The 137,500-nt window shown below is 43.8% G+C and overlaps 4 protein-coding genes across 4 annotated transcripts; 2 read left to right on the top strand and 2 right to left on the bottom strand.

Annotated features, from left to right (window-relative positions):
* Positions 1–23,909: 23,909 nt before the first annotated feature.
* On the bottom strand, positions 23,910–28,063 carry barx1 (BARX homeobox 1). Its single transcript, XM_083660681.1, has 4 exons — positions 27,461–28,063; positions 25,622–25,889; positions 25,092–25,176; positions 23,910–24,466 (listed from the first exon to the last, which is right to left on the bottom strand). Exons 1-4 carry the CDS (start codon positions 27,660–27,662, stop codon positions 24,299–24,301), a joined length of 723 nt encoding a protein of 240 aa, XP_083516807.1. The 5' UTR covers positions 27,663–28,063; the 3' UTR covers positions 23,910–24,298.
* Positions 28,064–32,790: 4,727 nt separating this feature from the next.
* Positions 32,791–46,533, top strand: ptpdc1a (protein tyrosine phosphatase domain containing 1a). The gene is made up of 10 exons (XM_083660587.1): positions 32,791–32,919; positions 36,140–36,268; positions 38,103–38,274; positions 39,659–39,739; positions 39,999–40,117; positions 41,418–41,555; positions 41,646–42,814; positions 43,076–43,261; positions 45,696–45,806; positions 45,932–46,533. The coding sequence occupies exons 2-10, from the start codon at positions 36,148–36,150 to the stop codon at positions 46,043–46,045; spliced, it is 2,211 nt and encodes a 736-aa protein (XP_083516713.1). The 5' UTR covers positions 32,791–32,919; positions 36,140–36,147; the 3' UTR covers positions 46,046–46,533.
* Positions 46,534–56,715: 10,182 nt separating this feature from the next.
* LOC310798430 (tripartite motif-containing protein 16-like) lies at positions 56,716–73,424 on the bottom strand (the record flags this gene model as incomplete). Its single annotated transcript, XM_083660979.1, has 11 exons — positions 56,716–57,726; positions 60,948–61,007; positions 61,109–61,268; positions 62,737–62,970; positions 63,911–64,006; positions 64,458–64,634; positions 66,483–66,600; positions 70,116–70,292; positions 70,499–70,569; positions 72,385–72,722; positions 72,956–73,424. The coding sequence occupies 11 exons, from the start codon at positions 73,422–73,424 to the stop codon at positions 57,317–57,319; spliced, it is 2,310 nt and encodes a 769-aa protein (XP_083517105.1). The 3' UTR covers positions 56,716–57,316.
* A 7,067-nt stretch (positions 73,425–80,491) lies between these two features.
* On the top strand, positions 80,492–94,628 carry wnt7aa (wingless-type MMTV integration site family, member 7Aa). The gene is made up of 4 exons (XM_083660699.1): positions 80,492–80,643; positions 81,120–81,346; positions 84,938–85,209; positions 92,441–94,628. The coding sequence occupies exons 1-4, from the start codon at positions 80,573–80,575 to the stop codon at positions 92,918–92,920; spliced, it is 1,050 nt and encodes a 349-aa protein (XP_083516825.1). The 5' UTR covers positions 80,492–80,572; the 3' UTR covers positions 92,921–94,628.
* The last annotated feature ends 42,872 nt before the right edge of the window (positions 94,629–137,500 follow it).

The raw sequence follows: 137,500 nt of genomic DNA, 5'->3' as shown, positions 1-137,500 counted from the left end.
GTAGGGTTTAACCCACATGAGCAGAAGGTGTAGGGTTTAACCCACATGAGCAGAAGGTGTAGGGTTTAACCCACATGAGCAGAAGGTGTAGGGTTTAACCCACATGAGCAGAAGGTGTAGGGTTTAACCCACATGAGCAGAAGGTGTAGGGTTTAACCCACAAAGAAGGTGTAGGGTTTAACCCACAAAGAAGGTGTAGGGTTTAACCCACATGAGCAGAAGGTGTAGGGTTTAACCCACATGAGCAGAAGGTGTAGGGTTTAACCCACAAAGAAGGTGTAGGGTTTAACCCACATGAGCAGAAGGTGTAGGGTTTAACCCACATGAGCAGAAGGTGTAGGGTTTAACCCACATGAGCAGAAGGTGTAGGGTTTAACCCACAAAGAAGGTGTAGGGTTTAACCCACCATGAGCAGAAGGTGTAGGGTTTAACCCACATGAGCAGAAGGTGTAGGGTTTAACCCACAAAGAAGGTGTAGGGTTTAACCCACCATGAGCAGAAGGTGTAGGGTTTAACCCACATGAGCAGAAGGTGTAGGGTTTAACCCACATGAGCAGAAGGTGTAGGGTTTAACCCACCATGAGCAGAAGGTGTAGGGTTTAACCCACCATGAGCAGAAGGTGTAGGGTTTAACCCACATGAGCAGAAGGTGTAGGGTTTAACCCACCATGAGCAGAAGGTGTAGGGTTTAACCCACCATGAGCAGAAGGTGTAGGGTTTAACCCACATGAGCAGAAGGTGTAGGGTTTAACCCACATGAGCAGAAGGTGTAGGGTTTAACCCACATGAGCAGAAGGTGTAGGGTTTAACCCACCATGAGCAGAAGGTGTAGGGTTTAACCCACAAAGAAGGTGTAGGGTTTAACCCACCATGAGCAGAAGGTGTAGGGTTTAACCCACATGAGCAGAAGGTGTAGGGTTTAACCCACAAAGAAGGTGTAGGGTTTAACCCACCATGAGCAGAAGGTGTAGGGTTTAACCCACAAAGAAGGTGTAGGGTTTAACCCACATGAGCAGAAGGTGTAGGGTTTAACCCACATGAGCAGAAGGTGTAGGGTTTAACCCACATGAGCAGAAGGTGTAGGGTTTAACCCACAAAGAAGGTGTAGGGTTTAACCCACAAAGAAGGTGTAGGGTTTAACCCACCATGAGCAGAAGGTGTAGGGTTTAACCCACAAAGAAGGTGTAGGGTTTAACCCACATGAGCAGAAGGTGTAGGGTTTAACCCACATGAGCAGAAGGTGTAGGGTTTAACCCACATGAGCAGAAGGTGTAGGGTTTAACCCACAAAGAAGGTGTAGGGTTTAACCCACATGAGCAGAAGGTGTAGGGTTTAACCCACATGAGCAGAAGGTGTAGGGTTTAACCCACATGAGCAGAAGGTGTAGGGTTTAACCCACAAAGAAGGTGTAGGGTTTAACCCACATGAGCAGAAGGTGTAGGGTTTAACCCACAAAGCCATGAGCAGAAGGTGTCGGGTTTAACCCACAAAGAAGGTGTAGGGTTTAACCCACATGAGCAGAAGGTGTAGGGTTTAACCCACCATGAGCAGAAGGTGTAGGGTTTAACCCACATGAGCAGAAGGTGTAGGGTTTAACCCACATGAGCAGAAGGTGTAGGGTTTAACCCACAAAGAAGGTGTAGGGTTTAACCCACCATGAGCAGAAGGTGTAGGGTTTAACCCACATGAGCAGAAGGTGTAGGGTTTAACCCACATGAGCAGAAGGTGTAGGGTTTAACCCACCATGAGCAGAAGGTGTAGGGTTTAACCCACATGAGCAGAAGGTGTAGGGTTTAACCCACATGAGCAGAAGGTGTAGGGTTTAACCCACATGAGCAGAAGGTGTAGGGTTTAACCCACAAAGAAGGTGTAGGGTTTAACCCACATGAGCAGAAGGTGTAGGGTTTAACCCACATGAGCAGAAGGTGTAGGGTTTAACCCACAAAGAAGGTGTAGGGTTTAACCCACATGAGAAGAAGGTGTAGGGTTTAACCCACATGAGCAGAAGGTGTAGGGTTTAACCCACAAAGAAGGTGTAGGGTTTAACCCACATGAGCAGAAGGTGTAGGGTTTAACCCACATGAGCAGAAGGTGTAGGGTTTAACCCACAAAGAAGGTGTAGGGTTTAACCCACATGAGCAGAAGGTGTAGGGTTTAACCCACAAAGAAGGTGTAGGGTTTAACCCACATGAGCAGAAGGTGTAGGGTTTAACCCACATGAGCAGAAGGTGTAGGGTTTAACCCACAAAGAAGGTGTAGGGTTTAACCCACATGAGCAGAAGGTGTAGGGTTTAACCCACAAAGAAGGTGTAGGGTTTAACCCACCATGAGCAGAAGGTGTAGGGTTTAACCCACATGAGCAGAAGGTGTAGGGTTTAACCCACATGAGCAGAAGGTGTAGGGTTTAACCCACATGAGCAGAAGGTGTAGGGTTTAACCCACATGAGCAGAAGGTGTAGGGTTTAACCCACATGAGCAGAAGGTGTAGGGTTTAACCCACAAAGAAGGTGTAGGGTTTAACCCACCATGAGCAGAAGGTGTAGGGTTTAACCCACATGAGCAGAAGGTGTAGGGTTTAACCCACATGAGCAGAAGGTGTAGGGTTTAACCCACATGAGCAGAAGGTGTAGGGTTTAACCCACATGAGCAGAAGGTGTAGGGTTTAACTAGGGCTGGCACGGATCACGGATAATCCGTGACCCGTACGGATCAGCCCCCACGGTTCGGAACGCGGTTCGGAACATCAATAGTCCGCGGACCCCCCCCCCCCCTTCGTTTCATTTAACGTTTAATGTTAGTGTATGAGAACGCCCAGCGCAGCCAGACACAGACAGGCATAATCATGGCAAGCACAATTGAGCTTCCTCATCCCTTGTCGCTGCTGTAAAGTATGTCTGAAGGCTGTGGCTAGTGGCTACTAAAGACAGAGTCACACAAACTTATTTCAACACCTCTGAAAAAGCACAGGAATGCGATCAGCGTGTTGCGCGCTGCACAAGATAACGAGAGCCACAACACACACACACACACACACACACACACACACACACGCGCGCACACGTTTCACAAACACATTATCACCGGACGGTGAAATGTTGCCTTAGGACACATAACAACAAAACAACACGTGGGGCCACTGAGTAGCTTAACGTAGCATCAACGTTATATTTCCAGACTGACCTGGTCTGGTCTGTAGGTCTGTACCCGTGTCATGTGACTGGTGCAAGCAACAGCCACGAAGTTAGGCATAGCAGTGCCACCTAAAACAGGAAGTTGGGTCGTTCTGCCTTCAGAGTAAAAGCATACATTGTGTCACTTATGAGAAAAAAATATTTTTTGAGCTGTGCAGGGCAACAAATGGTTAGAGAATTATAATAGTATTAAAAAAATCTAATCGAAAATCTAATTTTGAGAGAAAAAATCTGATATATATATTTTTTTGCTGATCCGAAAAATCCGTGATCCGTGGCTCAAAATCCGTCACGCGATCCGATCCGTGGGTTTTCTGATCCGTGCCAGCCCTAGGTTTAACCCACATGAGCAGAAGGTGTAGGGTTTAACCCACAAAGAAGGTGTAGGGTTTAACCCACCATGAGCAGAAGGTGTAGGGTTTAACCCACATGAGCAGAAGGTGTAGGGTTTAACCCACAAAGAAGGTGTAGGGTTTAACCCACATGAGCAGAAGGTGTAGGGTTTAACCCACATGAGCAGAAGGTGTAGGGTTTAACCCACATGAGCAGAAGGTGTAGGGTTTAACCCACATGAGCAGAAGGTGTAGGGTTTAACCCACAAAGAAGGTGTAGGGTTTAACCCACCATGAGCAGAAGGTGTAGGGTTTAACCCACATGAGCAGAAGGTGTAGGGTTTAACCCACATGAGCAGAAGGTGTAGGGTTTAACCCACAAAGAAGGTGTAGGGTTTAACCCACATGAGCAGAAGGTGTAGGGTTTAACCCACAAAGAAGGTGTAGGGTTTAACCCACAAAGAAGGTGTAGGGTTTAACCCACATGAGCAGAAGGTGTAGGGTTTAACCCACATGAGCAGAAGGTGTAGGGTTTAACCCACAAAGAAGGTGTAGGGTTTAACCCACATGAGCAGAAGGTGTAGGGTTTAACCCACAAAGAAGGTGTAGGGTTTAACCCACATGAGCAGAAGGTGTAGGGTTTAACCCACATGAGCAGAAGGTGTAGGGTTTAACCCACAAAGAAGGTGTAGGGTTTAACCCACATGAGAAGAAGGTGTAGGGTTTAACCCACATGAGCAGAAGGTGTAGGGTTTAACCCACAAAGAAATAATGAAAATACACTTGTAATACATGAATCTTGATCTGCGGTGGCTGAAAAATGTTCGTGTTCTGGGAGAGGGATAGAGACAGGCAACCCAATGTTTATTTTTATTTTTTTTCTATTTTCTCCATGAAATATATTCTAGGCAGAGGTAATACCTTTCGGACAGCTTCAAGGAGAAGAGCCCATAAAATAAGTGTGTGTGTGTGTGTGTGTGTGTGTGTGTGTGTGTGTGTGTGTGTGTGTGTGTGTGTGTGTGTGTGTGTGTGTGTGTGTGTGTGTGTGTGTGCGCGTGCGTGCGTGCGTGTACGCGTGCGTCCCTGGGTCCCATTGCTACATCTAAATTGCAGCTAATGAGTTGTTTTCTGTCAGAAACTTCCCTCACTGTTTCCATAAACATTAACACCTACCCAGCTTCATAATAGACGTCCTGTGCTCGGCGAGTGGCCCGATGCTGCCGCCCAGAACCGCACGACTTTACAGCGTTATGTTGTCAGCTTGTCCTCAGTTATCATAAGGGACATGAACTTTTATTCATGGCCAGCATACGCTTTCATTTAAAAGGAAATTAGAGTCACGGTAGGACGTTTTTGTCAAAGCACACAGTCCTGTGCACATGTGGCCCGGACGGGCTGCAACAGCGAGAGAGAGAGAGAGAGACACACACACACACACTCACACACACACACACACACACACACACACACACAGACACACACACAGACACACACACACACACACACACACACACACTCACTAACAACTTCAATACACACTTCCAGTCCTTCACAAACACAGAGCAAGTGTTCATTGTTTTCTTCTATTATCGTGATTTTATTAATTCTACCTTTTCCTATTCTTTTTGCATAGATCTCACTTGTCATTATTGCTGTACTTGATGCTTTGTCAATATTGTCTTTGGTACATTCATGCCAATAAAGCAAATTGAATTGAATTGACAGAGAGAGAGGGAGAGAGGGAGAGAGAAAGTGCAAAGTGAGAGAGCTCCTCGTTGCTCTGTGTGGCCCGAGCGCAGCAGCCTCGGGCAAGGTTAGCAGAAAGGCACCCATCTGGCAGCGCGGCTTTTGACTGGCACATAGTTAAACAGTGATGCAGTTTGACAAATTTCAAACAGAGCTTATGAAAAGATAACATAAACGCAGCAGAGGAGGAGTGACTCCGGGGCCCGGCGAGTCCACCTGTGTGTGTCACCCCGGAGTGTGAGCTAAAGGCCACTACTAATGAGCAGCGCCCGCTCGGCACATCTTGGATTAAGGTCTTTGTAAAGTAAATCAATGTCAGATAAAGCCGGCGCGGTGTTTACGCACACGGGTAATATTTTGATCAGCGTGTTTAAGAGAGCCGGCTTCTTAATGCAACACTGTCTTGTGCTTTAATGGGACTCTGCCCCCCATTGTGTTCACAGCTGATGAATCTTTGGCCAAATGAAGCTTTCTCTCCCCTTTGTACACATGTGTCCCTGTAAGGCTTTGTACACATGTGTCCATGTAAGGCTTTGTACACATGTGTCCATGTAAGGCTTTGTACACATGTGTCCGTGTAAGGCTTTGTACACATGTGTCCATGTAAGGCTTTGTACACATGTGTCCGTGTAAGGCTTTGTACACATGTGTCCGTGTAAGGCTTTGTACACATGTGTCCGTGTAAGGCTTTGTACACATGTGTCCGTGTAAGGCTTTGTACACACGTGTCCGTGTAAGGCTTTGTACACATGTGTCCGTGTAAGGCTTTGTACACATGTGTCCGTGTAAGGCTTTGTACACATGTGTCTGTGTAAGGCTTTGTACACATGTGTCCGTGTAAGGCTTTGTACACATGTGTCCGTGTAAGGCTTTGTACACACGTGTCCGTGTAAGGCTTTGTACACATGTGTCCGTGTAAGGCTTTGTACACATGTGTCCGTGTAAGGCTTTGTACACATGTGTCCGTGTAAGGCTTTGTACACATGTGTCCGTGTAAGGCTTTGTACACATGTGTCCGTGTAAGGCTTTGTACACATGTGTCCGTGTAAGGCTTTGTACACACGTGTCCGTGTAAGGCTTTGTACACATGTGTCCGTGTAAGGCTTTGTACACATATGTCCGTGTAAGGCTTTGTACACACGTGTCCGTGTAAGGCTTTGTACACATGTGTCCGTGTAAGGCTTTGTACACATGTGTCCGTGTAAGGCTTTGTACACACGTGTCCGTGTAAGGCTTTGTACACATGTGTCCGTGTAAGGCTTTGTACACATGTGTCCGTGTAAGGCTTTGTACACATGTGTCCGTGTAAGGCTTTGTACACATGTGTCCGTGTAAGGCTTTGTACACATGTGTCCGTGTAAGGCTTTGTACACATGTGTCCGTGTAAGGCTTTGTACACATGTGTCCGTGTAAGGCTTTGTACACATGTGTCCGTGTAAGGCTTTGTACACACGTGTCCGTGTAAGGCTTTGTACACACGTGTCCGTGTAAGGCTTTGTACACATGTGTCCGTGTAAGGCTTTGTACACATGTGTCCGTGTAAGGCTTTGTACACACGTGTCCGTGTAAGGCTTTGTACACATGTGTCCGTGTAAGGCTTTGTACACATGTGTCCGTGTAAGGCTTTGTACACATGTGTCCGTGTAAGGCTTTGTACACATGTGTCCGTGTAAGGCTTTGTACACACGTGTCCGTGTAAGGCTTTGTACACACGTGTCCGTGTAAGGCTTTGTACACATGTGTCCGTGTAAGGCTTTGTACACATGTGTCCGTGTAAGGCTTTGTACACATGTGTCCGTGTAAGGCTTTGTACACATGTGTCCGTGTAAGGCTTTGTACACATGTGTCCGTGTAAGGCTTTGTACACATGTGTCCGTGTAAGGCTTTGTACACATGTGTCCGTGTAAGGCTTTGTACACACGTGTCCGTGTAAGGCTTTGTACACACGTGTCCATGTAAGGCTTTGTACACATGTGTCCATGTAAGGCTTTGTACACATGTGTCCGTGTAAGGCTTTGTACACATGTGTCCGTGTAAGGCTTTTTACACACGTGTCCGTGTAAGGCTTTGTACACACGTGTCCGTGTAAGGCTTTGTACACACGTGTCCGTGTAAGGCTTTGTACACACGTGTCCGTGTAAGGCTTTGTACACACGTGTCCGTGTAAGGCTTTGTACACACGTGTCCGTGTAAGGCTTTGTACACACGTGTCCGTGTAAGGCTTTGTACACATGTGTCCGTGTAAGGCTTTGTACACATGTGTCCGTGTAAGGCTTTGTACACACGTGTCCGTGTAAGGCTTTGTACACATGTGTCCGTGTAAGGCTTTGTACACACGTGTCCGTGTAAGGCTTTGTACACACGTGTCCGTGTAAGGCTTTGTACACATGTGTCCGTGTAAGGCTTTGTACACACGTGTCCGTGTAAGGCTTTGTACACACGTGTCCGTGTAAGGCTTTGTACACACGTGTCCGTGTAAGGCTTTGTACACATGTGTCCGTGTAAGGCTTTGTACACACGTGTCCGTGTAAGGCTTTGTACACACGTGTCCGTGTAAGGCTTTGTACACACGTGTCCGTGTAAGGCTAGGTGAGATATTCTTGGCAACTGTAGCGTTATTTCATTGGTGCGGGGTGAGGCGGGGTCGGGGACACTAATGTTTAAATATCCATCTTTGATTTGCCTTAAAAGTAACACTAAAATAATACTGAAATGTGTCATTTTGGCTTGGGTGGCCTCGGAACAAAAACACCTTTTTACCCTCCTTTTTCTCTTCTTCGTTTCAGATGTCATTGCACCATTTAGAGCGCGCTCTTGAAATGTGGTTTGGCAGTTGGGCCGGAGAACTTTTGGCTTCGTTCATTCATTCCCGCAGCAAAAACATTACGCTTCACCAGGAGTCAGTGCAGAAGTGCTGCATTAAACAGAGGTTAGCGTTAGCATTAGCATAATGCACTACAGCACAGCGGTAAGGGTTTCTAAATGTCTTTGGCACCCTCTCCAAGTTAGTTCAGTCATCTAACACACCAGGTGGCGACTCCAAGTTTCTATTAGAAATATTTGCGATGGCATTAAAAGCAATTGATTATCAATAATGTGGCCAAGGCAAACTGCACTGCAGCAACAAAATGAATCCAATACACCATCATATGGACCGAGTCAGAAATCAGTCAACAAAGCGGCCAAAGCATATTGCAATACTTTGGATTACATTACTCAGCCAAAGATCGGTGATACGTGTAGCATTTTTAAACATCACAGTATATAGACCTTATTCGCTAACCCCGGACAGCGCCATATTGTTGACATACCGTCCTGCAGCTGACAACTATAGTAACGGCCTTATTGTCGTTTCTGTTCCATTACAAAATAGCGATAGTGATGACAGCAATAAAAACCCCAGAGTTGTTGTTTGTATGCTGCCGTTAATGCCTGTAATAATAAACAAAAGAAAAAACGAGGTGAACAGACTTTGCTGTGAGGAGCTGTCAGAAAGTTTCACCTGTCTCTCCTAACTATCCACACATCTCCTGTGCTGCTGACGTATCCTCCGTCTCGCTCCCTTCACGTCTGAGGACGGTAGAGATAGAAACAAACCACGGAGACTTTATTGCTGTCATTACTACAGCCGTGTGTAACGCAGGTCACCATCCGAACACAATTGGAACGATACAGGTAACGCTAACGGCGGCTAGCTTCCTATAAACGCTGCTCTCACACAGGCTGTCACTTAAGAGCTGCTGCGTTATGTCGAGAACATGGCGGCGGTGGGCGTGCCCGTACGCGAGTGACGTCAATCGAATAAGGTCTATTGTGATCAAATGAATTGTGATACCTCAGTATAATTACTGTAAACAAACAAGACCATGGTGGAGACGATTGGTATCCTCTCTCTCAGACCAGTGGTATTGTTAGTGCTGGTGTTTCTCCAAATTAAGACTGCGCATTTCCCATAAACCCTGTTGCTTCCTGTCCAAGACAGGATGTTGCTCGTCTCTCCTCCCACTTGATGTCTTTGGCTTTACTGAAGAGCATGGACATGATGTAAGTGATGTTTTCCTCTGTCACTCCTTCCATCATCTAATGTGAAGACCTCTGAGGTTTGAGCAGTCTGTACTGGAGGAACAGAAGACCTCTGAGGTTTGAGCAGTCTGTACTGGAGGAACAGCGCCCTCTCCCAAACCGGCCTTCCTTCTGTCATGGCCACCTAATCATCCCTAGCTCATTGACACATGCAATCCTCAACTTTCTCCACTGTGACAGCTGATGTGTGGCGAGCGTTCAGGTGCAGACTGGCTGCTGTGCATCATCACCCAGGTGGGTGTGTTCAGGTGCAGACTGGCTGCTGTGCATCATCACCCAGGTGGGTGCGTTCAGGTGCAGACTGGCTGCTGTGCATCATCACCCAGGTGGGTGTGATAGGCTGATGTGTGGCGAGCGTTCTGGTGCAGACTGGCTGCTGTGCATCATCACCCAGGTGGGTGCTACACATCAGTGGGTGGATGAGTCCTCACTCCCCACCCCTCAAATGTGATGCACGTTGAGTAGTTAGAAAAGCGCTATATAAGGCGTCCCGGTGGCTTACCTGGTAGAGTGCATGCCACTAAGCGTTAGTCCTCTGCACGACCAACCCGGGTTTGAATCGGACACGTGGTCCTTTACCACATGTCATTCCCTCTCTTCTCTCTCCCCACCCTTCCTGTCTGCCTAACTATCCTATCAATTACAGTAAAGGCAATTTTTTTTATATAATATTAATATTGAGGGGGGGAAGCACTATATAAATGCAATAAATTATTATTACTGTTCCATGAAGCAAATTTCCTTTGTGCCGTAAAGCAGTAGGCTATAGCAGACAACTGAACCCAGTGCCACACTGGTAGATGCTGACCATCTTCTCAGTGATGGTCTTGTTTGTTTACTGTAATTATACTGAGATGTACAAAATGAACGTTATTGCTGTTAAAATGTTACATATACTACTGTTGAAAACTGAATTAGATTCAGTTATTAACACAAATTAACCCTTGTTAGGTGCACCAGTTTTGTTAAAGTCATGTACAACATGTCTTTCATGCACATCTTTTCCACCAACTCCAGATATCTTGCCACTGGTCATCATCATGACAATACAATGGTGATTATAACTGTCACATCTAGTTAATGTCTTGGAGGCCATCATAGAATTACTTCTGGTTCCTGTGCCAGGAGGTTCTGATTGTTTTGACTGAAACCCACAGAAGACCAGTGAGGAAACTTCTCCACTGATTCCAGAAGCATGTGAGGAACATCTGGGAGATGACTATGGCTGTGTATTAGAGGCTACAAACACCAGGCCTTCTGCTATTTTAATCCACTTTGAATATTCCAACAGCCTGCAATCAAACAAAATGAGAAAGGATTGGACATACTACAGAAGGTTGTAAAATTAAAAACAATTGTGGGAAATTAGGAAATATGATTGTTTCGTGCATGTCTGATTCGAAGAATGACCAGCAGCCCCCATGCATCCTAAAACTACAGCTATACCTTCTTGCTACTTGTAGGATTTTCTCATCCATATATTGTATAAATAAAAGTGTGTGCGTGTGCGTGTGTGTGTGAGTGTGTGTGTGTGTGTGTGTGTGTGTGTGTGAGTGTGTGTGTGTGTGTGTGTGTGTGTGTGTGTGTGTGTGTGAGTGTGTGTGCGTGAGTGAATGAGTAGAATTTTGTTCTGCGATCGGGCTGAAACTTTCAGGAAGCGTAAAGAACACCTGTGCAGGTGACCTGACGGAGCCAGATTTTTTAATTAGGGCAGATTAATTGCCCTATGCCCTAAGAAGGCTGAGGCTATAAGTTCAGTGATGATGTGCATCTAATTCCCAGGGTGAGGTCTAACTCCCACGGGTCCACTAGTAATAAGAATCCGAAGTGTCTGTCGGTGTGTGAGTGTGTGAGCAGAATTGTGTTCAGCCACAGCTATGCCATTTTACGTGCGATCGGGCTGAATCTTTCAGGAGGTGTAAAGAGCACCCGAGCGGGTGACCCAACGGAGCCGGATTTTTTTTATTAGGTAATTAATTAGGGCCGACTAAATGGGCAGAAATGCCTAATTAGTGGCCAAATTGGCTCAAGACATGTTCAGCACCATGGAGAGCTGTAGAGTGGAGGAGCCCACAGGTGCTCCAGAGTGGAGCAGCACACAGGTGAGGGGAGTTATTAGTGAAGTAGAGAGAGAGGAGAGGCTGCATGCCAACTCTGTGAGCGGAGACGGGCTAAAAGGCCAGTCACACAGTCACACAGGGATGATGGGGATTCTGCTGCTCACCATAAAACCACCATCTAATAATGGCTGCTCATGCTAACTAGCTGCTCATGCTAACTAGCTGCTCATGCTAACTAGCTGCTCATGCTAACTAGCTGCTCATGCTTACTAACTACAGGATTCCAAACAAACGGAAATGTGAATCACATCCTGTGCTCCAAAGGGATGTTTCCCAGGAAGAACTCGGCAGACACTGGCTGTTTACAACTGCAAATGGAAAAGCTTAAGTGGATATAGGTTGGATCATTATTGTGTTAATATGAGTCAGAGCTGGAGAGGATAGACATACTAAACATAGTATATTAAACATATACTTATATGAGAAAGTTATGGAATGTTACTTTAAGCATCCAAATATATTTCTACACTCTCTTTGACAGTGACACAATCAATGATGACTTTATGATGATAAGCATTCATTCTGGTTCAGAACTAACAAGGAATCATTGTCAAATTTGTATGTTGGAGAAATTCAGACAAACAAAAAATGTGTCAATGCAGTATCATTAGTTTTTACACCATTATGACATCAGGCATTACAGTCTGAGTTCCAGGTGCGTCTGCACTGCACTTCCCAGATATCACCTGCTAATCAAACCGTCCAGTCGGTGTAAAACACATCGCTTCCCGTGCAGCAGAGGATGCTTTTTCCCAGGAAAGCCAGGCACAGAGTGTTTAGGATAACACATGTAAGCCAGGCACAGAGTGTTTAGGATAACACATGTAAGCCAGGCACAGAGTGTTTAGGATAACACATGTAAGCCAGGCACAGAGTGTTTAGGATAACACATGTAAGCCAGGCACAGAGTGTTTAGGATAACACGTGTAAAAAGCAGGCACAGAGTGTTTAGGATAACACATGTAAAAAGCAGGCACAGAGTGTTTAGGATAACACATGTAAAAAGCAGGCACAGAGTGTTTAGGATAACACATGTAAAAAGGTTTTCACGATTCCTCCCCATGGTTCCTCCAGGAACTTTATAACCAGCCAGCTTCTCCACAACCATTTGAAAGGTTTGGAGACTGGTGCCGAAGGGGAATACTGTGAAAAGACTCCCACACAGTTAACCTGACGCTGTGGTTGTTTCACAGAACCGTCTGGGAGCTCATCTTTGGAAAACGTTTTGAAAGGGGCAGGCGCGTTCAAAAAATACCTGGCAGGTGATTGGATGAGCCATCTGTCTATCACCATCTATCGCGGGCTGGCTCCTAAATCCCACCCATAGCTGCCTCTGGAGGCTGGTTGGTCTGGCCCACTGCTGGAATCGCTTGGAGCGTGGCAAGATGGTTTTCATGATATTGCGAATCCAGCTGCCTCGCAAGGTTACCACACAGCGTCTTAGCGTACAAATAGTACAATCGTTATTGGACAATGGTCTTCAGCTGGTGTAGGAGCCCAACTACAGAGGTTCAACAACACAGATTACACCCTAACGTTCCTGATGAAAGACACCAGACAAACATTAGGCTGTTTCCCTTTTCTGGAATATATTATGTGGTGTTTGTGAGCGAAAGCAGTGCAGTGCTCTTTTGTCCTTCAAACGTTTGGTACCAGAACATAACTGTATATAGGCCTAGTAGTTGTGCTCCAGCCACTAGCTTGTTCTCTAAACATTTACAATCTGTATATTTCTTACAGCTACACAATGCACCTTCTAGTTCAGAGGTTCTCAAATGTTTTTCAGCCAAGGACCCCTTGCTTACAAGATAGAAAATATACCGGGGACCCCCTCATTCTGATTTCTGATTTTGGGCTAAGCTTAATTGTTTCCACGGTAACGTGCTTGATTTTTAAATTGATAGGTTTGTTAGATTAGAATGTAATCCATGAACCATTTTAGATTTAGAGCATAAAATATTTCCGTTGAACTATGAAGCTTTTGCAAAAAATATATATATATATATCCTAGCAATATATATATATATATATATATATATATATATATATATATATATATAGTGCATATATATATAGTGCATATATATATATATATATATATATATATATATATATATATATATATATAGTGCATATATATATATTTTACTATATATATATATATATATATATATATATATATAGTGCATATATATATATATATATATATCCCCCTCCCCCATTTGAGGACCACTGAATCTAGTTCTATCAGACAGACTGAACTGAAGTTTTCTTCTCTACTTTTAGCTCTTCATTGTGTCTCCCGCGTGTCTTTACACGTGGACCTGCATGATGAAACAAGCCCCATTTGCTCTGTGTGAACCTTTGCTTTTGGTCACAACCTACGGGATCCATTCATCTTCACTATGTAAGACCTACATAGAACCACGAACGACTCTTCAAACCGTGAAGAACCCTTCAGAGGATCAAGTGATTCTTCAAATGTTTTCCATTCTATCAAGCAGCGCCATTATGCCCACAAAGAACCTCTGAAGATCCAAGTGTTTTTAGACCATAATATACAGTGAGCGCACCAGCTTGAACTGCTGATACAGCCTCTCCTATATGATGTAATGTAATGATACGAGAAGATAATAACATGTTTGGCTTTGTGAGTCGCAGCAGGAGCTCCGCTGTGAACGATAAGCATCAAGAGTCAAAAGTGCAGAAGCTATAATGCTTCTAATGTCTTCTTCTAAACTTCCTTTGGTGGACACACTAAAGTTTCCGGTTCTTGCGCTTCATCTGTTTTCATAATCTCCATCACTTGAGACGTAGAGTGCTTTTGCATGACTGCCGCTGACCTGCTTTTCAACCATTTAGCTAGTATAGTATTAGTGCTTACGGCTATCAGCTACATCTGGCCAAAACCTAATAAGTACCGTAATACAAATAGGAATACAGCGGCACACATCCACATCACATTGTGGAGAGCCGTAATAAGACATGAAGCTGCTTCCCTGCGATCGTCCAGTGATAAGATGCCTATTGTAAAGTATCTCTCCAAACGGCTCTTGGGAAAACGATTTGAGGAGTGCAGAGAAATCATATGTGACAAACTGTCATGACTTTTGTATTTTGTTTAAACACAACAGTCTGTGTCGGGAGGAGGAAGGCTTCACTTAGTTTTGGAGGGAGGGAAACAATTCGGCAACAATTCAAACCATTCAGCATAAAGCATGACAACTGGCTTCTCATGAGGGGAAGTATTCGAGAAAGAAAACGCATACGAGGTAAAAGGCCATCTCGGTGTAGAACATACACCGAAGAAGAATTTTACTAAACAACAAATGAACGATTTGGCAAATCCTTTCGCTATGCACCGATAAGTGCGTCTTGAAGTTGTTACCAAAGATAGACCGGTGCCTTGTCATGTCTTACTTCTGAAAAGCCCTAGAAAGTGGGATTGACTTTCAAGCTGGATTGTGAAAGGAAAGGGGGTTTTGCGCTGTAATTGCTATATAATGAGGGTTTCGGTGACCTCCTGCCACATCTTGGCCATGTTTTTTTATTTACTCGTCTAGTGGAAGGCAACGGCTCAGTTAAACAGATGGAAAAAATATGTCTCTCTCCAGCTCCTGCAGGAATTTGATTTCTCCCAACAGCTGTCTTGCTTTATACAAGCATGAAGTCAGAGGATCGCCCATCTCAAATCAATCACGCCGGGTTTGACGTTTCCTGCAAACTGTGTTCGCAGGGCTTTGCTGGAGGGGCGGGCGGCCCGACTCAAGAAGGGAACATCGCGTTGGTGGAGGAGCTGACGGAGATGATGTGCGCTTTGTTTATCTCCTCTAATGTCTTCTCCCATTAAGCCTAAGCTTGGCTGTGAGCAGTGATTTGGGCCGACACAGGAAATCACCTGACACCTGCGAGAGGAAGTCGTAGTTTTAATAGAACTCCATTAAATCTGAAAATTGGTGCGCGTGCATGCGTGTGGTGGTGACGGTAGGGTTTGCTAGGATTATAATTTACATTTTCTATTGACACTGAATAGCATCATTAAAGTAATAATCCATGACATTTTCATATAAATAAATGTCAGTTTTACTCTCTCTCCCTCTCCCTCTCTGTGATTGGTGTAAAACAGTAGGGATTTAACCTATAGTTAGTTCATGAACACTTTTATATATGTGTTCCAAACCACCAGTGTGTGGTAGGTCTTTCCCGGCAGAAATCCTCTGGTACACAGGAAGTGATGCGTTTGATGTTTCCTGATGTTACCAATGATAAAAAAAAATCAAAACACACAGATCTCATGTCAACCAGTTTATATCTCTGATATATGGCTCAAATACCCATGGGTGTATTTTGACATTAAAAGAAAATCATAATAATAAACAACCTCCAAAGAAAATAATTTCCCCCCAGATGGATATGACAGGTAGAACGTACATACTGGTCATTATGAATTATAAAATGTGGCTCTGAAGTCTGAGGACACGTACAAATCGTATTTATTTAAACTGTAGCCTTGGGTGAGTGCCCACTCACTGGCACAAGTTGTTGTAGAGAAGCAAAACAGTGAGGACTTTATTCCCCATCACTTCAAACTCCAAATGTTGTTTTCCGGTTCAGTTCATTTCCCCCTACGAGTGCTGAGAGTTCAGCCTCATAATGAATGGGCACTACATGGAACTATTTATAAAGCTGAGAGACCGTAAAGGTGTAATGTGTACATGTGCCTGCAGCTGATTGCCACGATAATGGATTTGTCTGTATGTATGCAGTGTCAGAAATTACCTGGGAAATGAATCATTAAATTAATTGTATTTACACTATGTATTTACAGCGTGGCAATCGAATTGGTCACAAGTCCTTAAAGGACACCAAGCATGAATCATGAGAAATCAAATCAGCTGTCCCTCTTGCTTTTATGTTTTAAGACAATTCTTGAACAATATTTTGGAGAAGAATTCTGGTGTGTTAAAACTACATGCTTATGAGAACGTTAAGCTAAAGCTTGCATATATTTAGAACATTATAATGACAGTAATACTATACTCAGGTATTATTGGTAGGCTTTAGTATGACACACTGTTGACATTTTTTTATTTCATTCTGAAACTTAGATGGTCATACAATGGGGTCACTCTGGCTACACCGTTTAGCTGCGTTGGCTACTTTAGTGGCTACTTTAGCTCTACCCTAAAGCCCCTGGAAACCAAAAATAAATGGGTTTTTAGTTTGTCACTCCACATAAACACCCACCCACCCCCACGCCACGCAGTGGTGCTCACCTTGATTCTGAGACTTTGGGGGAATTTGGAGGGTACAGGCAGCAGGGTAGAGGCAGCCTGATTGGTTTGTGGAGGTAATAAACCACGCCCAATTAAAACCAGGAAAGCTTACAAAAACTTAAATGATATTTCGAATTGGGATTGAAACTAATTTAATACTTTTTGATGCTAACTATTATGTAGTCTACATAAGACCTTAAATTACATAGTTAGACGGTTATTGTGGATTTGGGTTTCCAGGGCCTTTAAGTGATTGCCACGCTAAGCACCCCTGCACGCATTTCCATGGCAAATGCATTGAGCAACGATAACATACCTCCCCTTAATATCAACATCACTCAGTTGGAATTATCTCTATAAATTTAATTTATAACAGTTTGACGACGACAAAAAAAATTCATGTTGTCAAGGAGAGTCCAATGAAAACAAAGAGAAGAATGGCAGAGCTAATGTGGAGCTGGGCCTGGACAGAGTTGGGTTTCAGTCTAATTGGGATCATACGCCGCATGTGCAGTTTTGGCACATACGTTAGATTAATCAGAGACTCTTTAATGGTGGAGAAAGTCTCCTGTGCGTGGCTGGGCGGACACGCGGCCCCAGACCCCCAGCCTGGGCTCTGTCTAAGCATGCACCTTTTGACTCCATAAACACCCGCCTCAAAAATTGGGGTCAACCCCCTCGTTGCTCGCACCAGAACGCTATCATGCCACCACAAAGGGTCCCCTTAATGATTAAATTGCGTTGAGTGTGGATGTTCCGAAGCTGCGGATTCCTGGCGGCTGACTCTTCCTCCTGATTGTAATTTATGTCGGAAGTCATTGCTGTCCAACACTCGGCCTTTTCAAAGCCCAGGAGAGAAAGCGTGCACGTGGATAATGCCTGCACCATCCAGGCCTAGCTCTGCATCGGAAAAGACAAAGACGACCTCACACGTTCTACTCTGTATACCATTAATAAAAACGCAGCTGAAATGTATGTAGCCTATAGGGGAGACCGGGGGCTTAATCTCATGTGGTCAGACCCAACATCTTAGTCTGAATCACAAGTAAAATTTCCGGGTTCCGCCGACAGGAATCGTGCAACGAAATCTGACTGGCTGGGCTGTTACGGTAGTCTGGTATGCTGTCCATAGTTGGTCAATTCATGTCTGTCACGCCTCTTTTTTTGTCTTGGGGGCGGGCCTTAACCACTTTTCAAGAGTTGTGTTCCAGACATAGATGTATGGTACGGCTGGCTACTGCAACACTAACCGGGGATAGTTGTAACATTTTTGATATTTCTGTCTGTATGTGTCTGTGTTTGTGCTTGTTTGTTGTCTTGCAATGTCCGTCCATCACAGTGGTGACAGACATATGGCCTTAGGACCACTGAGTAGCCTGCAGATCTTACACTGACATTTGAAGATAATAATAATAAACTGCAAATATCCACCAGCTTCAACAATTGAAATGTGTGTTGTTACAATGGTGTTACAACTAACCCAGACTGTTGTAGCCAGCTTACCTTGCTAACGGCCAAAATATTAGTACTAACCACTTACATGAAATGATACATAATGGTTTAAGTTTGATGAGTTATCTCAATGCAGACAATATCACAAAAATAAATGAAGTAAAAAAAACTTTCTTAAAGCAGCTACAAGCAACTTTTTCGATTGTTATTAAACAGTATAAATTTAATATCAATGCATCACATCTTACCTCTAATAGGCGACGAGAGCAACGCAGAGTAGTCTCGCTTGAACCCCGAGTGAATCGGCCAGTGTTAGTGTGTCTGTAGCCAGGGCAGATCAGGAAGTGAAATGAAACGGTTTGCAGCAGCCACTTCGGCCATAACCACAAAATAACTTCCAAAAAACCTGTTAGAATATAACGAGAGATGTTCCCGCGAGTATGCGTGGCGTTCACATTGTTTATGTTATGTTGCTAGGCAGCGCAAACGGCGTTGGAAGGCAGCTGCGTTTCACTTCCTTGTTTCACTTCCGGGTTACCCGGTCCGGTCGCTCTAGAGAGCCCCCTGTTGGCGCGAGTTTAGGCAGACTATAGACTTAATAATCACCTAAGGGAGCAATCTCAGATACACACGGCTTTGGTCTCGTCGACTATTAGAGGTAAGATGTGATGCATTGATATTAAATTTATACTGTTTAATAACAATCGAAAAAGTTGCTCGTAGCTGCTTTAACTCAAAATTATTTTTTTCCCCTTCTAAAATTGGCTGTGTCTGCCACAGGGTGCCACTTCCTCACATGTGGACTAAGGACTAAAGCGTGGGCAGAGTGAATCGGGTTATTCGTAACTTGTTCCTGATTGGAGAAATTGAAAGTGTTACAACTGACCCGTGTTACAGCTATTCCCGGTTTCCCCTATTTCTACGTTTTGGTAATGTTTCTCTTTCTTTTTACGTTCGGCCCTTTGCCAACCTGTCTGCTGTTTGGGTTAACCTGTCATTAATCTGCATATGATTAGGCCTTGACATAAATTTGACATTCTGGGCAAGGACTGATTAGCCATTTGCTTAGATGGTGGCGGTGTGTGTGTGTGTGTGTGTGTGGGGGTGGGGGGGGGGCAGGGGCGCTGCAGATGTCCATGTCAGCCGGGGATCTTTAAGTGAAACTGAGATCTGTTACTCAAGACCACCAAGTAAAGGAAAGGTGCACTTTGCTGAAATGATATTTTGGATGATTAGCAGGAATTTTAAGAATCTGGATTCCATAATCGAGCGGATTGTGAAGAGCCATCATTGGTGAAAATGAACACAGATAATTTATGAAGCCTTGGAGGCATTGCTGCACTTCAGCAGGATGGAACTAATATAACCTAAATATTATGAACGGTGGGTTTCACAGACATCACGATAATTTAAAATCAGCTTCATGCAGATTTCATGCACACGCTGACTCAAAATAGTCTTGTAATATATGTTTATGTTAAAATTGTTTCGTTTTTACCTATAACATTGATGCTGAGGTTGTTGAAATATAAGTTCTGATACTTCTAATAGAAAGTCAATTGAAATGCATGCAAGTATTAGTGGTGCTAACGGACCACACAGAAAATACAGACAAAATCAGTAGGTAAAATCATTTAAATAAATAAATTACCTAAATAATGTGTAATAATATGTTTACAAAGAGTTTTGAAACCAGTGTTTTGAGCCAGAACTCAGAGATGTGGACCTCTGATTAAGACACTTTTCCTTTGCAGTGAATTATCTTGCTTTGTATTTTTGTTTACAACACTTCACATGCAGACTTGGCTTTTTCTTTTTAATGGGGGGGGGGGAGTCACATTAGACTTTATAGCTTATTTCAGAGTTTTTCTGCTGTTTTTGGGTGTCCAAATGGATTTGTGCTCAAACGTCACATTTCACATTCAATGAGCTGCTTGGTGAATAAAGCAAATTTAACACTTTAAAATCATTTTTCCTTGTGCCAAAACACCTTTTTTTCCTTCCACAAGAACCCTTGCTGTCTACAGGACATTGAAGTGGTAGGCCTATAGGCTCCCATTAAATATCTTTATTTTAAAAAAAATCTGGAAAATATGTAATTGGAAAAACATTACTTTATGTATTTTTCTCTGAGTTCAGTTCGCTTTTACCATTATGACTTGATTATAGCAGGCCTATATACTATTTTAATGCCATCACTCAAAATGTAACTGTCTAAAATGTATTTTCAAACAAGATAGTTGCCTCAAATAGAGCAAATTTGAGCAAAATGACATAATCTGTCATTGTGATATAAGTATTAGTCTAATAATCGTCACCTGCAGACTATGGATGGTGTATAAATGTAATGTGATGCATGCATGTCAGGTTTATACCACTGCTGCAAATTGTGGAGCAAAATATAAATGTCTGTTGATGAATGCATTGATGAATGTTGATGAGGTGAAAAAGGTATATGCATGATCTCACTGTATTGATCAATATCGGACTTCAAAGGCGTGTGTGTGTGTGTGTGTGTGTGTGTGTGTGTGTGTGTGTGTGTGTGTGTGTGTGTGTGTGTGTGTGTGTGTGTGTGTGTGTGTGTGTGTGTGTGTGTGTGCAAAACTTAGGCTGCTAGCCTACTAACTTGTGCACATTACAAAACACCATCAAGCACAATAAGGTCAGTGTAAACTCATGATTGAATACCAGACTTAATAGGCTCGTGATTTTTCGTTGGCGTTTGCAACCGCGCGGTTATGGTTTTCAATGTGACTTTTAAAATGCGAGTATAGGCTAAGTAAATGACGTGAATTGGCCTAATTGAAAGGGGGGGGGGAGACAACCTTTCTTTGTTGGACCATGATAGAAGCTATATATCATAGTCTAAAGCTAAAATGTACTAAATTGAAAAACAGAATGGCTGTAACAGTCAGCAAGAGTCAGACGAAAAGGTTACCCGAAAAATCAATGCAAGTGCCCTTACCACGCTTAATGCATTCACTATAATAAGGAGACGGAGACCACCTTGCCGCACGTTATGGTATTTTTTCTGGTCCGGAACGTGTTTCATCCATGCATCCATCTAAAATTCACAAGATTACAATAGTTTTATGTCAGCACCAAACCTGCACCATCACTTTGACGACAATCACTTAGCCAATACATGATACTTTAAATGTGATGCACTTTTACGCATGCATGCTTGCGCGCCTTTAACTTTTCATTCATTATAGCCGTGCTTGTTGTGTGAAGCCTATTAAAAATACTCTCACCATTGCCAGTTCAATGATATTGAAACACACATGGTGAAGTGAATTAACTGACTGCATCTTTTTGGAGATGATCTCCAATATGAATACTTCATTCCTGAGATAAATTAACTTCAGACAAACATAACTAGCAGGCCGATTTTAAAATGGATACTATTCAAATGTCACAGTGAAGCTATGGGCTATAACAATTCCATAGCCTAAGGATAAGGTCACTAAACTCATTCAAACCTGCAGACACATAAGTCCATAGTATTATGGTGAATGCTCATTGGGAAACTGTGGGCTATTATTGAGCCAGAAATCTATATTGGAAATAGTTATATGATGCCGTGAGAGCATCCAGGTCCTAAGATGGGGAAAAACTACGTGTAGCCTAAAAATGATTATTAATAATAATAATAATAATAATAATAATAATAATAATAATAATAATAATAATAATAATAATAATAATGAATAGGTGTAGAATCCCACCTATATTGCGGTATACTGTTTTTGGAGGGAAATGATCTTCGCTAGCTTTTATCAAAATTGGTCATGTGATAGCTTGGCATCAGATCACTGCTTCGGTGTGAATTAACGCGATGGTCTCTTTTAAATCTTCAGTCTGAGACTCAAATCCCCCCTGGCTTTGTAGTCTAAAGATTGGACTATTTCGAGTAAAGTTATACAGGTAAGGATAGACCTCAATCAACAAGACGCTTTTTTTTTTTTTTTTTTTTTTCCTCCCTTAAAACGAAAAGTGATGTTGTGCTGTCTATTGGTTTTGGCCCATGCTGTCATCTTTTTTTCATGGGATATTTCTGGGTCGATACATAATTGCATTATGTAACAGAAAACAACTGTTTTCTTCATTTTTTGTGCTTGCAAATAGTGTCAATTACAGTTAACTTTAAAGAATTAGCAGAACTTGGGCAGTTGGGAAATGATCTCATATTATTATTATTTTCCTGCAAGCGTTTTCAGAGCTGCAAAAATGTGTCTCCATTGGGGTTTAATCCAGTGCCAATTAGCATTTCCTCCACCACAACACTGAATAGTGTTCGACATAAAGCTTAATATTAATTATTAATAAACATAAACATTGTGCACACAATAAGAGTGTCCCTGACTGGATGATGATCGAATTGAATAAATTGCAACAAGTAGACCAAATCAAAAGGCTTGATTCAAGTTTTCATGCAATCTTAATTCAATGCCTTCTCCCCTAAATGCAACAAGCACCCCTCTCTCTTCGTTATAAACTATTTCTCTCATAATTAATCCAGTGTGGAAGCTCAAGGCAAGGTTGAATGTTAAAAAAGACAAAGTATACAAAATAATAAGAATAGAAATAAAACATTTTGAGCATGCCTGGCCAGCTCGTTCGCCCAAAAGAATGATATTAATACATTTTAGAAGGATATATCTATAAGTAAAACTTTAAATATCACATAGGTTAAAAACCACAGACAATCCTATAATAAAATACCATAAAGTACATTAAGGTCACTATTATAATTGAGCACCAGAGACCTAATAATGAAATATATATATATGGAATATATATGTACAGACAGTGCTTTTATAGCCTATCTCAAGCGAGTGATTCATAATAATCTGAATATAGCATGCAATCGACTATTGGGTCAAATGCAGAGGATGAATTTCCCCAAGGGGATAAATAAAGGATAACTTAACTTAACTTAACTTAACTATTGAGATGAAATTATGAAATAACATAGACCACATTTGATTAAGTTGTGGACATGAAGCCACATCACATTGCTCTCATAATTGCAATAATTAAAACTATTAAAAACCAAAGCCTGTCACAGTCGCATGCACCTACACTTTATATTGGAAAATCTACAATATTTAACTATGTATATCATTATTATTTTTTAAGGTAACAACTTCCCTTGGACTCTTCTTACTTACTTAGTCCCTTGTCTCATGGTCTCTTATCCTGCTTCAGACTCTCTCACACTAGGCCTACCAGAAGCAGAAACCTCCATGTGAGAGCGCTGTCTCTTTTTATACTCAACTAAAAGAGTGGTGGTTCACTACTGTTCAAAGATGCATGTCATGTCCAATTCCAAGCAAGAGATGCATGGTTCCTACTAAATGGGGATGTGATTTTCTTGATTAAGAGATGGGGATGCAATAAACGATGCATTCGTCTTTGTATGTCTGTCTGTCTGTCTGTCTCTCTGTCAAGCACATCCATTTGCGTGTGCACCATTTGCCATGACATGCTCTCCAAAACTTAACGAGACGTTTTCTGATGCTGACGCTATGTTAGGCCCTGTGCCATGTGAAAGAGTGTGGCTGATAAGCCTATAATCTATATATATCATCATCACCGGCATAACAGCCCATATATTCACTTGTAAGCATATCAAAAGCCCAGCATGGGCATATTTGCCTTTAGAATGAAAGGAGAACCGTATTAGTGAAAATATATTTAATAATTAAACATTGTTTACACAAAAGGAATGCAAAAAACGGAAGAGTGAAAGTGGGTCCTAGAATATGAAAGGGTAAGACCTACTGCAAAGGTTTGTGTTTCTCTCCTCAGCAGCGGGTGAGTTCGTGGTGAGGGAATGCATGGTGGGGCAACTGAGACAAAACACATGGGTCTTGGAAGATGATGGCTTGCAGCAGCCCACGCCTGTCAGTCCTTTGCAAGAGGAAATATAGGAGGCTGCAAAAGAAGTTCCGCCTTCGGGAAGATCAGTGCAGATCTTCTCCATGCCGTAATGCCATTTTGGGTTTTGGGGCCTTATCCAAGAGACGTGCATGGAGCGTCCAGACGTTGCGCACACGAGTCAAAATTCAGAGTCAAAAATATGTGGGTCAGGGTCACTCCTCCTGGTTGTTGTCTGAGTGGGAGCTGGAGGCTTCAGACTGACGGTCCAGCTCACCAGCAGACCTTTCTTGTTCAGAGAGCTGCTCGCTAGTGGGGATGGAGTTCTTCTTGGGACGGCCTTTGGGTTTAGTGGGCGACTCCAGGCCTCCTCCTTGTAACACCTGCGGATCAAATGTGAAGAGAAAAGTCCAGTTTAGGTTGATTGAGGCATACCTACAGACAGGCATGTGGTGGTAAATGCAAAGAAGGGTGAATGACCTATGACCTCGTGATCATAAGGCCCAGCAATAATGATCAAAAATCAATTATATACTCTCAGAAAATCATTCATTTATGCTGTTTTTTCCTGGAAAGACACCATAATATATATTTACTTACTATGATGATTGATCTTTGGTCAACATTGTTTTTAATAAGCTATATAAATAAAATTGACCTTGACTAGACTATATACAATGGATTTGATATTATAAAAGTTGTATACACCTGTAAAGGTGGTAACAGCTATAACTGCTAATAAAAAGAGGTGCAAACTGATTTATACGTGGATTTACATTACAATACATCCCATACTGTACATCTAAGTCTAAGCCCTAATGCAAAAGTCAATTGATTCCATGCTAACCCATTGCAGTTAATTTCCCATAAGGTATTGCACAATTAACGTATAGTCTAAAACAGAACTGATCCCAACAGGTTCTTGTTGTATTAACCTTATGTACACTTGTACATACATCACACAACATCATTATGACAATCATTATCATAATCATAAAGAGAACTTACTATTTTCTTCCATTTCATCCTTCTATTCTGGTACCACGTTTTCACTTGCAGCTGACTGAGGCCCAAAGACTCAGCAAGATCTATTCTGTGGGTGGAATAAAAGTAAATAAATAAATAAATCTTACATTATATAGCCTACTGTATTTAGTCATATGTCTTATTGCTTTTAATAATATGCCGTTTTGGTGTGAGATTTCTTTCTCATTCCCTCTTTTTCTTACATGATTATAGCAAGGGTGATTCAATATAAACCATTCCCAGAAAAAATTATATAAACTAAATTTCTTGAACAAATTGGAGCAATGATGCCTGATGATTATTATTTGGTCAACGCTATATATATTTTTAAGTTAGCCTATGGCATGACAATGTAAATAATAATAATAATAATAATATGCTGTAATGCCAATATTAATCAGCTACATAACATCAACAGCAATAATAATACCTATAGCCTGATAACATAATACCATTTTGCTGGACCTGGTCCAAAACGACAGTATTAAATGTGGACTTGCGCCTTGCCGTACCTGTCGGGTGTGGAGAGGTATTTCTGCTTCTCAAAGCGCTTCTCCAGGCCCATGAGCTGCAGCTCGGTGAACACCGTGCGGCTGCGCCGACCCTTCTTGCTCTTGCTGCCTGGGTCGCCGTGGCCGTGCTCCAGCTTCCCCCGGAGGTGCAGGTCCAGCGGCAGGTGGTGGGACACCGGGCCGACCAGGCCCGGGGGTCCGGCCAGCAGCGGGCAAGAGAGCGGGGACATGCCGGGGAACTTCAGTAGGCTCGTCTGGTCCTTCAGCACTGGGGGAGGGAGGGACGAAAAGGGGGAAGAAAATCATGGAGCGTGTTTAATAAGTGTAACTGAGGCGAGGCTATAGTTGTTTTTATTGGTCCTGCAGAGCTCCGGGGGCCATTGAAGGAGTCTCCAGCAAAATAAAAAAATATTTAACATTATTTTGTATTTCACTCAGAGGTTATCAGACCCTTATAATTATCCACACTCTTGTGAAGACAAATGTAGCCTATGTAACCTACACATATCGTGACAATAAAATCCTCTCAGATCAGGGTCAATAGGGTCAAATGAAATGTGGGCCCATGATGGGAGTCCTCCTCGATATGAAAAAGTGAATGAACCCCTGGCCCATGCCTCATAGGATTTATATCACTAATTATTTAATGTGTTTAAATATGACCGTGCTATGGGTGCATGAGTGGTTTCGGGACGTTGCCAGGACAACAATAATAATTAGGCCTAATATTTTGTGACGATTTTTTTAATATAGGCTATGTCATGTGACTTTAAAAGGCAACTGCTCAACAATTAATATGTCAATCCTGCACCTATTGCTTCATAATATAAAAGATAATATTTGGAGGATGGTTTTCCTATAAATTGGAATGAATGGGGGGGGGGGGGTCTACAGGTCTACACTTGTCAACACCGTTTTCATTGTTTTCAGCACATACATTCTTTTAATCTATTGGTTCTGGGTCGAAAACCTGAGACACGACGCGCGTCTTTGCGCAATTCTCCGTTTTTCGATTGGTTCCATGAACCGGCCTTTGTTACAGAAACGAATGTATGTTCTGTATCGTGCTATTTAAATAGCCTACCATATAACTATAATCACTAGAATATTTTAATCTGAGCTCTTTACGCACTTCAGCATGATGCACCTGTATCCAAACATATCACAATTTTACGCACCCTGGGCAAAATATCTAAGCTTGTATTGAGTCTTGTTTTGAGCCCCCATTTTCCTTAAAACAACTGAAATCTGCCAATATGGGTGAGATAGATAACTGCACGTGTTTCTAATGTAAATCAACTTGTTCCATAAGATACATTTTCTTGACACTGTGGAGCGATCGGACTTATCCTGCTTATTTCAAGTAGCCTAATTAATTCTGCAGAAATCAAGAAAACAGGAAAGAACCAAAACTGCATTTTAAATAAATGAACTATCTGACCTCACACTGGTAGATTGTGTCATTATTTTGTTTAAGAAATAATATTTTCAGACGCAACAAACGAACAAACAAACAAACACACACACACACAAACACACACACACACACACACACACACACACACACACACACACACACACACACACACACACACACACACACACACACACACACACACACACACACACACAGAATGACTTATTCCAAGCATGCGCTGCTTTTAATGCGGGAAGCTCATCGTAATATCCCACGCACGCAAATAATAACCAGTCGGCTATACAGAATTAAAATTCTACAAAATTCGCTCTTCGCTGCAATGCCAGACCGCTCATGTCGACATGGACCGTCACCTATTCTAACTTTCCATAGCCAAAGGGTTGAAATCTGCTGCAGCTTACCCAGGTGGCTGTGGAAAGGCCGGGCCGACAGGAGAGCTTGCACCCCAAATTTGAGCAGCTCCCCGGCTGGGGCGGACACCTTGTGCTCCGGATGGTCGGTCAGGATCTCCTCGATCATGAAACTCCTGTAACGATGGGATCTGTGGTCGAGGTGAGCCTCCGGGGGATAGTAATGCGCCCCCAGGTCCAAGGGATGCTGCATTATCGGAGTTTTTCTTTCTGCTAATGTCACCGTAAAAGATGCCAAGCGATTACGCACCGCTTCTCACTCATTCAGTGTCCCAAGCCAGCGCGCATATTCCCTGTATAGACTGGAGAGCGGTGCTGTGGAGAGAAATATCCTCAGGTTTTGGATTAAAAATAAAATAAAAAAAATCCAGGTAAATTGTGACTTCGCGTCCGCGCGTCCTCGTCGCGTTTTGCGCGCTACTGGGGCCACAATTTGGTTGAATTTGGCGAGGAAACGGGGCACCAGGCGCAAACCTTTGACCCAATACTTCCAAAGCCAGCCTTGTTCATGCCCAGTGTGTGTTTGTATCTGTGTGTGTGAGTGAGTGAGAGAAAGAGTTGTAGAGCTCTGAGCGATTTGTCAGCCGCCGAGCGCGTCACCTTGGCAGTGAATTGAGGAATAAGCTTTGGGTTTTATGAGTCTCGTCTCTTAGCTCCACCCCAGCCCAGGCTCAGGGCTCGTCTATACTCGCTGCCTTCCCAGGACCCAAAGTTAAAATGCGAAGTCCTCCTGCATGGTTGCAAGCTAGATCAGGGAGGGGGAGGGAATTAGGACCTAAAAACGTCAGGCATTTTAAATCCCCTGCAGAAAATGAGTGTATATGAACTATAGGTTTTCAGTGGTATACAATAAATGTAACCCTCTGACAATGTCAATGTCCAGTGTGGTAAAATTACCTTATACTTTTTTTTTTGCCTGATTGTATAATTTTTTTTAGGAGACACAACTGTCTAAGGCATGAGAGAATTTTGCTCAAAATTGTCGAGGGAGGCTTATGAGTTTTCAGATGATGAGGATTTTCATGCACCATATGCCTGGAATGAGTTACAAGATGTTTTAAACATGAAATCTTTACCCCCTCTGGACATGTTTAAAAACACTCTAAAATCTGTTCTTATAGAACAATGTCATTGCATGTGAAATGTGCGATTGTCAAGTTTCTTTTTAGCCCTTCTTTTTAGCCTTTAATCCTTGTAGTCTGTGTTTGCTTATTGTATTTCTGTCTGTATTCTGTGATGTTATTTGTCCCTGTTTGTATTCTTGTTTTTTTTTTACATGAAACCTTTTATTTTGCTGTCCATCTTGACCAGGACTCCCTGGCAGAAGAGATATTGTATCTCAATGGGACCTTCCTGGTAAAAGGATAAAAAAAAAAAAAAAAAAAAAAAAATGAAGTGGGACAGGTTACTCTGTCAGTAGAGGATGCTGCTGAGAGAGGAAGTGATATCAGCTGAGATGATGCTCCAAAATGTGGAGCCTTTTGGGCCAGACGCATCTGCATTTTCATATGAACTGAGAATTGATGTCCAGTCCATAAGGGACGTTCAATAAGAAAAATAATTTAACTTTTCACTGCAACATATTTTTTCATCCAAGAGACTGGAAAAAAGAGAGGCCTGTATGAATACTTTTTCTGCCAGGTCTCAAGGCCATATAAAGATTTGAATATAGCCTATACTCCAGTGCTTACAACACACACCCAGCCTTATAAAGAATTTTTTTATTATAGAGTATACCAGTATATATTTACTTTTTTTCCACAGGCAACACGATTATCCAATGCATTTGGATGTGACAGACCATACCAGCAAAATCAGATTATTTTTTTAGCATAATTATTTTGGGGGAAATATGATTTGCTTGCTACTGCAGATGTTTATGCTGTTTTATGAAGAAGAAGAAAACATCTCATTGGCACATAGGATTGATGGCTGTTTGTTTTGTGAAGTTGTGACAAATAAACGTCATCACCTTCGGCCTCACACTTGTTCATGTTAATGCAGTATAGCAGTAGGCTACAATATGTCTGTGTACATGAGGCCATTACAAACATCAGCTGATCATATCAGTGTCTGAGGGAAAAGCCACCATGCTAGAGATCACATGGCCCATTCCACAGCACCTCTGGGATTTTTCCTTTGAGGTTATTTGCCCCAAAAAATGAGAAATATCCACCACAGCATATTTTTAGCATGACCCCGGGTTTATGGTCTTCTAAAATCAACCATGGAGAGAGCTTCAGAGAACCGTATATAATGCATGACTCTTGGTTACCTCTTTAGATTTTTTTCTTATTGAATCCTTATTTGGTTTACTGTTTTATTGAATGCATTATTTACCATGAAATGTGAAAGGGGAGATTGGAGAGAGCGAGGGAGGTGACATTATGATAAACGTGAGCCAGACTCAAACTCACAACATCATGAGAGGATCATGATGGGAAGCAGGATGTCACATTGAACCTGCTGAGCGAGGGTTAGGGTTAGGGTTAGGGAATACCTCTTAAAACCACTTCTTTAGGGTTAGGGTTAGGGTTAGGGTTAGGGTTAGGGAATACCTCTTAAAACCACTTCTTTCACAACATCCAAAAAAAGTACAAATGATAGATCTGGAAAAACTTAGGTGATAAAAGCAGCAGGCTATAAAATACCAGATTGTGCAGCGAATGTGCAGCCTTCCCTACCCAATTTCAGTATTTTCATGGGATCTCACTCTGTTTTGTTTATGAGCTGCACAGATAATGCCAAAGCACAATATTGTTGAATAGCATGGGTCGACCCCTTCAGGGACAGCGGGGAAAATCAGCCAAAAAGACACTCCCTCAAAAATGTTTGAGGTTTTATGGGCAGAGAGGGAGAGAGGGGTTGTGACTTTCAACCATTACATGAGAACAATGTGAAGGCTGAATCTTTAAGCATCAATGAAACAGCGAGAAACATTAGACACATTTTTTTCAAAATTTCAGATTACTATAAGTGTTAAATGTCTTTTGAATCTGTGAAAGGCATGTTGAGGTACAGTATGTGTGCACTAACATAAACAGATCAAATGAAAATATCAATACGTAATGGTATAAAGCTTCAGGAATGGTGGTGGATTATAGCAAAATCTTTTACCAAATCTTTTAATTTCATTTCATAATTTCATATGCCTTTTTAAGAATGTATGTGTACACCTTATAGGCCACTGAGGTAAAAAGGAACAATTCAACTTTAAATTAAGCTCTAGCAAAATTAGATGAAATAAGTGTGAATTGCAATCGGATGCATGCCAATTACATTCTGTCTGCATTATTCTAAAAGGAAACATCTTCTCATTTTCAAGATGATCTTCAGCATATTTTTTTTACAGTTAGATCATCTTATCTGTGCCTCAACACCATCTCTATAAAGTCTTTAAAAGAACTGAGGTCCTCAGAAATGACTGGTTAGACTAATACCTCACTGTTGTGTTCAAAGGTACAAGGAGGTGGCAGCTTTTAGTTTACTGACTTATGTTTCCTCTCAATGAACTGATGCTGGACCTTTTCTGCCCCTGTTGGTCACTGCTGAGACTGCAGGTGGAGTCAGAGCTTTTCCGCCTGCTCATGTTGAATTGCTGCCACTGGAGTGCATGATCTGCACTGTCTAAAAGCGGAATAGTGGGGACACATAGCTTTGAGAATTGGTGTATTGTCTGTTCTCACTGGGAAAGATTACTTGCAACATATTTGCTGCTGCATTCACTTTATGTTCCAACACAGGGGTCAGCCAGTTACTTGTGTTTACACTTCCTGTGACAGTACAGGACTAGTGAGCAGGTAAAACAGACAGTCTTTTGAACAGGAAGTCATAACACAGCTGGGTCAAGTGGGCAGGGCTACATAAGGTGAATAGAGTCAGATGAAGATTTGTGCTGGCATCTCTATCCATCACTGTTGCTAAATTAGCATATCTATTGTGTTTTGTGATTCTATTCTTAAACAAAAACTTCAAATGTTACTTTCATTAATGACAGTTCATGAGTTCTTTTCCATTTTTATGCATTTCAGCTTTAATGGATATTTGAAAGGGACAGCTAAGTGAGCTTGGTCGTTCGGTTCAATCCCTCAGAGCAGCAGGATGCCACCAGTGAGGTGCCCTTGAGCAAGGCCCTTAACCCCAACTGCTCCAGTGGGGCTGCTCAGTGGTCAGCAGATCAGACTGTGGTTGTACTGGTCAGCTTCCAGGTGTGAATGTGAACAGGGAACTCCTGAAAAAGAGAGCATTGCTCTCAGTATGCGACAGGTAATATGGGAGAGGGGCAAAAGTATAGATTTCATTTAAGCTTTGAAGGTTTTGTGTGTGTGTGTGTGTGTGTGTGTGTGTGTGTGTGTGTGTGTGTGTGTGTGTGTGTGTGTGTGTGTGTGTGTGTGTGTGTGTGTGTGTGTGTGTGTTTTCATCCAAAGATTTTTTTTTTAACCTTAATAGCAGCCTGTTCCTGTAGTTTTTATGTGTTTAAATCAATACGCTCAGCAGGGAAATAATGGAGTTGACATTGATATCTGTTGTTGATTTTGAAGGAAGTGGAAATCTGTCATGCAGCTGGCTCTTCCTATGGGTTTACATTTTCACATTTATATTTCATCCATAAAATAAAATTAGAAAATATTAAGTGGTTAAGTGAAATAAAAAGTAGTCTAAGAAAAGGCCCGTATCAATAACCCTAACCCTAACCACTAGGCGGCAGCAGAGGACTTCAGAATAATAAGACACGTTGAAGGTGTGTGTGTGTGTGTGTGTGTGTGTGTGTGTGTGTGTGTGTGTGTGTGTGTGTGTGTGTGTGTGTGTGTGTGTGTGTGTGTGTGTGTGTGTGTGTGTGTGTGTGTGTGTGTGTGTGTGTGTGTGTGTGTGTGTGTGTGTGTGTGTGTGTGTGTGTGTGTGTGTGTGTGTGTGTGTGTGTGTGTGTGTGTGTGTGTGTGTGTGATCTGAAAGCAATCAAATGAATTGGTCCATTATGTGAACAATCAAAGACTAAAGGCTGCATCAGCACTGTGAACTATGTAGAAACAGCATTGCATTAGAATCAGATTAGAATACTGTAGGCTGTTTCGTTAAATTGTAAATCAGGCACATCCTACTGTAAAAATACACGAGCAAAGAAATAAACTGTAATAAAATAAATGATTATTTAATCATGACGAAGTTTGTGTCTACATTATCAGAGTATTTAATTTGAAGGCAGCAACAGATACAACTTTTGATCTTTGGCTGTGGTCACGTGATACTGGAGCGTTTCAAAATGACAACATGTCAGGTTGCTAACTTAGCTAGTAGCTAGCTTTGCTTAGCGAGCCAAATGATGTGGCTAGAGGAAACATTTGACGTTAGCCTGCTACGTGCAAGGGTTAAAAGGACTATGGCTTTAGATGGATAAATCGACTATGTCCAAATTCCCACGGCAAGTACCGGACTCAGAGGAGAACACCAGGGTAAGTTAGGCCTACTGTGGCTAACAAGCTAACGTGATCTAATTGGCTAACGCGTTAGCATGCATGCAGCATCAGCACCAGTTTGGACCATAGCATAGGTTTGGAGTTAACGTAACGTGCAACATTCAGTGGGAATCAGTGCTGTGACACTCGTGCATGTTGGCTAGCAACTACATTAACCGTAGTAAACATTATGAGCTAAGCTAGTTCGCCAATCAGCCAATTTAACGAGAGAAAGCGGGCAGCTGTGCAGCAAAATAGCAAAGATAAGCTTGCTTGCTTGCTAGCTAACTAGACTGGCCAAACGTTGAATTGTACCATATTTTGTATAGCCTATGCTTCTAACGTTTGACACACAACCTCTAAAACCATGGTTATAAACAACATGTCTCAGGTGGACATTATTTGCTACATCCTCCATACACATTTCTACCCTGGCTCATTTAGACATGACAGGTCAGGTGGAGTGACTCCTGTAGCTCAGTGTCTCAATACTATTGATGAACTGAGTTCAGACTGGTCAGGGACTGTATTCACAGAAAGGGTGCACGCTTTTCTAACAGAGAGCCTCTCTGTTCACATCACATTTCACTTGAATGATATTGATCATCAACTTTAATCGTTTATCAGCAATAAATAGACCACATGTAATTCATTTATGGCCAGCTTGGCCCCATAAGATCTAGGCTGATAGTGTAATGTTGTTTGTGTCATCCCAGAACCCTGCTGGTTTTCATTCTAGCCATCTACGTCACCTGGGATGCAATTACCCTCTGGGCAGATAGAAACCCAACAGTTGCGCCTTGCGAAAACCAGACCTGACAACCACCTGACGACAAGTTTCTTTACAGTACACATTTTAATAGTCCATGGTTATCATTAGTCCTTTGCTAAAGTTGACCCAGGGTTATTTAAGCTCTATTTCCTCCAGGTTCTCAGAGCAGAGTTGGCCATTCAGGCATGATATCTGACACTGTGTGACTGTGAAAAGCATCATCTCATGGGGCAGCAGGCCTATTTCTTTATTAGCAAGCTCAGTGGAAATGGCTCCCACATCCCTCTCTCATGCTGACTCATTGGCAGCATCTCCCCAAAGTCTCTCTCACCCTCGCCCTCATATCCACCAACAGATTGGCCTCCCGGTGGACACCAGCTTATGTCTCCACCGAGAACGTTTGAAACACGCTTTTAGTTGAGTTGTCTTTGTAAGTGGATGAGCTGAGGGGATTGAGGTGGTGTTATGTGGTAGCCATATTAACCCTGTTTCATAATAAATGTATTCCTTTGTCAGGAAGAACCACCTCATTCACCAGCCTGTTGGCATCAAGAGCTTCCTATAAGCAATGGCAAGTGGTGTTGCCTGTTGAGCGACACCACTGTCATATTGTGTTTTTGTAAAGTCATTTTGTAAAGTGATGTGGGGATTACAGTATCCAAGAAGCCCAAAACACTGCTGGAGACTCTAACTTTACACCATCAATTATACATAGACCACAGGAGCATTGTCTCTCAACTGGTTTTGCATCCTCACCTAAATTTGACCCTGTCCAGTGTCCATTAAGTTGCAACAGTTGCCATTGAATAGGTCATGCTGCTGCCTGGTATTGCTTGATTTTGTTCGAGCTCAAAACCTTTCTTCCTTTAAGAAAGTGGCACGTGTAGCACAGTAGGGAACAACGGATCACAATTGGGCTTTTTCACAGCAGCCATTTTGTGTCTAAAAGGCAGGGTAAATAAATACAGGTGCGACCAAAACATTGAGGTCCCCAGCACTGTCTGGAACACCTAAATGGATTGGAAGTTGGAAACCCTCATTAATGTTTTGGTTACCCCTGTATTTACCCTGCCTTTTAGACACAAAATGGCTGCTGTGAAAAAGGGTTAATGGTGAAAGCACAGTATTTCACACCAGCTGGCACAGAGGGGCCATGTGAGCACAAGATCAGCATCTTTTTGGTTGGTCTTTTCTTGGTGGATAAGCCAAATGCATTTTCCCTAGAAATCTAACAGGCTTTTTAGTCACATTTAATATTTTGTGTGAGAGATCAAACCCTCAGCTGAAGTCCTCCCATCTCTTTGATAAAACAGTGGGCATCATTGTTATGACCTCAGAGTGTGCCTAATCAATTGTTAATGGATCCCGGTGAAGCCGTAAAGGTGCCGTGTTTCACTTGTGCAACACTAGTAGTCGGTACAACACAACAGTGATGAGGCCTGTTAGGGCTCTTGGTGTAATGTGAGAAACATTTGTTCCGCTGAATTAAACTGACACTGATGGTACACCATGTGACACCTTGATATTGGGCTAATACCAAGGAGGGCCAAAACAGCAGTCAGTGCCATCATGGCATGGATGCCCCTTCTACCCACACAGGCAGTTTGGCATGCCCTGTTTTGAACTGGATATTGTGCCCTTAAGAGTAAGTTGCAGATTTCCTTTGCAGTCTGAGCCATCATGTGCTGTTTCACACACTGCAGAACTTTTTTTTAAATTAGGATATTTATTTTGAGGAAAAATGATCTTAATAATAACCATTAGTTTTGGCCTAGGTGCCCTACATTTAAATTTGTATTTATCAAAGGCCTTGCCCTAAAAAAAAAATCACTTAATTCCAGGCCTGTAAATCAGATGTGTAAGTCAAGACATGTTGCTTCAAACCAGCACAATAGGCAGTGGATACTGTGGTCACCTCAATAATTGATATGTGTCCTCTTCCTCCTTAAAATGCAGGACTTAATCTCACGCGTGGTTTAAGGTATTCTTGCAATTAGTAGAGTGGAGGCTCAGACTTGGAGTGTAGCTGACAAAAGGCTGTTTTGAATGTTAAGCCCATTTGAAAGGCTCTTAGTTTTCCTGTGTCGGTTGGTGGTTTGTAACTTGGCACCTCGGCTCTCTCGGACGCGCTCCTGGCTCCTTCTGTTCTCCCCAGGCCACACCCACCTGCTCCCCAGGCCACACCCACCTGCTCCCCAGGCCACACCCACCTGCTCCCCGGGGGTGCGCTGATCATTTCCCCCTCTCTCTCTCTCCCTTGGGTTATCCTGCCAGGCAACGCCACTCCCGCTCCTCACTGCTCATCCGTGTGCATTGTGCACCTTGGGATGTTTGCTTAATCAGCAGTAGCTTAGCTCGTGCTAGCCAGCGTTTTTATTTGTGTGTGTGTGTGTGGGTGTGGGTGTGTGGTCTGCCTTTGACACAATGTTTGTTCACACCTTTCAGCCCCTGCTATGGCAGCTGGGGTCAGTCTGCTGAGTGAGCTGCCTCACTCCATCAGTCCAGCCTGCAGTGGAGAGATCAGCTCCATCAGTCCAGCCTGCAGTGGAGAGATCAGCACAGACATGGAGACAGGTAGGGAGAGCTCTACACAGCACAATGCTGGTGGGGAAAAGGAAAGTGGATTGATTTCTGCTTTGCAAAAGCCAAGGCACAGGATTAATAGCTTGCGATGGTCTTAATGCAGTTGGGTCATGTAGCCTATTTGTAGCTTGCTGAAGTTAAAATTGAATTACGAATCAGATTTTTTTTTTTTTATCGTGGGCTTATTATGGGTCAGTCAATATCGAGGTCAGCTTCAGCGTGAAGAAATGAACTTGTAAATGTCAGATGAAAGAAATTATACTTTATTTCAATGGTCATTCTCCAAGCAGATTTGTTTTAAGTTATCTGTTTATACTATTGGCTGGGGTTCAAGAGCACTATAAATTAACCTGAGTTGACTATCTTAAACTTGGGAATTAGTGAAGGCTAACAACAAGAAATGCAATCTTTAAATAGCTATATACTAAGAAATAGTCAAAGTCAGACATAATAGTCTGAGCCATAATTGCCTATATATATCATGGAAATCAGTGTAATTTATCAACCTACTAAACTACTCAAATAAAATTAATATGTCTGAAGGCTGTGACAATCAGATTTTAACAAGTTAGTTGAACGAAACGATGAATACTTTGTTGGGCGAGAGAGAGAGATATGGGCTCAAAATTGCATAGGCATTTTCATATATATATTAGCCATTGTGGTTAAAAGGTATAATGGTTCCTTCCTACACTCATAGGATTATGAAAATGGACACAGAAACAGACATGAAACTAGGGCACTGAATTGTGAAGTGGACTTTTAAGCCTGCACCCTTACCTAGATACCACAGTTACAAATTGTATCCTTGTTTGTAGCTGATCTTCTTCTTTTTTTATCTTTACGAAAAGTGTGGAGGAAAAAATACAATAACAACATAACTATTAACTTGTCTTAGTAATTACATATAATTATATTTAAATAATATATATTCTCCCGGATGAAAATAAAACTAGACTAAACTAGAAAAGAAATAGAAACTGTGATCTTTTTCAAATAAATATCTCAATTAATATTATTTCCTTAATGAATTGGAAGAATAAGTTTGAGTTTATATTCTACGATTTAATAATCTCACCTTTCTGTTAAAGCTCCTAATTTAAAGTCACATCCCTGCACTTTTTGTGTTAACCACTTGGCTATTGTTGATTAAATCAAATGGCAGAAATAAAGCCTAATCAGAAAGACTATTGTGGAGGTAGTTGGGTATGTTATGCAACCATATGTAGAATATTTCCTTTAGATAAAGCAATGTAGCATCATCTTCCAATAACAAGCCTCTGACTTTGGAGGTGGTTGTCATGGTGACACAAATGCTGCTGATGAACTGATTGTATTGGCCTCCCTTGTTCTGCGATGATTCACTGTGGGCACAGAGCGGTCGAGGCCGGAGCCTGCGTGAGCAGAGAGGCCACAACGCATCCTGGACCGTGAGATGCAGGGCCGAGGACGCCACTCCTCCCTGGCCAGGGAAACGACGAGCAGCGGCCGGAGGCAGGGCCTCCTGCTGAAGGGCCTGCGCCGCAGACACAGCTCCGTCCTGGAGATCCTGTCCTCCTCCTCCCAGAGCCTCATGGTGGCCGTCAGCTTAAACCAGGCTCAGCCTCCCACTGAACGCAAGACCCAGAGATGTAATGGCAGCAGAGACGCCGCCTCACTGATCGTTTACGGCTGAGAAAAATACCGTAACTAGCATTTTGCGTAGGCCGCTAGGCTCTGCGCAAAATGTCTTGAGTCGCAAGAGAAGCTAATCTTAGATGTTTAGGAAGAGCACTGAAGTACTCTTGTATTGTTTTTGACGTATTTTTTTTTCTCTTCTTCCCAGCCAACGCAAGGGTCCCCACTGCAAAGTACACCAAGATGGGGGAGACACTGAGGCACGTCATCCCCGGTCACATGCAGTGCTCCATGGCATGTGGAGGGAAAGCCTGTAAATATGAGAACCCCTCACGCTGGAGCGATGAGGAGCAAGCCATCAAGGGACTCTACTCGTCCTGGTAAGTTGTGCACTGTGCAGTCTGAACACAACCCACAGTACAACTCTCTTTTGTTGCATTATTTGTGTAGGCTATCTTTCTCCTCGGTACTGTTAGAGTTCACATGAAGTCCACGTCAATACAGTGCACACACACATGAAGTCCACGTCAATACAGTGCACACACACATGAAGTCCACGTCAATACAGTGCACACACACATGAAGTCCACGTCAATACAGTGCACACACACATGAAGTCCACGTCAATACAGTGCACACACACATGAAGTCCACGTCAATACAGTGCACACACACATGAAGTCCACGTCAATACAGTGCACACACATGAATCATGTCCACATCAATAACGACACAAAAAGTCAATATGTGTCCGGCTTCTGCTTTGTGCTGTTAATCCTTTGTCTCATGTTGGAATGGAATAGGTAAATGAACAAAGCAGAACTTTCACTTCAATGTATCACTGACAACGTTTACATGCACACAATATTCCACTATTATTCGGAAAATGACAATATTCTGAATTTGATAAGGGTCATGTAAACGGCATATTCCAGTTGCATTTTCCGAATTTAGCATTTTCCGATTAAGACATCTGGGTTATTCCAGTATTATTCAGGTTTTAGGAGGATTCTTTGATCATGTATACAGTGCATTCGGAATATGCGTCTCAATCAGGGTTTTTACCGCAGTTTGCGACGCATCTTGCGTGTTTGTGGCCAACTGATGTGTGCTAGATAACGCTAGAAGAGGCGATATAATCATATAATCCGTCATCTCTGGCATACGAAAAGAAAAGCCCACATTTCTGATCGGGAGGAGATGAGAAACATCGATTGGTGCCCACAGAAGTCCAAAGTGCTTGCGAGCCTGCGAGGTAGGCTAATAACGTAGGCTACTAGCCTACTTTTTATGAAAGACTTTGATGTGATCGCAATGCCAAACTTTCCAGCAGCAAGCTCATGAAATGGACCAAGTGATCCTCTGTTTATTCTCAACAGAAAAACTCTGTGGCTCCACCTACCTGCATCTCTCTCTCTCCCCCCTCCCTCACGTGTCCATGAGGGCGAGCTACGGCTGCATGTAAACAGGAATATTAGTCGATTATTCATTTAGTTGGAATATTGTCATTTTCCGAATATGGGCAAAAACCGGAATATTGTGTGCATGTAAACGTAGTCAATGTGTTTGACTACGTTAATCAATCCTAATTAAACATTTCTTTGTTTATTATGCTGTTGATACCACAGACTCCACACACGCGCGCGCGCACACACACACACACACACACACACACCCACACACACACCAACCTTTTTGTACTCAGCATCTAAAATTACTAAATGCACTCTCCTTAATCTAACCTGCAATATCCTCCACTTACAGGATTACAGACAACTTGCTAGCTATGGCAAGGCCTTCCACTGAAATTATAGAGAAATATAATATAATTGAACAATTCCAAAGGTACAGTATAGTTTCATTTTCTTTGCAAACCTTATTTGAATGTGAAATTTGAGTTTGATTTACTTTTTATGTGACGCTTTATTAACCAATTGCAAAACGGTTAGATTGATTATCGAATGATTTGTTTTAGCCGTATAATAATGCTGATGGCGTCAGATGTCGGTGTCAAAAGAGCAGTGCTGTGAATGCAATGCTGTGTGTTGTCGACTGGTGTGAAGGCTCCTGCATGCTGACGCGGGCATGTTGCTGCTGTGCTCAGGTGCGGTTTGAGGACGGTCATTAACCTCCAGCGCCCTGGAGAACACGCCAGCTGTGGCAACGCACTGGAGCAGGAGAGCGCTTTCACTTACCGGCCGGAAACCTTCATGGAGGCAGGCAGTGAGTTTCTCTCCATCCACCGTCACCAGCACCTGGAGGGGTGACGCATACCAACATGTACAGTATAATACTGTATGTATTGGTAGTGTGATTCACAGACTAGATAAGATCATTGGAAAGCTTTTTTTGGGGGGGGGAGTGGGAGTATGGGGAGTATGCATGTGCTGAAAATCTATTTTAATGTCACTCGTGTAGAGTCGTGTTCACACTATTTGCATTTGTCAAAATGCCAGTGCCTTTTTTACTCCACAGGAAAGAGGGAGAGTCTGCTTTTGATGATGTCACAGGGAAAAGGGAGAGGCAGCTTTTGATGATGTCACAGGGAAGAGGGAGAGGCTGCTTTTGATGATGTCACAGGGAAGAGGGAGAGTCTGCTTTTGATGATGTCACAGGGAAGAGGGAGAGGCTGCTTTTGATGATGTCACAGGGAAGAGGGAGAGGCTGCTTTTGATGATGTCACAGGGAAGAGGGAGAGGCTGCTTTTGATGATGTCACAGGGAAGAGGGAGAGGCTGCTTTTGATGATGTTGTGTTTTTAGACAGTGGAGTGCTTCCTAAAATCCACAAAAGGAATGAGAGAAGGCTTTTCATCCATTTGCAACTTTTGAGAGATTTAGGATTCCCAGGCCACATAGTCTTAATCCAGCTTCCCACCCGCAGACACGGCCAATTGTGGCTATGTGGACGCCCGACCAAACCAAGTCGGCGGTAACACGGGGGCTCGAACCGGCGTCCCTGCTGGTAGGCAGGGAATCTACCACTGCACTACACGGGCGCCCGAGATTTAGGACTCCAATCTGTAACGTGGCCCCTAGTCAAAAGAAGTCTAACTGGGGCAAAGTCATGTCAAGTCACGTCTAAAACTATTGACTTAACATTCTGTTATTTTCACTTTGTTTTGTTTGTTTTCCTGTTACATACCAAGAGATTACACGCCTTTTATGTCTTCTGAGGTTGGCAGTGTTGACTCCTCTTCCTAATAAGCTCTCCTGAGATGCCTACCCAAGCCACACATTGGAGGCATGCGCTGCACTTTGAATTTGATTTGATTTGATTGATTTATTTAGACGGGACAATGCAAAATTGATGAACACAATAACCATAAATAGTCTCGTCCTTCATTTGACACTCAGCAATAAGCCTCCAGTGTAAACCCTGGCTTCTTACTGTATGTATTGTAGCCCTGGCTATTCAGTGGACTGAATGCATAGTTATTCAAGGTTAAATCGAGACAGTAAGCAAAACTGTAGCTAGATATTGAACATCTATGAATCCTATTTTCTAACTTTATATTATTTCAGTCTACTTCTACAACTTTGGGTGGAAGGACTATGGTGTGGCATCTCTAACTACAATACTTGACATGGTGAAAGTCATGTCATTTGCCATTCAAGAGGGCAAAATGGCTGTTCACTGCCATGCTGGCCTTGGAAGAACAGGTTTGTAACACAAGCCACCATAACTGTTTGAACATGTGCAATTTCCCATTTACGCTTGGAAAAAGTATCAATTGTGTTTTTTCCTTATAGGTGTGTTGTTGGCTTGCTACTTGGTGTTCACCTCCCGGATGAGCGCTGACCAGGCCATTCTGTTTGTGCGAGCCAAGAGACCCAACTCCATCCAGACTCGAGGCCAGCTGCTGTGCGTCAGGGAGTTTGCCCAGTTCCTCGTTCCGCTCAGAAGCGTCTTCTCCTGCGCCGAACCCAAAGCGAACGCCGTCACCTTGTCCCAGTACCTTACCCGGCAGCGCCACCTGCTGCACGGCTACGAGGCGCGACAGATGAAGAATGTGCCAAAGATCATTCAGCTGGTGTGCGGGCTCCTCTTGGACATCGCGGCAAACCGGCAGGTCCTGGTCGAGGAGGAACTGCTGGACATCCCCGACCTCACGGCCGAGGTGGAGAAGACCGTGTCCCAGCAGGCCCTCCAGCAGCTGGGGAAGGAGATGAGGGTAAAGGGGATCTCCGTGCCTTCACCTTGCTCATCTCATCCTACCAACCCACCCGGTCTGCGATCTCTCCACCATCAACCTCTCGCCATCGATCACAACCTGGACCCACTCTGGAGGCGGCAGGATGTAGAAAGCCCGCTGAAATGTCTTCTCTGTGGCATCAGGAGGCTCAGTTACAGCGATTCTGCCCTAAACAAACTGGGACCATGGCGCGACCATTTTGGGAGTCTTCAGAGTAAGAAACTACAAATAAACCAGCTGATCGAGCGCTCCCTATCTCACAACAGCCTTACAGCCTGTCACCAACCCACATTTCACGACCTACCCTTTCAGGATGTTAACGACAGCATCGAGGACCCTGTCTTTGCGACTCCTGGCTCCAATGGCGTGCTGCTGAGAACGGAACCAAGCCAAGACACTGGATCCCCCTTTTTACAAAAGCAGCTACACAAGGGGCACCATAGTGTGTCCTTGGATCTTTCAGAGGGAAGAAAAGCACACTGTAATGCCACACTGCCAGCCTTATCAACAAAGAGGAGCTTAGTACCCAGTGAGAAGCACTCAGAAACGGATATGTCAGTGGTGGGAGGTGCCAACAAAGCGAATAACACAGAGGGGCAGGTAGATGTTCCCTTCATCTCCCTCCAATCAGAGCTCTCCCTAGAGGCCAGGTGCCTCCTGGTGGCCAGAGCACTGGCCATGGACCTGATTGACAAGGATCTGAGTTCCAAGGTCTCAATGTGGCAGGTAGGGCACATTCAAGACTGGCATGTTTATAACAGTTTGCAATACCAAAATGTCCAAACAGTATCCAGTCTGTCTGCATTCTTACTCAAACATGGTCAACTTAAAGGACCGATCTGTGGAGCGAAACGGAATGTGAGGTCATGTGATCAGGGTGGTTTTACCAGGCTAGACGTATTCAACAACCAGAATATATTGATTTGCTTATTGACTCTTGTTTATTGTCAGAGGATGTTACAGTGTTATGCCGTTTGTGCTCCACAGACGGAGCTAAACTCCAGAGAGGGGGCATGGGAGAGGATGTGCCTGGAGAGAGATCCTCTGGTCCTGGCCGGCCTGATGTGGTCATGGCTGGAGCAGCTCAAGGAGCCCATCATCAGCAGTGAGGACGTCAAGGTCCTCAGTGAGAAGAACTACAACCCCCAGCGTGCACTTGATTCACTGGAAAAGGTAGCTGCTTTAAACCATCTGTGCTCTTCAGTGTGGAACATGAATCTGTACTCGTTTGTTACCATCTGTTTTAACATCAAAGTATGTCCAGACGTCAAAGGATGACCCACTGTTAGGAACTAAACATTTTCACTTTCAGACTCAGGATTTTCCCTCTTAACACCGGGTCGATCTATTCTGTTCCCACGTTGCTCATTGCTGCGTTTTTTCTCTCTGCCTGCTTCTCCATCCTTACTGTTGATTCACATGGTACACATGGAACATTCAACACTTAATGGAAGCACTTGATATACCACGTCAGGACAGGTCAGGGGAATTGAAAATGTCATAAACACTTGAATGTTTGCCAAATTACACAATTATTAATTGTTGGCTCCCCAATGTGATGAATAGAAATGTGAAACCGTTTTGATGTAATTGTGGTGGCCCACCACAATTACATTGGTGGCTATGGCACAGGAGGTAGAGCGGATCGTCCACTAATCAGAAAGGTGGTGGTTCGATCCCCGGCTGCTCCAGTCTGTATGTTGTCGAAGTGCCCTTGGGAAACTGAACGCCCGATGCTTGCGCCAGCACTCTGTGTGGTAGCTTGCCACGATCGATGGGTGAATGTAGGCATTGCTGTAAAGCACTTTGAGTGGTCGGTAGAATAGAAAAGCGCTATATAAATGCAGTCATTTACCATTTAAGTAAATGCCACTATCGTGGTATTCAAGTGTACTGTATGTGCTATTGATACTGTTATTGATTACAACATTAGTAAAGTGAACTATTAGTGAACTATTGCTTAGATTTAAGTGTGTGGAATCCCTTCTTTTCATATTGATTACAACACTATGTTCCTGTAAACTCTGATAATATGGTGTATAAACTTTAAGTGTACACTCTACAGTACTGTCCTCTCCTCCTCTAAACTCTGATAATATGGTGTATAAAGTCTACACTCTACAGTACTGTCCTCTCCTCCTCTAAACTCTGATAATATGGTGTATAAACTTTAAGTGTACACTCTACAGTACTGTCCTCTCCTCCTCTAAACTCTGATAATATGGTGTATAAAGTCTACAGTACTGTCCTCTCCTCCTCTAAACTCTGATAATATGGTGTATAAAGTCTACAGTACTGTCCTCTCCTCCTCTAAACTCTGATAATATGGTGTATAAAGTCTACACTCTACAGTACTGTCCTCTCCTCCTCTAAACTCTGATAATATGGTGTATAAAGTCTACAGTACTGTCCTCTCCTCCTCTAAACTCTGATAATATGGTGTATAAAGTCTACAGTACTGTCCTCTCCTCCTCTAAACTCTGATAATATGGTGTATAAAGTCTACACTCTACAGTACTGTCCTCTCCTCCTCTAAACTCTGATAATATGGTGTATAAAGTCTACAGTACTGTCCTCTCCTCCTCTAAACTCTGATAATATGGTGTATAAAGTCTACAGTACTGTCCTCTCCTCCTCTAAACTCTGATAATATGGTGTATAAAGTCTACACTCTACAGTACTGTCCTCTCCTCCTCTAAACTCTGATAATATGGTGTATAAAGTCTACAGTACTGTCCTCTCCTCCTCTAAACTCTGATAATATGGTGTATAAAGTCTACACTCTACAGTACTGTCCTCTCCTCCTCTAAACTCTGATAATATGGTGTATAAAGTCTACAGTACTGTCCTCTCCTCCTCTAAACTCTGATAATATGGTGTATAAAGTCTACAGTACTGTCCTCTCCTCCTCTAAACTCTGATAATATGGTGTATAAAGTCTACACTCTACAGTACTGTCCTCTCCTCCTCTAAACTCTGATAATATGGTGTATAAAGTCTACAGTACTGTCCTCTCCTCCTCTAAACTCTGATAATATGGTGTATAAAGTCTACACTCTACAGTACTGTCCTCTCCTCCTCTAAACTCTGATAATATGGTGTATAAAGTCTACAGTACTGTCCTCTCCTCCTCTAAACTCTGATAATATGGTGTATAAAGTCTACACTCTACAGTACTGTCCTCTCCTCCTCTAAACTCTGATAATATGGTGTATAAAGTCTACAGTACTGTCCTCTCCTCCTCTAAACTCTGATAATATGGTGTATAAAGTCTACACTCTACAGTACTGTCCTCTCCTCCTCTAAACTCTGATAATATGGTGTATAAACTTTAAGTCTACACTCTACAGTACTGTCCTCTCCTCCTCTAAACTCTGATAATATGGTGTATAAACTTTAAGTCTACACTCTACAGTACTGTCCTCTCCTCCTCTAAACTCTGATAATATGGTGTATAAAGTCTACACTCTACAGTACTGTCCTCTCCTCCTCTAAACTCTGATAATATGGTGTATAAAGTCTACAGTACTGTCCTCTCCTCCTCTAAACTCTGATAATATGGTGTATAAAGTCTATAGTACTGTCCTCTCCTTGCTCCTGTTCACAGGGCCACAGGCTGACTTTGCTGTGTGTTCTGGACTGTGCAGCTCATCTTCTGGCAATACCTGAAGAAGTGGAGACCGCTTTTCTTAACCAAACGATACAAATGTTTACCAAGGTGAGGAGTACCTCAATATACAGTGTATATGCCCTTTGTAGCACTATTCTGTGGGTGTTAGTGATATACTGTGTGGGTTGTTTTTTTTATTTGTTACATGATCTAATATTTCCTTATCTCTCCAGATTCACGCTGCCTCTGAGAACAACCAGGCTTTATACAAGACTTTGAAAGCAATCCTGGCACCAGTTTTGCACGAGATGCGAGAGAAAGCTATGGAGGAGAACAAAAGCTGCTGATTCAGCCCTTCAAGTTCATCTTTATCGTCATCTGCGTCATAAAATTCATTTAAGATATTTAAGTAGAAAACACAACAAAATACTTGGGCTCCGGCATCCTCAGCCTTGGACAGAAGGAATAAGACACAAACACCAGACACAACAATCAACCAATAAGACGAGACAGTTGTATGCACCGTATTAGTATGCAGTACCTGTGTGAGTGCAAGTTTGTCCGTGTAGGGTACTGTCACTGAACCCAGTCCCAAACCATGTTCCACTCTGACTTCTGGCTATTATTGCTCGCATCAGATACTGCTGAGTGCCGACCTTAGTCCCATATCTTTTTTCTTCTTTTTTAACTTAAAATCTGGGGGTCATGCAGTTCATCTTTCTTTGAAGCTCTTTGGACTGTTTTTCTAAGCACTGCCATTCTCTCTGTTCATGTGCCACAATGCTTGGTTTGAAAGCATTCCTTTGTCATTAAGTGTCCTGTTCCACTGTAATACTTGAGGGATTATATATATATATATATATATATATATATATATATATATAAACTTTTTTTATTAGCATTTATTATCTGTTAGTTGGTCACAAACGACTGAGAAAAAAAATCTCATGACGTGAATGGAATGTTCAGCTTATTTAAAATGTTTTGCCCAGCTGTTCAGGCTGTTTAAAAAAATGTAATTTAAACCAAAAGATGTTTTTACACTGTGCAGATGCTACAGAGTGTCTTATTTATTTGAACCTTCTCATTGTATGATAATAACTATTAGCCTAGATGACAAAATGCAACGTTTTGTTTTAGATTGAAAATAAGGAGTTCATCCTAGATTGAATGCAAACTGATGCTACTGTTACAGTAATGCAAATTAGCAGGCCACAGTGCATTTTCTTTTCCAAGCAATGTTATGTCCTTAACGCTATGTGCACCAAAAATGACCATTTCTGACTGTACTGTTGTACATAAAACATTGACCTGCTGCCTCTGCTCTGCCTCAACTTAAATGGCCTATATTTGAACTTAGTGTAAAACGCTGCTGTGTGTGAAGTAGGCCTGCCTGTGTTATTTGCATAGCTGTGGAGACGACTCGGACAACGCGGCTCTGACCTCGTGTGGACGCAATGTAATGTAGATCTGCTGACACGTGGAATACTTAGAGAGGTCATCTGCTCAAGCCTCTGAGAGGAAACGAGACATTGTACTGTGGGGAATTTTCAACAAGCACTATTTTTTCATTGTTACATTGGGCTACTTCTTGAAAAATTAAACTTAACGTAAGCCATGTGGATTGAGTCTTTTCCTTGATAGAAATGAAAGGCCAAGAATCCTTCCTTTTTGCCATCTTTGTCAGTTTGTCAGTTTCTGTCAACATCAGTGAGGAGTTTCTATTTCAAAACTCAGAAAGGAAGCATACAGCGCCTCCTGGTGATGCCTGGTGCCGCTGGCAGCGCTCTCCTCCCCTCCTCTCGTCTCCTCTCCCCCTCTCCCCTCCTCTTCTCCTCTCTTCTCTCCCCTCCTCTCCTCTCCCCCTCCTCTCTTCTCCCCCCTCTTCTCCCCCTCTCTCTTCTCTTCTCTCCCCTCCTCTCCTCTCCCCTCCTCTCCTCTTCTCCCCTCCTCTCTTCTCCCCCCTCCCCTCCTCTTCTCCCCCTCTCTTCTCCTCTCCCATCCTCCTCTCCCCTCTCCACTCCTCTTCTCTCCTCTGGTTCCCCCCACCCACCCCGGTCAGCGGTCGCCTTTTATACACGTCCCAAACAGCCAGGACAACGCGATTGGCTGGCTCAGATTTGAACAGATCTGAGCCAGCCGATTGGCTGTTATCCTGTGATGACGTAATGTCCTGTGCCCCATGACCGGATGGACCATATATGGAGTTCCTCCCCCCGACTGGCTGTGCTATCATAGCTGCTGACTGTTACTGCACTATCCGTCTCCTCCCCCCCTCCCCTCTCCTCTCCCCCTCTCCTCTTCTCCCCCCCTCCCCTCCTCTTCTCCCCCTCCCCCTCTCCACTCCTCTTCTCTCCCCCTCTCCTCTGGTTCCCCCCACCCACCCCGGTCAGCGGTTGCCTTTTATACACGTCCCAAACAGCCAGGACAACGCGATTGGCTGGCTCAGATTTGAACAGATCTGAGCCAGCCGATTGGCTGTTATCCTGTGATGACGTAATGTCCTGTGCCCCATGACCGGATGGACCATATATGGACTTCCTCCCCCCGACTGGCTGTGCTATCATGGCTGCTGACTGTTGCTGCACTATCCGTCTCCTCCCCCCTCTCCCCTCCTCTTCTCCCCCTCTCTCTCCTCCTCTCCCCTCCTCTCCCATCCTCCCCCTCTCCCCCCCTCCTCTCCCCTCTCCTCCTCCTCTTCTCTCCCCCTCTCCTCTGGTTCCCCCCACCCACCCCGGTCAGCGGTTGCCTTTTATACACGTCCCAAACAGCCAGGACAACGCGATTGGCTGGCTCAGATTTGAACAGATCTGAGGCAGCCGATTGGCTGTTATCCTGTGATGACGTAATGTCCTGTGCCCCATGACTGGATGGACCATCTATGGACTTCCTCCCCCGGACTGGCTGTGCTATCATAGCTGCTGACTGTTGCTGCACTATCCGTCTCCTCCCCCCTCTTCTCCCCCTCTCTCTTCTCCTCTCCCCTCCTCTCCCATCCTCCCCCTCTCCTCTCCTCTTCTCTCCCCCCCTCCTCTCTCCTCCTCCTCTTCTCTCCTCTTCTCTCCCCTCCTCCTCTTCATCTCTCCTCTGGTTCCCCCCACCCACCCCGGTCAGCGGTTGCCTTTTATACACATCCCAAACAGCCAGGACAACGCGATTGGCTGGCTCAGATTTGAACAGATCTGAGCCAGCCGATTAGCTGTTATCCTGTGATGACGTAATGTCCTGTGCCCCATGACCGGATGGACCATATATGGACTTCCTCCCCCCGACTGGCTGTGCTATCATGGCTGCTGACTGTTGCTGCACTATCCGTCTCCCCTCCCCCTCTCCCCTCCTCTTCTCCCCCTCTCTCTTCTCCTCTCCCATCCTCCCCCTCTCCTCTTCTCTCCCCCCCTCCTCTCCCCTCTCCTCCTCCTCTTCTCTCCCCCTCTCCTCTGGTTCCCCCCACCCACCCCGGTCAGCGGTTGCCTTTTATACACGTCCCAAACAGCCAGGACAACGCGATTGGCTGGCTCAGATTTGAACAGATCTGAGCCAGCCGATTGGCTGTTATCCTGTGATGACGTAATGTCCTGTGCCCCATGACCGGATGGACCATATATGGACTTCCTCCCCCCGACTGGCTGTGCTATCATAGCTGCTGACTGTTGCTGCACTATCCGTCTCCTCCCCCCTCCTCTCCCCCTCTCCCCTCCTCTCCTCTTCTCCCCTCCTCTCTTCTCCTCTCCCCTCCTCCCCCTCTCCTCTTCTCTCTCCCCCTCTCTCTTCTCCCCCCCCCCCTCCTCTTCTCCCCCTCTCTCTTCTCCTCTCCCCTCCTCTCCCTCTCCTCTTCTCTCCCCCCCTCCCCTCCTCCTCTCCCCTCTCCACTCCTCTTCTCTCCCCCTCTCCTCTGGTTCCCCCCACCCACCCCGGTCAGCGGTCGCCTTTTATACACGTCCCAAACAGCCAGGACAACGCGATTGGCTGGCTCAGATTTGAACAGATCTGAGCCAGCCGATTGGCTGTTATCCTGTGATGACGTACAGTAATGTCCTGTGCCCCATGACCGGATGGACCATATATGGACTTCCTCCCCCCGACTGGCTGTGCTATCATGGCTGCTGACTGTTACTGCACTATCCGTCTCCTCCCCCTCTCCCCCCCTCCTCTCCCATCCTCCCCCTCTCCTCTGGTTCCCCCCACCCACCCCGGTCAGCGGTTGCCTTTTATACACGTCCCAAACAGCCAGGACAACGCGATTGGCTGGCTCAGATTTGAACAGATCTGAGCCAGCCGATTGGCTGTTATCCTGTGATGACGTAATGTCCTGTGCCTCATGACCGGATGGACCATATATGGACTTCCTCCCCCCGACTGGCTGTGCTATCATAGCTGCTGACTGTTACTGCACTATCCGTCAGATCCCTTTGCAATACCAACCCCGTTAACCTCGCGTCACCAGGCTCTTCCCGGCGAGAAAGAGCCTGGCTTCCGCTCACAATTGATTTTGTCACCCTACCTGGTTCCGGCCTAGAGCCCGCCCTAGACAGGAAGGGCAGCGTTTCTAGCTCGTCAACTTTCACGTTAACTTGACAATTTGACCCAAGTATCAGAACGGCAAACAACAAAACAAAAGATGGACGTACCGAACGAAGTTTTTGAAGAAGTTCTTTTAGAAACATTGCGGATTCACAATCTCACATCTTTTAAGCCAATACAAAAGCTTTGCATCAGACAATTAATCGAGGCAAGAGACGTATTTTGGCGCACTGCCTTCCGGTGTTCATTCTGGTTCCGTGGTTTACGCCCCATGACAAAAAGCGGGATGAAAGGTGCCCAGACTAAACCCCCGTGCAATCCATAAAGGTACATGGACGTTACTCTGCAGAAACTACAGTAACAAAATCACGAATTGCTCTGTTTTTGGAGCTCTGCATGTCTGTGTTTGTCTAGTTAACGTGTTAACGTTAGCTAACGGCTAACATTCGCTAGTTAGCCAACCAACCAGCAGCTAACATTAGCTAGCTAGCTAGCTTACCGGAAGCGATATTTTTTTCGGATGATGGCGAAGGCATAACCCACCCCTGGCTCTCTCTGCCTCTGATTAGTGGCAGCGTTATAAACCATAGATATGACTATATTAAAAACATAAACACACTGGCGTCTTTCATGCCAGTGCGTCTTTCATGCAGGCTAGCAAGCGTAACTGCTGTAGATCTGTCTGACCCACTGAGTCTGACGGTCTGACCACAGACTGTAACAGAGATGTAATCCAGGATAGCCAAGCGAATGTGTTTGGATGGAAGTTTGACGCTAGGCCAATCAGAGGCAGAGAGGGTCGGGTTATGCCTTCGCATAGCCTTCGCTATCATCCGGAAAAAAATATCGCCTCCGGGGCGTGATTTCTAACCCCACATAGGATAAGCAATAACCACGCCCTGTGGCGCCGGGATTGGCCAGGAGCAACACTGGAGGGCACGCAGCCCAGCGATTTCATGAACCAACTGAATAGCTCTTGAGAACGGACAGCGATTTCGAGAGCGGACATTGAAATGAATTATGGTCACCTACCTTCCTTAGCATAGTAATAATAATAATAAGCATAATATTTGTAATCTACACAATGTACACAATCTACAAAAACATGCAATAATATAAACGGTGTTGTGTTCACGTTCATAGCTCATATAATATAATGTATCATATCGTTAATTTCAAGCTCAATTCTTACCCAGAGAAAAGGTACAGCACTGAAAATGTAACAAGCAATAGTTTTTTAAACATCTTTATTTTAAAAGATGAAAACCCCCAGGTGCTTTGAAGCACTGAAGCAAAGCAGACAAGGCAGGACTAGTCTCTTAAAACAGACTGTCTCATCTACATCCAGCGAATGCTGCTATACACAGTCTGTACGTTACACCCCCAGAACATGCACAAGGAAGTTGGGAAAAAAACCTTCAGACAGGAAAGAAGTTTGACGGAATCCGACCAATCACGACACGTGTGTCCACGAAAAATGCGGCATATTGGATTCTGATTGGACTAATGAGCGGAAGACCCGCCTTTCTACTTCCCATTCCGGTTGGTGCATAATTCTCCCCCACGAAGTACAGACGGTATGGCGGAAGCATTTGAAAATTGCGGAAGCCAACTCGTCTGTTCTAACAGACAACCTGAAATCCAGTCATTCAGCTAATAAGCTAGACATGAAATAGGACTTGAGCAGTTGATAAAAACAAAAACAATGAATAACACATTTTCATGACTGTTGGAGAAAAATATAAGTTCCATGCCATTTCCTAATCAATATTTCCTAATCAATAAGCTATAAGCTATAATTGCATACACATAATTAATGCTATAAACGATGACATGACATACACATTATGACATGACATCTGACATATAGATTCACCCATGACATCTCACAAATGCATATTTGCACTATGCAGAGACACATAACTAGCTTATCAAGCAGGAGATTTCTCCCCTTTGCTCTGGCCTTCAGAAACTCAGCATGACAATGGCCATGAGACAGGAACACTTGCTGATACAGACAGGCAGCCCTGTAGGCTCCAAGTCAAGTCATCACCCCCTCCTCTCTGCTTCTCCTCCTCCTCTTCTTTTACAGTATAAAGCGTATGTCAAATTGTGACATCGCGGCTGAATATTTGACTCTGTACATCGATACATGTGTACATTGAGATTCATGCCCTCTGTCAATATATGCATATTGCAGAGAATGTAAGCTATTAAATATACTTTTATGGTAAATCTTCCTGGACTCATTGGTTTCAATTTATTTGGTATTAGATAAGCTGTGATATACATTTACATATACATTTAAGCGGATGTATAGAATTCTATTCTCTATCAATGACAATGAGAGCTTATAAACCCTGACAGATCTTAAAGTGCTAAACGTCCCATCAGGCCTTTGATATGGGCTAATAACTGCTTTGAAATAGTGAACAGTATGAGTGGGGAAATAGTCTTTGGCATGCTGTCTTGCTAAGAGGTGAACACCTGGAACAACAGAGTGGAGTCCGAGTCACTGTTAAAGCCAAAATAAATGAGGCACTTCACGGCCACACTAAATATAATACTCTACAAATACAGTATGTCTTCTTCTTCTCTCACTTTTATCAAGCTCTTCTTCCCGGGTTTTCCTGCTATAGGAGGAAATAGAACAAGGAATGTTGACCAACTGTTTTCCTTCTTGCAACATACAATTCTCATATAGAGAGGCAAAGTGGAACGTCACTTCCTGCTTCAGCACAGTACCAGAGATTTCCATCCACCATTTATTTTCCCATAAACATTTTGTAAAATGCTTACAAAAATAGTTTTACTGGTTCAAACCAAACGGTTCAGATATATTTAGAAACAGGAGAGATCGCATAACATTTCACTCGGACCAAAACGTAAAAGAATGTGTTTTGAAGAAAATATTTATTTCGATCATGTTGTTCTTTAGTTTTGGTCCCAGTTAAATGTTCTATGGTCTCTCCTGATTATAGCGTTAGCTGAACCGTTTGGTTTGAACCAGTAGGCCTAAAACTCTTTTTAAAACTCTTTTTATAAGCATTTTATGAAATGTCTATGGGAAAATAAATGGCGAATGAAAATCTCTGGTACAGTGCTGAAGCAGGAAGTGACGTTCATTTTGGCTCTCTATTGACCGGACATTGATTCAAGACTGGTCAAGCAACACGGCCTGCACAGGATGACCTTTGCTGAGAGGTCGTCCCGCTGTGAAAACACACGCGTGACGCGTCACGTTTGGAAGCTTGGACATTCTCCTCCCTTCTGGCTGCTCATTCCAGCCTGGAACTCAGTATCCTATTGATGCATATCATAAACACAAGGCATTACAGTTATGCAGTTGTTGCAGCCTTAATGCAATATCTTCCTTATTTTACAGATCTTATTTGTGTTGTACCAACTGTGAATTGATTTCTGTTTAAATATTTAATTGCTAGTTCCTGAATTTGGTAAGAGCATTGCTTCTCAGCCACCTGATGAGGCAAGGGCTAGTCTTAATTTTTTATTTTTTAGGCAGTCATGTATGTGATTTGATTTCAATGCAAGCTACCTGTAGCACCAATGTACTTTGAATGAAGTCACTTATTTAGTTTACCCGAAAGCTAGATTATTTTAATATGAAGCATCACTTTGGTTGAAAACTGTGAATTCAACACCTGCTATTTATAAACCAACTTTACCTCAGATTCCTCAATTGAACCACGGCGTTGCATGTTTTGTACAGATGCAAAACCATTAAACCAGCCACAAAAGATTTGCTTGCTTTGTTAAAAATAAGTCTTATTGATCAGATATGAGTGTCTTGTCAGTCTGAATGATTTTGAAATGTGACAATTAGACTTGTTGTTTGTAGGTTGTATTTGGTATAAAATGTTGCTTTTATTATTATTATTATTGCCATATAGTTTACATTACATCTACTGGGATTGATTTTTTTAACCAGTGTATGTAATGGATTGTGTTGTGTTGGTTCTGTTGCATCTACTTGTTAATTTCACCGGCTGGTTGATTTTCCCTCCTGATTGCCTGATTGGCTGTGTGAGTGGGTTCCAGGTGTGTTGTGTGAGTCTTGATGAGATTGGGCCAGGTGCCAGCGGGTGATTGGTCCGTGTTGGGGAGGCCCAGCCTTTAAAAGAGAGCAATAAGCAGACACAGGTGCGTTCAGGGGCCGTATCCCATCCTACTCTACTCTCAACCAGCCACATTTCTGTTGGAGCTGCAGGAGCAGGCTGCCGTTTAAGGTAAGATGCTGTTTTTTGGTTTTCTCTTTTCTTCTTTAGGTGAGCTTTCAATTCCTAGTGAGTATTTTTGGCACAGGCCTCTGAAGCCAACCCTCCAACTCAAGCTGAGATGCTTGAGTTGGAGCGTTGACTTTACTAACTAGGAAGTGAAAGCCTACCTAAGGAGGAAAACTGGAAGAAGACAGCATCTTCACTTAAACAGAAATGGCCGCCTACTCCTAAAGCTCCAACATAATGGCTGGTTGGGGGGTAGAAGAGGATGGGATATGGCTTCTAGCCCACCCCCTGGGGGGGGTGGGGTCCTCTGCACGGAGGGGCCTTGCTGTTGCAATGTGATGTAACTAATTATGCACACACCTTTAATTTCATTGCCACCATCATATATGAAAACACACACATTTTCCACAAGAATAATACAAAGGCTGAGATGGAGATTGAACCCAAGTCAGCCTGTAAAGTGTATATTTAGTGGTTATTTCGATTTGTTAATTTCACCAGCTGGTTGACTTGATTGGCTGTGTGAGTAGGTTCCAGGTGTGTTGTGTGAGTGCTTGACTACTACGATTGTCCACTTCTGAACTTATTTGTCCAGCTCAGCCAGCATGTTGTGCCTCCTGAGAGCAGGCCTGGGACTGAGGGCTGGACACTCCCTTCCTCCTGGTCCCAGCAGCCCTCGATACAGCTTCTGCAATAACTATGTCCACATAGCAGAGATACTGGCTCTTTGAGAAGGTCCAGACAGACTGAACAGCACAACTGATCCTGGTCCAGCACAACTGAATATTGCTCCTCGGCCATTTTACAGACAACCACGCACTTTCACACTTTCACACTTTCACACTTTCACACAACAGTCTCTGAAAGTTTCGCTTTCTCTGAAAACACGCGCGGAAGAAGGAAGGGGTTGGACTTTCTGCTTCTTCATTGGTCTTGATCCTTGGCAACACAAACGTTAAGGCACACTACCGCCGCCTAGTGGAAGGCATAAACCTTAAGATACCTCTTCAAGTATGGAGGCATATTCAATCAAGATGCTTTTGCTTTGCAGAACACCACACATACAGTACACACACACACGACTGACAAATGCAGCTTGTTTCAATGCAAACATCTATATATAAAATTGAGATGTGGCTGTTTGTGTCAAGTCAGTGTTCTTGACTTGGACCTGAGATTTGGGACTTGTGAACAATCTTATTTTTGTGTGTATTAACATTAAGGAAAGGTCTACTAATGATAACACCATCTAATCAATGCTGACACTATATGCTAATAGATAAGGAGTGAGGATAATAACATTACATGCTTTGAATTCCTTAGGTTTAGCTATGCAGTGTTCTAAGCAGACCGGATGACATACAGCAGATGATAGAACGCTCACCCATAAGAGACTTGACTTGGACTTGTGAGCAAAGACTTGACTTAGTAGACTACAGCTCAGACTTGAGACTTGACTTAGACTAGAGATTTACCATTTAGACTATAGCTCCAAGACTTGAGACTTACAAAAAAATGCAGATTATCATAGATAACTAAACAGACAACCTCTATCGATCAATCCATTTATTTCATCACCAATTACTCTGATTCCCTCCCAATCTCTACTTGTCTCCCTAAGTTCCCCCTCTTCCTTAATGCACTTAGTACATTCCATGTTCATCAGAGACGCATCACTGGAATGTTTGTGCATATATAACTTCAGCATCAGTCCATGAGAATAAACCAGATAAAACCTTCCATAATAATGCACTTAAAGCCTGTTAAGACTTCTCTTCCCATAAATGTCCTGCTAATGTAGAAATGAAAATCAGAAATGATTAACTGAGTCAATACCTTTATTTATTTTCCAAATTAGACATGTTACCAAATATACAAATCCAATTTCACATAAGACTAGACATGTGAAAATGATGTCTCAATAGTTTTTTCCTTTCTCCTTCTTTGAAACATACATGGAGTCTCACTAAAATAACACTGTGACTCTTACAAAACATTAAGAACAGAGTAACGGTGATTTTGGCTCAGCTGAAATATTTTCAGTGTCTGCAGGTAAAGAATTCACTATCGTTTGCTCTCAATCGATGTCACTGCTCCCACCTTCAGACACTTTTCAGGCAGCGTCCATTTTGTCCCAATAAACATTTAGTACACTTTGACTAACCCTAATCCTTAATTCTTACAGGGATACACTTTGACTGGGAAAGTCAAATGGAACAAGAGAGAAAGAAATCACCAAACAAGTCTTTGTCTCTGAAGGCATTTCTGACCTTTCAATTTACAGCATAAACAATCTTTAATCATTTGTTGATATGAACATATTCTGTACTTCAGATTCACCATGTGCATGAAAAAAAAACAATAATTCAACATTTTCTGTAGATGTTTTCTCCTAATATTGTTGAAAAGCCTCTCAAAGAGCTTTTAGAGCATAATCTTAAAAACTCTCATTTGAAAGTCATATAAATTGAATTATTTTATGTTGATTAGCAGCTCCTTATTTCAAAGTGAGATAGGTTTCATCACAGGTTTTACAGTCTGCTTCACATCTTCTCCTCCATCATATCGGCAGCAGTGAACAATACTGATACGCTTATATTCTATTTTGATTTAAAGGCCAATGTTAGTTCAAATATCATCAAACCAATATAGGCTACCAGTCTGCAGATCTGCAGTACAAAAATCATATTGGATATTCAGCTCCTTCACTCCCATAACTTTATTACCTCTGCAGATCCTACATATTTACCTGGATTCCAGACATATCGCCCGATCAGCCCAATCCCAGCATGGAGTGGCTGAGTGAACGTGGTGTAGGCTTTGTGGAGCAGGGTCATGGTGTTGTTGGTGACGCTATAAAAAGGACAGAGTACCTGCCTCAGAATCCAGGTACACTCCCACTCTGGAGGAATGACCGCCTGACACTTTTGTTTTTACATTATTGTGTTGGAAAGTGTAGCCACCACCTTTAGAACAAACTAAACTCCAGGACTTGTCATTACATCCAAAAACTGAATCACCGGACGTTCTGCTGATGTCTTTGTATGAAACTGCTGCATACAGAGTGTCACCGTCGCTCCACTCCACCTCCCAATAACATCGCCCGGACAAACCCTCTCTGCACAGCATTTGACCGTTAGTAAACCTGTCTGAGTGAGCAGGGTGACCTTGGGTGCAAGATCTCGCCGTCACTCCCCGGTTGTCTCCTGACAGGAAGAGATTGTTGCAGACTGAGTTGGGATCCAGTGTGAGAGGACGGCAATCTGTCAGAAGAGCAAAAGCAGAAAACAATGTGACTAATGAGTATTGTTATGACACCAGTTAACATCCATTTTGATCTTATTTCCCCCCCTTTCTATTCTTCTTCATGGAGCTGCTTTCTGAATATGAGATGATGGCAGCTATGCTCATGGTGCTCATATTTATTGGGTTATGCCACTGTGAGAGATAAAGACTACATATCCCATGTTGCAGTGGGGTTCCACTGTGAGAGATAAAGACTACATATCCCATGTTGCAGTGGGGTTCCACTGAGAGATAAAGACTACATATCCCATGTTGCACTGGGGTTCCACTGTGAGAGATAAAGACTACATATCCCATGTTGCACTGGGGTTCCACTGTGAGAGATAAAGACTACATATCCCATGTTGCAGTGGGGTTCCACTGTGAGAGATAAGGACTACATATCCCATGTTGCAGTGGGGTTCCACTGTGAGAGATAAAGACTACATATCCCATGTTGCAGTGGGGTTCCACTGTGAGAGATAAAGACTACATATCCCATGTTGCACTGGGGTTCCACTGTGAGAGATAAAGACTACATATCCCATGTTGCAGTGGGGTTCCACTGTGAGAGATAAAGACTGCATATCCCATGTTGCACTGGGGTTCCACTGTGAGCGATAAAGACTACATATCCCATGTTGCACTGGGGTTCCACTGTGAGAGATAAAGACTGCATATCCCATGTTGCACTGGGGTTCCACTGTGAGAGATAAAGACTACATATCCCATGTTGCAGTGGGGTTCCACTGAGAGATAAAGACTACATATCCCATGTTGCACTGGGGTTCCACTGTGAGCGATAAAGACTACATATCCCATGTTCCACTGTGAGAGATAAAGACTGCATATCCCATGTTGCAGTGGGGTTCCACTGTGAGAGATAAAGACTACATATCCCATGTTGCAGTGGGGTTCCACTGTGAGAGATAAGGACTACATATCCCATGTTGCAGTCGGGTTCCACTGTGAGAGATAAAGACTACATATCCCATGTTGCAGTGGGGTTCCACTGTGAGAGATAAAGACTACATATCCCATGTTGCAGTGGGGTTCCACTGTGAGCGCTAAAGACTACATATCCCATGTTGCACTGGGGTTCCACTGTGAGAGATAAAGACTACATATCCCATGTTGCACTAGGGGTACCACTGTGAGAGATAAAGACTACATATCCCATGTTGCACTAGGGGTACCACTGTGAGAGATAAATACTACATATCCCATGTTGCAGTGGGGTTCCACTGTGAGAGATAAATACTACATATCCCATGTTGCAGTGGGGTTCCACTGTGAGAGATAAAGACTACATATCCCATGTTGCACTGGGGTTCCACTGTGAGAGATAAGGACTACATATCCCATGTTGCAGTGGGGTTCCACTGTGAGAGATAAGGACTACATATCCCATGTTGCAGTGGGGTTCCACTGTGAGAGATAAAGACTACATATCCCATGTTGCAGTGGGGTTCCACTGTGAGAGATAAAGACTGCATATCCCATGTTGCACTGTGAGAGATAAAGACTACATATCCCATGTTGCAGTGGGGTTCCACTGTGAGAGATAAATACTACATATCCCATGTTGCAGTGGGGTTCCACTGTGAGAGATAAAGACTACATATCCCATGTTGCAGTGGGGTTCCACTGTGAGAGATAAGGACTACATATCCCATGTTGCACTGGGGTTCCACTGTGAGAGATAAGGACTACATATCCCATGTTGCACTGGGGTTCCACTGTGAGAGATAAAGACTACATATCCCATGTTGCAGTGGGGTTCCACTGTGAGAGATAAAGACTACATATCCAATGTTGCACTGGGGTTCCACTGTGAGAGATAAAGACTACATATCCCATGTTGCACTGGGGTTCCACTGTGAGAGATAAAGACTACATATCCCATGTTGCACTGGGGTTCCACTGTGAGAGATAAAGACTGCATATCCCATGTTGCAGTGGGGTTCCGGGTGTGTAAATGCTAATAATGGTAAATGGCATAATACAGCCATATCATATCCCTTGACATGGGCAGTGCTAGTGACACGAACAGCAAGTTTGGTTTCACCCGGCACCACACCACCATGGTGAAACAGAACATCAGAAGGAGGAGATGAGTGGGAGAAGATGTGATGTGGAGGAATTGTCAATAAAAGGGCCGCCGAAAGCAGAACACCGTTGTAAACGTTACAAAGAATTAGATGCGAGTGAGTTTCAATTCATGTTAACGTAGATTGACGTGTTAACATTGTCAATGTTATGTGTTAACGACGGTAACACTATTAATGGAACACATGTTATTAATGCATTCATATTTTGTACAGCAGGGTTTCCCAAATAGCGGCCCGCGAGCGCCCCGTGAGGCCCGTGCTGGAATTGCAATTAAAAAAAATAATAATAATAATACAGTGCACCTGAATGCAAAATACTCTCCCTATAGAGAGGTCCAGGGATGACGTATTTTTGTAGGCTGAATGCGGAAGTCCCGAACTTCCTGGTTCTTCACTGTTTCTGTCTATGGGATTTTTGAATGGGTTTTTGGCGCGATGATTCAAATAAGGTCTGTGGGCAACGCAAGTTTAATCAAACGCGAACCAAGGTTCAGTGGGATAATCTTCACACATGAGGACCACTTTCATGAGTTTTGAAGCGTAAATGCGAGCCCTAGAAGTAAAAAGCTCGTGCTAAGCTAATCCAGAACTACACACTGTCGCATAGGCTTCCACGTCACGTCAGCACTCAACCTGGACTTTTGTTGATGTGTGCACTGATTACCCCGGGCTGAACGGGGCTGAACCAGGTGAGGGAAAGAGAATTTCCGTGTTCGTCCTTTGAGTGATGACGTTATTGACGTATATATCCCCATCGACTCAACAGTGTAGTCCCATTTAGCCGTTTGCTAGCTAGCCACCCTTTTAACGGCACATAAAAGCTTCAAAACTCATAAAAGTGGTCTTCATGTGTGAAGATGATGTTACTACCATCTGGTTCGCGTTTGATTAAGCCAGCGTTGCCCAGAGAGCTTATTAGAAGCATCGCGCCAAAAACCCATTCAAAACTCCCATAGGCGAAAACTGTGAAGAACCAGGGCTGTTAGCATCGATGATTTCCGGACTCGTTACTGGACCTCTCTATTGACCTGGCTATGAGCCCCTCCCCTTATTAATATGTTGTACAGAGTGAAATATAATTGGCTTACAGCGTAAAAAGTTTTCTCTGGTTGGTGGCTCTGGTGGCTGTAAAACATCTACCAAAGACACTAGAATAAAGACAGAAAACAGAATCAGCACTTTGTAAATAGTGACATGTGTAAATCCACTACATTGCTCTGAATGGATGTGTTGTCTTCCTGTCAGCTACCTGTGGCAGAGATCCTGGACCATGTGTCCTTCAGGATGTCCTCTAGTTTGTCTCTCAGGTCAGACACACAGTCACTCACATCTCTGAAGTAACGCAGAGGACGAACAACAACACTAGGCAAGTCTGCAGACTCACTGGGACTGGAGAGAGACTGGAAACTCTGGAGAGTCCAGGAAGACAGACAGAGAAACATTTAGAGGAAAGGAGAACAGGCAGCAACATACTGATAACGATGATGTGTGTGGCATGAACCATGATATCAGTATTTTTTATGTACCGGTAGTTGAGGTATAATTCTCCTTGGAATGAAAATAGTTTCTTTCTTGAATATTGCTGTTTATATTTTACTCTATATCAGCTGAATCCAGCTCTGCGTTTTGAATAAATTAGGTAAATCATTGACAATGTCAGGATAAAACATGAAGCCAGACAAAATGACAAAAAGGGCCAGACTAAAGAATAAGCCAGGATGAATAAACAGTTAAAACCAAGTGTACACAGATTGTAACCTGACGCTGCCAGATGGGGGCGGTGTTGGTTACACAGATTGGGGAGCATTTGTGATTATGTTTCTGAAATGACCAAAGTTCACCAGAGTATTCAGTTGTAGGATGTGTTGATCATTCCATGTATGTGGAGTGAGCTGGATGTTTATGGTGGTGGTTAGGTATGGTACAAGGTCCCAATCTAATAGGGCTGGGACGGATCACGGATAATCCGTGACCCGTACGGATCAGCCCCCACGGTTCGGCACACGGTTCGGAACGTCGTGGTCCGCAGACCCGACCCCCCCCCTTCGTTTCATTTAACGTTTAACGTTAGTGTATGAGAACGCCTGCAGCGCAGCCAGACACAGACAGGCATCATCATGGCAAGCACAAGTGAGCTTCCTCATCCCTTCGCTGTAAAGTCTCTCTGAAGGCTGTGGCTAGTGGCTACTAAAGACAGCAAACTTATTTCAACACCTCTGAAAAAGCACAGGAATGCGAGCAGCATGTTGCGTGCTGCACAAGATGGCGAGAGCCACAACACGCGCACACGTTTCACGAACACATATCACCGGACGGTGAAATGTTGCCTTGGACACATAACAACAAAACAACACGTGGGGCCACCGAGTAGCATAACGTAGCATCAACGTTATGTTTCCAGACTCACCCGGTCTGGTCTGTAGCCTACCCGTGTCAAGTGACTACGTTAGCAAGCAACAGCCAGGAAGTTAGGCGCAGTGTCACCTAAAACAGGAAGTTGGGTTGTTTTGCCTTCAGAGTAAAAGCATAAATTGTGTCATGAGAAAAAAAAATTTTTTGAGCTGTGCAGGGCAACAAATGGTTAGAGAAGTATAATAGTATTAAAAATTCAAATCGAAAATCTAATTTTGAGAGAAAAAATCTGATATAGCCTATATTTTTTTTTTGGCTGATCCGAAAAATCTGTGATCCGTGGCTCAAAATCCGTCACGCGATCCGATCCGTGGGTTTTCTGATCCGTCCCAGCCCTACAATCTAACATCAACATGATATGAGGAGCAGCTGATTTAGCACTGCAGGAAACCCCATGTGGAGATGTCATCAAATACATTCATTGTAAAGAGTTGAAGTGCACTCAGAGTGAAAAGTGTGTGTTACCTGAATGAAGTGGATGTGGTCGTCAGCATGCGACAGCTGTTCCAGTTCAGTGTCTCTCCTCCTCAGCCTGGCGATCTCCTCCTCCAGCTGCAGCAGCAGTTCTTCAGCCTGAGCGACTGCAGTCTTCTCCTGGGCTCTGATCAGCTGCTCCACCTCCCTGCGTCTCCTCTGGATGAAGCAGATCAGCTCAGTGAAGATCCGCTCACAGGCCTCCACTGCAGTCTGGCCAGAGCTCTGCAAGTACAAACAACATGGCGGCCCACCGGTTAGAGACAGTAATGCCAGCAAGCAAACAACCTCCTAACATGGTACTGAACAAGACACTGAAACCCCACCAGCTTTAGTAGCACTGTTCTGTAGCTGAGCTTGACCTCTGACCTCCCTGTGGAGGAGGAGACAGAAACACCCCTTCCCTATGGGGATCAGTGAAGCTCCACATTACATCCTACACCAAAATGTCCTTTCTCGGTACATGGCCCGGCCTCGCGCGATGCAGCACCATCATCAGGCATCAGGCCCAGCGCGGGTGGAGATTTGCATATCCATACATCAGGGCTACCAGATTTAATGCATGTCTTATATGATGCAATTGTCAAAAGAAGCCAGGGTTAAAATGGTGGATTACCTTTAAGTTTGTCACAATAAAAGGCCTCCCACTCGTTTGTCAGTGGATCTATTTTATTATTAAGCAGCAGCAGCAGGAAATGTTTTCATCAGCTCAGAAGTGACATAACAGGGCTCTGATACTGTATGGCTGAAAGCGATGGGCAAACGATCAAATGAAGCAGATATCTTAAGTACAAACTGAAACACAGGAGAGAAACTACACTTCAAACCACAGAGATTCAGTTTGAAGCTACAAAAGTACTGAGAGCTGAACACTGAGGATAGACCCTTTTCACGGGGGGCACTTTGTGTCAAAACGGCAGGGTAAACAAGGGTGCAAGCAAAACACTAATGAGGGTTTCCAACTTCCATGATTGGAATTTGGAAACCCTCATTAGTGTGTTGCTTGCACCTGTGTTTATTCTGCCTTTTCGACACGAAATGGCTCCCGTGAAAAGGGTCTATTGTGTTGCATCAAATGGGGGACCATGGAGACAGTCTAATTTGTGTCAGTTTGGGGGTTTGATGCTTTAGCAGAGATCATTATGCTGTGCTCCTATTTCCACACCTTGAGACGCTCCACAGCCTGGCTCAGCTCCTTCAGCTCCCTCTCTCTCTCCTGGACTCTCTCCTGGACTTTCTGCTGACTCACCATCAGCTGTTTCTGGAATATCAGGAAGTGGTTTCTCACTTGCATTTCTAATTCTAACACCATGAATGTTACACTGGATAATGAATCATAGTTCAAAAGAGGAAAACATGAAAATATTTATTTTTCAATTAATATTGTAACGTTCCTGGTAACTCATGAGGCAGAGGCTTCTTGCTGGTACAGGGTTCTTTATTCTCAGTTAGTCATATTACAACTCTCAGCGGTTGTCACGCTCATAGCTAGCAGCATTTCCTCTAGGCAGTATCTGGAGACTGACCGCGCATGCTCAGTCTCCCCCCGGAAGTATCCCCAACATCATAGTGTTCCCCAATAACACTCCCACACATCAGTTCCTATCTGTAGTCGAGACACTACCATTGCTCACCACTGTATGTGTAACACTGATTCGCTACAATATTGTTTAATGGTCACAGATGTTGTCAACAACTCATTTTGGTCCTACCTGTTTCTCAACTCTCTCTGCAGCAACGGACACTGTATTGTGTCCCTGATGCTCCTCGATGGCACACAGAAAGCAGACACACTGCTGGTCTTTGCGACAGTAGAGCTCCATCAGCTTGTCATGCTTGGAGCACATCTTCTCCTGCAGCGGGGCCGTGGCTGAGACCAGCTTGTGCTTCTGCAACACAGGAACGCTGTAGTGAGGCTGCAGGTGAGCTGCACAGAAAGAGGCCATGCACATCAAGCAAGACATGGTGGCTTTGCTGCGTCTGGTCCCGCTGCAGAAATCACAGGCCACTTCACACTCATAGTACTCCACCCCGGGGCGTCACCCAGAAAATTTCAGAGCAAACTGATGTAGCATTTCAGAATAAAAGCCTTCTAACTATTCATATTTGACTGCATCACATGTACATTTGGAGGAATATTGATAGAAAACTACCTGTTATTATTGAACCATTCCACTTCACACTCATAGTACTCCACCCCGGGGCGTCACCCAGAAAATGTCATAACAATCTGATGTAGCATTTCAGAATAAAAGCCTTCTAACTATTCATATTTCACTGCATCACATGTACATTTGGAGGAATATTGATAGGAATATTGATAGAAAACTACCTGTCCTTGGTCTGAACTACTGTTTGAAGGCCCTGCAGATACCCTGGACAGAGAGCATGGTTTGAAGGCCCTGCAGATACCCTGGACAGAGAGCATGGTTTGAAGGCCCTGCAGATACCCTGGACAGAGAGCATGGTTTGAAGGCCCTGCAGATACCCTGGACAGAGAGCATGGTTTGAAGGCCCTGCAGATACCCTGGACAGAGAGCATGGTTTGAAGGCCCTGCAGATGTACATTTGGAGGAATATTGATAGAAAACTACCTGTTATTATTGGTTGAAATGTTATTATTCAACCATTATTGAATGGTTCAATAATAACAGGTAGTTTTCTATCAATTTTCCTCCAAATGTACATGTGATGCAGTGAAATATGAATAGTTAGAAGGCTTTCATTCTGAAATGCTACATCAGATTGTTATGAAATTTTCTGGGTGACCCCCCGGGGTGGAGTACTATGAGTGTGAAGTGGAATTGTTCAATAATAACAGGTAGTTTTCTATCAATATTCCTCCAAATGTACATGTAATGCAGTGAAAAATCAATATTTAGAAGGCTTTTATTGTGAAATTTTACATCAGATTGTTATGAAATTGTCTGGATGACACCCTGGGGTTGAGTACTATCAGTCTGAAGTATAATTATTTTTTAATAACAGGCAGTTTCCTTGAACTATCCATTTGAATGTTCAGAAAACAGTGAAAAGAAAAATAAAGTAGGCTTTTACTTTGAAATTGTACATCAACTCTCATAGCGTGCAATTGTAATTATAATATGTAAAAATTAGAACATTTAATTAGTATAGATTTGTTCTGGGAGTGCGCTTTTATTTTGAAATCAGTTCGCGCATGCTTTTACCGTAATGCCTAGTATATACACGCACCACAAAACAAGTGTGGGCTAGAGTGTGGGCTAGAATGACTGAGCTTTCCGAGGTGTGGGCTGGCTTGACTGCAGTTTTAAATCGATGTTTCTCATCTCCTCCCGATCAGAAATGTCGGTCAGAGATGATGGATTATTATGATTATATCGCCTGTTCTAGAGCTTTCTAGCTTTCTTTCAACACATCAGTTGACCACAAACAGGCAACATGCATCGCAAACTGCGGTAAAAACCCTGATTGAGACGCATATTCCGAATGCGCTGTATACATGATCAAAGAATCCTCCGAAAACCTGAATAATACTGGAATAACCCAGATGTCTTAATCGGAAAATGCTAAATTCGGAAAAAGGGCAAATTCGGAAAATGCAACAGGAATATGCTGTTTACATGACCCTTAACAAATTCAGAATATTGTAATTTTCTGAATAATAGTGGAATATTGTGTGCATGTAAACGTAGTCAGTGGGGTCTTATGAGAATAGTGACTCTGAATCAAATCAAATAGAGTATGAGCGGCGTTACCCTCTGCCGTGTTCTCTGAAGGTTACTCCTGAGGATCTTCCTGATCTCCTCCTCTCGGCCTTTGGGCAGCTGGGGCAGCCCCCTCTCTGCAGGCGGGGGCTTCTTGGGCTGGATGTTCCTGGGAGAGATGCAGAAAAACTTACTACGGTATTAAGATTTGTGTTTGAAGACGAAATGAAGACATGAAAGTCAATCTATCACCCACGTTTCTCAATGCATTTAGGGGAGATGGCCTGTTGTCTCCAAAACATTTTATGATGTGTTAAAATATTCAAATCTCATTTCCCATGTTTTGTATTGTGAAAGGCAGAGGGAAAACAGAAAGCACAACTTTAGTCTCTGTGGAGCTGGTGGTGCCGACTGCTTTTTTGTTTTAACCCATTGATACCTGATGCAGCACAAATGAGGGATATACACACACATGCTGCATCAGGTATCAATGGGTTAACTAAAGCCCTTTTCCCACATGCGCTTTGTACCGCAAAATGACCGGAACGTGGTCTAATGCCTGCATGTGAGAAAGGCGCCGTGCCGGTATAAGAGCGACCCCGTCGTCCCCGACATTTCACCAGTTTCTAGCCAGTCAGAAGAGCGGTATGCTCTTAAAGGCCGGCTTTACTGTGGGGAATATGAATATATATTAAATCTCACGCCCCTAAGGTTTTCGAATCCGTTTAAATTTTTGAAATTGGTTGTTTCCCGCCAGAGATATCACCAGAAATCCACTCTGTGTGTGTGTGTGTGGGGGGGGGGGGGGGGGGGGGGGGTGGAGGGGAGGAGCGGGTGCGGGGACCCAAAATACTACATTTCCCACAATGCACTGGACTCGCGTGGCCTTCGTTTCCATGCCCACCCCTCAGGCATTTGGCTGATATCAAACTCCAGTAGGTGGCGGTAATGCACATATATGTTTGCCAACCGCCATAAAACTCAAAGAAGAAGAAGAAGAAGGCTTCGACAATAAAACATATTGAGAAGAAGAAAAAAAATCGAAAATAAAATTCCCTCCAAATTGCACCAAATTTAAACGGTAGTATATATGTTGGGAGATGTCTTCATAAAAAAAATTTCATGCATTTTAAGGCATTTTCGTAGGAGTTTGATGTAACTATTTCATGTAAAAATGTGTAAAATCGGGTACATTGCTCAGCGTTGATTTCGTTACTTCAACCCACCTACTACTAGATGTAAAATTTGACGAGCTTTCCAATGCCGCCAGTCCCGTGTCTGTAAGTGCTTCCGTTCCCGAAATATGGTCTCTTGGCAAGGAGCTATGGGAAGCTAATATTAGCTACCATAGGCTAGGCGGTTGAACAAGATGGCTGCCTTTTGCTTTTCTTCGAGACCTCTGAAGGGGCGTGGAGGACCTCTAGAGGCGGGACCATGGCTCACAACACTTGTAGTTCATAGGCGCTCGACTTCCGCAAGGCGGACTCAGGCCAGATGACGCGTAACGCGTCGGCTGGCCCGAAAAATATGTGAGAGATGGTTGATATCTCTGGGAGTAAACAACCAATTTCAAAAATTTCAACGGATTCGAAAACCTTAGGGGCGTGAGATTTAATATATATTCATATTCCCTACGGTAAAGCCGTCCTTTAAGGGGACGCAAGTGGAAACGGGTCCAGTCATTTTCTGCGACAGCGGTCCTTCAATCATGGGCGAGGAGTAGCCTACACACGTTGCTTAATGTTCCAGCGGGCATAATCTAATCATTCGCGCACATTAAAGCAAACTGGCGAAATGATCTTGTGATAGCCTAATAAGAGCAGTATGTCAGCTTGCTGATTTCCGAAGGCAACCCCGGACACATCAAACGAAGCCAGTCTGTAAAAAGTGCTTCAACGCGACGCAGGTGAACGGATAAACATCGAACCAGCAACTATTTCTCTCAGACACGGATCCCAACTTCTTCAAAGTGCATCATCTAATCATTCGCGCACATCAAAGCAAACTACTTCCAGATTTCGCTTGTGCATTTGCTTTCTCTACATACATACAAGCGTTGAGCAGCTTGCAAGCCTTTCTCACTGTGTCTGTCCGTGGCTGCTGCTCTCGAGCAGAGAGGGGAGGGGTAAATCGGCTGTGTTTATTACGCTGGCGGCTTGACGCTGCTCTTAAGTCAAACGAGTGTGATTTATTGTGTGACAACTGACAAGCGAAGTTATTTCGAGTTTTGCCGACCCCCCAAATAAGCTCCCCCCTCCCCCCCCCCCCAACATACTGGCAAATTCGCTGATAGATTCCCACATGCGCGAGCCGAAGTGTGAAGGGAAATGTCCGATATTGACTTACAGGTAATTTTCCGGTACGCATGTGGGAAAACGGCTTAAGTGATGGTTACAACGTTGCTGACAACAGGTCGTCTGTAGCTTCTACGTTTTGTCATTTATATATTTTGAGGAGACGGCACAATTCATGGAACTTGCTTTACTTTCCAACTCTGCTTGGACGAAATGTCACCAAATAATAATGTCAATGTAATAATGTCTTTTATCTTTGTCATTTTAGAGCTGCATGATAATGGAACAGAAGCAGAAAATAAACCTGCATAACATGGTTCCAAATGAAGACCTCTAATTACTGTCTTTAAGAAATCTAACTTTAGACACTTTTAGATGTTGTGTGGGGGTCCTTGAGGGGGTCCCCAGTAAAAAGGGGAAGAATTTATTTTCACTAGAATTCCATCCATAAATAATACAATTGCAGAATATATGACTATTTTAGTCATGGGTTTTGTGAATAAAACATCTAAAAGGAAAGATCTTATCAGATGGGGGACCCTGGGACAAAGTCTTATCAAATGGGAGGGTCCTTGGTCTGAACTACTGTTTGAAGGCCCTGCAGATACCCTGGACAGAGAGCATGGTTTGAAGGCCCTGCAGATACCCTGGACAGAGAGCATGGTTTGAAGGCCCTGCAGATATCCTGGACAGAGAGCATGGTTTGAAGGCCCTGCAGATACCCTGGACAGAGAGCATGGTTTGAAGGCCCTGCAGATACCCTGGACAGAGAGCATGGTTTGAAGGCCCTGCAGATACCCTGGACAGAGAGCATGGTTTGAAGGCCCTGCAGATACCCTAGACAGAGAGCATGGTTTGAAGGCCCTGCAGATACCCTGGACAGAGAGCATGGTTTGAAGGCCCTGCAGATACCCTGGACAGAGAGCATGGTTTGAAGGCCCTGCAGATACCTTGGACAGAGAGCATGGTTTGAAGGCCCTGCAGATACCCTGGACAGAGAGCATGGTTTGAAGGCCCTGCAGATACCCTGGACCGAGAGCATGGTTTGAAGGCCCTGCAGATACCCTGGACAGAGAGCATGGTTTGAAGGCCCTGGAGATACCCTGGACAGAGAGCATGGTTTGAAGGCCCTGCCGATACCCTGGACAGAGATGTTTGAAGGCCCTGCAGATACCCTGGACAGAGAGCATGGTTTGAAGGCCCTGCAGATACCCTGGACAGAGAGCATGGTTTGAAGGCCCTGCAGATACCCTGGACAGAGAGCATGGTTTGAAGGCCCTGCAGATACCCTGGACAGAGAGCATGGTTTGAAGGCCCTGCAGATACCCTGGACAGAGAGCATGGTTTGAAGGCCCTGCAGATACCCTGGACAGACAGCATGGCTACTCACTGCATGGAGACGGTGGATGGCATGGCGGCCGGCAGCTTGACCCCTCCTCCGCTCTCCACCAGCTCGATGGCCTGCTTCATCTCCATCTTGTGGTAGAAGGCGATGAGCTGGGGCTCCTTGGAGCGCTCGCCCGCAATCAGGCACTTCTTCACATACTTCTTGTTGAAGCGGTTCAGCCTGGGAGGAGGGAGAGAGGGAGGGAGGGAGAGACAGAGGGTGCAACAGGAGGAGAGGGAGAGATGGGCGAGAGAGGTTGGACAGAGGGAGAAAATTAAAAGGGGGAGAGAGAGGGGGTGGGCGGGTGAGGAAATGCATCGCTGCAAATCCTTAAATGTACAGCAAGTTGAACATTGTGAAGAGGGATCACTGTTTAAAATCCATACTTGTCCTTCCAGTGGTGATGTCCGTAGTGTCCACAAATGTCCTCAATTCCAGTCAGTAGGTGGTCCAGGAACTGGGGATTTAAAGCAAAGGGCAGAATATGGGCGTTAAAAGCTGTTGTTGAACAGACACAGACTACGCAAAGTCCACATTTCATTTCCCCATTTTGGCTCTGATGAATCTTTTCATTTATTCTATCATACGGCTTAGCAGGCAAGAAATAAACCAACACTTGTCATAAGTCTTACTAGTCTATATATAATATGTCAGTCTTACTGGGCCTCATATTAAATGGAAAAGCCCATAGGCACATATGTCTACATTGTCTGTACTAAAACAGTTTGACAATTTGATTGATTGGTCAAAGACAGATTCATCCCATAAAGAATGGCTAACAGTGTTTTAGTGGTTGCAGTGTCAACTCAGTCTCTCTTAGATTGATTTCACCAGTTCAAAGTCACTGAGATGATGAATCTTGTATCCAAGAGAGACCTGGCTGAGAAAGAAAGCAGCATCAAAAACAAACAACCTAAAAATAATGCACAGCGAGTATAAATAATCAAAAGTGAAACATGTATCAAACTATTAGAAGTTTCATAGACAAACAGAACAAGGACATTTACACTTACAAGTAATATGTCGTTTTTGCTTCTGTATTACACATTTATAAAATTATTTAAAACAATTAACTTGTACCTCCTTACTAATGGCAGTGAATATATGGGAGGGTGAGCTACAGCGACCCCTAGCAGTCATATAGCACAATAGCACCGACCTGCAGCCAAAATTCACATCTCCCTACTATAATCAGGTGGCCAGCAGCTCCGCGCGGTGCACATTTGCCCAACTGCATTTGAGCGGGCGAGGCCGTGCAGTGAAATGAGTTGCATCTGCGAAAGTTTGACAGTTTCACTGTGTGAGTTTATTGCAGTGCACGTAGAGCGTGTGTGTTTATCTTGTTTTTATGTACTTCTTTGTGTTTTCTCTTAAATGGATAGTTTGGATTATTGGACATAAAGTTGTATGAACTCCATACCAGTTGTAGCGTGTATGGGGAGCTGACTTGCTGAGCCATTAGTATGTTTTAGTATTAGTGTTTTAGTATTAGTATGTTTTAGTAGCCTGTTTACAGAGCCCGCGGTGTCTGAAACACCTGTACACAGTGTTAGTGACCGCCGCGGATGCAGTGCGCACCAGAAAGTAGTGCCAATAAACAGCACGGTCTGATCAACAGCAAGACTGCGGTTTTATTGTTGAAATGAGATGTCATAACACATGCATGCTTTGTTTAGGAGTAAAACTTGATAACTCCGTGACCCTAGAGTGTCCGTCGGGACTTGTTTTTCTCCATTCATATGAAGCTACGGGACTCATGGATCAGCAAGTCCATAGATCCATAGCTGGCTTGGGCAAAGATATGGCCTCTGACGGCTTCTCAGTAGTCTTAAATTTGTCCCTTACGCTGCCCCATATATCCCCGTGTTGTGATTACATTACATTACATTACGTCATTTGGCAGACGCTTTTATCCAAAGCGACTTACACTTAAGCGTGATTGTAGTATATAGTGCCGCGCACTGATATGGTGGACGGGGAAGTTTGATGGTGTGGCACCACCGGTCCACCACAGCCAGTGGTATTCGTCTACGGTACATCCATGTATCACTGGTGTGACGTCAGGGTTTATGTGGATGTGGTACTCTCCAGAAAACTCCCCTAGACCTTCAAAGACAGTAGGATGCTGAGCTATCAGCTCCTCTTTTGTTTTCGGATGTTTCACATCTAGTGTGCTAATGTCCACCCTTCTCACAAGATGTAAATCTTCACACGCCTCCCTCCCTAATATGGGCGTGGTGGAGTGCTTTGATATGAAAAATGGTAGACTTGCCTGAGCTTTGGGTGTGGAGCACTTGAGTGTGAGTTTCCCTTCTGGACTCAGTCTTGTTCCTCCATATGCCACCAGCACCGTTTTTGTGGGCTGCAGCTGTAGGTGAGCTCTCCTTTCACGTCTGGCCTTCCTCTTCATGGACTTGAACACCCTCAGCGGCAGGACGTTGGCCTCTGCTCCAGTATCCAACTTGAACTTGACAGCCATATTGTCCACGTTTATCTCAGAGTACCAGGACTTGTCAACTGGGTCTAGCTGATCAATACTCACTGTACCTATAAACAGGGTGTCGATTTCTGGGCCGACTTCATGTCCCGTCTTTCCATGATGTGCTTTGCCTGACCCGCACACCTTGGCATAATGGTTTTGTTTACCACATTTGTGGCAGGTTACTCCATACGCTGGACATTGTCTTGGCTGGTGTGTTTTTCCACATTTCTTGCATGTGTTTCCTTGTCCACTGTTCTCTGTGTGTGTGACCGGCTGTTTTTGTCCCTTATTCCATTGTTGACTGTATTTTGTCTTTTTCTTAAATACTGCATGTACAGCTCTCTCCAATGGGTAGCTGCACCCATTGCTTGTATTTGTGCTCTGGCGGTCTCAGCCGCTCTGCATGTGTCTATGGCCTTCTCCAGTGTGAGATTTGGCTCTCTTAGCAGTCTCTCTTTCAGACGCTGGTCAATCATGCTAAACACAATCTTGTCTCTGATCATGTCATTTTCAGTAGCACCAAATTCACAGTCTTTGCTCTTCTGTTTTAGCTCTGTCACATATTTCTCTATTGTGATCATTTCAGACATGGGGTGCGCCCAAAACTGGTGTCTTTCAAACACTGTGTTCTTCTTGGGCATGCAGTAAGATTTGAAAGCTGCTAGTACTTCTTCTAGTGTCTCTTCCAAATCACAGCCCTCATCACAACCATCACATTCATGCACAGTATTGAGTGTGTTATACACCTCGAGAGCGTCCTCTCCTAGGGCGTGCAGCAGGATCGCTACTTTGATCTTCTCGTCCTTGCTACCCGCACCGCTCGCAGTCATGTAGATTTGGAAGCGTTGTTCCCATCTTCTCCAATTTTCTCCCAAATTGCCTGTCAGTTGCAGGGGCGATGGCAATCTAAACTGCTCCATCTCCAGACGGTGGCTGTCTCCACTTCTGCTGGTCCCCTTGCGACGTGAAGAAGCTAGGTTAGCTTGTTAGCGTCGTTAGCTCTCGCGCTAACAACTCCAGCGTTCCTCTGACACGGCAAAACGGTGAACCGGACCGACTTCTGACACCATGTTATAGTTTAATCTGACTGCTGTACACGATGACTTGTAGGAATATGCACGAGACTATGTTTTAACTCCAATGAGCTACGCTCGGTGTTTATTACAGAACCAGCAACAGTCTACTGCGCTCTCTATATCCGGTGGTGCCACACCATCAAACTTCCCCGTCCACAATATCAGTGCGCGGCACTATATAGACCAAATCACCGTGACGTCACCATGTAAACAAATTTACTTCCGGGTACCACTTGGGGAAGGCGGCAGGTTTAAATGTGCGTGTTGTCAAATAAATGCTGTCAAACCCTCTCGTTGTTTTCGGCCGACTACTTTCAATTTAAATGGTTAAACGGTTGGTAAACATGCTTGTCCGACGTATCTAGCCTTTCTTCTGTGTTTGTTTTATGTAGTGTTAGCTAGCTAATAACGTTTGTTAGTCTGTCAAACTCGCTGTTTTTTTGCAGACTCGTAACCTCGCGTCACCAGGCTCTTCTCGGCGAGAGCAGAGTCGTTAACGTTACAGACAGAGCTACCGACGCCACGTTAATTTAATTTAGCGTCAAGTCTGGTCCAACAGGTAAATAAGCTAGTCTGGTCTCCACTAACGTTAGTGAAAGTGTTGTTATGAATGATATTAAACAACAACACAACACGAACGAACCATTTTTGTCTTCTTTGTCTGTTTTTGTCTTCAACATGTCAGTTTGTGCCGTTCACCGCCATTATAATGTGTGGACCCAGGGGTACCCGGAAGTAAATGTAAACATCCCGGTGATTTGGTCTATACTACAGTGATGTTTACCATTCTCGCTAGCATAAACCGAAGCTACAGTCTGGTTGATGAGAAAACAATCCGTGCTAACGCATTGTTGCAGTTCTGGCTAATGACTAGCCAGCTAGCCAACTAAGCTAGACATTCTAGACATGTTTGTTAGCAGAAAGTCATAAACATCCAGCCATAATGCGAGCTAGCAAGCTAACGGCGCTAGCCAACTTAGCTTGCACAATTGAACTAACAAAAAAACATGAATAACAAATTGTTTGAACTCACACAGATCGTACACTTCATTGTTTGGAGTTGTGGTGAATCTGCGGACAGAAGTGCACAACAGCTGCTGCAGGAAGTAAACAACAATCACATGGAGTTTGTGCCGTCCTGTGGAGGGCAGTAATGTGTCTAGTTGCATGTAAACTGCTGCAATTTTCAGAAGAACAAGAAGAGCACTCACTCACTGCCAGAGGGTGGAGGACAGAGACAGGAGCGTTTCGACATGGCTGACAGGTTGGTGATAGTATTAGCCAACAAAATTATAACAATATATCTTAATGCTTGGGCATGTATTTATTAAAATAACTTCGTAATGATACGTGGTATTATTCTGTACCATCAGAACCAGCTACAGGACTTTTATCCGACGTTAGCATAGCTTGCCAGGAGAACCAACCACGCCGGAATGTGTTGCTAGCATTAGCTAGCTAGTTGTTAGCTAAAAATGTATCTCATGTTAGCTCGTTAACGCTACTCGAACGTGAAAGAGCTAGTTAACAAACGTAGGGTAACAATAGCTTCCGATGCCTCATCTGAAGGGTAGCTAAGCTTCCTTTACCTGGATACGTTAGCTAACTAACCTCGAACGGTAACGCTAACGTTAAATGGAGTAACGGGTGCCTCTGCCTGGAAGTCAATGTAACGTTAGCAAGATAACGTTAGTCACTTCAGGCATACCACCAGTATGGCTTGGTGAAGATAGTAATGCGAGAACAGTCAATGTTTATTTTATTGTATGTTTTTTGTTTTTGTAAGTGTAATATTTCTAAATATAATACCGAAAATGGTCATAATCAACCAAAAAACTGTTTTCTAACGGAACTGTTTTCTGTGATCTTCTTAGCCCAAAGTCAGCCCAGTCCATTGTTACTGGGATCAAAGGCATAGTGAAATAATCAATTCAGGAATAGCACCATTTTGGAGCTTGTACTTTTTGTGTTAACAATTGTGTGTGTATGTGTATACTTGCAGCATACAGCATTAATGGGCTAGTAGTTGAGGACAATTCAAACTCTAATCACAAAACGTGTAACTTGCAAGTGTTGCCATTGGGAAATAATGGATGGGGCTTGGTCGAAGATGGCAATGCACCAGCAAAATAACCAGGGTTACCACAGGGTTGGGCAAATATGTGCCATGGAGTGCCAAGAATCTGCAGGTTTGCATTCCAATCAAATGCATCACCAGGTGACTGATTCGTTCCTCATTGGTTGAACTAAAACCTCTACACATGGCTCTTACTGGGACATGGTTGAGAACCACTGATTTAAACCATAACGGATTATGTAAAGTGACGTGTAGTGGAACTCAAGTAATACCATTTATCAATACAAGTTAAACACAAGGAAAACAAGTTTGCAAATAGTAAAGATGTTGTCCGCCAGTGACCTAGTTCCACCCTTGGGCCCATTCATAGTCAATACTGCCCCAAAGTCACCATTAAGAAGCGCCCACAGTGACACTGTCACTGATATGCCTTTTTTTCCCTCTCTCCCCATAACCACTCGGCGCCATATTTGGCACCGTAGTTTAAAAATAAATTGTTTTGATGTGAAATCTAGTTACCAAGGAAAACATTAAATAGAGCAGCCTTACCGCCCACTAGGTTCGTTATCCTGAAGCTGATAAGACCGTCAAACCGGGAGTAGAATGTGGCTGGTTTTGGAGTTAAGATGTCAGCAGATGCAGATAAAAAGAGAAGCAGTACATGCTGCACTGATTAAGGAAATAAAAGTGCTATTTCATTTAGAACTGGCGACATAAGGAGCAAGGCAAGAGGCACTACTGGCTCCTTTTCAAACTTTACAGCCAGATCGTGAATCATATTTAGCGTCCCCATTTTTTCCTCCTTTTTCTTTTTTTGTTGTTGCCATTTTTGCCTTTAGATAAAGTAGAGGGAGACAGGTAATATTGGGAGAGATGGAAGGTGACAATGCAGCAAAGCTCCCGAGCCGGATTAGAATCCCAGGACGTTTCATTGACATTGGTATGCACCTCTGACCACTGAGCTACTTCTCCTAACCAACCAAATCCATTTCTCTCCGCAGTCTGGGATCTCAGTCAACTGGTGTCAGAAGGTCTGGATTCACCATGTGGTTTTCTCTGGTCTCGAGGATTCTTCATCACCAAGGTCCAGTCTTTCCCAGCAGCAAGCGGCTTTGTTTGCACTATGGGATGAGGTAGTAGGTTGTATAGTTTTAGGGTCACACCCGCACTGGGAGATAACTATTCAACCTACTGTCTTTCTCAAAGTGACAAAGACACGTCTGAGTAGTCCATCCTTCATTTCTGAAGGCCATTTTGCCAACACTACCACTCTAATGGATCATGATGGCGCATGTGTTGGTGTTCATTTATGCATAGTTTTACTTGAACCGTGAATTGCTCATGCAGTGTGAGGTAGTAGATTGTATAGTTGTAGGGTAGTGATTTTGCCCTGTTCGGAAGATAACTATACAATCTATTGCCTTCCCTGAGGAGTGGTAACTCTTCTATTGAATTTCAACATTTTTATGTTTGGTTTTCAAGTGGAGTTTGGAGGGGGGGGGGGGGGGGGGACGTTGCCATTATCTCTTTTTTTGGGTAAATGGACCATTAGTTAACATAATCTCAGATCAGGGGGTCCTTAAACAAATATATCCTTGGGCATCCTAACCAAAAAGCCTATGTAACCAAAAAGCCTATGTATCTGGGTTTTCTTATTAAATGTTTTGAGAACCCTTTGCTTGCCTTAGTCAAATGGTTTTACTTGAACCGTGAATTGCTCATGCAGTGTGAGGTAGTAGATTGTATAGTTGTAGGGTAGTGATTTTGCCCTGTTCGGAAGATAACTATACAATCTATTGCCTTCCCTGAGGAGTGGTAACTCTTCTATTGAATTTCAACATTTTTATGTTTGGTTTTCAAAGTGGTGTTTGGAGGGGGGGAGGCGGACGTTGCCATTATCTCTTCTCTTAGGGAAATGGACCAATAGTTAACATAATCTCAGATCAGGGGGTCCTTAAACAAATATATCCTTGGGCATCCTAACCAAAAAGCCTATGTAACCAAAAAGCCTATGTATCTGGGTTTTCTTATTAAATGTTTTGAGAACCCTTTGCTTGCCTTAGTCAAATGATTACATGTTTTTTCTTTCTGATTTCCCCACATTTTCTCCCCAATTATACTACCCTCTGTCAATCTGGGGAGAGCCGAGACTAGCACCATGCTTCCTCTGACACGTGCAGTAGGTATGGCCAGCCACTTTTCACCTGACAGGAGGAGCTTCACCGGTAGGATGTAGCATGTGAGAGGATCACGCTATTCCCACCAGTTCCCTTCCACCCCGACTGACCAGAGGAGGCGCTATTGCAGCGACCAGGACACATTCCCCCAATCCGGCTTCCCACCCTCAGGCACAGCCAATCATGCCTGTATGTATCAAGCAGGCGGTAACACGTGGATACGAACCTGCGACCCTCGTGTTGGTAGGCAGGGAATTTACCACTACACTACCCGGACACCCAAACCATTACATGGGTTAATTGGTCCTGATCCAAGCAGTGACAATGGTTGACCTGTATAGTATTTCTACAACCATAGAAGGATGCAGTTGTTTGAGTTTGTATATTGGTTTCCTCATGTCAATTGTGATAGAGCGTTGTTGATGATCATCTTTATGAAACATCTGAAACATTTATCCACCAAAATATGACTTCCTTAGTGGAGGTTATGTTTTTAATATTTTGTTTGTGTTGCATTTCCTTGAGCCTCATCATGAAGATTTTTTTCAATATGGAAAACAAATGTTGGCTCTTAGTTGATCCACGTCAACCCAAATGTTTTAAATATATGTCACACTTCTAACCAAACCTTAATTGTAATGTATACAATAATGTCATTTTGTTTTCCATTTATAATTAAGCTATATCTTTGTTTGCCATTTGGTTTTTATAATGAGGAATGCTGTTGCAGTTAGTAACAAGTCATGCTGAAACAAGCACCAATTCGCAATATGGTAAGGGAAGCCCAATCTACTCCCTCCATTGCCTCCCTGCATTTTGAAATTTGCCCCCCCCCCCCCCCCACACACACAGCACCTCTTTTAGCCAATTGACATGAACACAAACACACACACTTGACCTCCATGCCAGACTGCAGCCCTCTGCCACCCTGCATTTGGACCTCCCCTTTTTAGCCAGTTGACATGAACACAAACTCACACACTTAATTTCCATGCCACCAATTAAATTAAATTAAATTAATAGAAATAAAATTATCTAAATCTTGGGGGCAATTCTTGCGTTTTTGCCCTTGCCCCTGGCTAAATTCCTACACGGACTCCATGCCAAATTTCAGAACTGAACTTTTTGTGGACAGAGTGACTTATACAGGGCTGACTAACTCTAAAATCGTGCCTATGTTGTTGCTGGTTAGTTTTCATGGAGCTTTTCTGCTCAAGTGTATCGGTGTAATTATAATTGCTGCATAACTGGTCAATAAATCTCACATTATTTAGATTTTTGTTGTAATTGTCTTGTGTGCTTATATTTGCATGAATTATGGTGTTCAAGTGGACTACAGTTTGAAAGGAGTTAATCAGGCAACCCTCACCCTTTATTATTTTTTATCTGATGAGTTACACAATTGTGTCAGCAGATGGCGGAATAGCAACGTCTTTCGACAACTCCTGACTTTCAGACCACCCTGAACTGCATACATATGGCAGAATTATTGGCAATAAATAATGCAGGTTGGATAAACATGATTTGAACCAGTTGAGCTCCAGCTGTTACAGACTATAGCAGCCTACCTGTTATTATTTGGGTCGACTGTGCATGGTATGAGAAACTGCGTAGGCTATATGCTGCCCATAAAAGAAGGAAAAATGTGAATGCATTGGCGCATCATAGGAAACGATCAGATCAGAAACGCAGCAGGTCCTCTGGAAGTAGTCTCAATCAGCGGTTCTCAACGTGGGGTCCGGGGACCACCAGGGGCCATTGAGGGCATTCCAGAGGGTCCCCAGCAAATTATTGTAAACTTCATTTCACTTACAATAACAATTATAAAATGTAGAAGAAAAAGTTGTAATCATTTAACTGTTATCTATACCTACAATACAAATAGGCATGGACTGGACAAAATCAGTGATATTCTCAGATTTGGAGACTCATCAAATGGTCTGTGGCCTTAATGTGGATTCAATTAGGGGTCCTTGATGTGAAAAAGGTTGATGGCCTAGAGATGATGGGGGGCCATAAGTAAAAGATCCACTCGCTCAGAGTGGGAGGGGCATTTAGTGTTGGGAAATAAATAGCCTACAAACTGCCGGTAGTTGCCTATATCAGAGTGCTACCGTTCAGTGGCAGGGTAGAATCATGAAATGAACACTATAGTAGCCTACCTGGGAAACGGATCGGGCTTTAGATCAGGTTACATTAAGATGCGATGCAACAAGTGCAAGGACGCGAGTAGCCTAGTAGTTGATTGGTTTCTTACTAGACGCTGAGCGTTTTTCAGCAGCCCTGCAGTAGACTAGATGAAGCGATGCGTCTGTCTACCTGCGGGCTGCATGTCTGCAGAGAGCCTGCAGGCTGCTGCTGAACACGCCCTGATAGAAAAGGTAGAGACACGCAGAGGAGCCTGAGCATTCAGAGGAGCCGCACACAGCTTACCTGAAAACAAGCGATCCAATGCTGCATAAACTGACACCCGAAACATACCAAATGAAATCAGCACGAGTTCTTCCAGAAACTTTCGTCTGTCCCGAGGAGCTACTCACGTCTGACTGCGGCTCAAAACACCTGGAGATCCTGCGAGGCTTCATAGAGAAATAGCAAATAGACCTGGTCGTTGCAGCAGATCATAAATCCACCGGTTGAGCAGCACCATGAGTAGGAAAACACGTCGGTGGATTTTCCATTTTTTCCTATGCCTTGGAATTGTATATTTGAAAATCGGGTGAGTTAATAATAGGATATGGTTTTCTCTTGCATTTTCAGATGGCGCAAGTTTTCAGAATGAATGTTGAAAAGGTAGCCTGCCTATTGAATCGGACGTAGTGCCGCGAAACGATAGACGCTGCCTGATTGCTCACAGTGACACATTGTGAAATGTTATTTGAAATGCTCTCTGCGTATAGATATATTCTCAAATCTCAATCCCATGGGTCCATTGGGGGTCCCAGCCATGGTGTAATTCCTATATAGCCTATTATGTTATTCATGTGAAGTGGGAACGGTGTGACCATGTGGACATTTATTTTGATCAGCTATTTATAAGTAGGCTAGGCCTAATTTATTTTGATCAGCTATTTATAGGTAATGCCATCACCCACCTGTATAGCCTAAGTAATATTAAAATCTCAGTAAACAATTTTTTGGGCATCATTCATAGCATGTAGCCTAATGTTTTCTTCCCCACTTCCATCCTCACAGGGGTCTATCGTCCGTCGTTGCATTGGGAGCAAGCATAATCTGTAATAAAATCCCCGGTTTGGCCCCCCGTCAGAGGACTATCTGTCAGAGCCGACCCGACGCTATCATAGTGATAGGAGAGGGGGCTCAGATGGGCATCAATGAGTGTCAGTTTCAGTTCAAACACGGACGCTGGAACTGCTCTGCCCTGGGCGAGAGAACCGTGTTTGGAAAAGAACTGAAAGTGGGTATGTTGCACTTTTAATTCCATTTGATTCCATGCAAACCAACTACATCTGCAATAATAGACACAGGAGAAAAATCATGTTCCTGTAATTGGGAGTTCATAGGCTATTTAGTGAGTTTATATTGCACTTTATTATTATACATTTTAATATCCTATAATTGTCCCTTTCCTATACAGATTTATACTTTTCCTGTGAAATATCTTTAATATATTTCTATATTTTATTGTAGCTGAGTATTACTTCTGCTTCCTAATTGTGGTAGACTACTGTAGGCTACTGTATGCTTCACTTCAATATTCTTGGAGAGCTATAACAAGCATTGTTGAAACATGTCAGCACACCCTGGATTTCCATGGTTATCATCCAAGCAAGAATTTTTCCGCACTATTCAAATATGTGTTGCTGTGGAATGAGCTATTACAGTTTTTGATGCTGTTTTTCCCTTTATAGCTTTTTGTGCAAGAGCAGCATTGATACTTTGATTCCTTCCTCAAATACTCTACTGGCCATAAGACACCTTCAGATCTCACACAATAATCATGTGTCTTTGCAGTAAGCTAATGTATTATGAAAACCCCCAATCTAATGTATAGATAGAGCATCTGCAAATGTTTTTCTTTTTTGCATTATCACTTATTGCTGGATTACATAACACCAATGGGCTGCTAATTCAGTGTTGTGTGCACATTGAGAGTCAACACTTGATGTTTCTCTTCAGTTTGTTTGCACAGTGGAAGCAAAAAGCCATATAGTAAAGCTGTATTCACACTGGATAGGAAGGGTTTTGATTGAACATTGCTATGAAAATTGGAATGTTAAAAAAAAACAAAAAAAACATGCAAATTCCCTTCCTTTATAAACAGCATGTTTCCTCTGAGCTGTTGGACTGGTAACACTTTGACAAATGTCTGTCAAATTGAAACTGAGTCAGTGCATCTGTTCTTGGTGGGGAAAACGAGCCCGAGATCTTTGGCCTGTTTGTGGAATAAGGCTCGAGGCTATGGATGCTCAAATGACAGGACTGAGGAAATAAACAGCAGGGAATCATATTTAGCACTGCTTTCCCCATGCCTTGTCCATTCAACCTACTCAGTCACCTTGGTAAAAGGAGTTTGGTTAAGAGAGAGAGAGAGAGAGAATGAGAGAGAGAGAGAAGTAGAACTTGAGTGTATATTTTTAATTTCAAGTTTCATGAAGGATCATAGCTCACATTCTTGTCTGAAGCTTGACTTAATTACGCATTGTAGCCTACATGGAGCTTCTTAATTGTAGATCATAATGTTTGAAAGTTGTGGTATTAGCTGAAACAAAAATATGTCTAACCCAATTTGCCTTACCAGTCGGATTAAATGCAATCCACACACACAGTAGTTAACAATGGCAAGATGAATGCCTTGATGGACGAATGAGTATGTCTGATATAAACAATGATTTGACAATTTAGAGTATCCATATCCGCACAATTCAGTGAGTTACAAAGTAACTACTAATTATGCTCATTTAGGATGAGACTTTGAACTGAAACAGTTCTACATTTTGATTGATGGTATTCCCTTGGCAGACTTTTTCTTTATGAATGCATGTCTACAGTAACGGGTGTGCTTTCCCCTCACCATCATGTTATTTTTGATGTTGTAAGATCAAGACCTACATGCTCTTCATCTGCGTTCGGCTGAACCACCTTCATGTATGTTCACAAAATACTTTTCCCTAAAAGACAAAAAGCTTCAAGTTCAGACAAGTACTTTCTAGTTTATAAATTTACTTTTTGCAGTTTTGGCAGGGGAGGTTTAGAATCATTTTAAGCAACTGCTCCAGGGAAGTACTAAAGTATTTTATTTGTATCTGCCATGTCAGTGCTCAGATTTATTCCGACTCGGTAAGAGAAAGTGATTTGTCTTTCAGTATAATGAAGACAGCCCAATCTTACTCACATTTAGTTGAGCGATTAAAAAGTTGAAAATCTACAAAGGTGATTATACATTTTTGTGGGAAAGGCTGAGTGCCACGATGTTTAGATCAGGAGACAGCAGGTCAACTTGAGCACTACTTGGGTCTAGTTGCCCGTCTGCACAAACTCTGTCTGAATCCATTGTTTGGTTTCAGCAGACTGGAACACTGATAACTGACATAAAGCATAAACGGGGGTTTTATTGGCAGTTACACAGTAGTAATGTACAGCATTTGACAGAATAGTAATGTACAGTATTTTTGTATTATGATCAAGTATATAGTTTTATTCGGGGGGGGGGGGGGGTAATTTTATTCTCTAAATATGCATCTGTGTGTGTGTGTGTGGGGGGGGGGGGGTGACAGTGGTTGGAAGGCTAGTAAAAGTTTTTTTTAGATGTAAGTCAAAAAGTGTGGGCACAAATGCTCACTAGCCTCCTCTTGTCCACTTGTTCCAGCAAAGCTCAACACACACACGCACACGCACACACACATACACACATGCACACACACACACACACACATATGCACACACACACACATGCACACACACACATATGCACACGCACACACGCGCACACACACACACACACACACACACACACACACACACACACACGCACACACACACACACACACGCACACACGCACGCACACACACACACCCACACACACACACACACCTGAATGGATAAAAACATGACAATAAAACTTTAGAGTGCTATGGGGGCTCCGGCTTAGATATTAAAGTTGATGACTTTATTGCAGATTTCTTGGCACTGCTAATCATTTTTTGATTGTTTTTCGCATGTGCTCCAAGAGGAATTATCTCAATTTTAATTAAAATGCAGTTGACCTGAAGCACTCTGATTTATAGAGTGGAAATCCATTCAATTTGGCTGTCCATGTAGGGAGGTTCTGCATGCCTCTCAGATCCACCTCCACAGGGTGGATCCCAGTTGTGATGGAACCTGGGACAAGGGCCAGACTGATGCCTAAACAGATCATAGTTTTTTCTCCCACCAAGCTTGTCTCTAAAGTAACACTGCCCACTGTATGTATTCAATAGATCCAAATACTGTGATAACACCTGGATTCAGTGACTGGTCACAAGCCTAAGCCTACTGTATGATTATTATCACTCAGTTGAAAGACAGTTGAAGCTATTTGAATCCATAGAGGTTGTCTAACTTTCTCCTATTACAAATATAAAAACCAATGCTATATCTTCTAGAACAGTGTTTCCCAAACTATGGGTCGGGACCCAATTTGGGTCGCCGACCCGTGGTCGGTGGGTCGCCAACTGGTCGTCATGGCAACTCATTACCGTATGTTTTTTGTGAGTTTGCGTCACAGGGAGGAGACGCAAAATGTATCTTTTGGGTCCCAAGATGAAAAAGTTTGGGAACCTCTGTTCTAGAAGATTGAGAGGGCCACTGTTTTGCCCTCACCCTTCTTCTCCTGACATTTATCTATTTAAAGAGAGTTGATTCATGCAGAAGACTTGGCTCAGCTCATGTATTTTATGATTTGGTTTGAAGCAGCTATGCCAGGTATGTAAGGAGGCTTGACGGGGGCCTGAAACAGTGAATCTTGATGTCAGCAATTGTGATTAAAAATGTCTTTTCTTTTTTATCGCAGGCAGTAAGGAAGCTGCGTTCACCTATGCTATCATTGCCGCCGGGGTCGCCCACGCCATCACCGCAGCCTGCACCCAGGGCAGCCTGACTGGCTGCGGCTGCGACAAGGACAAGCAGGGCTTCTACAACCAGGAAGAGGGCTGGAAGTGGGGTGGCTGTTCTGCAGACATCCGCTACGGCCTGGGCTTCTCCAAGGTGTTTGTGGACGCGCGGGAGATCAAGCAGAACGCCAGGACTCTCATGAATTTACATAACAACGAAGTGGGACGCAAGGTATGATACATTATAGTCTATTTTCATTTCTGTTTTAATAGATCCACTAATCCCGTTCATCTCATAATAACCTCATAATAAGTCATCTTTGTTAAATTGCCTAATCAATTGGATCCTCTGATGTTCCAGAGGGAAGGAGCTGTAATAGAGATACAGAGATGTCTATCCACTTTGTTAGTTGGTCCACATGGTTGCATCAGCTGATCTAAACCTCCAGTAGATGTGTGACACTGGAGGGGGTCAGTGAGATCAGAATGAGCAAGGTTGCTGTGGGCTTTACCTAATGAGAAGCAGTTTGAACATACCTTTCTATAGAATGGGAAGCTGGTGGCCAAGAGTGGTGTGATTGTTCGAGCACGGCTATGAGTGGCAGAGTTTTTGACGTATTACAGTTTGGAGGATGCTGTGTCAGAAATGTGATCATTTCACGACTACAAGTTTCAGCAGCAGCTGAGAAAAACAGAGAAGGATGAGGACAGGCGATGTTCTGTCTGTTTTTATTATTTGCTTAAAGCCGGAATCCATCGGAGACCTATGATTTAAACCAGAAAAGGGCAGCATCTGTGATGTTAATGGGGGTCAGTGGAGAGTGGTTGATGGTATTAAAGTCGTCATTGTTAACTTTTTGGAGGACTGTTTCTGTGCTAGGTAGTGATCTGAATGCAGATGGGACAGGTTCATACAGATGATTTGAATACAGGTGGGGCTTAGATGAGATTCATGTTTGGAGATGGGTCCGTAATTATCACAGATGTCAAGGTCAAGACCCACCTTCTTGAGAAGAAATGTTAAAGCAGCAAACTGAAGAGCAGGGGGACGTCAGTGGAGATTGAAGAGCAGGGGGACGTCAGTGGAGATTGAGGACTCAGCAGGGGGACGTCAGTGGAGATTGAGGACTCAGCAGGGGGACGTCAGTGGAGACTGAGGACTCATCAGGGGGACGTCAGTGGAGATTGAGGACTCATCAGGGGGATGTCAGTGGAGATTGAGGACTCAGTTGCTGTGATAACGAGTGGACTGCTTTTGGGAAAACAGGCCTTATGATCTCTTGCAGAGGTGGGCAACAGAAGGAATAGGCAAACGGACATGAACTTTTGGTGTGATATGGAGTGTTTATGTTTAGGTTCTGGGGTGAACCAGGTTATTAAGCAGTTCTAGAAATGTTGCGGTTAATTTTGAGTCTGAGAATTCAATCTATATGTTTAAATCTTCCATGTGCAGGCTGGAGGCAAGTTGTCGTTAATGTGTGTGAGGAGGGGATACATAATACAGTAACTAAGCAGAGATATGGGGCCACAGATTTCATGTCAGGAGTTCAAATGAGGTTCATGGTTATTTGACCGACTGTCTTGGTGAAGTAGTGCGATAATGTCACCACCATGACTATCATCTTCTTCATCTTCTTCTTCTTCTTCTTCTTCTTCTTCTTCTTCTTCTTCTTCTTCTTCTTCTTCTTCTTCTTCTTCTTCTTCTTCTTCTTCTTCTTCTTCTTCTTCTTCTTCTTCAGTGATAGAAAGAAATGATTATCACTCTGATTTAGTTGGGGGTCTCAGATTGGCTGCATTCAGTTGTTGTGCTGATATACTGTATAAAGTGGAGGACATCATCACCCAGAGAGACTGGAGCATGGTTGAAAACAGTGACATCACTGAGCCTCTGCTGACAAAGCGTGGTCATCGCAAGGTCCCGTGGTCATTTAGAGAATACATTTAATCCAAAGTCAAGCAGTGATTGTGTCTGATAAGATTCACAGTGGAGTAACTCAGGATCACCAGAGTGCATTAGCCAAGCACTGATGTTACCCTATGGCCAGAAGTATGGAGCCGAATGGAAGCTGGATAGACACCACAGGACAATATGATACTGTATCATACGATTTGGGGCGTTCAGGTCTTCATTTTCATTATGTTCGAGACAGAGCGACCTCTAATCCATAATGACTCAAATCATAATTATTTGCTATACATCACCCAAGGCCTTCTGAAAGAATTCAGATGGAAATGTTGAGTATTGATTGCAACAATTCTGTCCACACTTGAGTAGCTGTATCCTGAGGATTTCATTATGTAAACAACATACTGTAGCGACCCTTTTTGTCCTGATAGTAGGGTGTGTAAGAGATACACCGGAAAACAGGTACCCATTACCGCGCTAGTTATTGTCTCGCTAACAAGGCTACTGTAACAGGAGAAACTCTCAGGCCGTGAGTGCTTTTTGTTGTTGTTGCCAAAAGCCCAATTAAAATGTCCAGTGTTGGATTGGAACTGGCAACATTCCACCATTGATTTTCCTCTTGTCTTATTTTACAAGTGGTGTAATTGCCACTTAATTCCATGCATAATTAGAGCAATATGAATTCAGCCCATAAGGGTTTCAGCGTAGTACATGCTCATGTGCTGCTAACACCCTCTGCAGCCAGTACTACCAAGGCTCATCCTTAATGCTTTGTATTTCCACGATTGTCTGTTTGAGTGCCTCACTTGGTCAAGTGCAGCTCCTTGGCAAAGTTCTTCAGCATGTCTAGGTAATAGGGTTGTCAAAAGTATCGATAGTATCGATAAAAGTCAATACTAAAAATTTGAAACGGATACAATATTCATTTGCAACAGGTATCGATAGTATCGATAAGTATCAATACAAAAAATTTGAAACGGATACAATACTCATTTGCAACTGTATCAATATCAGCAGTGCTTTCTCTTAATGAAAAATCAAACATACGACTGATTTCTCCCTCCCCGTCATTGGTGGGTATCTGTTGCTTCAACAAGATAAAAGTCTTCTGATAGGCTGATGACTACAGCAGGGCTAATCTGCTGTGTAAGTGCAACGTTTTTAATGAGTTTTATCAGGTCTAGAGATTATGGAGAAGCGTGCATCTGTCCATTCGTCTGTCTTTGTTAATTTTTTGTGCCTCTTGATGTGTTATGTGTTGTATCGAAAATGGTATCGAGTATCAATATTTTCCTAGATATCCGTATCAAAGTAGAAATTCTAGTATCGTGACATCCCTACTAGGTAATAGAAACGGGAAATAGAATGCTAAGGGAACTGTGTATTTAGAAACTTGGGAATGTAAACACATTTGCTGAAGTTCATAGAGTTCTTGTTGTCAGTGCCACATAGCGATAGGCAGTGGTCCCATCCTGCAGGAGAAGAGGCTTCATACTTTAAGTCTGGCATCAGTCAAAATATAATATAGTATGTGAATCTCTTAATGTACACTCACTAAACCAGATTCCTCTGTAATTATTGTAGTATGCCTTTCATATCTAATTTTAAACGATGTCAGATTCGTTTGAGTGCCAGCCTTGAAATCTTCTTGAGAAGAATCAACAATGGCGTAAAAGGTGCCATGGGAGGCTTACGGGGGGTTCTGCTAAGCAAACAATGGCAGCTTGGTTGGCATTTCACTTGACTGAACTCCATGAAGTAAGTGTTTGTCAGGTCTCGGGGGCATGACCACGCTAAGCTGTATGCATCCAAGGCTTTTGACAATTACCCCCGGAGACTCCAGCAAGTCTGAGGGCACATGAGAGTGGAATCATTAAAACGCTGGGTGAGGCTTCTTCAATGCCAGTAAGGGTTCCCACTCAGCCAGGAGGAAGGAGGGTTAGCCTGATGTCATCCAGCCTGGGGGCCAGGCAGAGAGAGAGAGAGAATACCCGCGCTGCTTTGCCAACCACACCGAAATGTTCCACTCTTAACCTTGAAAAGGCCATTCACCCGCTGCCAATCTGCTCTCTGTGTGGATGCTTCTCACCGGAGACAACTAAATTGTCCTTTTAATCACCACATGCTCTCGTAACTTAATCCAGCTTCTGTGTGAATTCACCGCCTTATACAAATCGAGTTCTTACATCCCACATACGTGGAGGGGTATTGTGTTCATTGTGTCTGTTTTCCCCCCTGTCTGTCCATCAAAATGTCTTTGCGATTGGTCGAGAGACCCACGAGACGGGGGGGGGGGGAGGGGGGGGATCTCTGTGGAGGCAGGCAGGGGGGAAAAATTCCATGAATCCATGACACATCCTTGACCCAGGCATGGAAGATATATCTTATCTCGTTTGCTTGATCTTTCAATTGGATTTCTGAATGTGTTAATGACACCGCCTCATTCATCAATTTGCTTGTATGTTGTTTAAATATGTATGTGTAAAATAGAGCCAGAAATCTTATGGCACATTTGGAATAAACTGTCAGTGAGCAGTTACCCGCTTTGAGAGTATATCAATTACATTTACTAGCAGAATTGTTACATCTATTCTGGTTGATGTAGCTTGCCTGTGGCACTTGAAATCTTTACTATTGTTTGATTGTATTGTTGGTGTTCTAGGGATTTAATAAAAAAGAAAATACTAAAATGTAAATATGGTTAGGGTTAGTAGCTTCCTGAATGTCCTTTCCAATTTTGGAGAGAGATTCAAGGATTACCATTAATCACTTATAATATTGCATAACAAAACATGCAATAAGGTAGGGAGACTCTGGTGCACATGTTTGTGTATGTGTCGTCCATTAGTGTGTCTTCTTGTCTTTTAAAAGAACGACATAGCTACATGCCATATGGAGACATAGCAGGTCTAAGATCTGTGGAATGCTTACATTCAATTGGAATGCTAGAAAACTTTTGTCTCAACCTGTTGAACTATTCATGAAATATGTTAGACCAAGACCCAGACTCATTCTATGCTATAGGTTTCCAACCTGCTCATTATGATAACAACATCAACAACAACAAAAATGGTTAGAATTTGTCATTGTTAGAAATTCTCAGTCTTCCACACACTTAGATCCAGACAATTTACATTTAAGCTCTAGTGAAGGTTGTATACAATCAATCAATCAATCAATCAATCAATCAAACCTTTATTGACAGACACTTAGTCCATAGATGTCACATGCACAATTACAAAGGACACAAAGTACGTAAGAGCACAATAAAATAACAAAAACATTATAAAAGAGAATCATACCAGAATTTCCACATATGTGACTGGTATCTCACAGTGCTTAGCCCAGGATCAGTGAGCAACTTAATGACATTCTGAGACACGTTCAATCGACAGATGAATCTGTACCTCAGATTTCTCAGGAGCGCCTGGAAAGTGGCCACCCCCGCCTTACAAAACAGGTTAGCACTGCTAGCACTAGCTAGCACTGCTAGCACTGCTAGCACTAGCACTGCTCCACCTGGGCTTTTTCAGCAAGATGCGCATGCAGTCATTATACACCATAGAGACTGTATAAAATATGGATGCCATGACCCCAAATTGAAGCCAAAACATGTAAATCACCCCCTTGTGGCTGGTTCCAGTATAGGTCAAAAGTCCCGCCCCCTCCATGTTAGCGGATGGAACATGAGCCGAACTGAAAAAGCGAAGAACACGTCAAATAGATTTTCCCAAAGATGGTTTCTATCATTTTAGGTCAACACATTCTCAGTCCCAACGAGAGCCCTTTCCAGAAGAGAAAGAGAACAACAATGCGGGCAGTGCAGGGCTGCAGCAACACTGTGTAGGCACGGGGGTGGCTTTAGGTCTCCAGGTTAGGGTTAGGCACTGTGTATGTGTGTGTGTGTAGGCACGGGGGTGGCTTTAGGTCTCCAGGTTAGGGTTAGGCACTGTGTATGTGTGTGTGTGTGTGGGGGGGGGGGGGGGTGCTGGTGCAGGCACTTGGTTAGGGTTTGGATATGGTGGGGGGCTCCAGGGGAAGGCTTGGGGAGGGGCGATAGCTAGGGGTCTTCTATCCCTTTAGGGGTGGAAGACCCCCTTCCACTGGGTGTGGAAGTCCTTTGAAGACCCCTGGCTAGCGCCCCTTCCCAAGCCTTCCGCTGGAGCAGGCACAGTGAGTCCCCCTCACCGCCCGTCTGCAGCCCCTCCACACAGGCTTGCTGCAGCCCTGCACTGCCCGCAGAGGGGGGTACCTTTCTCTCCTGGAAGTGACGACAAGGGCTCTTGACCTAAGGCTACGTTCACACAGGGCACCCAAGTTTTGCCTACGCCTTGCCTGCGCCTTGCCTTTACCCACACTTTTAAATAGGCGTCCTTTTTAGTCAATGAGGCTGTGTACACAGGGCGCCTCAACGTGAACCTTGCGTGTACCCACGCCTTGCCTGAGCTGCGCCGATTTGATCGTTTAGGCGTGAGTTCTATTTTCAAGCCGACTAGGCGCGTGCAGGCAGGCTTCTTCTGTCAAGCCATGGAGGAAAAACGCCACAATATCCGTGGGAAATGGCAAAGTCAAGTGAATTTCGAAATAAAATGGTGTTACTACAACAGTGTTGAGCAGAGAGAGAGAGAGAGAGAGTGATTGATGGGTGGCTATCACGTGGGGCTTTCTCCCTGTCGGTAAACAAATCTTCAGGAGAGAGAATAGCGACCGAAGAAGCAAGATGGACAATGAAAAGTTAATCCACTTAGTAGCCTACAACAGCATCCAGTTCTCTATGACAGCAGTCACCCAAGAAGGAGACCTGGTTATACATATCCAGCATCAATATCACATTAAATATATCCGATTTATTTTACCTACCCATGATAATTCGGGACCACACGTGACAACAACAAAAAACACTCGGGAGAGAGGAGAGGCGCTTGTGACTCGGCTCAGGTTCAGCGTGGAATAGGCGTGCGGTGTGATAGGTTCACGTCCAGCTCAAGGTCTGTAGGCGTAGGCGTGGGTTGAGGCAAGGCAAGGCGTAGGTGCCCTGTGTGAACGTAGTGTAACGGTGGTTGACGACTTGGGAGTGGGAATGGGTTGTTTATCTAGTTCTTATCACACTGATGTATGTTCAAGTGCTCATTGTTCTTATAAGTTTGTCTTTAGTTAGTTGTTTGACAATATGAAAAGGGGTGATTGACAGCTGTGACGGCCACTCTCCAACCTCGGTCAGACGGTGGCCTGAGCTGTTGAGGGCTGCTGAGGGGGCTCAGCTCGACTCCACTGCGCTGACTCGGGTCCCAATTGAGGTCCGAAAAGCAAGATGGCAACTCGCGGAAACATGTTAGTTTGCCTTCACTTCTGCATAGTGGTGGAAGCGGGGATGCGCCGTCCATATATTACACAGTCAATGGTATAGAGATAGACCAAAAGCTTGGCCTAATAAATGCAATTGCACGGATCTAAGTCTGCTGTAGATCTTTAGTCACTGCGGACTCCACTGTTTCTTCAGCAGCCAATGTGTAGACAGCCTCGCCTCACCTGCGTTTTCTCCTCCTCTTTCCTGTAGCTCCTGGAGAAGACCATGCGTCTGGAGTGCAAGTGCCACGGGGTGTCGGGATCCTGCACCACCAAGACCTGCTGGACCACGCTGCCCAAGTTCCGCCAGCTGGGCTACATCCTGAAGGACAAGTACAACCAGGCCGTGCACGTGGAGCCGGTGCGGGCCAGCCGCAACAAGCGCCCCACTTTCCTCAAGATCAAGAAACCACTCTCCTACCGTAAGCCCATGGACACGGACCTCGTCTACATTGAGAGGTCGCCCAACTACTGTGAAGCCGACCCGCTGACGGGCAGCATGGGCACCCAGGGCCGCCTGTGCAACAAGACGGTCCTGCAGCCCAACAGCTGTGACCTGATGTGCTGCGGCCGGGGATATAACACACACCAGTACTCGCGCGTCTGGCAGTGCAACTGCAAGTTCCTATGGTGCTGCTACGTCAAATGCAATACCTGCAGCGAGAGGACAGAGGTGTATACCTGTAAATAGAAGTATTTATTGGATGTGTACTCACGCACAGAGCTGGGTGTGTGTGTGTGTGTGTGCGCGCGCATGTGTGTGTGTGTGTGTGTGTGTGTGTGTGTGTGTGTGTGTGTGTGTGTGTGTGTGTGTGTATGTGCATTGCTAATGTATTTTGATAAAAGGGTTCTCTGTGGCTGATACACAAATGCGTGGAGACACCGGCTAGCTGCTGGCCTGTGAGCTGCTCTTTGCATCACAACAATCACAGCGAGTCCTGCCTTGAACGTAGGCTACTTCTAGCCACGCAGGACAGTTGGTTCCTCCAACTTGTGTTGATTATATTGATGCCAATGGACATCTGCCATTACACTGGACTCCGCCATGACCGGACGGTCTGAGACTTATGGGCTCATGAGCTTGTTTTATAAAGTACCGTGTCAGTCATGCCCCAAGCTCGACGTTTCTGCTAGACATTACCGGCCTGTTGGCATGAATCACCTCAAACTACAAAAGTTTCAACTTTTTTCCCACATAGAATCTAGACTAATCATAATTTATATATTTTTTTAAATGAGAAAACTACTGATGTTTTTAAGAGTTCACTGTTGACTAAATCTGGTAAGGTTTTCAGATGGTGTTAGATACCTGATGTTTCTAGTAAAAAGAAAAAAAAAATCAAACTGCACTTAAAAGTATAAAGCATTTTTGTTTTTTGTTTTTTACAGACACAGCTTAAACACTGGAGTGGTATTTGCATATTGTAATATGGAGGCTGATTTGAGTCGATCAGCTGGGTCCCCAGTGTCTCAAGTCATATTATAGAGTAGGTCAGATTTGAACTGATCTGAATTCAATATTTGGGACAATGCAGCTCCTGTGCATAAGCCTGGCAGGAGAGCGCTTAACTACTGAAAAGTGGGCTCAGTATGATAGTATTGATCTTCTACTTGTTTCTGTCCCCGTTCCCTTTTCCACTTTGCTGCTAGTTGTCTGGAAAATCATCACGTTTGTGACTGAGCAGCCATATTGACTCTTCAAGTTAAGATGACACCACCAGTAGCAAACATGAGACATCCAGACATAAATCCCCCTTAATGTTGGTTTGAATATATTTTGTAAGAGATTATTTTTATATGAATATTTCTTTTTAATTTATTTTCTATTTCTTTCTGTAAAATATGCTCCCTACCCCATTTCTAACTGTGTGCAGTTACTGAGTCTAGCAAAGGAAAGCAGAAATTGGAATGACCCTTAAATACTAGTTTGGAACATGTGCCTCGTTTCCTTTTCTGGTCCAGTAATCTCATACTGGACTGTGTAGTAGTGTCTGGTCCAGTAATCTCATACTGGACTGTAATAATAGTGTGGTTTATAACCCATCTCCGAAAACCAACATCTAACTCTGCTTCACTATCCATTCAACTATCAATGATCTTGTCAAGTTTATCAGTAACACTTAGGTAAAACAGTCAGACAGGCACCTTGAATGGGACACTAGTGACCAGTCATGATATCACAGTATAATGGCAGAATTATAAACTGCCTTTGTATTTTGCAGAGATTTCTCGGAAATAATTTTGCCATATCTTGAGCTTAGAATTATAAATGTATATCTGGCTGGAGAGCTATTCTGAGATAATGAGCATCAAATAATTGACAAAACAGTCTTAATTGAAGTGCCAGTGTTCATATTAGCTCAGATCATTCATTGTCTTTGTTGACTTCTTACATGTAAGCCCACATTGTCTTCTCATTCTTTCTTTAGTTAATAAATGTTGGCTCAGAATGAATCAAACGTGGTCTTTTTGTATCCAACGCAGTTGTGTTTTCAATATGGCAGGAGGAGAGGAGAGCGAGGTAGTAGGTGTGGGCAGGCCCGGCGCCACGAGGGGGCAAAAGGGGGCTTTGCACCCTCAGTTCAATTTTCTGCCCCCTCACTTAATTTTTTTTTTTTTTTTTTAGAATAGTTAATCTATAAAGGCCAGTTAGGCAATGTTTGTACCGTTTTTCGGCTGCTGTTTCTGCAGTCTTCATTAAATTTGATCAGTTTAAGTTGATGTAGGCTACCCCCTATAAACATAGCTCTGTTGTTTCAGAATTGGCAGGGAAGCGCTATTTGCTGTGCTTTGGTTGTCACAAGGTGTCAGAGATGTAGCTATTTATTAAATTTTGAACCTCACTGCATGTTGTAGTGATCACGACGTGATTAAAACACACACATACACACACACACACACACACACACCAAGCACACAGCATGCCATGAGCAGAAAGATAGATGGAGACAACGCATCTGATCACTTTATTTCTTTAATTTAATGAACCTGGCACTGACTGGCTATTATTTTGTTTATTTCTTTGTCGATTTTTGCAGCAATTGTTTATTCTATGACTTTTCATATAGACATATATGTTCAGAGTGCTCCAGACAGGTCCCGCATTTCACATTATGCAAAGCTCAGCTCTATTAATGCCTTAATGGGCGTCCCAGCAGTGCTGTGTTCCTCAATGAGGACTTGGACTTCTGGAGCAGGTAGCCTCGACATGAGACTCAGCCTTCCATCTTCAATCTGAGTCTTGGCTAGCACCCCAATATGGCGTTGCATGATGATCCGCTAGATATGGCCCTCCAGTTTCCAATACAGAGCCCTTGTAAACATGCCAGAGCCTGTATTTTCTGTTCCTCCGGATGTGTCATTACGGGTTTCCACCCGTAGACACAACAGAGGTGGCGCTGTTTCCCCCCGCTGGGAAGCGGAAGAACAACAACAGCCATTTTCAATTGGACAAGACAGAAATACAGATTCTGGCATGTTTACAAGGACTCGGTATTGGAAACGATGCAAGCTTGTGATTGCTTGTAGGTATATGGAGGGCCATGCTGCTTGTAGGTATATGGAGGGCCATGCTGCTTGTAGGTATATGGAGGGCCATGCTGCTTGTAGGTATATGGAGGGCCATGCTGCTTGTAGGTATATGGAGGGCCATGCTGCTTGTAGGTATATGGAGGGCCATGCTGCTTGTAGGTATATGGAGGGCCATGCTGCTTGTAGGTATACGGAGGGCCATGCTGCTTGTAGGTATACGGAGGGCCATGCTGCTTGTAGGTATATGGAGGGCCATGCTGCTTGTAGGTATATGGAGGGCCATGCTGCTTGTAGGTATATGGAGGGCCATGCTGCTTGTAGGTATATGGAGGGCCATGCTGCTTGTAGGTATATGGAGGGCCATGCTGCTTGTAGGTATACGGAGGGCCATGCTGCTTGTAGGTATACGGAGGGCCATGCTGCTTGTAGGTATATGGAGGGCCATGCTGCTTGTAGGTATATGGAGGGCCATGCTGCTTGTAGGTATATGGAGGGCCATGCTGCTTGTAGGTATATGGAGGGCCATGCTGCTTGTAGGTATATGGAGGGCCATGCTGCTTGTAGGTATACGGAGGGCCATGCTGCTTGTAGGTATATGGAGGGCCATGCTGCTTGTAGGTATATGGAGGGCCATGCTGCTTGTAGGTATATGGAGGGCCATGCTGCTTGTAGGTATATGGAGGGCCATGCTGCTTGTAGGTATACGGAGGGCCATGCTGCTTGTAGGTATACGGAGGGCCATGCTGCTTGTAGGTATATGGAGGGCCATGCTGCTTGTAGGTATATGGAGGGCCATGCTGCTTGTAGGTATACGGAGGGCCATGCTGCTTGTAGGTATACGGAGGGCCATGCTGCTTGTAGGTATATGGAGGGCCATGCTGCTTGTAGGTATATGGAGGGCCATGCTGCTTGTAGGTATACGGAGGGCCATGCTGCTTGTAGGTATACGGAGGGCCATGCTGCTTGTAGGTATATGGAGGGCCATGCTGCTTGTAGGTATATGGAGGGCCATGCTGCTTGTAGGTATATGGAGGGCCATGCTGCTTGTAGGTATATGGAGGGCCATGCTGCTTGTAGGTATACGGAGGGCCATGCTGCTTGTAGGTATACGGAGGGCCATGCTGCTTGTAGGTATATGGAGGGCCATGCTGCTTGTAGGTATATGGAGGGCCATGCTGCTTGTAGGTATATGGAGGGCCATGCTGCTTGTAGGTATACGGAGGGCCATGCTGCTTGTAGGTATACGGAGGGCCATGCTGCTTGTAGGTATATGGAGGGCCATGCTGCTTGTAGGTATACGGAGGGCCATGCTGCTTGTAGGTATATGGAGGGCCATGCTGCTTGTAGGTATACGGAGGGCCATGCTGCTTGTAGGTATATGGAGGGCCATGCTGCTTGTAGGTATATGGAGGGCCATGCTGCTTGTAGGTATATGGAGGGCCATGCTGCTTGTAGGTATATGGAGGGCCATGCTGCTTGTAGGTATATGGAGGGCCATGCTGCTTGTAGGTATATGGAGGGCCATGCTGCTTGTAGGTATATGGAGGGCCATGCTGCTTGTAGGTATACGGAGGGCCATGCTGCTTGTAGGTATATGGAGGGCCATGCTGCTTGTAGGTATATGGAGGGCCATGCTGCTTGTAGGTATATGGAGGGCCATGCTGCTTGTAGGTATATGGAGGGCCATGCTGCTTGTAGGTATATGGAGGGCCATGCTGCTTGTAGGTATACGGAGGGCCATGCTGCTTGTAGGTATACGGAGGGCCATGCTGCTTGTAGGTATATGGAGGGCCATGCTGCTTGTAGGTATACGGAGGGCCATGCTGCTTGTAGGTATACGGAGGGCCATGCTGCTTGTAGGTATATGGAGGGCCATGCTGCTTGTAGGTATATGGAGGGCCATGCTGCTTGTAGGTATACGGAGGGCCATGCTGCTTGTAGGTATACGGAGGGCCATGCTGCTTGTAGGTATATGGAGGGCCATGCTGCTTGTAGGTATATGGAGGGCCATGCTGCTTGTAGGTATATGGAGGGCCATGCTGCTTGTAGGTATATGGAGGGCCATGCTGCTTGTAGGTATACGGAGGGCCATGCTGCTTGTAGGTATACGGAGGGCCATGCTGCTTGTAGGTATATGGAGGGCCATGCTGCTTGTAGGTATATGGAGGGCCATGCTGCTTGTAGGTATATGGAGGGCCATGCTGCTTGTAGGTATACGGAGGGCCATGCTGCTTGTAGGTATACGGAGGGCCATGCTGCTTGTAGGTATATTGAGGGCCATGCTGCTTGTAGGTATATGGAGGGCCATGCTGCTTGTAGGTATATGGAGGGCCATGCTGCTTGTAGGTATACGGAGGGCCATGCTGCTTGTAGGTATATGGAGGGCCATGCTGCTTGTAGGTATATGGAGGGCCATGCTGCTTGTAGGTATATGGAGGGCCATGCTGCTTGTAGGTATATGGAGGGCCATGCTGCTTGTAGGTATATGGAGGGCCATGCTGCTTGTAGGTATATGGAGGGCCATGCTGCTTGTAGGTATACGGAGGGCCATGCTGCTTGTAGGTATATGGAGGGCCATGCTGCTTGTAGGTATATGGAGGGCCATGCTGCTTGTAGGTATATGGAGGGCCATGCTGCTTGTAGGTATATGGAGGGCCATGCTGCTTGTAGGTATACGGAGGGCCATGCTGCTTGTAGGTATACGGAGGGCCATGATTCTAGTGGATCCTGCAACGCCATATTGGGGCACTACGCCGAGACTCAGAATGAAGAATGAAGGCTGAGTCTCGCATGGAGGCCAGAGCTGCAGGCTGATGGATTACTCTGACATCTGCTTCATTCACTCCTCGGTAACGTTGCTACAACAACCGCACTGTGCCCCCCAAAAATGCTCCTCGCCTCTCCGAGAGGCCAGACTGCCCATTAGCAAAGTGGTAACCATGCAAAACCCAGATAACTTTTGGATGCTATTTATTTTGTGGCAAAGGCAAATGGGAAGAAAAGGAAAGGGGGGGGGGGCTTTACAATTGCGAGGGATGATGTCAAGAAGGATTTCAATCTGAGCGATAGAAAAGGTCTTAACTCCCAGGAATAATCGGCACAAAACATTCCTCGCCTAAACTTTGCCTCAATAGACGACGCTTTGAAAAGGCAGCTGGCCAAACAGCCTCGGTTAGAGTAACACCGAGGCTCTGTTACTGAGAACTGAACGACATTATCTCAGTGCTTCGGTGAGGGATGGCTGGTTACGTGCTTGCCTTCTCAATTCTGATCGCTCCTACTATGGCTTCCAACTAATTTTATTCAGAGAACGGGGTTCATTTCCCTCGTTTGAGTGTTGGACTGCTTCAATGTTTTAATCACGTCAATGAATTGCCCCTCTTCACCATTCCTGATATTACGCATAACGGTAGTGGGTGGAAACATGCAAAATATCTCATTTTCTTTTGCCAACTTTCTGAAAATTTGATTAAAAGTTGCGATACCTTTGGATGGAAACCCAGCTAGAGACACTATCACACAACTGACACCTAATCATACACCGGCACTTTTATTTTTTATTTATTTCTCCCCCTGCTGAACCGGCCGTTGCTCCACCACCTCTGCTGATCTGGGGAGAGTTAGACTAGCACATGCTTCCTCTGATACATGTGCAGTCGGTTCTATTCATCTGTCATTGAGGAGTTTCACCAGCAGGCCATGATAGCGCATAACCCTTCCCCCAGTTCCCCTCCCCCCGGACAGGTGCCCTCAGTGGGCATGTCACCATAACATTAGTCACATCGCTCGATGATTGTGGGGCATGACATCATCAGTGGTACTATGACATCATCAGTCGGGGGCGTTTGCCCACAGGACAGACAGTCCTACCAATTGACAATTGTGGGGCTGGGGCCCACAGGACAGACAGTTGTAGTCTACTGTAGCTTTTTAAAGCTTTTTTTTAAAGGGTCTGTTATGAAGCTGCTATCTTTCTCGTCTTTGACTTCAAAACTGAGCGTTTTACCTGCGCCACATTTCTTGGGGCTTCATGTTTGCATGCAAATATACAGAGCTTGTTAGTGTTAGAACCTTAAAGGAACACCTCACCCTAAAATCCAAAATACATATATTCCCTCTCACCTGCAGTGCTATATATCCATCTATATCGTTTTGTGTTAGTTGCCAGCCCCATCACCTGGTTCATGGCCACCAGAGATGGGACCACCAGCTCCCTTTTTTCTCTTTCCTCTGGCTTTCACCACTCAAAACTGACTGAGGCTCGAACCCACAACCTCAAAAGTCACTGAGATCTCAATAATGCTGGGTAGCAACCCAACTCTCTGTGCCACCTGGTCAGACTTTTTAGGACAGGTTTTCTCAGGGCTTTAAATCACTCTTTCCTCTGGCTGCCGACATTTAAAACTGACTGAGGCTCGAACCCACGACCTCAAAAGTGACTGAGGCTCGAACCCACAAGTTCCAAACTGCTAAACAGCAATGCAACTCACTGAGCTACTGGGTCATAATGTTTAAGACTGGTTTTTCTCAGAACTTATCAGTTTTTCCCTCTGGCTGTTGACTTTCAAAAGTCGTTTTTTTTACTGACTGGTGGTGGAGCAGGAATCAAACCTGCCACACACGTTCCCCCGTCTCTATGTGGTCGAAAAGCCCATCGCACCACCAGCTCCCCTTCACACTCACAGCTCTTCTCTTGGTGCTTCTCTCTCTTACCTCTGGCTTTTGCCATTCAAATCTGACTGAGGCTTGAACCCACGACCTCAAAGGTGACTGAGGTCTCAACACTGCAGTGCAGCAAGCCAACTCTTCGTGCCACCAGGTCAGACTTCTTAACCCATTGATACCGGATGCAGCATTTGCGTGTATACCCCTCATTTGTGTGTGTATCCCGTCACGCGGTTTGCGGTCTTAAAGGGATACACACACAAATGCTGCATCAGGTATCAATGAGTTAAGAGAGGTTTTCTGTGGCTGTCACCATTCAAAACTGACTGATGCTTGAACCCACGTTTGTCTCTCGTCTCATGCTCTCAGCTTTCATGCATTATGTGCACCTTTTTTGTGGGGGATAAATACATACACAAATTATTAATCACATGTATAGTCTTTAGTACCAGAGGAGGCACTAGTGCAGCGACCGCAGGACACATACCCTTAATCTCGCTTCCCACCCGCAGACACGGCCAACTGTGCCTGTATGCACGCCCGACCCAGCCGGAGGTAGCACGGGGGCTCGAACCTGGCTACGACCCTCGTGTCGGTAGGCAGGGACCCCCTTTGATTTTTGAGAAATGAGCACCGGTCTGTTAGCAGTCCTGCTGCAAGTCCACGGGGAATGAAAGGATTTCTCTCAACACTGCAAGCCACCCCATTAACTTCCATAAACTGCACCAAGCGGCTCCAATTTTAGTTTCCATTACATGACGGGATGGATGCGCTTTTGCTGCATATTGAATTAAACTGCTTTGCTTACTAAGAGGGGCCCAAATTAGCTGGCACAGATTGACTGCAGACTGAGATTGACTGACTCATCCCCCACAAGTCTGTCTGTCTGTCTGTCTGTCTGTCTGTCTGTCTGTCTGTCTGCCTGTCTGTCTGTCTGTCTGTCTGTCTGTCTGTCTGTCTGTCTCTCTGTCTCTCTGTCTGTCTGTCTGCCTGTCTGTGTCTGTCTCTCTGTCTGTCTGTCTGTCTGTCTGTCTGTCTGTCTGTCTGTCTGCCTGTCTGTCTGTCTGTCTGTCTGTCTGTCAGAAGCTACATGCCAAAAGGGATCATTGAAACACTAATTAACTACTTTTTCGTATAAACACCGCTGTGTCATTGCCAAGGTCCCTGCTGTTTGAAGACTCTGCTTGCTCAAGGGGTCTGGGTGGGACCAGCCTCTCCGTGTCTCTGCATGGCGTGCACCTGTGAACACCTGCATTGGAGGTGCTAGTCCAAGATTTATGACTGCCAAACTGGCGCGTGAGCTGGCTGCTGCTGCTGCTGGATCTGTGCCTGTCTCTGTCTGTTGCTGAAGCTACTCGTGTTGAGTGGCTCTGAAACAAGACCCTCCAAGTTGTAATCACTCCATATTTCATTTGCACAGAGCTTATTGCTTTGATTTAGAGCTTTGAGGTGGCGCTCGGTGGTAAATGGCGCTGGGTATAACAGGAGGATGGTATCATACTAGGCTTGTGTGCAAATGAGATCTTTTGTCTCAACGTGGATTCCTGGAGACGGAGCCTTGCTTAATAACTATCATTACAGCAGCACGTTCACAAGAAGGATTATTCAGGGTCCAAACTGAAATCTTCATCTCTGATGACGTCGTCGGCCAAGTATGAGCCAGAGACAAGGAGCTCATACAGTGCCATGGAAAGCCAAAGGGTGTTATGAAGCTTTATTCTAATTGAAGGATGCATAAATCAAACATTTCACATCACATTCTTTGAAACAGTGAATCTATAATAAATCATCATTTGGCTCAGAGGTGATTGAATAATAGATGTTGTGCTATTTGTTGGCTATAATAGTCCATGGTTTGAGCACGCCAGGTAATGACAAATCTATAGCCCCCGAGGCAAACTTCTCCATGTTATTTCTTTTACTTAGTGTCTGGTTGTTAAATTGTATCGGTGCAGCAAAGGCCATGCTTATCATGCATCTTATGGCATTAGGCAGCGAGATTGTTGTTATTGTGCATGAAGAGTGCGAGGCATTTTAGAGGGGATTTTAGTTATCTTTTAATTTTTTTGCAGCTTTTAACTGCGGCAGCCTGGATGCCATCCATTCGCAACGGGCTAATCTCACCTGAGCCGAGGCGTCCCACTCCTGATATCTTCTCATGATGTTCGTGACAAAAACACATTTCGTAAACTACGCCAAACTCTATATTTAAAGGATTACGTGGCTTTTAATATTGTACTCATCCCAACCAACTGCTTTTTCGGTCCAAATGAAGGAATTCTTCCTTCCGTCAATCTGCTTCTTTTTCCGAGCAGGTGCACATCTTCTGCCACAGGCTGGGCCGGGTTAACAATATGGGCCACTGGGTTGAGCCCAGGAGCACCAAGACTCTGATTTTTACCGACCCCAATTTTTACCGGCTGCGATAGCTGTTGTTTTCACACCGTGTGTGAGTGAATGAGTGAGTGAGTGAGTGAGTGAGTGAGTGAGTGAGTGAGTGAGTGAGTGTGTGTGTGTGTGTGTGTGTGTGTGTGTGTGTGTGTGTGTGTGTGTGTGCGTGCGTGCGTGCGTGTGTGTGTGTGCGAAGGCAAAATGTGGGCCTGGAGACACCTATTGTAGGGAACTACCACAGAAGCCCTTTGAGTATTTTGCCAGGTGTTTATGTCTGTCTGTCTGTCTGTTTGCAAACATGATAGCGTCACAAACCGTGCAGGAAGCAGCCACGAAACTTTACAGGTGTGTAGTTGAGATTTCAATGAGTTTAAAGACGAGTTGGTCCAATCAAGGGGGCCGGAATGTGATCCCATTGTAAGATGGTCTCTAAATTCCGATTAAAAATGTGAAATACACACATTCATTTCACGGTCTCAAAAGCAAACGAGACAAAGACAGAGAAGTGAGCTGAAGACGTAGCCTGTCACACATGCATTATTTCTGTTGACCATCTCAGCGAATGACTTAAATGTACTTGTGAAAAAGAGATCAAATCTCACTCGGGGGCCACCAAAATACGGGCCTGGGTAAGACGCTGTGCTGCTGTGCTGTGGTTATGCACTGGGAGAGGCAGCCATGCAGGAGGTCCCAAACCCTCTTTGTCTCCTCTGCTGAGTGACAGTCGGCCTAATCCCCGAGAAGCCAAAGGAAATAATCATGAAGATGCACTTAATGACACTTGTTTCTCCTGCAGGCCTTTCTACCTCATGTGTGGCATGCATTGGAAATTACACTCCACGCTGTGAAGAGGCTTAGCGAACGATTCTCCTGCTTGTGTTAGCTTGCCGTCCGCGCCAATTTGTGGAATATGTAGAGGAGCATCACGTTGTTATTAGGGCTTACAGATGGAACAAAATGACGAGTTGTCCCTACAAAGGTTTACATCAGACGCTACGCCCTCCTCTACGCTACGCCCTCCTCTACGCTACGCCCTCCGCTCCGTCTTTCACTGTAAAAACGTGTGAAGAATGCAGTAATGACACATGGTGTGCTGCTGCACGGCGTATGAACCGGTATGCCGAGAGCACATGGGAGGTATGTCCCTGTGGCCATGCTAACATGAAAACTAAATAGGCATGCGTGAATACATCAGCCACGCAAAACGACTTCCTGCTTTACGCCCAAGCAAGCTATAATTTCTTTTTTTCTCTCTCTCGAGGATGTAGAAACTCCTTGAAGGACATGGAGCGCTTGAATGATGAGAAGACTCCCATGTCTGGTCGCCTGCAGCAGAGTGTGTGGGTGGTGAGGTTGAATCAACAGCTAATACATATCCTGCAGCCTGCGCTTTTATTGGCTGAAACCCGTGAAGTTCCTGCATGAAGGATTCTGATTAATAGTAGTTGAAAAGATTTAAAGATTTTTTTTCCCCTCACATAGATGGAATTGACGCGTTCCCCTTTGCAGAAGTTGCTCCTTGACGGTTTCATCATCCCGCTGCATTCACAGTTGATTTAGGCTGAGGAATGCGGCGGTTCATCCCACAGAGGGCAGCTGGAGGAGCCTGAAAACATGGCTGACAGTTGTGACAGTGGTGCTCAAATAAGTCTGAGTAATGAACAGCTTGATGACAGACCGACGCTATATCGGTGCGTCTAAAACAATTGCACCCTCTTCAAGTGTTTTGAATGATGAATGAAAAAGGGTCTGACTCTCAGCCAAAGTGATTCTGATGTTCCCATTGCTTATCAGCACTGTTATCATATAGGCCTATAGACACCGGGTTCGGAATGGTCCACTCAGTCACTTACTATTCCCCCATGTAGGGTTTATCATATATAATCTTACTACGATAATTGGAGATGGTCTGTTTGTTTGTCTGGAGAGCTTTCTGTTTGTTTGTCCTGAGTTTCAAGGTGCACCGTTAGGATGTTCCTGCCAAGAATTCCTCACCATGACAGAATTATGAGCTTCCCTTCGCCTTTGTCAGACCGCAGTTCCCGATCACATTGTCTTTCTCAGTTACCATCAACAAAGGTTAAGGGCAAGAGAATGACTGAGTTGTTATCTACCTACCTCAGCCAGCTCATGGCCAGCTCTACACAGCCTTCTCCAGGGGAAAGCAAGCCAGCAGCATGAAAGTACTTATTGAAGGTGATGGGGAAGGAATAACAGACCTAGCTAGTCTGGACCAATCCTGTAATCCTGTACTCATACAAACATTTCCATAACTGCGTCCATGGCGCATCATCTCCAGAGTCTCCACTCTTGAAATGTAATAGGGAACGGTTTTGAACAGGGCTACTGTTTGATTGACAGCATGTCAATGACAGGTGATCTCTGGGAAGCAGAAACACCACAGCAATGAGCGCTGAGCACCGATGAGCACCTGCTTGTCAGTGGCCTGCTGGTGAGTGGCCTGCTGGTGGCCTGGTGGTCCTATAATGCTTCAGTGGCCTGGTGGTCCTCCAAGGCTTCAGTGGCCTGCTGGTCCTCCAAGGCTTCAGTGGCCTGCTGATCCTCTAATGCTTCAGTGGCCTGGTGGTCCTCCAAGGCTTCAGTGGCCTGCTGGTCTTCCAAGGCTTCAGTGGCCTGCTGATCCTCTAAGGCTTCAGTGGCCTGGTGGTCCTTCAAGGCTTCAGTGGCCTGGTGGTCCTCCAAGACTTCAGTGGCCTGCTGGTCCTCCATGGCTTTAGTGGCCTGGTGGTCCTCCATGGCTTCAGTGGCCTGCTGGTCCTCCATGGCTTCAGTGGCCTGCTGGTCCTCCATGGCTTCAGTGGCCTGGTGGTCCTCCATGGCTTCAGTGCCCTGCTGGTCCTCTAAGGCTTCAGTGGCCTGCTGGTCCTCCATGGCTTCAGTGGCCTGGTGGTCCTCCATGGCTTCAGTGGCCTGCTGGTCCTATAAGGCTTCAGTGGCCTGGTGGTCCTCCAAGGCTTCAGTGGCCTACTCGTCTTCCAAGGCTTCAGTGGCCTGGTGGTCCTCCAAGGCTTCAGTGGCCTACTGGTCCTCCAAGGCTTCAGTGGCCTGGTGGTCCTCCAAGGCTTCAGTGGCCTGGTGGTCCTCTAAGGCTTCAGTGGCCTACTCATCTTCCAAGGCTTCAGTGGCCTGGTGGTCCTCCAAGGCTTCAGTGGCCTACTGGTCCTCCAAGGCTTCAGTGGCCTGGTGGTCCTATAAGGCTTCAGTGGCCTACTGGTCCTCCAAGGCTTCAGTGGCCTGGTGGTCCTATAAGGCTTCAGTGGCCTGCTGGTCCTCTAAGGCTTCAGTGGCCTGCTGGTCCTCCAAGGCTTCAGTGGCCTACTGGTCCTCCAAGGCTTCAGTGGCCTGGTGGTCCTCTAAGGCTTCAGTGGCCTACTGGTCCTCCAAGGCTTCAGTGGCCTGGTGGTCCTATAAGGCTTCAGTGGCCTGCTGGTCCTCTAATGCTTCAGTGGCCTGCTGGTCCTTCATGGCTTCAGTGGCCTGCTGGTCCTCCATGGCTTCATTGGCCTGGTGGTCCTCCAAGGCTTCAGTGGCCTGCTGGTCCTCCAAGGCTTCAGTGGCCTGCTGGTCCTCTAAGGCTTCAGTGGCTTGCTCGTTGCTCCTCTCCCATCTGCTCCGTGCGCTCCTGAGATTTAAGAGCGTGCTGGAAACCTGAGCTTTGTTTTCCTCTTTGAGTTACGGGTGCACTTACAGTACCTGAACAGAACGTTATCTTCACATCCAATCACTTGTCCACGTTCACGTGCGCATCGCTTCACAGCTAGGGAAAACTATTCTGCTCGTATTCATCATGCGCATATCTTGATGAGCTTCATGAGAAATGGCCGAGATAAGAGGGGGGCTGCTTTTGTAAATGTGCATGAATCTGCCGTTTGCACCAAAGCTGCGTGCTTCAACAGCTTCTAGAGCTCTTACTCACTCTGGATGCAACACTGATTTTTCATCTAAGCTATTATCTGTGTGCAAAATGCGCAGGTGTTTTTTAGATTTAGAAAGGACTGCATTAAAAATAAAGTCTTTTGATTTGTAAATTTTGTAGTTCACAGTAAGGTCACTCCAATACCAAGGCTAAACTGTGGAAACTAGGAGATTAGTATAATAACGATGACTGCAAGGCTCCGTCATTTGCGCTGGCAACATTAGGCCAGGATTGGATCCGTGAACTCTCCCAGCGAAGCTCTCCGCCGTGTTGCTTTAAAACAACAAGTTTCAACAAGCGACAAGACATGGATTCTGCAGTCAGGGGGAAGAAGGCCTCAGCTCCGCTCTGTGCCAAATGTCATGCTGTGGAAGCCGAGGCAGCGCCCACTAGCAGTCGTCTGTGCCCTGTTGAGATGAAGCCGTTTCTATGCAAGACAGTGTGACACATTCAAGGGCAGATTCCCAAAACCGTGTCAGCTGTCAGGGTCACGATACTGTCGGGGGAGGGGAGAATAGCAGCGATGGTACCTGTGGGTTCGGTGACCTTTCATCTCGCTGCAGCCTCTGATGTTCAGACAAGTCTGGCAGAGGGAGAAGAATGAGATCAAAAAAGTTTCCCCCTAATTTTCTCCCCAATTGTACTTGGCCAATTCCCCCTGCTGTCCCGGTCATTGTTCCACCCCCTCTGCCAATCCAGGGAGAGCCGTAGACTAGCACCATGCCTCCTTTGATACATGTGCAGTCTGGCTAGCCATTTTTTTCACCTGACAGCAAGGAGTTTAACCTGCAGGACGTAGCGCGTGGGAGGATCATGCTATTCCCGCCAGTTCCCCTCTCCCCCTGAACAGGCACCCCAATCGACCGGAGGTGGACCGGCGACCAGCGACCAGGAAACATACCCTTAATCCTGCATCCCACCCGCAGACGCGGCCAATTGTGTCTGTAGGAACGTCTGATCAAGCCGGAAAGTACCGTATACCGCGAATGAAACCCGGGTCTCCGCAGTGGTAGGCGAGTGCTTTTACCTCGACACTACCCAGATGCCCGATCAAAAACCTTTGAAGGGCAATGATATTATCCTCCTTGCAGACTGTCAAGCTGGGTCTACTGCTTGATATTGTTTGAAGAGAAAATATTCTCATTTTTAGGGCAGGGCAGGAAACTGAGACACTTTCGCTATTGAACCAGCCAATTAGATTTCTGGAATAGAAAGGATATTGCAGTGGTAGAAGCTGGTTTAGCTGCCAGTGGCTGGTAGAGGAGACAAATGTACCACTCACAACCAATGGTTATTGTTTAGCTGATGACTGGTGTTAATTCCACACCCTGCAATTAGGGGGTATTTGCTCTATTTCATGTAGAGCTTCAATAAAAAGACAGACAATAACTCTGCTTCAAAGTTGACAGTAAGTGCTGTCTAACTTGGCTGCTGTCAGTATTGCATGTTAACGTGGGCTGTGAGAATGTATACATGTCAACAATACAATGTTGTGAACCAGTGGAGCTCCGCACCTGGCAACTCCACAAGTCAAGCAAACACACGCAGGATCTAAGTTCATCATTCTCGGAACAAAGAAAATAAAGGCTATTTCGTTCTCTCTGCTCTCTGCACTGTGCATTCTCCCATTTCCCAGGCCTGCCCCATGTTGCTTGCTGTCCCCCCTCTGTCATTGTTTAGACAGCTTGAGGCCTCTTCAAGAAGGGAAAGTTGATATTTATATGTTGAGGCTTTCTGACTGACCATAAGCCGGAGGAGCTCTTGCCTGTGCGCGGGCAGCCTGGCACTGATACAGGCTGTTATTCTGCGCCCTTTGTGGAGAAGTGGACAGGTTCAGACAGTGTCGTGTAACACAGGTGAGGCTGCTTTCCCTTCTCGTCTTCTTCTCGCTCGCGTCACTGTGCCGCTCCACCAACACACATTTTCCATGATGGAGATACTCTGGATGCTCTTCTTTTTCCAATTGATCTGGAAAGACATTCCATCTCCATTGAGCCCTTTGAGTGCGCTCGAGTGTGTTCCAGTGGTAGCTAGCCGCGGGAATGGATCCCTGCCGCCGCCTGATTGGCTGAGAGCGCGGTTCAACACGAGGTCAGAGGTGTCCGTCGGTGTCATCCTCCGCCCAGAAAAACACAGCTGGCCAGACCAGTGATGTCAGAGAGAGGATGTTAATTAAATAACTGATGGACGCCAAGGCTGACTGACATGGAATGAATGTGTTGAGACAGAGCGGAGAAGATGAACAAGAACACATTCTGTACAGTTCAGTCCCCTACAGTATTTGTGCTAAAGACATGAAGAGCTACAGGGGCGGCTGTAGCTCAGGAGGGGGTCGTCCACTAATCGCTTTGGATAAAAGAGGTCGGTGGTTCGATTCCCGGCTCCTCCAGTCTGCATGTCGAAGTGTCCTTGGGCAAGACACTGAACCCCAAATTGCTCCTTTTGGTGTGCCAGCACCCTGCGTGGTAGCCTGCCGCCATCGGTGTATGAATGGGTTAATGTACCTAAATAATAATAATAAAAGCGCTATATAAATGCAGGCCATTTACCATTTTACCATTTTACTACTGGATTATTAAATATTTGAATGTAATTCAGATCTATACTCCCTAGTTGATCAGCTGCCTTCATTTCTTCTGAGAATGTAATGTTAAGCTAGTTGCTAGTTAGCATTAGCAAATGCCATTAGCAAACATAGCTTATACTGTAGAATATTACATACAGTAGGCTACATAGAATTGGGTGACCACCTTTTCAAACCAAACCCTTAAAGCCGGAGGTATACTTGCTTTCTGAGTACGTAGATAACCAATGCTCTAAAAATGACTAGATACGTGAGGCAGCCATCATGTGCACGGCATGCAAACGTACAGTTAAAAGCTACTATAGGCTATATCTACCACAGCACACTCATGCACGTGCACATGTATGTGCTTATGCACGCACCATAGGCCTTTTCATCTGGATGAAATTATGCACACCTACTGCACCTTTCAACACCATGGACAGCGCCTCACAAAACAAAAAAATCATGTTTTGTGTCAAAAATCCACCAAAACATAGTGTATATTTGTTTGTATGTTTTTGCATTCATGTTTATTTGATTGGGTTAATAAAGGTCTATGTAAGCTCTGAAAACAAGTATACTGTAATACTATCATTATTATTAATTAATCGTTATGAAAACCAGTACAATTAGTGAATGTTGAAAACCAGGACATTTGAGTGTTTTACAGATATGTATCGGGACTCAGGACCCCCATCTTGAAACTGGGATAATCCAGACTGGTCACCATAACATAGAAGCATTGCTAACAATATGCTTTATCTTACTTTGTCTTTATCAATTTAGACAGCAGAAATGTGTGCCGCGATATTAAAAATATCTTCATATCGTCACGATATGGTTCCATTGAAAGACAATAAACAATCATATTGAGTTGTCGCCCAGCTAGTTGAATGTCACCTGTATGAGGCAAGCAGAGTCTAGGTTGCAGAGGAATGCTCCAGGTAAAGGCAGAGGGCAGGTGAGGAGCTTGTGTTTGTGATCAGGTCTGTTTACATGTGAATGTGTTTTGATGTTTTATATGAAATTGTGTTCTGGCCCCTGTTTCTCCTCCTAAACAGATTATTCCCTCAACAAAGCTTAGCTGTTTTAATAATAAAAACAAAGCTGAAGCTAAAAAACAAAAAAACAAAAAAAAACAATATGCTTTATCATGTCTTACCCATCATTCAACGATTTAGCTATGTAATGTATACCACTATAAATGACTATAGCGCAGCAGTCCATGCAAATCAATACTAGCCGAAGAACCTCTTGATGAAGCTCATTTGCATACAAAGAGGATAGGAGATTAGGTGTGAAGATTTATCGATAGTTACGTTTTCACAATATACAACTTTTACTTAATTTTAATATTGCTCAAAGTTGTATACGTTCAAGTGTGGCTCTCCTAGTGTCCTCGGGTGACTTTGGCCCTTGAGGACCACAGTGCCAAAAAGAAGAAGAGTAAGAACAAGAAAAGACTGTACTCCTATTGTCCACCTGACTCGAATCGGCAAAAACAGATCAAATCCAGCCAGGCCGAGCCCAGCACATGATAGGCCGAGCCCAGCACATGATAGGCCGAGCCCAGCACATGATAGGCCGAGCCCAGCACTGTGCCATTGAGAGACACAATGGACCGTCCCTCCTCAGGAATAATGTAGCACTCCTCTGGAATGCCGAGCAGGTTCCTGGAGGCCATTCAGCCATTCAGCAAACAATCAGTGCCAGGTAATAAAAGCAGCGTTTGTGTGATATGTCAGCGGTGTGTGTAAGGCTTAAAAGCAAAGAGATGGTGTGGCACGATTGCATTCACTCGCTCTCCCAGCGGGGAAAGCTATACTATTATTACCAGTGGCCATTCACACACAGCGAGCTCTTTGAAATTAAATGTGGCAAGGCAACTGTCAGACGATACTTGTGCGATCACAACCGCCATAAATTGCAGTTCCTGAGGAGCACTGATCTCTGGTTACAGCTGCAGGTAACAACAAAGACTTATCCCATCGTCGTGAAATCCCTCGTGGATCTAACTGGAAAAATTATTGTCGGATTCTCCTAAAAAATATGATGACAGAATCCACCTGGAGTCTTGTCTTCCCAACTACCAGTGCTTTAGGATCTCAGTTGGGAACTCCAACAGGATTGGTTGAGTCCTGTAAAAGTGAGATTAGAGGTTTTTTATGGGTTTTGTACAATTTTAAAGGGGTAATCGGTGAAATTGTTATTTATGGGCCCAATCTTTGTTGCACAGCGCTCATTGCTGTGGTGTTTCTGCCTGCTCTTCAAACAGTGTGTCCAGTCCAGTCCAGTCCAGTACTGCCACATCTTTCTCCTTTGGATTTTCTGTTGATGCAGTTTGAGTTTTTCTGTCTGTCATTGCTCATGCTAACTAACCAGTTCTTCATCAATATCACTTGTTCCAAACAAACCAGAAAAGACCCAGCAAACAGCAGCGTTTAGAACAGCAAATGTCAAATCTTTCATGATCTGGCTAATGGATTGACTCACTTTTGTGTTATCAATCGGTGACCCTGTATTTTTATGAAAATATCTTGGGCATCCGGGTAGGGCAGCGGTAGATTCCCTGCCAGTGCCTACCAATATGAGGGTCGCAGGTTCGAGCCCCCATGTTACCTCTGACTTGGTCAGGCATCCTTACAGGCACAATTGGCCAGTGACATCACCAGGTCCACACTAACTCAAATTAATAACTCATTAACTCAAATCAACTCTCAATAACTGTCAAACTATTCATCATTCATCTAGTTTGACAGTTATTGAGAGTTAATGAGTTATTAATTTGAGTTAGTGTGGAGCAGTGATGTCACTGGTCCACACTTTAACACTCAATAACTGTCAAATTAAATGACAGACTTCAAAACAGTTTACAGTTTTCTGATATACTACTGATGTTCTAATGATACAAAGCTGGTTGAAAATGGGCAGAGTGTTCCTTTAAGATCAGAGGAAGCATGTGCTAGTCTACGGCTCTCAGATCGGCAGAGGAGGCGGAGCAATGACCGGGGCAGCAGGGGGAATTGGCCAAGTACAATTGGGGAGAAAGCAGGGGGGACTCTGGGGGCAAGAGTCATTCTACCACATCCTATAATACTAATAGGATCCTGAAAGATCCCCCCTATATTGTATTATCTCTCTCTCTCACACACACACACACACACACACACACACACACACACCCACACACACCATGAGGGAACAATGTCATGACATTTGTTGGACACGATCATTCTGTTGGCATTATATGGGTTTATGTGAAAAGGCCTCTGATAGGACGGACTGGAGATCCAGCCGCTGCGCTTTGTCTTCAGCTGCTACAAGGCTATAAGGGCCATAAAGCTAGTCTGTACATGTGTGTTTTCTACATGCTTCTTAAAACACATGGAAACACACACGTTTGTTTTGTCTCATCTGCCTGTGGTGTAACCCTGAGCTACAGACTTATTAAAGCTATTCATCATCTCACCCTGTCACAGCACTTTGAGCTGGAGGACAGCGCCAACTAAATATGTGGTTTTGGAGCAATCAGCTTTTGTTGATATTTCCTTTTATTTGGTCTAGATTTGGGTGAACTAATTACTCCTTTACGCTCACTTCTGTCCCTAAACCTTTTTCACACATGACCTTTTATTGCTAAAATAGTGATCTGAAACCACGGTGTTTTGGCAGTCTGTGGTCGGCGGTGCCTTCAGTCTGTGGTCGGCGGTGCCTTCACTATAGCTTGAATGTATATTTGAATGTGTTGAAATATATACAGTACAATTGTGCACAAGTGAAATGACAGTTTACATGTAGCAAAGGGGTCAGGCCTCTTGTGGAAAAAAGGTTTCATCTTGAACACATGTGGTTTATATCTGTCCATTGCATCACAACTCACTACCGAGTCCTCACATCTGGACCTTAAGTTCAATTAGCTAATGACCTCATCATTCTGCCTGTACAATTATGTCTTTGGCAGACAGATGGGCACATGGTCACTGTCTCAATAACAAACTCCTGCTTTCCTTTATTATAATATATAATTATATAATGAAGACAGGCAAAGCTGTTGTGGGGCTCACATTGATGTCAGTGGAACGACCGTGTGCAGTGAGTTAAACGCTACTATACACCCAACCTATGACACAACCCATATAGGATAGGCGCTGTCCTGTCAAAGCGTAAATCAAGCTATATATATATTCTTGGCACATTTCCTTGCAGAATATTATAAAGAAGATTGTATTAAAGAGTTTATCTGTCAGTGGGGTACACTTTATTCCAGGGGAGACAGTGTCCGGTGATTTAAGTTAAGGGTTTCTGTATGAATGTATGCCTCTGGATTGTTAAAAGTTAATCCTCTTAGCCCCAGCCCAATGTTAAACGCTGACAATGAGGCCCCCGTAATGTGGCTATCAGGAGCAATCTGATGGCTGTGGAGATGCTAAACAGCCTGCTGTGTTGGGTTAGGCCCCCGAAAAGCAGAATGACGGCCTTGAAAGAGGCAATATTTCTCAAATGGTCGAGCTGTTGAGCAACGATAAAGCTGCCTGTCGCATTTTTCTCCCCGGCTACAGAGGCTCCCTTTCAGAGGGGCTCCTGCCACACAAACCCTCTTCCTCCTGCCCGGCCGTGTGACACACAAACCCTCTTCCTCCTGCCCGGCCGTGTGACACACAAACCCTCTTCCTCCTGCCCGGCCGTGTGACACACAAACCCTCTTCCTCCTGCCCGGCCGTGTGACACACAAACCCCCTTCCTCCTGCCCGGCCGTGTGACACACAAACCCTCTTCCTCCTGCCCGGCCGTGTGACACACAAACCCTCTTCCTCCTGCCCGGCCGTGTGACACACAAACCCTCTTCCTCCTGCCCGGCCGTGTGACACACAAACCCTCTTCCTCCTGCCCGGCCGTGTGACACACAAACCCCCTTCCTCCTGCCAGGCCGTGTGACACACAAACCCTCTTCCTCCTGCCCGGCCGTGTGACACACAAACCCTCTTCCTCCTGCCCGGCCGTGTGACACACAAACCCCCTTCCGGCCTTGTTTGCATTCAAATGTGATCAAAAGTAAAAAGGTGACTTTGCCTCACGGTCACCGATGAGGTCAAAGTGACAGCAAGTCCCGCTGTGGCAGAAAGGAGGCCTCACTAAGCTCAGCTTTGGAAGCCAATGTGAGGGCTTTTGCTATCCCTTTCACACTTCCAGTGTTCCCAATGGCAGCTAGCCAGCCATGGTGACCAGCTCATCATTCAGCAGAGTCAGGGTGCAAGCCTCCCCAACCTAGAGGATTGACTGTGACTATTATAATAATAAGGATTTTGATTTGAAGCAATCTTAAAGTGCCCGGCGGACATTTCCTCGACCTGAGTCCAGCTGGGCAACAAGTCCAATAGATGTCGAGTCACAACTTTATTTCCGATCATTTGCGGACATGAAAACATCGTCTTAGAGGAATGGTGATTTCGAGATTTTTAGAGTGCACTCTAAAAGAAGTGCTCCTCGAAATCACTTCGGCGTAAACCTTGCACTCTAAAATAGGTTTTCCTTGAAATCCCTTCAATCATTTTGGTGTAACCGAATAAGCACTCCCAGCAAACATTTCCACATCTGCATTGAGGCCAAAAGTTCTAATAGACGTCGAGTCACAACGTGACTTTATTTCAACCATTTGCCGACAAGAAAACATATATCTTCGGGAAATGGTGATCTTGTTTGTCAATGGTCTATTCACTGTTTAAAATCACGATATAACTTAACATGAATGTGAACAGTAGACCTTCAGGGAACATTCATGTTCCCAAAAGGTTATATGAAGGTCATTGAAAAACCTTCAGGTAACGTTCTCAAAAGATACTGTAAAGTGTTTTGTTTTGTTTATAAATTGAACCTTTGCAAAACAATTAACCTTCAGAGAACCATTAGGGATGTTCCCTAAAGGTTATGCGTTTGCGGGTACCTTTTGTTGTGGTTTCTGTTTTGCAATTCTGATTTCCGATTTGTTGTCGTGTTTTATCTTTAGTTCATTTGATTTTCAATTTGTTGTTGTGTTTTATTTGCCGTTGTGTTTTGTGTGTTGTTGTGTTTTGTTATTTGCCGTTGTGATTCCCTCTTTGGCGTTGTGATTTCCTATGCCGTTGTGTGTGTGTTTATTTTTTATTATTTGTTGTTGTGCTTTCCTATTTGTCGTTGTGATTTGCACTTCACGGCCACCGACTTCCAGGACCAACGTCGACGTCAAAATGTTTGCTGCTGTCTGCTGCGGTGATCATCCACTTGTTACCGAGACATGCTTCATTCTGAAATGTGTGGCTTACTACAGTATTTATTTTCCACTAGACCCCTGCTCTATGGCTGCTGACCCCAGATTACAACCAATTGACTGTCCCTAAAGCAGAGTTTGTTTAAAGCTCAACTCCATGTTGACATTGGCTTAATATACTGGAAGACACAGGATGCTTCTATTTGAAAACAAGCAAAGACCGTTCCATTGACATGCTATAATGGGACACAAGTTCACATCACCAGATGACTCGCACAAGTGTTGCGCTGATTCTTCTTCTTTCAAACATTTTGGTGGACTATTTCACCATGGAGTTAATGCCCTTCTGACTCACTGGTGAAATCAATTCATTATCAGAAGAAATTCAGGACGCAGCATATGGAAATTTGCCATGTGGGCCAAAGTTACAACTGCATACTATTTCAAACGGCATCTTATTAGAAAGACAGAGGAAGTTTGGGACAAAGCCGGGTCTTTGGATTGACTTCAACACTTACCTTGATTATTATAGGGCTCAGGCACTAGGGCGCCATCTGCAGGCTCCTGTCACTTTCTCTAAGGGCCGAATTTCATTATTTACTCTCTCTCTCTCTCTCTCTCTCTCTCTCTCTCTCTCTCTCTCTCTCTCTTTCTCTCTCTCTCACACACAAACACACGCACGCACGCATGCACACACACACACACACACACACACACACACACACACACACACGCACGCACACAGTGTAGTGGTGGAATGACAAAGATTTCACATACCATCTGGCAAAATGTGCTTATCTATCTATCTATCTATCTATCTATCTATCTATCTATCTATCTATCTCTATCTCTAAATATATATCTATATCTATATCTATCTATCTATCTATCTATCTATATATATATATATATATATATATATATATATATATATATATATATATATATATATATAATATTTAAAAACACAAGCTTCATGAATGTGTGGCTAACTGCTTTAAAAAATGCTTCATTATTAAGCATTGTTATCCCAAAGTTCAGTCAGTGTTCATCAAACAAATTACAAACTTTGCCAAGACCATGCTCTTAAAATGACTGATGATCAAATGATGACCGCAACATGAGATAAACAAACACATTATTAATCATAAAGTCATAATTAGACTTTACACTGAAACATTATTCTGCATTGCTACAGCATATTTCCAAGTTTAGGCCACTGGTGACCACCTAATTCTGACAAACTGGCTCTGATCATTTTGTCTTCACTTGGCTCTGAATTAAAATTCACAACCTTGTATGTTAGTGTATGCAGGTGAATTCATGCATGATTATGTTAGGAACTCAGATGAATCAAAGGGAATCCTGCAACATTCAGAGGAGAGAGGGAGAGTGTGAGTGAGAGACCTTAGAAACCTCTAAAAGCCTCGATGTCATTTGATGTATCACTGTGATCAGAGTCACTTTAAAGTGCATTAATTAATTATGCTGATTTGTTTGACTGATTATATTTGCCTGCGGGGATTTCTCCATTGATGCATTAACAGAAAGGCTTTGGAAAACCCATTCTGGTTACATTCAATTAGGAGTCTCACTGATTCAGCACCATCAGCTCTTCAGGAAGCTGACAAACCGCTTATTCAACTTGGTCTGGGGTTTCTGGGCTTGAAGGAAATGTTATTCTTTGCTGTCAGTTGTAAGCCTCTAAATAGCATTTGAAGTAACTTTTGTTAGATGACAACTCTCATTTACAAGAAAAGTTGTTACATCCCATTTAGATGTAACAACTAGAAAACAATTTAAAAAATACATTTGTTCATTTTCATTACAATTAGCCTCTTGGCCTGCTGTATATTTCAAGTCACTTAATACCATATCCTATGATAATTGGGGCATCCGGGTAGTGTGGAAGATTCCCTACCTACCAACACGAGGGTCGCAGGTTCGAGGGTTCGGGGTGGGATCCGATTTTTTTTTCCCCAACTTGGTCTGACTGCGAGAGTGATAAGTTGTTCTTACATCTAATAAATCAGTTACAATGTCAAAAGAAGGGTTCACAAAGTCCTACAACGAAATAAATCAATTATGTCACAATCAACCCCTTTAGGTAATTTATATATTTACAGTCTTTTTAATCACAATTCAAGGTGCCAACACCATAAATATGTGATTTAGTTGTTTTGCTATGTTATTACTTGGCGTGTAACACGTCAGGGTCACACAAAGGTGATCCTCTGTTCTTTCCATGATCATCAAATGATTCAGATCAGACACCCATGTTCAGATGGTTTTCCCTACTAGATTCATGGGGACTGATCTGGTGATTAGTATAATTTAATACAACTATGGGGAAGAAAATTGTATTGTCCATTAATGTCCCAGGTTAGGTAAGCTTGAGTCATTTTCATTCTCACTGTATCTCATCTATAAGGAGAGGGCATATGAAGGTGTTTTCGTGAGACAAAGGGCTTTGAAGAGGTTCAGACAGGATATCTGAAGGTGGATAAGATATCACCTCAAAGCTGGAGTGTCAAACCCCCCAACCAGGCAGCTGTGTATATCCCTGTCATCACTCGCACATTAGCTGTCTACACCTCTCTCTCACACACACACACACACACACACACACACACACACACACACACACACACACACACACACACACACACACAGTCACCACCAAACACCATGCATACCTCAACGTCAATCTCCCAGTGACACACACATCATTTTCAATGTATGGTAACTTTATAATGCATAATCCCATTTATAAAAGATTTGCATCGCTGAAACTCAGCTTTGGTAAAGAGAGAAAATCATTATTATATTCCACAGAGACAAACATTTGGAGGCCAAGGTGTGTTTTCTGCAGAATTGTGAAATACTGTACACCAGATAACGTAAGGGGTGATATAGGCAATATGTGCATGAAATAAAGCGGTGGGCAGTTAAGGGTGTTGTTGCTGGGGTGGTCCGACAGGCGACCTTCGAAGCCGACGAGTGGCGTTGGATAGTGTAAGCTACATTTACATGACCAAACCTAACCTAAACCATCACCCTAACCCTAACCATGACCCTAACCCTAACCTTATCCAAGTTGTTGAACTTGCGTGCGCGCGTGCGTGTGTTCACCGGCTTTTGAACCGCTATTGACCTCTCTCGCTCTCTGTCTGTGCTGATCGGGGAGCCGGGGGAGTGGCCTATAGGCTGCAAGGCTACAGATCTCGTCTACTTACTCACATCCCATCCACATCCCGTGCTACGAACGGACACACATGTCACTTATGGCTCATTTCCACCACATATAACAGCACAGTACAGCTCTACTCGACCTGGTCTTACTCGGCTCTACTTGATATAGACTCTGTTTCCATAGCAAGTTTACTCGCCTCCACCCACACCTGGTCGTCATAGCGACCGCATATCTGCACTCCGCCCATACCGAAAGTACACTGTTAAAACTATAAGTTCCTGGAGGAACCTTTAGGGGTTCTTCAGCTTGTCGCTGTGGAGGAACCCCTAGGTCAGTGATTCCCAACCTGTGGTCCGCGGCCCCCTGGTGGGCCGCGAAGGTATTGCAAGTGGGCCGCCAAATCATTTCCAAAAAAGTATGATTTTTGAAAAAAAAAAAAAAAAAAAAAAAAAAAAAAACAATTTTTTTTTGAAAGATTTTGAAAAATCATACTTGAAAAAGTATGATTTTTGTTTCTTTGATGTTATTGCTTTTGCTTGAATTGAAGTTTCATCTTTATCATCTTTATATTGGGTTTGTGTTTATTTGTAACCCTATCGATTTAATGGGCTTTCTTCTGATATTTGGATTTTGTTTGGATCTGATATTGGATGTCAAATTGTTATGAGAATGCATTTTTCCATTGTTGAAGGATACCGTTATTTATTAATCATTTGTTAATTAGCCTGTTACAGACAGCCCCTTGCTTGTCATTTCTGACATCTGTGTGGTGCTGATGGACAGCTCCTTGAATGATTGGTGTGTGTGTGTGTGTGTGTGTGTGTGTGTGTGTGTGTGTGTGTGTGTGTGTGTGTGTGTGTGTGCGTGTGTGTGTGTGTGTGTGGACAGCTCCTTGAAAACTGTAATACTGAAGGTGTTGCAACATGTTACAGGTGCTGTGTTAGTGACTGTGGAGCTTCCAACATGTTTCTCCTGTATTCAGTTCAGTCCTTTATGTTCAATTTTCAATAAAAAAGTGCTCTGAGAACGCATTAAATAGGCCTTTGTATTTATGGGGTCGGAGGTGGGCCGCGAACATTTTTGAGACATAAAAGTGGGCCCTGAGTTGGAAAAGGTTGGGAACCACTGCCCTAGGTGCTTTGAGGAACCTTCATTAAAAGGTTCTTCGAAGAACCCATTCTTGGGGTTACTTGAGGAACCTTTTGAAGCTCTTTGAAGAACCTTTAAAAATGTCTGTTGTGATGTTCTTAATATAATATTATTATTATTGTTAACACATTCACTGCCAGCCGTTTTTTTTTTACTGTAGGTAGGTTTTGCCAGAGGGTTTTTTTGAGGATTCTGGCTCATTTTACAAGAGCCGAGGATTCTTTTCTGCTTTGACTTTGTGAACACAAAGTTCACAAAAGTACTAATAGAATGTGTGCTTTCTCTGTCTAAAAGAGTTAGTTTGTAGAGTTAGTAGTTATGTAGATATTAGCCGTTGAGTACAGCATGGTTTCAGCGTCTGAAAATTTATTTTGAGATAAATGGCTTTTTGTGAAATTCGATAGAACAGTCACTTTAACCATTCATTTTTGGCATCAGTAAGACCGTCAGACATCTAAACAATAGTTTTGAACAGTAATTTCCTCCATAACAGCAGGAAACACCCCTCTCCCTTCAAACTCCTCCCTCCGTGTGTCTTCTCCTCCTTCCTCCTGGCTCTGCAGCGGGCGTGTCAAGCGCGTTGCTGCTGCTGCTGCTGCTTGCCTGCCTGCGACGCTCCTTGTGCGAGTCAAGATGGGCCGGGGAATGCGTGGGCGATGGGCAGATGTTGATTCTGGCCTTTCTGCGGTGTTTCAAAGTGTGTTTCACCTATAATCTATTATGCAAATCGCTCTCCGCTCTCTGTGCTGCTGCTGCTGGCGCGGCCGCTCGGGCAAGTCTGGATGACTGTAAAATCGCCAAGCAATTTCCTTGAGAATGGCTTCCTCCCGCCGCTGTTTTTTCTTTGCTTTCGCTCGTCTGGGGGGAGCACTGTCAACACTTAGTGGGTCGGTAAAATAGATTATACACATTCAATACCTCCAATAATTGTATAGGAGACGTAAAAGGGATTGATCAACGCCCCACCGTCAAAAAAAAAAAATCGATTTTTTTTTTGACGTGTTAACACGTCGTTGGCAGTCAACAGCTTGATTCTGAAAACGTGTTAACACGTCATTGGCAGTGAACGTGTTAATAATAATAATATAATTGATGGTGATGAAACAACAGCTGTCTTTTAAGCAAGGTTTTATTTTTCAGAATTGTAATAAACTCAATAAATACACATTACACAGGGATAAGACACTACAAAAATACAATAAATTATTTTGTCAACAAAAACATTCCAAAGTGACACTTTGTATAGCTTTTGAATGCAACCAGGGTGGTTAAATGAAGGGTTAAGTCAACCAATGAAGCATAGCTGTTGGTGACCATAACAACACTACTGTATAACCTTATCATGGTTATAGTGAGCTCTGTATGCCTTATATGCACCAGTTCCCAGGGAAGGGTAAGGCAAGTGGACAGTTAAGCTTTGTGCAGATACTTTCATCAAAACCACTTCAAAAACCAGTTTACACCAGGTGCAAAAATATACAAACATTGCACACTGTAAACATAAATAAGCACTTACAAACACATTTTAAACTCATGTCTAGCTCCCAAATCACCCAGTACTTGTTACAAGAGCTCAGTTATTTCATTTGAGTGGAACACTGTTCTAAACCGAGCATTCAACATGGACAAAGCTGTTAAAGGGCTCTCATGGGTCTTGCTGAGAAGTATGCAGATGGTGGTGGAAACAATTGGCAAACAGGACTTGCCATTCAAGTGAATTTTTCAACCAGTAGCTTCTTTCTAAAATGACACCGCCCCCCCAACACACACACACTTCCTCTGGTGCAAACTTTGAGTCTTTCTCACAGTCTCTGGAAACTTCACTCCAAAGATGAAGTAGATCCCCACTAGGGCACCAACTCCTTTTGAGATGTCATCTGGCCTTGCAAAGTCAACTCCATCCATGTGGAGGGAGATTTCACATTCGGCACTGAAGGGGTTCTGACTCAGCAGCAGCACAGGTGTAGGAGCCTTCACCACCTATGAAAAGAACACAACAAATACAGTATGTGACATATGATTTTACAATGTGGTGTTCAAGCACTTTTTTGTGTGCAGTTGCAGTTTAAATCAAATTTCTATTGCATATTAATCGTGCAACCGTGCAATAATTGCAAGTCAGTGCAAAGATTAAAAAAATGACACCAGTGACTGTATGCATGTTAAATAATAGTAAGCTAGCCTACCCATCTTATATTTCTCTCTCTCTCTCTCTCGCTCTCTCTCTATATATATATATATATATATATATATATACACACACACACACACACACACATATATATATATATATATATATACATACACAAACACACACATATATATATACACACACACACACACACACACACACACACACACACACACACACACACACACACGTATGTATATATATATATATATATATATATATATATATATATATAGAGGGTTGTAGTTCACTAACAACTCTGGGAGTATTGCATTATAAGTAGAGAATTGTTTGATGGTGCAGAAAGTTGGGACATAATTGCTTGAGGGAGACGTTTGGCTGGGATGTACAGTAATGCACTCAGGGGAGAAGTGGTAGGGAACTTTACCTAGATAGTCCCACCCACATTAAATGGTAAACTAAATTAGCTGCAGGCTGCAGCCCAGTTGAAAAGAGGAATGATAGTAATGTTAATGTCGCTGACATTCTAGGAGACTGTGCTCCATTTATATAATACACAATTATTATAGGCTATATCCTAATTACTAAATCTAATAAAATAAAATCCATTGCATATAAAATTACTAAACAAAATTACTAAATGACCCATGTTTCAATTATTTAACAACTATAAAAATAAAACACATTATAACCACAATATTATTAACATTCAACAATTTAGATTCACAAATTATATCACCAGGCAACTCTGTTGTGTTACTCTAGCAGCCACACCAGCTAGGCTCAACTTATATAGCTAACTGGTGTGGAGTAGCTACAAGGCTATCAGGCCTACAGCCTTTCATTGCACAGCAAATGATACAAAAACGTTTCCAAAGAAATAAACTCAAAACATCTCCATACCTGTGTGACACAGAGCAGAGCCAATGCACAGCATTACGGTTTGTTGTACATATGCGCGATCTCACTCCCCTGATAAGAAGAACAGAAGTAGTCAGACGTGAAACACGGAAGTTTAAGCTAGCAAATTGGCGGTCTTAGCTCTCTACATTAGCCTGCTAATTCTCCCAGACAACCACATAAAAACGTGGGTTAGCGATCTCAGATCCGCACAGAATTTACACAGGATGAGTGGAATATTTTACAGAACAAGTAGCAACCAGTGGATCACGTTCAGAACACGAATTACGACTTTTAAAAGCGTTTATCAGGCGGAGATTTACACAGCACAACTCACCTGGCTGACATTCTAGGAGACTGTGATGGGAGCTGCGCGCATGCGCACGTAATGACGTGCTGCGATGGGTGCGTTTGGAACCACTACACTCTAGAGCACACAAGTAGGAGATTTACAAAGGAAATGGGGTGTTTTGGTGAAATTCATAAGCGGGACCATATTAACCTGTTACATTTGCATGTCAACAAAGCCACAGTGAAACGTCACGTCCCAGGAAGTGAAGTTACACTTTGGCTCTCTATGGTACCACCCACAGAGTCCCATAATCCAATCACAGCCCTAAAAAAAAACCCGCGTGATGTGAAACCAACCTCCCGGAAATCTACAAAGGTGAGTCAGGTGTGGACCATTGAGATAATGATGTCATGGTGTGGACTGTGGAGAGTAAAACTCATAACGATCGTTACGTTCGTGCGTGTAGCCAAATCATGTGGAGATTGAGCTACGTTTTTGTCGTCCCCTCTGGAGGATTGGAATATCCCTGCTGCCTGGCAGTTGAGTATATTTCCCCTCGGACTTCCAAGATGCGTCATGGCGAATCTAGGCCGCAAACCCCTTGCTGATGACGGCCGCAACCCCCTCCTTGACGACTGACGGTTATGTGAGTAGTTGTCGCTGTGACAATACGTGAGTAGTTGTCGCTGTGACAACAAATTATACATTAACATTACTGTGCTGTGTATCAATTTCCCTTCTCTGTTGTTGAATTGCATTTGCACAAATTGCATTTCACACTGTTTTCACGGGTCCACCCAAATCCTCTGTTTTTTCTAGGGCTGTCAGCGTTAACGCGCGAACGCGCGCCGAATGCTATTTTGTCCCTTCGTCGCCCGTACTTGTAGTCAAGCCGTTCTGTTTCCTGTCTCCTGTTTGTGCAGGCAGGCATGGAAGAGAACGACAGCAATACGCTTTTAAATGGATCGTTTTACTTCCCAAATGGCACAGTGGATAAGTCAAGAGCCGTAGTTTGCACCTTGTGTAAAACGGAATTAAAATATCACCGAAGTACATCGAGTTTGAGGCGAGCGATCACCTGAAAGTAGCTAGCAGCCAGCTAGCTAGTGCGAGACTCCTCACTCATTCTTCCTTCAGAGTCTCGGATGCGCGGGACCTCTAACCACTGGGAGGTCGGCTCCAATGGCTTCACGCGATATACACGTTATCAATACACAGTTTCCAATACCGAGCCATTATTCACATGGAAGTGCCAAAGTTTTTAGCTCAGATACAGCCTTCTTCGGCTGTGTCTTTTTGGGTTTCGACTGCTCCACAGCGCCGCCGCCGGAAGTATCGGTTCTGGAGTGTTTACAATTATTGTGCATTTATTTTCTATTCAAGATGCATTTTGTGACCTCCTGTCTACATTGCACTGTCTACATTGAATTGAAAATAAATCTAAAATTCAAGATCACAAAGTACATTTATTTGCATTAATTTGATTCCCAATCACGACACACTGGTAATAATTATTAATATCTAATTAAAAATGCTTTGCAATGCAAAATAATAGCATTTTAAACATGCGATACAAAGACGCGATTAATTATAATTAATCGCGATTAAGAAAATTAATCGTTTGACAGCCCTAGTTTTTTCTTTGCATTTCACACTGTTTTCACGGGTGGATCCGCGGGATCCACCCAAATCCGCTGGTGTTCCTTCACCAATCTGTTTTTTCTTTGCATTTCACACTGTTTTCACGGGTGGATCCGCGGGATCCACTCAAATCCGCTGGTGTTCCTTCACCAATCTGTTTTTTCTTTGCATTTCACACTGTTTTCACGGGTGGATCCGCGGGATCCACCCAAATCCGCTGGTGTTCCTTCACCAATCTGTTTTTTCTTTGCATTTCACACTGTGTTTTCACGGGTGGATCCGCGGGATCCACCCAAATCCACTGGTGTTCCTTCACCAATCTGTTTTTTCTTTGCATTTCACACTGTTTTCACGGGTGGATCCGCGGGATCCACCCAAATCCGCTGGTGTTCCTTCACCAATCTGTTTTTTCTTTGCATTTCACACTGTGTTTTCACGGGTGGATCCGCGGGATCCACCCAAATCTGCTGGTGTTCCTTCACCAATCTGTTTTTTCTTTGCATTTCACACTGTGTTTTCACGGGTGGATCCGTGGGATCCACCCAAATCCGCTGGTGTTCCTTCACCAATCTGTTTTCATCTCTGGCCAGGATAGGTGCGCTGTCACCGAAAATGTATTGCAATTTGCCTGTCAAGGTGCGCCATTGGGGCTGGCCGGTGCTGACTCGTTATGCTGTTGTGTGTGGCTATTACTAGCCACTGAAACTGTTCACAGCCTGGGCTGAGCTGGCCAGCCACTGTGAATAAGACTAGCTGAGAGAGCGTATGCTTTGTATGTTGCCATGCATGCCATGCATGGAAGTGGTTGCCTAAAAGGCTTCTTCTTAAACCCAATCCAGGCACCTCCTATCTTACCACGCTTGCTTGTTCTGCTTATCGTGTCAATTTGACGACCCGGAGTTGGTGTTGTGGATATAAGTAGGAGAAAGAGAGCCAGCACACAAAAATGTCCTTTCGTTTAGTTTATTCCAGCTTGACACCAGGTACAGCACACGGATGTTTCAGCCTAACGGCCTTCTTCAGCGTGTACTTCTGTTTCAGCCTAACGGCCTTCTTCAGCGTGGATATAAAACTGTCCTGGAGAGGTGTGGTTGCAGACCTGAGATTACTCAGCGCTTCCTGTAGGTGATTCTGTGGTCCAGTGGCCCAGCAGCCTGCATTATGTTAGTCTGTCAGATAAACCATTCAAAACAAGGAGAGCTGCAGCTGTAATCCCCCTCATCTTGTGCACAAAGTATTCCTAAAACTGTATACAAAATCAAACGGATAAAATCCACCTTAAAAACACAAACTTAAGGGTCTGTAGCTGAGAATCCACCTTAAAAACACAAACTTAAGGGTCTGTAGCTGAGAATCCACCTTAAAAACACAAACTTTAAGGGTCTGTAGCTGAGAGCTCCTTCAAATCACATGTTTTTGCAAAGAGCCATGCAAAAAGACATGTTCATCAAGGAACAAACAACAAACAAAGGTACTTATATTTATCTGTAAACTCAAGTTGTTTGTCACCAATGCAAAACTTAAAACTACAGTACTTCTTTCTCTACCTGGATTTCTAAAGTGCATTACTGGTTTTCTTTTGATTCATATTTTTATGATCAATTATTTATTCATATTTATTTTGTATATTTCATTGTGCTGTATATTTCATATAAAAAAAATATTCACATTTTTGTAAACATTACAGTCCACACAAGATAACCACAAATAAAAAATACCCTACAATAACAGAAAATATAAACATACAAAACAAAAATCAAGCTAAACCTAACGAACCCAAAAAAAAAAAAAAATCTTAACTGTGCATTGATGACTTCTACCAGGTAAATGTAACTATGTGCATTGAATACGTCTATCAGCTGAATGTAACTATGTGCATTGATTACTTCTATCAGCTAAATGTAACTATGTGCATTGATTACTTCTACCAGCTACATCTAACACTATGTGCATTGATTACTTCTACCAGCTAAATGTAACTGTGCATTGATTACTTCTACCAGCTAAATGTAACTATGTGCATTGATTACTTCTACCAGCTAAATGTAACTATGTGCATTGATTACTTCTACCAGCTAAATGTAACTATGTGCATTGATTACTTCTACCAGCTACATCTAACACTGTGCATTGATTACTTCTACCAGCTAAATCTAACACTGCATTGTTGACTAACATCTATCTAACATATTTAGCAAAACCAGGAAGACACTTTAGTTTAGCCTTATAATGAGTCACCTGATCCCTGCTGCTCTGCCATGTGGCAACATTGGCGAAATAATCAATCAATCAAACCTTTATTGGCAGACGCTTGGTCCATAGATGACACATACACAATTACAAAAAGCACATAAGGGAAAGAGCCTCTATGTATGACTGTAATCTTGATATCAAGGTCTGTTTTTTTATATTTTTTCTATGTTTTGTATTGTATTGTATAGTGTTATGTTCTCCTATGGACCTTCCTAATTGTCTGGAATAAAGCTGAATTGAATATCCTCAAAATGCCCAGCTTAGCACAAAAACACTGGTGGTTGGCACGCCTGGCAGGAATGGGGTTCAAATCCCTACAGTGTCCTGCTTATTGTTGTGGCAATTTGAGGAAATAAAATATTGTTTTATCTTAATTAACTATATAAAAAATCAACTATCTAGTTCATGTACATTTTCATGGTTAGTTTTAAATTCATTCATTTTAAATTCATTACACACTGTGTGTGTGTATATTAGGGCTGTCAAATGATTAATTTAACACTAATTATAAACAATTATTCAACAAAAGTTTTCGCCACCAAAAACTGCATAAAAGCAAAGAAATGCAAAGCAAAACAATGCAGACATGAAAAAAAGGGCAATACAGAATTGTTTTCTCCTCTTTTCCCCTCCCTTTCTCTCCTCTCTTTTTCTTCCCCCCCTTTTTCCCCCTCTTCTCCTTTCTCCCCCCTCCCCTGGGCAGACTATTGTTCCCCAGCTTTGGCGGAGGAGGTAGAGCGGGTCATCCACGAATCGCTTTGGATAAAAGAGGTCAGTGGTTCGATTCCCGGCTCCTCCAGTCTGCATGTCGAAGTGTCCTTGGGCAAGATACTGAACCCCAAATTGCTCCTGATGGTGTGCCAGCACCCTGCGTGGTAACCTGCCGCCATCGGTGTGTGAATGGGTGAATGTACCTACTGACTGTAAAGCGCTTTGGATAAAAGCACTATATAAATGCAGGCCATTTCTTCCAGTGGATTTTGTTGTACAGTAACAACACACACCACACATTTCCCACTGCACCCATACTGTACTTGCGACTTGTAAAGACTTGAGACTTGACTTGGACTCTAGCTCAAAGACTTGAGACTTGACTTGGACTTGCAAAAATGACTTGTGAGTATCTCTAGTATATATACCAGAGATACTCACAAGTCATACATATCTTTAGGCTACTATATTTGGATATCATATGATATCAAAATATAGCCTAAAGAGCCTCCAGGAACCTTAATTCAAATTGGGTTCTTTGAGGAACCATATTCATACTGCGTAAAAAGTAAAGGTTCCTGCAGGCACCTCTTGAGAGCATTGAGGAACTTCTGAGTTCTTGGAGGAACCCCTAGGTTCTTGGAGTAACCTAGAGGTTCCTCGAGGAACTTTTTACAGTGCTATAATGTATAACGTTAAAATTAAATCCATCCACGGAACTTTTTTTTTTTTATATATATTTTATTTTACTTTTTCAGAACATAAAGAAAACAAAACAAGAACAGGGAAAACAAAACAAGAACAGGAAAAAAGAAAAGAAAAAACATATATACATACATTCAACATTACAATGCTACAAAATGTCAAAATGTGCTTACAAATCGATAAAAAAAAAAAATATATATATATATATATATATATATATATATATATATATATATACTGTGCAAAGGATCCCAAAGAAACTCAAATACCGCTTTTAGCCTGATCAAAATAGGTCAGGAACGGGTCCCAAATAACGGAAAATTTCCTTAGAGAATTTGACCTCTGGAATCTGAGTCTCTCCATACGTACAACTGAGATCATGTCTGTCAGCCACAGCTGAAAAGAAGGTGGAGAGGAGGACTTCCATTCCTTCAAAATTAGTTTCTTGGCAACTGTCATTCCCTGTGTCAGAGATTGCTGCACGGCCGTTGGGAGGAGCAAAGAGGACTCTGAGCAGCCAAAGATGGCGAGTTCCGCCTCCAGTTGGAGGGTTATTTTGTAGGCCTTAGAGTACCAGTCAAATATTTTGGCCCAGAATCCTGATAGTGAAGGGCAAAACCAAAAAGCATGGGACAGTGTGCCCTCCGACACCCGACACCTATCACATAGTGGTGAGACCGAAGGATATATCTTGTGTAACCTATGCTTGGAGTAATGAAGACGGTGAGCAACTTTGAATTGGATAAGTTGATGTCTACTATTAACTGAGCAGAGCTGGACCACAGACAGACTCCTGTCCCATATGATTTCAGACAGATCCACACCAAGTTCCTCCTGCCACGCCTCTTTGATCCTCTCAGTGGGGGCCTTAATGCAATCGTCAAACAAACACACAAACTTAGAAATAAGATGCCTGGAGTTGGGAGGGCTTAACAAAACCTCAAAAAAAACATGTTCATCTGGGAGAACGTCAAAATTGCGAATCTTGGATCGGACATTATCCACGGAACTTTTAAACTGATTATGAAATACTGGTGCCTCTAAATGACCTACAGTGTACATGGGCAAATGTGACAATCGGCTAGGAGAATGGATATCACTTAGTTGTTACTCAAACTCACATGCATGCGCTGCGCGGGGGACGGGAGAGGCGCTACAGGGAGAGGGGAAGCCTCTACCCCGGCGGCCTCTCACCAGGCAAGACCGCAGCTTCACTAAACCCCCGCCTCCGGCCTAGCGGACTTTTTCTCTCTCACAACAATTGAAAGCCACCGTCATGTTAAAGCTGAGCAAGGAGATCGATTTTATTTCACCAGAGCCGAAGGCAGCAACACAAAATAAATAACTTCTGGAAATAACAGAAGAGAAGGTAAGCCCCACACTAAACTGGTATCCAGCATTGACAGTAGATGCCTACAGTAAACACGATTCTGCCTGACCAATCAGTCGTCTGCAGTGTTTTCACGTCACCGTATGGTACCGGGTCCACAGCCCTGGAAGCTCAACAGAGCAGGGACCAAAAGCAGCACGACTCAACCCCGACTCAACCCGGGCTGTCCACGTTTTTGATCGGTGGAATGAGACAAAAAAGCGAGACGAGCTGTGCGGGGCCGCGTTGATACCAGCGGTGGAAATGGGCCATTAGAGCCCCTGCACTGCTTGCAAATGAAGTAAGTAGTGCAGGTTTAGATCATCTCCTTCATGCATAGGCTACTCCTGTTTGCTCTATCCACTCATGCTACAAACAGACACCTCATGCTAAAAACGGCCACACAGGTCATGTATAAAAGCGGCTGCACTGCACAGCTTAAAACCTATTCTTCACACTACACCAGACAAGCTTTGATCTGATCTTTGAGGTGCAGATGTTGTTCTTTTGGCAGAAAACGCAGAGGCCTGAGGAGAATGGGAGCGATCTATGTTTTTTCGGACTGCCCCGAGCCTGTCGGACAGGTTTTCTGCCTTTTCCACCAACATAGTTTCCAGGCCCTGGAGGCTTCCACATACATCTCTGAGAGGCACCGTGGAGCTGCAGGAGCGAGCAGGCACCGCAGCAGATAAAGATGACAAACCTCCCCAGTTTAACCCCTAAATCTGCCATTCAAAATCACTCTCTGGATCTACAGAGACAGCTGCTTCCTCCCGAAAGCCTTATCTTATCTTCTCCTCATCCCTCTCCTGGTTATTCCCGGGGGAAAAGTATGTTCAGTGAATGCATTTCAATAAAAAAAAAAAAAATGCATTGACAACTTAAATCTAATTTAACCCTTGTACAGTGTTGGTACATTTTGGGCTAGTGCAGTGTAATTTTCTGTGTGCGCATTGTTATAAATGTGATATAAATGGTCAAATGGCGATGAATTTTGAAATTGGGTGGGGGATTGGGGCATATATCAAGGATTTTCACACTTCAGTGCCTCAGCTCATTTTTGGCCCCGGGAATCAAAAATGTTTACTGCATTTATGTTATATCCAGAAATGAATAGATAGATTCCCCATTGAAAACCACTATAAAGTGCAAAAAAGTGCTATTTTTGAGCTCCAAGACACTTTTTACAAAAAAGCATTTTTTTATGACTTCCTCCAGATATTTTGGACATAAGGCTTCAAAATTATGGTTTTTAATATTTTTCAGCAGATTGCAACATTTTCTCATGTATGGCATGCATCTATAAAGTGCAAAAAAGTGCTATTTTTGAGCTCCAAGACACTTTTTACAAAAAAGCATTTTTTTATGACTTCCTCCAGATATTTTGGACATAAGGCTTCAAAATTATGGTTTTTAATATTTTTCAGCAGATTGCAACATTTTCTCATGCATCTATTGCAATCAATTTAGCTGGTTTCTGTTTGTGCTGCATTATGGACCACTACAGCCCAATGGAATAAATAATTTCAGCTAAAATGGTGTTCATATGGATGTGTGTGTGTGTGTGTGTGTGTGTGTGTGTGTGTGTGTGTGTGTGTGTGTGCGCGCACACACACACACACACACACACACACAAGCAACTTGAGCTGTCCCCCCACCCCCCCACCAAAGCCCCATCCCGATGTGTCCTGATCATGCACATACTAGGCTAGACAGAGTCTGTTTATGACCTGCATCAGAATGACAGAATGCACCCTTGGCCGGTCAAGGAAATGGTCAATTACTAAAAACTGGCATTGAAAGGGTTGAAATTCTGAAAAGTAATGAACATTGAGACATGAGATTGAGCAAACATGAGATTGAGCAAAAAAGGAAAAAAAGATTCTCCCTCTATTGTTGTTGAGGCCAAAAATGGTTAGTACTTGCCCAGAAGGACTCACTCTAATTGCCCAAAAATGGTGAATTAGATGGTCTAAAAAAATATACAGTGCATTTTTTTTTTAAATTGTCACTGAATAAAAAGTAACAATGGAACAAAATAAATATTGGTAATAATCTTTTACATAGACCCCACTGTGATAATCCCACCCAAAAACATTCCCTTTGGATTATATTTTGTGCAGAGATTGTGGAAATCTGTAAAAGCAGCAAGTGAAACTGTTTATAGTCAAGACAAACTGGCTTATAATGGGTTACATTTCTGAAAATGAATAAATATTTTTGGTATGTATAGCTTCATCTGAAGGTAAAATGTTTGAAAGAAAAAAGAAAAAAGTTTTTTTTTTTTTTTTTACCATTCTTATCATTAGAAAAATAATTAGCCAAAACAGGACAATGGGAGGGGCATAACAATGAAGGGTAAGTATTAGTTAGCAGTGTACAAGGGTTAAAGGAGAATTTCGGTTTTTTTGAACCTGGAGCCATTTCCTGGCATTAATTAAGATTTGGCCACTCACCTAGCGATGTCTGCGGCGTTTCTGGGCGTCCTAGCGTTGTTTTGAGATCAATATCGTCCAAGTCGGTCGTAAAATGGAGTTGATTTGGGGCCAAGTGGAAGCCTGTATTTCCTGCATCTAAATAGCTATTTTTCTTCCCGTTTTCACCAAATATCGCCGTAATCGGATCAGTCTACATCCAGCAGAGTAATATTTCACCCCAGGCTGTTTCCTGGAGTGCACAGGCATCCACTACAGGGATCAAATTACCTCAAACGTGATCTAGGTCACCAAGTCTCGTGAAGTCCCGCGATACTTTCCTGTCGACTGGCCAAATACAGCCAGGACGCTTTGCGGTCGTGGTTTTAGCGTAACCTATGTGGGGTTTGGCATAACCTTCGTTCTTTCGAATCCCACATAGGTTACGCCAAACCACACATAGGTTACGCCAAACCCCACATAGGTTACGCTAAAACCACGACCGCAAAGCGTCCTGCCTGTATTTGGCCAGTCGACAGGAAAGTATCGCGGGACTTCACGAGACTTGGTGACCTAGATCACGTTTGAGGTAATTTGATCCCTGTAGTGGATGCCTGTGCACTCCAGGAAACAGCCTGGGGTGAAATATTACTCTGCTGGATGTAGACTGATCCGATTACGGCGATATTTGGTGAAAACGGGAAGAAAAATAGCTATTTAGATGCAGGAAATACAGGCTTCCACTTGGCCCCAAATCAACTCCATTTTACGACCGACTTGGACGATATTGATCTCAAAACAACGCTAGGACGCCCAGAAACGCCGCAGACATCGCTAGGTGAGTGGCCAAATCTTAATTAATGCCAGGAAATGGCTCCAGGTTCAAAAAAACCGAAATTCTCCTTTAATAGTGTTTCTTTTCGTGCCCAAGTGAATTTGGGGCAATGAAGTCATGGAAAAAGCCTCTGGAGACAGCAATTATCTAAAAAAAAGAAGAAGAAGATCTGATGGAGTATTGTCTGCAGTAAGGAGGCGGATGCCATTTCCAATGCAATTTGACTTCTCTAAGCAGATTGTGTGAGATAGCTCTTGTGGTATCTAAGCACACCTGCAGAAACAGACAAACAAAACAACTATACTATAATTTGGCTTAATTAACAATTAAGCAACACAATCTAACTTAATTTTCCATACTGGCGACATGTTACCATGCTTCCCCCTTAATAAGACACAACATGCTCATGGCGTCAGGAAAGCATCAGATACACAGTCTGTATACGAGTGTGAGCGCGGCCTGTCAGATCTCTGGAAACCGTCTTCCAGTAGACATTATATCATCAGATCATTTTATTGAGCTATGATGTCAGCCCAGTCAACTCTGGCAATAATTGCTGGAATGTATGTACTAAAATCAGATGAAAATTAATCTTCGCAAAGGTTAACGCCACCAGCAACACTGTTATCATTGTTATCATCATCGTCTATTACACGCCCGTTGCTATTTATTGTTCATTTTTCCATTTGACTTATTGGATTGAAGACACTGGCTGACAGAGTTGTTCATCCGAGGACTGACAGAACATGTCATCTAAACGTTCTTACATGCATTTTCAGGCTGTTAAAGGTTTGTGAACAGCGGTAATGTAAACACTGAAGCAAAACAGAGCTACATTTTGAGTTCTGTTGGGCTGTGAACGTTGAAGAAAGCGTATGTTCCATGAAAGTTTTCTAAAATGTATTGGGAATAAAATTTAGACTCATGGTCGTAACAGGGGTCTGTTCCTAGTACGAACAGCGAATGAGAACAGCCTGATGCATGATGTGGCTCTTTGCAGTAGCACAGATATTCTGCTGGCTCTTAGTCTCTGAATGGTTGGCCACCCCTGGTCTAAAAGATCATAGACCCCCATTTGACCCCAAGTGTTGTCCCAGGGTCTCCCCTCTGATACGATTTTTGCTTTTAGATGTTTTATTATAGAAAGTGCATGAAACCCAATAAAGTGAAAATAAATTATTTGTCCTTTTTGCAGGGGACCCCCTGAAACCCCCTCAGGGACCCCTGGGGGTCCCCGGACCCCATTTCGAGAAGATAGATAGATAGATAGAGTACTTTATTCATCCCTGTAGGGAAATTCTGGCGTTACAGCAGCAGTAGCATCAATGACAGCAACAACTAATTAAACAATAAAAAGTTACACAAATTCCCGTAGGTAAGGTGCAGAGCCAAAACAGCTGTATCAACATATTGCTAGAAAGAAGCAAGAAACAACCACTGAATTAGATGATGCTGTCATGGAAGAGAGGGCCAAGGCCACAGTTCACTTCTGCACCTGGTGACCTTGACATAAATGATCTACATAATAGGGCAATTTAGTGTTTTATCTATTCTATCATCACCTTCATATAGCTGCATTTCAGAGCTAAATTGACGTCTTTATATTGCATGTGCTGAGAGAGGAGGAACCACACAGGTGAATACACTTGACTGGGAAGGATTCACGGAATAAGGTGTTTCCAATCATTTTATCCACAGCATTGTGTAGGCTATCAACACCTGTTTTTCCAATAGTTTTCTTGTGAAAAAGTGAAATGTTTGTGGTTAGTATCCCCCCGTCCCGGGCTAAAGCTTGCCCCTTGTCTCAAGGCAGCGAAGCTAATTATGTCTTCAGTAGCTCTGATGACTCCAGACAACAGGAAAATTACTGAGCTGTCCCCATCAGTCAAAGGGCCCGTCTGGGGAGGAACGGTAGATCACGGAGGAGCGAGACAGATGTGAAGCACAGGCCCTCCTCCTGTTTCCTGCCAGAGGGCCGATGAAAGAACTGTCACTTTCCTCAAGCCTGTGGTAGCAGCACAGAGGCTGAGAGATAAGCCATAACAAAGACAGCGAGGTGGAGCCTGCTGCCTGATGATAGCCAGGCCATACATCACAGCTCCTCTCTGCAGCTCACACAAACAGCAGAGGAGAAGAAGGCCAGTGGCTGATCTCAATCAGAAGATATTTTAAAGGCTGGCGTGAGGCAGAGGAAGAGTGTACCACAACTGGCATCGGACCAGACCAGTGGTTCACCACAAATTAGCACCTCCATGTGATATAAGCAAAATAGGTAGGCTACGCCGACAGGTGGGTCCATTTGGGAGTCGTTCAGCATAGCCGCTGCACATTGGTGCCCCCAAATTGCAGTGTACTGTAGCTCTTTCTGGCTCTCCCTTAGCGACTTGATTTCTTCAAAGTGAGTAGTGACAAATCTCACTACTTGTTCAGCCCATGTGGGGAACAATTTTGCAACGAAGAAGAATACAAAAATACAAAAAATATCGAATCCAAAGAGGTTAGATTCACAGCGCTTCCCATACACAGCGTATGCTAACATGCTAACATGTTTTTGATTAGTCAATTCCTGTGTGCGGAGCAGATTCGATGGAAGTCCATCCTGCCACTCAATAAAATAAAATAAATTACTCAATTCTGAGTATTCTGACTTTCAATCTCAGAATTCTGACTGTATATGTCGGAAGTCTGAATTCCGAGATACAAACTCAGAATCGTGAAAATAAAGTCAGAATTCCAATATATAAAGTCTGAATTGCAAGAAAAAATAAAGAAAATATGAATTGAGTATTTCATTTTATTTTATTGAGTGACGGGAATGTGCATCCATAAGATCTCTTGCCAGTGACCATACCTGACACCAGAATTTAATTTGGGCAAATTGGACAAATCCATGGGACACGGTTCTCTGTTGCAGCCCCACTTTGTGATTTTGGCTGATCGGACAGGTGTATTTTACGTACAAATCTTACCTATAGAACAGCTTTAAGACGAGTATAGTTGTGACTTTGGTGGACAGGAGCACCTTGGCTGAGGTATTTGGGGCTAATGAGAGGGAGCATGACAGCCCTTTCACAAGCAGGTTGCATATCTGTGTTCAGGAAGTTCAACACCTGGTCTGCCATGTTCTTCGTCACAGTGAGCGCATGCAGGCTGTCTCCTGAAATTATCATGTCTTCATAGACGTCCCCTCGCTGATCTCACCTCCACATTAAGTTATTAAGTTCTCAGCCTCTCCCCAAAACCATCTCCCATCCAGGTTATTAATAGACATAATTTGGGCTTAATTACAGGTTTATAACTCACCACTAATAATAGGAGGCACTGAGCGACTTCTCTTTGAAGAGGAGATCCCAATCTTCTGGAAGATAGATAAGCACCGGTCCTGCAGATCAAGCTGATACCTTCACGTCAACAGCCTTGTGGATCTTGGGGAGAAAGGTTTATTAATTTACTTTGCACTTACACTATTGCTTCAATTAGAAGGTTTACATAGCTACACGGAAGCAAAATGAAAGCCTACATTTGGGTTTTGTTGTATGGACAGAAATATAGCTGAGGTACCACTGAAGTTCTACTTCTCTTTTATGTGTGTGTGTGTGACTGTCTGTGATGTGATTATGGGTCACACACCTTCACCATGTGTACAGGTCCAGATACAAACACCCTGCTTGAGAAAACCTTGCTAACATCTTTCAGATGGATAATTAACATTTTGGATTGAAGGGTATCTCTATAGGAAGCAAGAAACATGTCGTTCCATGGTGGAGCCCTGTAATAACTGCATTGAAGACATTCAAACACTTTCAAGGCCTTAAAAATTTAAGTTTTGTGAGTTTTGGCACTGCGCATACCCTTGGTTTGTACTGTCCCACAACAACTCATTTACAAATGCAGATCACAATATGAGCGGCTGATTCGGAGGTGGCCTGTTTCGAACAATGTTCCCTTTATGTGTCCCGTGAGCCCACCTCCCCCACCCCCCAGGTTTCCCAGCAGTCAGACAGCTCCAGGTCAGTCTCTCAGGTGAGTTTTACCTGCAGCTGAACTCTCCACTACCTCCTGTCGTAGCCGGCAGCACCGGCAGCACTCCCTCTTATCCGCTAAACAAACGGTGAATTCCAGCCTGGTGCCCCGGGGCTGTGATACTTCCACCACACATAGGCCCTAATATGTTTTTACACGAAGCCTTTGCTCCTGTGCTGCAGCTCGCATGTAGGTGGGGATTATGTAGCTGGTTGTCAGAACATTTTCTGCTCAAAAATGACATTTAAATGCCATGCTTTCACATTGCTGTAATCTATGCTGTGTTTCTGTTTGTTTTGC

This window comes from Poromitra crassiceps, assembly GCF_964638095.1.
Source record: "Poromitra crassiceps genome assembly, chromosome: 25".
In the NCBI taxonomy this organism is placed as follows: Eukaryota; Metazoa; Chordata; class Actinopteri; order Beryciformes; family Melamphaidae; genus Poromitra; species Poromitra crassiceps.
This window is presented reverse-complemented; position numbering and strand designations above follow the sequence as displayed.

Excerpts from the sequence above, each read along its gene's own strand:
- ptpdc1a (XM_083660587.1), top strand. The coding sequence starts at position 36,148 with ATGGCAGCTGGGGTCAGTCTGCTGAGTGAGCTGCCTCACTCCATCAGT. Across the intron at positions 43,262-45,695 it reads CACTTGATTCACTGGAAAAG|GGCCACAGGCTGACTTTGCT; the intron begins GTAGCTGCTTTA and ends TCCTGTTCACAG. Across the intron at positions 45,807-45,931 it reads CGATACAAATGTTTACCAAG|ATTCACGCTGCCTCTGAGAA; the intron begins GTGAGGAGTACC and ends TTATCTCTCCAG.
- barx1 (XM_083660681.1), bottom strand. The coding sequence starts at position 27,662 with ATGCAGCATCCCTTGGACCTGGGGGCGCATTACTATCCCCCGGAGGCT. Across the intron at positions 25,177-25,621 it reads TACCTCTCCACACCCGACAG|AATAGATCTTGCTGAGTCTT; the intron begins GTACGGCAAGGC and ends TTCCACCCACAG. Across the intron at positions 24,467-25,091 it reads GGATGAAATGGAAGAAAATA|GTGTTACAAGGAGGAGGCCT; the intron begins GTAAGTTCTCTT and ends TTTGATCCGCAG.
- wnt7aa (XM_083660699.1), top strand. The coding sequence starts at position 80,573 with ATGAGTAGGAAAACACGTCGGTGGATTTTCCATTTTTTCCTATGCCTT. Across the intron at positions 80,644-81,119 it reads ATTGTATATTTGAAAATCGG|GGGTCTATCGTCCGTCGTTG; the intron begins GTGAGTTAATAA and ends CCATCCTCACAG. Across the intron at positions 81,347-84,937 it reads TGGAAAAGAACTGAAAGTGG|GCAGTAAGGAAGCTGCGTTC; the intron begins GTATGTTGCACT and ends TTTTTATCGCAG.